This window comes from Nothobranchius furzeri, chromosome 10, assembly GCF_043380555.1.
Source record: "Nothobranchius furzeri strain GRZ-AD chromosome 10, NfurGRZ-RIMD1, whole genome shotgun sequence".
In the NCBI taxonomy this organism is placed as follows: domain Eukaryota; kingdom Metazoa; phylum Chordata; class Actinopteri; order Cyprinodontiformes; family Nothobranchiidae; genus Nothobranchius; species Nothobranchius furzeri.
Genome location: NC_091750.1, coordinates 47,762,051 through 47,876,446, shown reverse-complemented (window position 1 = coordinate 47,876,446; position 114,396 = coordinate 47,762,051). Strand labels below are relative to the sequence as shown.

Below are 114,396 nucleotides of genomic sequence, written 5' to 3'. Positions count from 1 at the left end.
CGAAACAAAATATTTAGCGACTGGATCCTTTCCATTCCATGCCAGTTTGGGCGGTGGAAAAGGCCCATGAAGGCTCCAAAGCTCCTTTGCCTTCATTTTGAGGAATGCCTGTACCCTATGTCATTCCACTGTTATAGAGATGTAGGCAACAACACATGCATAAGTGATTAGTGCAGCAGATAAGACTGTCAGGTTTCAATAACCTAAAAATATATTCAAATGTGAGATAAACATACATTTTTGTCCTTTAACATACAAAGAATGAACAACTTTTTGACACTTTATGAATTGATAAGAAATTTAAATACAGTAAATTTGAAACAGTGTTCAGCTAATGGGTGATAATTGAGCAAGTCTGCAGTTTAGTTTAGTTTAGTTTAATTTAGTTTAGTTTAATTTAGTTTAATTTAGTTTAGTTTTATTGTACAAGGACAGCACAAAAGACAATGTTAAGGGCAATGTAGCTGTTGTTTTGTACAGATGTTTTCTAGCCAGAGGCCAATTTAAACCTAGTCCTTGGTCGGACATTTAGAGACAATAAAATAAGAGCATTTATTACATTTAATTAAGTAGACTGGGTTGCTTGGCTCCAAATAGTTACAAAGTAGGAATTGAATTGTAAAGAGTGTGACTCTAACACACAAAATAACACATGATGATGATGATGAAGGTCATTGATGTTGTCCTACAGGATGCTGTGGTTGATGTGGAGGAGAGTCTGAGTTTGGAGCATGAGGAGGTTCCCTGGGGGTGGCTTCACTAGGGAGGTCTGGTGCCCGAGGGCTATTGCTCGGGTTGCTTTGGTGGCCTTGGGGGGTTGGCTTCTGGTGGCTGTGTCTGGGGCTTTTGGAAATCTTGATGGCGGCCACTGGGTCGCTGCCTGGTGGCATGACATGTTTGTGTAAACTTGATTAAATCTAGAATCTAGGTCTAAAAACGTCTTAGTGCTGCCCCCTGTGGCAGAACAGCCATTACTGCATTTTAAACTTGTGATTGACTGGGGCTGGTACAATTCACGTCATCGGTACAGTCTCCTCCCACTCCCCCTCCCTCCCAGGATGGAAATTCCCCACACTTGGCCATGCCACTCTGTGCATCCTGGCAATGCCCACTTTCATGGCATTTTTCAAATCTTGACTAGGGGTGGAGTTACATTTTCTGATGTGTGCAGCCCCTCTTAAATCAAAAATGTGTCTGACACAAACCTGCCACCCCCAAAAGCTCTCAATTCACAACAGTCCTTAGGACAAAACATTTTAAACATTTAGGAAGATTCAACTAAGTAAAAAAAACCAACCTGTTTCCTCATTCAACAGTCACACCGCTATGGGGTGCCATTTGTCAAGTCAAACAGTCATAATCTAACAGCAATATTTTTGGTTATTTAGCATATCATAAGAGAAAAAAAATGGGAGTTCACTTTTTCGAAGTCATATTTTCACCATGTTATTCATAAATTTATAAATGTTAAAGTTTCCAAATAAATATTTAGTTAGCAAGCTAAATATTTAATTTGTAGTTAAATATTTCTTTTGCAAACTAAATATTTAGGTCTTATCTAAATATTTAGTTTGTAAAATAAATATTTTATTCATTGACTAAATATTTAATTTACTAATTAAATGTTTATTTTGGAACTAAATATTTAATTTGTAAATTAAATATTTAATTTCAGAAATAAATATTTAGATCCCAGCTAAATATTGATTTTGGAGCTAAACATTTAGTTTGCAAAATCAGTATTTGGGAAATAAATATTTAAGTCTGACCCAAAAATATAAAATATAGTGTGGAGCTAAATAACATCGTGGAAAATAAATATTTAGCTGGTACTTAAACATTTAGCTAATATGCAAATTCGCTTGCCAATAAGCGGAAGTTGGTTACCAAAATAAAAGCTGGATCTCGCTAACTTCTTTATAAACTCTTGCTCCGAACCAGAACTTGTTTTATCTCCGGTTCTTGGACACATTTTACAACTGGCCCACTTGATGGCACAGTTTAATCTGTTTAATATCACTATTAGTGATAAACCTGTGATGTGTCAGTCTGAACTCGGTTTATCAAGCACCAGTGTGCAGAAGCTGCAGAAGAAAAAAACATCTCATTTCATAAGAAAATACTTACTAAATTTTGACTAAATTTGTTGAAACCAACTTAATAAAAAAAGAACAATTTGAAAGACATTTTCTCACTCAGCTTTAAAAATGAATATTTGTTTGGGGAAATGAATTTAACCAATGACTGCATATGTTAAACCAGTTTATTTTGCATTAATCCTATTTGAACAGATTATTTGCAATGCAGAAAAACTCGTTATCAAGCATTATAGTAATACACTGTGATGATTAGAAACATGAAAGCTGAAACCATCTCAACTTTCCAGCAGGGGATTGTCTTTTCACGCCTCTCCTCCACATGCTATCATGCTTCCTGTAAAATAAAACACATGATAATAAAACAGTAGAATGGGGTAAAGTGGGCTAGACAGTTTAGATGTTAACATTCAGCACCTGTTTGTTGCAGGTTCCACAGATGCATCCAAAGATGCCGTTGATGACCTGAGCGGCACAGAGCAGGGCCTGCAGAACGCTGGCTACTGCCAGGCTGATGAACAGTCCTATGTTGAACTGGACAACTTCTTTTGGCTCTTTGCACTGAGTCCATGTGGCATGGTTAGTCACGTAACTCAGGTCGCTGTGAAATAAAGAATAAACATGAAATTTCTTCTGGAGGGGGTTATCGACTGGCATACTGCCAACCTCTAAACATCCTTCCTCTCCTATTTCTTCTTCCGGCTCTTGGAGAGTACAGACACTTTTTTCCTCCTCTCCTCCCTATCTTATCCCAAGGCTCTTTGTCTGTCCTTGGGACAGCGCAGATTGGGATAGATTAAATTACGCCATTATTGGATCTAGAGGGGTAGGAGACTAACAGAACTTTAAGACAGAGAGGAAATTATCTCTGTCTGGCCTCAAAACAAGTTATTATCTGAATCTGGTGCCCTTGAGCCTGTGAGGCTGAAGTGATTGCTCCCCCTCAGAGGAAATGTGTAATGCTGTCGTCGCCATGGCAACTCTGTCTCCCTATCCCAGCCTGGGCGGAACTGTGACCTCTGAAGGTCGTGGAACAGTTTCCAGGAGTCACTGTGCTATTTAACCCAATTACCTCCCTCCCCTGTCCAAACGGAGGTGACGAGCACTGCTCATTGCGGCTGCATGCACTGATGTGAGGAGAGTCCCCAACCCTACTTCCCTACCTATGTTGTGTAATGTCTGAAGTCTGTTGCATTTCTGTCTGAGGCGTTTTTTGCCTAGCAAAGCTGCCTTCCCTGTGGAGGGTAACTCTGAAGTGCCTTTTTTCCTCCACCTGACTCAATCCTCATATAAACCCTCTGATGTCTATTAAGGTAGCACGACTCGGGTTGCGAATGACCACAGTCACCAATTCTTGTCATGGGTCTATGCCTATGTATGTATGTCTGATCTCAGAATTGTGTGTACTGAAAGTCAAATTTCCCTCTGGGATTAATAAAGTGTCTTTGAATTGAATTGAATTAACGTTTTACTTTCTTTAGCACTGAAAGTTCTACTCCAGTTTACCTGTTTAGTTTTGTGTGCATCTGCTCTGTCTTTTCAAAGCCCGAATCAGTTGTGTCAGATGACCGCTCTTACTGAGCCAGGTTCTGCTGGAGTTTTCTTCCTGGTAAAGCAACACTAAAGAGTTTTTAACTTCTGTCCATCCATTCATTTTCAGCCTCTTATCCGGAGTTGGGTCATGGGGGCAGCAACCTAAGCAGAGAGGCCCAGACTTCCCTTTTCCCAGCTACTTGGGCCAGCTCCTCTGGGGAAGGGGGCGTTTCCTGGCCAGCTGAGAGACATAGTCCCTCCAGCATGTCCTGGGTCTTCCCTTGGTTGTACCCCCAGTTGGACGTGCCGGAAAACCTCGCCAGGGAGGCATTCAGGAGGCATCCTGACCAGATTCCCAAGCCACCTCATCTGGCTCCTCTCGGCGTGGAGGAGCAGCAGATTTGCCCCTCGTGGATGACCGTTCTCACCCTGTGCCTAAGGGAGAGTCCAGCCACCCTGCAGAGAAAGCTAATTTCAGCCACTTGTATCTACAATCTCATTCTTTCTACCCAAAACTCACGACCATAGGTGAGGGTACGTAGATCGACCAGTAAATTGAGAGTCGCCTTCCAGCTCAGCTCACTTTACACCACAACAGATTGATACAATTCCCACATTACTGCAGACACAGCACCAATCTGCCCATAACAGCCTGTATCAAAGGGACTGGTACCCCATACTCCCTGTGTACCCCCCACAGGGCCCCCCAAGGGATGCGGTCGAATGGCTTCTCCAAATCCACAAAGCAGATGTAGATTGGTTGGGCGAACTTCCACGCGCCCTCCAGGACCCCACTAAGGGTATGGAGCTGGTCCAGTGTTCCATGGCCAGAACGAAAACCACAATTCTCCTCCTGAATCTGAGATTTGACAATCCGACGGACACTCCTCTCCAGAACCCCTGAATAGACCTTACCAGGAAGGCTCAGGAGTGTGATCCCCTGTAGTTGAAACACATCCTGCGGTCCCCCTTTTTAAATAGAGTTTTTAACACTTAAAGCTGTTGGTGTTTCTCAGTGTCAAGGAACCTCACCTTAATGTCTTGGGCCCGCCCCGGTCGCCTAGGAGATACGTCACCAGGAGCCGCCAAGACGTGTTCCTATGTTCATGTTCTACCGAGGCGTGTGTTTTCTGTTTGTTAGCCGTTTAGCTAGCTAAGCGAGGATACATGGGAGGTGTCTTGTAGCATAGCCTTGGTAAAAAATTAGAATACACCACGGTATTTTCAAAAGGATGGTGGATCAGAAGCTGATAGCTACTTCAGGGGCAATTTTCAAGTTTAAAAGTAAGTCAGCTAATTTCAAATGTTTTTTTTAGATCCAAAGAAGTTATCTGTGGTTAGTTAGTTGCTTATTAGTTGTAGCTTCGATGGCTAGTGGGTAGTAACTCACTTATATATTTAATTTAACAAACATATACTCAATTTAAAAAGTAAAAGGCTCATTATATATTTATATTGAAACGTATACATATAAAATATAACGTTATCTCCCATGCCACATGACGTTACATGACCACTGGGGAAGCCGTGGTCACGTGATGCAAGTCTGTTCCATTTAACCGTTTTCTTTGACCAAGGAAGGACAGTGTCCTCACAAGCAAGGCGCCTGGCCTCGCAAGACATCGCCTCGCAAGGCCAGGCGCCTTGACATTGAGAAACAGCCCATGTGTTTCCAGCTGGTTTCAGTGGTTCTTGAACCAGAAATGTCAGCAACTCCACATTGAAAAAGCACTCTGTAGCTCTCTGCTGACCATAAATTGCACTTAAAAGTTTTGTAGTTCAGGTAAGTAAACCCGCAGGAGGTCTCTATGGTAAAAGATGTTTACTGTGCTGGTAGCTCATATAAAATATAGTAGTTAACTTTTTAAGATTGCCAACCATCTATAAAAAGCACACGAGAAAGAATTTAGCTTTTTTTGTTGACATGGTAAAAGGAGGTGAAGCAAAGAGCTAAAACCAGAGTGAAAATCTGTGCGGCCTGCACTAGTTTGAGGAGCTGAAGGAGGCTACAAAAACATGGACTGATGGTGCCCTGGCTTTGTTGCTGCTGGACTTGTAAGTTGTCATGGTCACTACCCCTCAGCGCCCCTCCGCTGCTCAAACCTAAGTTTGGACTCAATCTCCCACAATTCCCTTCTCTTCACTTCCTTTATGTCACCCGCCAACTCTACAAAGGGCGGCTCCACATCCTGGCTAACCATTCAGTCATCGATTCTTCCGGATTACTGAACTGTGTCCAAAGCTACTAGAAATCCTACCAATGCTGCACATACCAGTGAGTGTGCTGATCTTCCTTCTTTCGGGAATAACTGTGCGACCCGTTTACATCAAGTTACATACAGTTGTTCCTATAACAACCGCGTGTATGCTGTTCTCCCAACGCTAGTCTTCTCCGCATCTGGGTCAAACATTCTCACGCTACATCCGAACTACCGATCAGCTCAGTCTGCTTAGTCCTGACATAAGTAATGAGATTTTTTTCGTCCAACAGTGCAGAATGTTTTACTTTGCGGTTTATTTTAGTATCAGTTGACTCGTGTTAGCTTTAGCTCATTTTTAGCACTGGCCACAGCAGGTTGTTTACAAAAGTTGTAGTTCTGTTTTTAGCCAGCAGGAAGGAGAAGCACAAAACTTATTGAGTGTTGCTCTAAAAGGGATATTTCCTCTCCACTGTCACTACATGCTTATTTTGAGGGATTGCTGTAAAGACACTGAGACAACAGAGCAAAAGCTGCAAGTCTGTGACGTTTTGCTTAGAAAGAAAACTTTTAACTAATTTTAATAATGAACTCGGTGCACCAGCAGGTTCAGTTGTAAAGTGTCTTGATGTTACTTGGGTTGTGAATGAATAAACTGATTTCAGATTATTAAGTCAACAATTTCATTGCTTTAGCTCATCACCTATTACTGAAAGGCGTGTCCCATTTCCCTTCATCAGTGAAGCAAAGAGGGCCAGAAGACAAGCCGACCAGCGCCACAATGAAACTGTACACGGCTCCCGCCACACCCACAGCAGCAAATACGATGGAGAAGAACATCTGCCACATTCAAACAAGAATAAATCAGAAACATTTGATCAGAATCTAAAACAAACTTTTAAACCATCAAGTTTAGGAATAAAAAAAAGCTTATTTCCTTTTTGACTAAGAATAATTTGTCTGATTTCAATGACCTTATTACAAGAGGATCTTCACACAGGCACTCATTGGTTTTTATATTAACTGGGTTTACGTTCTCTGCATCAAAAAGGAAGCACATATTGTGCAACGATGATGCAGCTTAACACAGCAAATTATATTCTGCTTCCACCCTGAGCCTAATTTCCCATTTTTAATGTAGTTTAACTGGTAATGTGACTAGTTAGAACATTTTCTTCACATGAACAGGTGTAACTACGCCTGACGGACTCACCCCCAAACGATTTCCACAGCATCCCCGTTCTCCAATCAGGTGAACGTAAAAGGCTGTGATCAGCACCTGGATTGGTGTTGACAGGGGTGGTAAAAATGTTCAGCATTTTTTATCACGTCTACTAAAATCATGAAACAGATCTTCCTTTCTAGCTTATCCAAAACTCACCATGACGCCCCCTCCGATGATGCCCCCCATGTATTTCACCTCCTGGGTGATGTGATCTTCCTGGACATACTTGACACTCCAGCCTGGAAAGAACAGTAGAGTGTTGCAGAGGATGGACATAAGCACCAGTGGGTACAGACTTATGGCAATGCAGAGGGAGCATTTTCCAGTGCACATGTTGTCAGAGTAAAGAGTGACCAACTAATGTAAAACATCCTTGTTCTGTAATTTGTAGCTCAGATAGTTCCTGTTTTGTTTTGTTTTTTCTTTTGAGATGACATGAATAAATACCAAGATTTCTTGAGGAGTATTATGGGGGCAGAAAAAGTAGAAATAGTTCAAATGACTTATTTATAAAATTACTTTAAGAACAGATGCACAGTGGCTCAGGTGGCTGCACTACTGCCTCTCATCAAAATGGGTGCAGGTTTGAATCCCGGCTGTGGCCTTTCTGCTTGCTGTAAAGCACATTGATTTGCCTTTGTGTAGAAAATGTGCTATAAATAAACCTGTTTTTTCTCATCTTTTTGTGTGGGGTTAGCATGTTCTCTCTATGCAGATTTTCTCTTGATACTACAGTTTCTTCCCACAAACCAGAAACATGCATGTTAGGTTCATTGGTGTCTCACTGGGAGGGGCTCAGAGTAGACCCGCTGCTCCTCTAGCAGACTCTCTGTAAACCTTGAGAGCATTGACTCTTGTTCTACCTCTTCAAAAATGGAAAATGCTGTCCTTCACTTATCTTTTTTTACTATATATATAGCATCAAATCACGACAAGAGTTGTCTCAGGGGTCTTCACAAAGTAAACATTCCAATACAGTTCAGGTCATTAAGCCAATCTGTAAAATGTTTCCTATATAAGGAACCCTGCAGATTGCATCGAGTCACTGACTAGTGTCAGAGTCTTTACAGCAATCCTCATACTGAGCAAGCATGCAGCAACAGTGGAGAGGAAAACTCCCTTTTAACAGAGGATCCTGGCTCAGTATAAGCAGCCATCTGCCATGACTCACTGGGGATTGAAAAAACAGAGCAGACATACGTACACCAACATCCACCTACACACACACATCCACACCAAGCCCCCACAATGCGGGTGAAAAATTGAGACCAACGCGGAAATGAAATAAATTGCAGTTCCACCCTCATCCGCTGGGGGCTGGTGTCAGAAGCGAGCAAATCCTCATTGACTCCCATGTTAAAAATACCAATTTCACAGCAGAAATAAACATGTTTACAGCCTGGTACCAGAACATTTTTTTTTTGTTTAAATTATTTAGTTTACACTCATGACAACTCTGAGGGGGGTGAATTTTTTCTCTCACTCTTCTGTTTAAGTGTATTAAAAGCCTAAAATTCTGTATAATTAATGAGCATCCGACCCACGTGACCACAGAGCTAGCTCCGTGGAAGGCCTCAGTAGAGCCTCGGTCTGGCCTGGAAACTGTTCCGGGATTTTGAGTCTCTGTGTTTGTGTATTCTTTTTTGGATATTTTTTGTGCAATTGTTGGACAAAATGACTTGCTGTGGCATTAATTGCACTAATAGAGCGTCCAAGGAGTCTCCACTTCATTTTATTCGGTAAGTAAAATTATATTTATGTATTTTAGGTCACTGCCGAGCCGAGCTTAGATTTTAACATGTACTGTTTAACCATGAAATTTAAATGTAATAGGGTAAAACCCAGTGCATTTAACTTAATGCTGCTCTTTAGAAAATGGATTGAAATATAACATGTTGGTGGAGCTGGGTTCCCACTATCGGCTTGTGGAGCTCTCGGGAGACCGATGTTTTCCACCCGTTTCTCCCCTCCCTGCCGCTCGGCGTATCTCTGTCTGATCGCGGCTCTTGACTGCTGCGCGGCCTGCCGGCTTGTGGAGCTCTGGGGTGGAAACCTTTCCACCTGGTTCTCCCCAGCGGCAGCTATGCGCATCTCAGATCGCAGCAGCGCTTGTCTGCTGTGCGGCTGCCGGCTTGTGGAGCTCTCGGGAGCCCTCTGTGTTCCACCCGGTTTTACCCAGCGGTCAGCCCGGCGTATCTCTGACTCAGAAGCTCTGGTGTTGTGAACAGTTGACTCCGGTTGAAGCTAGGTTGCTACCTCCATTAGCTTAGCTCCCACCCCCGCGTTAGCTTTGGGTTAGCTTCAGGTTAGCTTGTAGCTAGTTCGACCGGGTGTCGTCAGTTGATCCCAGCCTTACAGCCGCACTCTCAGCTCCACCTCTCTTCCCTTTTGTGGAATTGTCTGGGCTTGATGGAACCTGTGACACGGTCAAAATGGCAGTGGTGGCCACCTCCCATTTTTCTTCCAAAACGTGTTATTGGAGCCTATGGAAACCCATTGTCCAATATTTATATGCCGATGATCCACACACACAAAGCACATATACCTAATAGTGTTCCTATGGCTGAATTATGATATCTTAGTAAATGTTCTATTTGGTAAGAGATAAACTTTATTATCTTTATCTTAGTGAATCTATAATTGATTGAACAGGTAAACTAGTAGTAGCACATTCCATGTCAAAGAGAGTAATTTGTTATTAGGAGAGGGAGAATGATTAAGTGGTTAGCAGCAGTGTTCAAGCCGATGGCCCCCTCCATGAGGCCACCACAGCTCAGCAGAACGCCATTGTAGCTTTTTCTGGAGAGAAAAAAACACTTAGAAAAAAAATAAAGTTAACAACTGAAATGAAATAAAGCAGTTAAAGAGCAGATTGTAGAAGAAAGTAGTAGAGTGTGGAAAGTGGTCAGTGTGTCCTCCAGCAGTCTAAGCCTATAGCAGCATAACCACAGAGATATCTCTGTATAACCTAGCCTTTTAGATGGAGGCATGTTCGAGGCAGGGCAAGGGAGAGCCGTCTTTACCGACTGTACACTCCACCTCCCTGTACTCCCCCACTTGTCCAGATCTGGGCTAACATCAGATTTTAGTCATAGGCCTTGTCAAATAAAAAGGTTTTAAGCCTAATCCTAAAAGTAGACAGGGTGTCTGCCTCACGGACTAAAGCTGGGAGCTGGTTCCACAGGAGAGGAGCCTGATAACTAAAAGATCTGCCTCCCATCCTGTTTTTAGATATTCTGGGAACCACCAGTAAACCTGCAGTCTGAGAGCGATGTGCTCGGTTAGGAATGTGTTGAACAATCAGATCATTGATGTATGATGGAGCTTGATTATTAAGAGCTTTATATGTGAGAAAGAGGATCTTAAAATCTATTAGAAATGTTACTCATTCACTGCCAGCCGGTTTCTTATCAGAAAAGCCCTTTTTACTATTTTTTTTAAGAGTCAAAGGATGTTGCGCGCTAGGATGATGTCAACACCAAAACTACCAAAAACAAAGGTAGACTGACCTCTTACATCAGGAAGAATCCGTTTATTTCGAGCGTTATCCGTTCTTTCACAATCCGTTGTCGAATTGTGATTGGCAGAAGCTTTTCTGGTTTATGCCTCACTTTTTTTTACAGCAGCGGCCCAAAACGATCTCCTAACACATGTGTCAGACACAAGGCCTGCGGGCCAGATGTGGCCCGCCGCATCATTTTATGTCACCCGCGAGAGCTTCAAGTGTTTTAAAATAGGTCGATGCCACTTCAAAGCATACATTGACTATAAACTACATTTCCCATAATGTATGGTGATCGTGTTCCCAGTGCAGTGGCAGTATTTCGCCACTAGGTTGCAGTGTATCCAAATTCGTGTTTACTTAATGCAACAAGTGAAAATAACTATCCATAAATTATCCCAAAATGCCCAGGAAGAGAAAGATTGATGCAGAAGGAAGGGTGTTTCAACAAAGATGCAACATGTATATGCTTCAAAGGGAAAAAATGGTATCTTTACAGTCATTAGCGCCCATGCTACTCGCATCAGCGTCTGCAGCGGTACTGTCCTCCGCATCGGACAAACTGAAAACCCCCCTCTTACTCAGCGCCGAGTTTAATCAGTAATTTGCTGACTTTGAAGCCCAGAAATGGATTTGACGCTCAGTCATTTGTTTGCTGCTGACAGAAAGCACACCGACCAACTTCCAGACCGAGATAATTTAACTACACTCAAGTCAGTATGACTCTGTGGCTGCTGCAGTGTTTATCTTTCCACACTGATACAACTGCATGGTCCAGCTGCTCAGATTCTCTCCATGTTCAGCAGCACTAACTTATGTGAGCAACTGTTGTCTGTGATGAAGATGAACTAGACAACAAAGGAGTCTCACTGATTAACTCCTTCCTCAGCTCAGAGCCAACCCCAGAGATGCAGGAGTTTCTGGCTGGAACAGGTGAGCATCACAGTAAATTAGAATGGAGCAAACTGAGCATTCTGCTCCAAAGCATGAAAGGTAATAGGTGAGATTACATTTTCATTTAAGAGAATTACTTTTATTTATTTTTGTTGTTGGCCTGTGAGAAAAGATTTCACCTACTTTAAAACAGGAGCTGGAAACATTACAGATAGATGAATAGAATGGAAATACATAGAAAATCCCTTTATTGCCCGTCAGTGGGGAAAGCTTGGTGTCACAGCAGCAATAACATTCATTTAAGGGGCAACAAAAAAAGAGTAAAAATAAGAATAAACAAGAAAATATAAAATAGAAATACTTAAAAGATTCAAAATATTAAAAAATAAAAAAAATTTCTGAGTATACACATTTTAAGGAATACAAATATTTAAAAGAATTGAGACATAATGAGTAACGAATATCACCGATGTGCTTTATTTAAAAATTATTTGCTCATGTGTAATTTGGTTATTCCAGATTCAGTGTTACTGCAAAAATAAGTTTGTTTCCAAATGAACAATTTCAACCACACATAGCTGTAGATAAAGGAAAATGCGCACATTTACCGTCACTTTTTAAAACATATTGAATTTGGCCCGCAACTTCGTCCTAGTTTTTCATTTCGGCCCAGTGGGAATTTGAGTTTGACACCCCTGTCCTGACACATGGATTTTCTGATTCCTGATCACGTGACGTGTAACCTATGCGGATGAAAATTGGCCTTAGAGCTAGGCTGTTTGTTCTCACAGTGCAGGGGCTCGTTCCGACGCCCACACAGTAAAAAAATACAAATGATGAATTTAGTCGTCATTGGCAGTGAATGAGTTAACAGGCAGCCAATGTAGGGAAGCTAAGACAGGAGAGACATGATCTGTCTTTGTAATTCTCATCGGAACTCTAGCTGCAGCATTTTGGACAAGCTGAAGACTTTTAACTACATTCTGTGGACTTCCTGAGAGTAATGAATTACAGTAATCCAGTCTTGACGTAATAAATGCATGAACTAGTTTTTCAGCATCACTCCTGGAAAGGATGCTTCTAATTTTAGCTATTCCAAAGGTGGAAGAAGGAAATCCTACAAACCTGTTTAACGTGGGATCTGAATGATTTGTCCTGGTCAAAGATAACACTAAGGTTCCTTACTTTGTTCTCGGAGACTAATTCAATGCCGTTCAGGTCATGTGATTGACTAAGCAGTTTCCTTTTTTGAATTTCCAGTCCAAAGATGAGAACTTCAGTCTTGTCTTGATTTAAAAGCAAAACTTTTAGTGTCATCCAATTTTTTATGTCTTCAAGACAAGCCTGTAATCTGCGTTACCGATCAGGTTCATCGGGGTTAATGGATAAATATAACTGAGTATCGTCAGCATAACAGTGGAAGTTTAGCCCATGCTGTCTAATAATTTTACCACTAAATACTTGAAATAATGAATAATTTTATTTGAGTGACATGTAGCATGAGTGGGCTGCACAGTGGTGCAGTGGTTAGCTCTGTTGACTTGCAGCAAGAAGGTCTTGGGTTCACATCTCAGCCTAGGGTCTTTCTGCAAGGAGTTTACATGTTCTCCCAGTGCATGTGTTTGTTCTTTCCGGTTCTATCAGCTGGGTTGGGTTGGCATTAGCTCATTGTTAGCATTAGTTTGTTGTTAGCACTAGCTACAGAAGGGTTGTTTCCAACAGTTGTAATTCCACTTTCAACCAGTAAGAGGGAGAATCAAGAACATCCATTTCCCAAGAAACCCACTGCAGAAGATCTGAGCTACTTTAAAATCAGTTTAATATTGGTTTTGCAACAAAATGCAGATTTTTTGTGCATTTAAAAATCATGTAAAACAAAAACACAGCTCAGAAGTTTAGTTTGGTTTTATTGTACAAGGACAGCACAAAGACAACATGTAAGGGCAATGCAGCCGTTGTTTTGTACAGATGTTTTCTAGCCAGAGGCCATTTTGCAAACCTAGTCCTTGGTCAGACTTTTAGAGAATCAAATAACAGCATTTATTACATACTACCACTTGCGCGTGCGTGTGCGTACCCACCCACCCACCCACACACACGCACACACACACACACGCACGCACGCACACGCACACACACACACGCACACGCGCGCGCGCACACACACACGCACGCGCACGCGCGCGCACACACACACACACACACACACACACACACACATTCAATGTAAATAAGTTAGTTTAGCTAAAAAGAAACATCAGTGTTGAAAAGTTTGTTGTTGTTTAAGCTATTTTTTCACCTGGAAGTTAAAAGTTATCAAATTTGTTAACAGCATTATTGCTGATGGTAGATTGTTCCAGATCTGAGGTCCTCTAAAGGAGAATGACGATTGATCAAATGATGTTTTATATTTCAGTGGTTTGCTGTCTCCCTTGGCTATTCCTCTGGTTGTAGCTCCTGAGCTGCTAGCTTTTACGATCAGTCTGCTCACCAGCTCTGGGACAAGGCCATTTAGACATTTGAATGTCAGTTGTATGACAGAGAGGTTCATAAGTTATCAAAACTCAGGAGATTGCACTTCTGTATTTTACAGTGGTGCCACTTCATTGGTTTTGGGTCCGGAGCTTTTAGGGCTTGTTTGTACAAACACATGACAGGTTTTAAAGCAGACTGGGTTACTTGACTCCAAACAGTTGGACAGTAGAGATGAGACAGAATCATGGCATGCAAGTACAGCTGGGCAGCTATTACAGATAAGCTGAGGTTGGTCCTAATGGTTCTGGACACTTTTCTGATGAGGGACTCAAATTTAAGATGAGAATCGAAAACAACACCCGGATATTTAAACTCGTCCATTTGTTGGATTTCTATCTGGTCGATGAAGACAGTGAAGTTGACGGGAATATTGTGTTTGATCGTAAAACACATGGAGACGGTTTTGCAGTAGTTCAGAGTCTGAAGGTTATTCTTGAACCAGCGAAACACTCCCACTATCTTCTTTGTGGTTACATAGATGACAGCATCATCAGCATACATTTGGCACTGGACACGTTTACAACTGTTGGGTAATTCATTGACGTATAGACAAAACAGCAATGGGCCCAGGATGGAACCTTGTGGAACTCCAGTTGTACAGTTTTAATACTTGATTTAATTCCTTTAACTTTAACACACTGTTCTGTGTTTTAGATATGATCTAAACCAGTTAATAGCTGTCTGTTTATGTAGGAGCATCTCGTGATTCTCTCTGTCAAAGGCTTTTTTTCAGATCTAAGAAAAGTGCTGCAACTACATTACCTATCTCTAAGGATCTTTTAATATTTTCGGTGAGATAGGTGGTGGCCAGTTTGGTTGAGTAACCTGAGCGAAACCCAAACTGTTCTGAATGAAGTAGCTGAATTTTGTTCAGAATTTTTGTTGAATTTTTTATAACTTTGGATATGGCCAATAAGATAGTGATTAGTCTGCAGTTACTAACTTGGTCAGAGTCACCAGATTTCAGAATTAGAGTTATGAGTACTTTTTTGAAGTTGTCTGGAAATTCCCCTTTTTGTAAACAGTAACTTTATAAGGTGGGTAATAGGGTTAACTAGAGCACTGTGTTTTTTATGAGTTCTGTGTCCTTACCAACTGTCTTTTATTTTTGAATTGTTTTAGTCAGTTTGTCTGTTAAGTCAGTTCTCACAGTGCCTTTAAATCTTTACCATCAGTTTAATGTATTTTTTGCAACAAAGTACAGAATTTTCTGAGAATTTTGGACTTCGATGTAATAAATCAAGATAAATAAACACACTGCCCAGAAGTCGGTTTTCAGTTTTCCTGGACAGTCCTCACAGTGCCTTTAAAAATGTAAAAATGACAAAAACATGATGATTTCTGGTTATTCACTTAATACATATGGGAAGAGGTGGAATTAAACACCAGTTTCTTTAAAAATCACCTTCATATTACATCCTTCTTGATGCAGGTTCCACACAGGCAGCCGAAGAGCCCGTTGATCATCTGAGCAGCACAGAGGATCGCCTGCAGGCTGCTGGTTGCCAGCAGGGTGCTGAACAACCCGATGTGAAACGGGAGGATGTCTTTGGGCGCCGTACACATCCACCACTTTGACTTGTCTGTCAGGTAACCCGTGCCACTGTGAGAAACAGACGGTTCGGTGAGGGACACAAGTCTTTGAACCCAAAAGGTGTTATCTGAGTCGTTTCCCGCGTGTCACCTGTCTTTGAAAGGTGTCGTCCAAACAAGCAGGACCTGACACAGGGGCCCATTCTGCAGACCGAGAACAGCAACAGCAAAGCTGTACAGAGCTCCAGCCACACCCAGAGCGGCGAAGGCAATGGAGAGGAACATCTGAAAGGTTGAAACATTAACCAGAAACATCTCTGAAGCAGATAAGAATCAAAACAGAGCTGAGTTCAGGAAGAAACAAGGTAAAAAAAACAGGTCCTGTTAAGTTAGTCACAGACCCCCTCCCCCCAAACATAATGTTTGTTGCATTTTCTTTTTGCTTCACTCCTGCATCAGCACCTGCTATAGTCTAATTTCCTCTGATTGATTTCATGTTTACTTCCTTTTCTGTTAAATTTACATGGAGCCGAACGTTAAATGTGTCTATTCAGGACGTCTGACTCACCCCACAGCGGTTCCCACAGCAGCCCTGTTTCCCCATCAGATGAATGTGAAGAGCAGGAATCAGCACCTGCAGCAGGACACTTGTTTAGTTTGTGTCCTAAAGTCTCACTTATTATTCCACTCTTCTGGATATCCATCCATCGTCTATAGTCGCTTGTCCACACAGGGTCGCGGGGGGCTGGTGCATATGCCCAGCAATCTCAAGGAAAGCAGCTGGGGTACACCCTGGCTAGGTTGCCAGTCCATCGCAGAGCAACTCAGAGACACACAGGACAAACAGCCAAGCGCGCGCACGCACACACGCACACGCACACACACACACACACACACACACACACACACACACACACACACACACACACACACACACACACACACACACACACACACACACACACACACACACACACACACACACTTAAGGAAAACTCAGAGAGACCAGTCAACCTGGCAGTCTTGTTTCTGGACTGTGAGAGGAAGCCAGAGTCCCCACACATGCACAGGGAGAACATGCAAACTCCATGCAAAGACCCCAGGTTGGGATTTTAACCCAGGGCATTCTTGCTGCAAAGCAACAGCGCTAACCACTGTACCACTATGCAGCCAAAGTTCTGGATACATCACAGAAAATAGTTCCACAAAAATCATACCTTAAAACACAAAAATTACACCTAGAATTTTTTTTATCAGCTGTTGTGCTTAAAACATTCCCCAGCCACTTTTCTGAAAGATAAGATCATAACTTACCATCACTCCCCCTCCGATGAGACCCCCCATGTATTTCACCTCCTCTGTGATGTGTCCATCTTTGGCGTACTGGACGTCTCCAGCAGGAAAGAACAGCACGATGTTACAGATGATAGAAATGAGCGCCAGTGGGTACAGACTCACAGCGATGCACTGGGAGCATTTTCCAGTGCACATGTTGACCGACGGCTCTGAGATGTTTGAGCTCAGAAGGTTTCTGTTCTCTGAGGAGAAGAAAGGCTCTGCTTCACTCTCTGCTCTGACTGACCGGGACCTGCAAGGCGGAGGTGGATGTGGCTTAGCTGGAGGGAGTGGAACATCATCCTGATAACAAGAACAAACAGACTCGTGGATGGGACGCAGAAGTGACTCATCCCTGCTGTAACGATGGTACACGAGGGTCGTTTAGCTCAGTTAGAGTTGGATGTACACTTTTTGTCCTAATCATGGATAATAATAAAATAATGAAACACGGTTAGGCTGGGATGATTCTAGGCTACACCTCTGCAGTGATGCTAATAGTGGCTCCAATGTGTTTAGTCTATAGATCTTTTCAAGTGATCAAAATCAGTCCTTTTGACTGGAAATTATTTATACACTGCTTGAACCCCCCCCCCCTCCCCTCCCCCCCAAAAAAATTAAAAAAAGGTCACACACTCTAATATTTACTTTTAGCTTTGGTTACTATTTGCTCTGGCATATTTTCAATAACCTTTTACAATATTATATCACCAGCATTTACTGTTCATTATTAGATTTATTGTTGGAGCAATTTTTCTTTTGCTGTTTTAAAATATTTAGAATAACTATATTTTTTAAATTTATTTAATTTTAACATTAGAAAAATAATTGTTCACTCACTTGTTATTGAACCAGCATTACTGAAGCGGGTCCAGAGCAGGAGAAGCAAGAAGGTGATCTTTTATGTTATTTGATTTTTGGGTTTGGATTTATTTTTAAAGAAAATTCTCCTGTGGTAAAACTAGTTAGCCTGGCCTGCCAGACTCCTCCTCTGCTTAATTCTGCACAGAGAAAGGGTCTGGGAACTCTCCTATTCTAATAACTCCGACCCCTGAGAATTCTAACCGAGCCTATCAGCGCTGAGTAGCGTACGTCACACACCTTAACGCCGAGTTTGTCATAAACATGGCGACTGAAGCAGAGTTCGCTGCAGCTCTTTCCTCTGTTCTAAATGACTTGGACACGTCTTTAAAACAACAAGTAGAAGCGCTAAAAGCCTGATTAGGGCTGCTGTTGAGAACCAGCAGCAGGAGAGCCAAATGGATCGGGCCTCTGCTTAGAATTAAGGGTCAAAAATATGGCAGATGGGAATTTCTTTTAAAGATTCTGTTTATTTACCGTATTACATTTTATCACTTATAACTTTATTTACCTTATACGAGAATGTTACCTATATCTTTACAATTGTATTGTTTTTTTCTACCCTGAAGTTTAGATTTTATAGCTTTTTATTTTTCATTTATTCAGCTTAAAATTTTTATTCAATTTTGCTTCTTCCTTATTTTTGCTCTTGTTTTATCTTATCAACCAAAAAATATAAAAGAACAAAATCCCCAAAACACATGGATTTTAATACTCTTATTTTTGTTTAACTTATTTTGTTGCCTTCTGACTGATTTTACTATTTTAAAACGTTTGATTCATTCAACGTGTTGCCTAAAATGAAAACATTGTCTTCTGAAAGCTATTTTTAAATTAATAGCATAAAATGGTTAATAAATATGTCGAAAGAGCCTTGCTATCACAAAATGAATGAGAGTGTAATATAATGAAAATACATTTGTTACAGTGACTGTTAATGCATTTCTAATAAAAGCAAAAGCTATGTTTCATCTCAAACTTAGTAAAAGAAAGAAACTCCGCAATCTTCTCCCTCAGCTTTAAAACTAATATTTCATCAGGAAAATAAAAGTAACTAATCACTACACATGTTAAAACAGTTCATTTTGCATTGAGCCCATTTTCTTTTTTCTATTTGCACAGAAAAACTCTTTATCGAGCATTCTAATAATACACTGTGTTGGTTAGAAACATGAAAACTGAAACCAACTAAAACTTTCCAGCATGCGGGTGTCTTTTCACACCTCTACTCCACATGCAATCATGCTTCCTGTTAAATAAAACTCATGATAACAAAACAGTAGAATGGGGTAAAGTGAGCTAGGCAGTTTAGATGTTACACAACATTCAGCACCTGTTTGTTGCAGGTTCCACAGATGCAGCCAAAGAGGCCGTTGATGACCTCCTGAGCGGCACAGAGCAGGGCCTGCAGAACGCTGGCTACCGCCAGACTGATGAACAGTCCTATGTTGAACTGGACAACTTCTTTTGGTTCTTTGCACTGAGTCCATGTGGCATGGTTAGTCACGTAACTCAGGTCGCTGTGAAATCAGAATCACTTAAACATGAATATCTCAATAGCTGTTTGCTGTGACGGTAGCTCATATAAAGGATAGCAGTTAACTTTTTAAGATTGCCAACCATCAATAAAAAACACAAAAAGAAGCATTTTTCTATTTTCTTGGCATTGTAGCAGAGCCTGGAAGTAAAATGAAAAGAGAAATGTCTTTGGAGGTGAAGCAAAAAGCTAAAACCAGAGTGAAGTCAGCACTGCCTACACTAGTTTGAGGGTGCTAAAGGAGGCTAGAAAAATATGGACTGATGGTGACCTGGATTTGTTGCTACTGGACTTTTAAAGTGGGAGTCAAGGCATGGGTAGAAACTTATTTCATCCACACTTCCTGTTAGGAAATCACTTCTGAAAGAGGCGGCACCTGGCGGACTGAGAAAGCAGCACTGAGGATTTCTTGTTAACCGCAATCATAAGATGTTGGCAATTGGAGCTGCTTGCCTCCTTAAAAAAATGCCCTCCTCCCCATTTTTCAAGGAGGCAAGTGGCTCAGAACGCCAACGTGTCATGTCGACAGGTGAGGAGTTGAGCCAGGTGGAGGTGCAGCTCCCTCACCTGGAGACCAGTGCAGTGCAGACGTAGTAATTTGCTGACACAACACATTCTCATTCCCAAAGCGTCGAAAACTGTCGCTGGGTGACCAAGTGTTTGCCTGAACATCAGTTTCCGACACCCGGGATAAAACGCACATTTTACTGACATTTAACCTCTAACCTATTTAACCTTCCCCTCACCCCCATCCTTAACCCTGTTGCTCATTCTAAACTTCCCATTAACTGTGTTGGAGTGGGATGTTACAACTAGGAACAAACTTTTGCATGCGCAAGAGGGTTACGGTTAGGATAAATTAGAAGTTTTTAACCTGAAGATGGAGATACAATTAACGTTTTGGGCTGAAATATTAAATTTAAAGTAAGTTGCACTAAACTGCCACACTACTGATTATTAGACAGTCATCTATACATGTTATCAGCAAAAATAAGTTAATTCAGGTGTTACTTGCACTTGAAGTAATACTATTTTTGTCCAACAGTGTGGATCTTCATACTTTGTGGCTTTTTTTTAGTATCAGTTAACTCGTGTGTGTAACGATTTAATTTACATATTATTTAATGAACCATAAGATGTGAGATTCTATAGGAAATATGAAATCAGTCTTATGGATCTTTGGATAATTTAAACAAGAAGATTGGAACTTTTTATTGCAGGGATTATGTAACCACTTCGTATTAACTCAGAGACAAAAGAAAGAGAGTCAAGTTTTTAAAGTTTAAAGATTTATTACTAAACAAATTAAAACTAGACTAACTTTAAACACTAAACACATGGTGTAACTAAGGTGAAATAAGACTGAGGATGGTGTAGTGTGAAATGTTGTTCAGAACCAGCAAATCCGGAGAAACGATTAGTTCTGATGGGAGTGAAGATGATGTTTCATGCTAAGCTTGGTTTGGAGATTTATAACACACATTAAGACACCATCTGTCGGTCTACGTACCCTTGGCGGAAGTCCCCGTCAGATCAGGAATGTTGAGGTCCAGCTTGACCTCCTCTGGCACCGAAGCCGGTAGAAAAGCAGCGGATGCTGACCAGACCAGTCTTGAGATACTTCCAGGTCACGACAGTTTATTGGCATCTAACAAGTGTCCTTTGGAGTGAGAAAGTTCATTTGCTGATTAAGTCCAAGGCTGTCCAGGCAGGATGAGAAGTCTTTGGTAAGGGGAAGATCGCTGTTGTCCACGTGTATGTTAAAATCTCCAAGCACTATTACATTAGATGAGAGTGTAGATAAATGAGTGAGCAGTACTGAGACTTCTGACAGAAATTCTTTGTGAGGTTTAGGGGGGTGGTAGACTAATCCAATGATAGTAGGGGCAGGTCCATTAAGTTTAAAAACCAAATACTTAAAGGACTTAAAATCAGAGACAGACACTGGCAAAACTTTCCAATTCTTGCGATAGATTATCGCGAGACCTCCCCCGCGAGAACTGCATGGTTTGGTGAGATAAACAATCCCGGGAGGAGTAGTGTCGTTGAGTTGGGAGACATCAGCTGGCTGCTGCCAAGTTTTTCTAAGGCACATGAAGTCAGTTCCACGGTCCTTGATGAGATTGTGAATGAAATGAGATCATGAATGAAATGACCTTTTCCAGTGAGAGAGCGGATGTTGAGAAGGCCGAAGTTGACGGTTGTGCTGTCACATCGATGAGCGTTAGCTGTCCTAGCAAGGCTGGCTAACGAGGAGTATGAATGGAGGTATGAATTCCTGTGAAGATGACGGTGAGTGGTGGACCAGAAGGAATTGACTGAAGTGGATTTGTGGTAGTAGAAGTTCCTGCGTGAGCCGCGGTGGACGTATCTCAGATGGAGAAGATGAGAGATGTCCGAGTCGAGGTGCAGTGAAGCCGGTGGAGATCCAGGCTGGTGGCGAATCCTGAGGAGCTCAGCAGCTGTGTACTGGAAGAGACCAGCAGCAGGTCGGTGGAAGATGAATGATAAAATCCAGATGAGTGCAGACCACACTTGAATACCGTTGGTCCACATAACGGAGGTTAGGATTGATATTGACATCTACAGTCAGTCAACAATCCGATAATGCCAGTCTAACATAGACAATCAAAGTTTACCGGTGAGTAGCGGAAGCCAAACGCGCCAGCGTTCACTCAACCATAAGTCAAGTCCAAGTTGATGTTACTTGGGTTGTGAATTGTAGCCTCCGTAAATGGTCTGTTTTTCAATCTACAGGTCACCTCTTCAGTATCGGTCATTGGAGACATAAGGTTAATGTAATTGCAGACACATAGATATTTTCTTACCCACAAATCAAGAGCATCCTGTATCTCAAGAAGGCATGTGTTCTGAGGTTGTCTTGGTAATATCCCTTAACATGACACGCACCGATTGGCCACACAAACCATCCATCCATCCGTCCATCCATCCATCCATCCATTGTCTGAACCCACATTGACCACATAGGGTCACGGGGGGACTGGTGTCTATCTCCAGCGGTCAATGGCCAATCAGGTGGGGTACACCCTGGACAGAGTGCCAGTACATCGCAGGGCAACACACAAATCATAATATGAGAATATTAAAACAGAATCACTCTGGTGATTCAGCAGTCGCATTCCATCTTCTCATCATCCAGCATCAGTTCTAGAGAAAGAGCTCTGGAACGACCGCCCAGAGAGACACTCTTTTACCCTGAACAATTTTGGCAAGCTGCCAAAACCTTGCTAAAAGCTGCCTACTGCTGACACAGTTAAACGGTTCCTGCAGAACAAAGCTTATATTGTTCCGACTCCTTAAGAGTCCTCCGTCTAGACGCCGGAGAGTCGGGTGCTACGGGTATTCTACAGCCCTCGGTGCCTAGAGGTCATCCGACCTCCCTGACCTTCGGATCCACGAAGAGGGTCTCCAAGAAAGGGTGAAGTAGACACACAGATAGCGTCTGATGCCTTTTTGATAATAATCAACCCCATAGCTTAATGCAAACCAAATTCTTTTCACCCAGAACTCCAGCTTTGCTAGATATGAAAGTTCGCATGCTCATAGGCACCATACATCACATTCCATCCACCTAGATCCATCCACTCACAGTAATATTAGTTAACTTGTCATGTTTTTAATCATTTGGAAAATAAATTCTTACTTTTATAAACCTGTCTCTTTCCTTGAATCAAAACGAAGTGTTTACAATCCCTGAATAAACAAAGAATCCTAGAATCTTCTGTTTAAACATCCAAAGACCAAGCAGGTTGATATTCTATATTTATATAGAGTACCACAGCTTATTGGTCATGAGTAAAGGTAATATATCAAGCTCTTAAAGCACTAAATTTACCACTCCCACAGAATGAATAAACTGATTTCAGATAATTAAGTAAACAATTTCATTGCTTTAGCTCAGCACCTATTATTAAAAGGCTTATACCATTTCCCTTCATCAGTGAAGCAAAGAGGGCCAGAAGACAAGCCGACCAGCGATACAATGAAACTGTACACGGCTCCCGCCACACCCACAGCAGCAAATACGATGGAGAAGAACATCTGCCACATTCAAACAGGAATAAATCAGAAACATTTGATCAGGATCTAAAACAAACTTTTAAACCATCAAGTTTAGGAATTTAAAAAAAAGCTTCATTTCCTTTTTGACTAAGAATAATTTGTCTGATTTCAATGTAAAAGCTGCAAATCCTGCAAACTACATTCTACAGCAAACAGAGTGGCCAGTACAAATAGATAACCTTATTACAAGAGGATCTTCACACAGGCACTCACTGGTTTTTATATTAACTGGGTTTATGATCTCTGCATCAAAAAGGAAGCACATATTGTGCAACGATGATGCAGCGTAACACAGCAAATTATATTCTGCTTCCACCCTGAGCCTAATTTACCTGTTTTAATGTAGTTTAACTGGTAATAAGACATACTTGACGCTCCAGCCTGGAAAGAACAGTAGAGCGTTGCAGAGGATGGACATAAGCACCAGTGGGTACAGACTTATGGCAATGCAGAGGGAGCATTTTCCAGTGCACATGTCATCAGAGTAAAGAGTGACCAACTAATGTAAAACATCCTTGTTCTGTAACTTTTGCATGTTTATTCTGTGTTTTACTTCTGAATGCATTTTTAAGTTCTTTTTAAACACAGCAAAGTTTTTTTTTTACCTTGCTTACAGTTTCGATCAGTCCTGCGATCTTCATCAGAGCTAGCCGCTAATCTTCTGTAATGGGTACCTCAGATAGTTCCTGTTTTTTTTTCTTTGTTTCCTTCAAAGCCCTAGCAGGAACATGAATAAATACCAAGATTTCTTGAAGAGTATTTTGGTGGTGGAAAAACAGAAGTTGTTAAAAGGACTTATTATTAAAATTACTTTAAGAACAGATGCACAGTGGCTCAGTTGGCAGCACTACTGCCTCTCAACATGGGTGCAGGTTTGAATCCCGGCTGTGGCTTTCAGAGTAAAGAGTGAAAACACACTCGTTCTGTAATTTGTAGCTCAGGTAGTTCCTGTTTTTTTCCTCTCTCTCCTTGAGAAGTCCTTGCATGTATAAAAAACATTTTTAATGAGTGTTTTGGTGGCAGAAAGCTGTAATTGCTAGAATGACTCGTTTATAAAAGAGCAAGTTACCACCAAATAAACCTATTTTGCTGATAAACTGTATAAATGAGTGTTTAATAGTGCTGTAGATGTGTGTAGTCAGCATTTTGGTATTTTAGTGCATCATATTAGAAATATAAATATTCTGCCCAGGGTGGCTGTCAGTCACTGCCTCTTCATGCTTTTTTTTAAAACCGGAAGTGTGGATGGAGTAAAACTGGGGCCAGGAGATGACCCACACTTCAAGAACGGTTGTATGGTGGCCCAGTTGGTTGCATTGAGCCTCACGGCAAGAAGGTTGCAGATTCAAATCCCAGCTGTGGACTTTCTGCGTGGAGTTTTGGTACAAGGGCTTTGTCCAACAGATCAAAAATATGCATGCTAGGTCAACATGTCTTAATATTCCCTAAATGAGAGTATGTATGTGACTGGTTGTTTGTCCCTGTGATGGAGTGGAAACTGGTCCAGAGTGTCTCCTGCCTCTTGCCTAACAAATGCTGGAGTAAGGCACCATCTCCCCGTGACCATACTGAGAAATACGCAGATATTGCAAAAGTATCCAAGAAATTATTTGAGCTCAAATAAAGAAGCGGATCCTGTCTGCACTCAAGAGCTTATTAGTTACCCTAAAGGGGACATTTTATCCAAAAATCACCCTTTGCGTTCCATTGAGCTGCCATGTGGGTCTTTTTTTGCCTCTTTAAACACTCCAAACAATAAAAATATGGCCGCCTGTTTTTTGTCAGCATTCGATTTTAGGAATTACATGCCTCAAACCACCTTACAGTGGTGGATCTAGGATTTTTCTGAGCATGGGACCATCAAGGGGCCACAATATTTATAGAGTAAAAGTATTAAGCCTGGGGTACACAGGAAAGACTGATGCCCTGCACCACGTCACACCTGCGCCTTCATTTTTAAAAACTACACAGGCAGCACAACGCCACATCCCAAAAGCGTTGGTCCGCACAGAGGTGCTGAAGATAGGCGCCAGTTCTGTTTCAAGTGCCATGGCGCGGCTGTTTACAACATTGTGAAGTACTTTACAACAGACGTTACGACGTTGAAAGGCTCTAGGGCACTAACCCAACCGCCAAAATATGGACGAGGAGCTTCTAAATGCTACTTCTTTACAGTATTTATGACTTTGAAGCACTATTAATCCTAAAATATTCTAATAAATAGCGGATTTACTGGATTAGTCTCACAAAACACAACAGCAAGTCTGACCACATATAAACAAAAGAATCACTTTCCGCTTCCTGTTCTCAAGTCCCGTGTGATGTTGTGACTATCACGCGATTTTCCAAGAAGTGTTCAGCGGCATAGCGAGTCCTATGTGACCATTTGACTTCTCAAAGCCGCGGCGCTTCCATTGCACAGCGCATCTGTCTTCTGTGTGCCATAGGCTTTAGTCCAACATCCTTACACACCACCTCAAGTTTTAAATAAAGAATTTTACATGCATTTTTACTGCATGCAAATGCAAAATACAAACACATACATCTTTTGAGAAATGTCAGCATTGGATATCAAAGCTTCTCAGCTAATAGAAGCCTGAGCATGGGATGGTGGCGGCGAGGCCAGCTCCAGCTTCATTTTGAAATGGCTTATTCTGGAAGGTACTGAAAATGTCTAGTATTAAACAGCTGAAATCACTTTTTGTGAGAGGGGCGTTTTGCAAACAACTTCATGAACATGTTTGGTTTGAACTATTGTAACTTTAGAAAAAACAAGTCATAACATGCCCTCTTTAACAAGTAAAATTACTGTGCTTTAAAATAATCCTGAAAATAGTAAAATACCATCATCACTAACAAGTGAAGGATCGCATTACTCAAAAAATTTAAAAATCTCTAATCTTATTTGAGAGGCCACGACTATTTTATACTTACATCATAGAAAAAAGAGCCAAGCATCTTGTTTGTGCATCAAAGAACCAGGCATTTGTTCCTGTTAGACCACACCGTGTTCAGAATGACAATAATATGCATGCTACAGATTTTATGTGAGGAGAAAACGTGTCCTGGTCAGTGTGATCACTGAGGTTAACTGTTGAGTCAAAGTAGTCACGGTTTCATGTTGCTCCCATTAAAATGTACATGCTGCCACGTTACCAGTTTGTGCCTGTTTTTGTGCCCCCTGTGAGCAGTGGCGGTTTTACCATTAGTCATATAGGTCAGCAGCCACCTGGGGCCCCCTCATTTTGGGGGGCCCCAAGCCCAGACCGCTGGCACTCCTTCTGTTAATGCTGCAATGGACTATTCCTTTAAGAGGCTGATGCACAAACAGGAAGCGATTGGTAGTAATTCCACTTCAATCCAGTTGGTGGCAGTAATGCACTAAATTGTTGTTTGCCAAGTGCCATAAGACCATAAATAAGAAGAAGAGAAAGCAGAAAAAGAAGAAGAGGCGGGAGCATTCATAACAAACACGAAGCAGTAGTCAAAACATTAAGCATGAAATGGAGTTATCCCAGTAGCTCCAATAAGAGAAAGAAGCAGCTTGCTTTAAAAAAGCGTTTATCTTCACTTGTAAAAGTGGCATTGTTTTTCAATGTAAACATCAAAAGGAAGCAGAAGAGGAAAGACAATGGAAAATGTTTAAAGAGAGGAAAACATAGACCAAAATGGAAAAAAAAATAAACAACAAAGGCAAAAGCACAGGCGCACTGACAGGAAGAAGAAAGCAGAGCAAATGTTGAAAGCACTCAAAGGGAGAGAAAGACAGGAAAAAGAGAAGGACTAATAGAAAGGGAAAATAGCTCATGGCAGAAGGGTAGAGTTTTGCAAATCCAGTTAAAGGTAAGATTGTCAAAAATTTTGTGTAAGGGGGCCCGATGTCTGTGTTCGCCTTGGGCCCCCAAATTGCTAAATCCGCCACTGCCTGTGAGTATTTTATTTGGGAACCTTTGGACCACTCCCATACCCCACCACCCCCACTCCGGGTGAGCGGATCTGAGGCTCCAGCTGACCCACCATGGACACGTTTCCCGTTTTTAAAGACTTCCTGGTTGGGTTTTTAATGCCAGAAAAATGCTACGAGGAGTTTTTCGTCCACCTTCACTTGCACGGTGAGAACTGCGGTAGTGTAAGACGATCGTCCAGATGTGCAAGAGAAAAACAGGAGGAGGGGTGGAGTTTGCGCAGGTTTTAGCGCACAAACATAAAATAGAAAATAGATCTCCGCGCTTATTTTTACACCCCTTTATAAAGTCATGACTCAGCATAATTTCCTGCTTGTGTCGTCCGATACATTGGTGTTTTTAATTTGTTTTACAGCCCCGTGTCTGAAGTTCGTTCTGAATAAAGTTCTCGGGTTTTGGATCATTCTGGACACGTTTCTGGGTAAGACCTGGAAAACCAAACTAACACAGTAAACAACCCGCTTAGTAGGTTTCCTGATCAAAGTCAGCAAATCAACCCATTCTACTTTTACATGATCTAGTCAGCGCAGGTAAACAAGCAGGATGTTGATCCAGCTGTGTGCAGAAAGTCAGGATTTAGGAGGGAGTTTATAAATTATTATCATGCAGCTTGACCTGGTTAGTAATAGCATCTAAATCATCTGTAAATCATTTATTCTTCCTTGCATATTTTATATTTTCTCTGCATCATCATCTTGCAGCGCAGCTGCCTCAACTGCTGAAGATACTGTGGAGGAGAAGTTCAGAGGGTCTGAGTCTGAGCTCTTTCCTGCTGCAGCTTTATGCTTTCTCCTGTCCTGCTGTCTATGCCGTGGCCAACAAATTTCCATTCTTGTAAGCAAATTAGTGATAAACAAGTCAAAGATTTATTTTTCTTCCATTTTTGGAAGCAGTGAAATGAAAAGCTGCAAAGTGGGAGGCAGGCCTTTGCTGTAATTCCTGGTGGCCATCCATCCCCTAAATACCATCTTCAAAGACTGACTTGTTTTCTGTCTGTGTTTGTGACCTCCATCAGTGCCTGGGCTGACAGGCTCCTCACGCTGCCTCAGACAGCAGCAATCGTCTTCCTCATCCTGCACTATCGTGGTGAAACCCTCAGAGGTCAGCAGCTGCAAGCTTTACAGAAACATAATTTTTGAGTTGATTTGTTCGCAGGTGAACGTTTTAAATTCTCCACTACAATGTAAATAAAGAGCACCTATTGGTGCAATTTGCTGATATTTGCACTGATCATGCTTGTCACACACTGATGCAACTCAGCAATTGTGTGTACGTATTTTAAAATGTTGTGTGAGGAATTAAAAAAATAGCATAACTTTTACATTTGTGTTGTGTGTATTGTGAAAGTAAGTCTTGCTTTTAATTTAATTGATTTGTTTTTCTTATTTTCAGATTATTATTATTATTGTTTCAGTCAATTTCAGTCACAGATGTTTTATTATAAAAATGTAACTTTAAATTATAATTCCACACATAAATCAAATGTCTGTAATATAAATAATAATTAATAAATGTACTAAAGTGTTTTCATGCAGCACTGATAACTGTTGCTTATCTGTGTGTGGAGTTTTAAACACGTCGGTCTGAAACTTTGTGTGTTTCTGTCAGGTTTGCTGCTCCTGCTGGGTTTTGCTGGGGTGATGTTCCTCCTGGCTTCATATGCAGCTGCAGCTGTTGTCTCTCTAATGGAGGCCTCCTCTGTTGCAGCTTTGATAACAAGCAAGGTGAAAGATCAGCATCTCACGTTGCGTGAAAAAGTCTGGTTTGTGACCACTTTGGGAATGTCTCATTGTGTTTCCAGGTTATTCAAGCTGCAACAAACTACCACAACGGCCACACAGGTCACCTGTCCACCGTGTCCCTCTTCCTGATGTGGATGGGCTCTCTGGGTGTTGCTGCTGTTTCTCTACAGGTTTGCAGACAGAAACAACAAAACCCAAAGCTGCCTGTTTTAAGCTATTCAGTTACGTATTTATTGACTTTGAAACTTTTTTCTTCTAGAATGATGGATCTCTTGTTGGTCTGTCTCACGTACTGTCCTCATGTCTCAGCTCTGTCCTGCTATACCAGGTCCTCTTCTACACCAGCGGCATGACCACCGATGCAAAGAAGAGGGATTAGCTAAGATTAGCATATTGTTTATTAGAAATTTTTACATTGTTATGTTCTACTGTTAAAATGTGACTCAACTGTGTGTAAAAAAAAGGGGTCATGTGACTTGTTTCTGATGGGATGAGAAATGTAGTCAGTATTATAACGTGCTGTTCTCTAGTGGTTCAAGGAAGAACTACATTATCCTCACTGTTAGCAGTTTGGTGTATTGTAAGAGTTTTTAACATCACACACACACACACACACACACACACACACACACACACACACACACACACACACACACACACACACACACACCACTGTCTCAGAAGTGAAAATAAAAGTGAGTCTGTTACATTTAAGAATTTGAATAACAGCTGGCTAGACATTTATTAGCTTTAATATTTGAGATTGAAGAATAAGAAAATATATTTTTAAGCAGTGTAAGATAAAAATCATAAAATGCTTCAAATGATCAATAAAATGCGTTAGAGATTGAAGTTCGAGAGAAGGAAAACATTGATCAGGACAAAATTAAAGTAACACAGAGCAGTTTCCTGCTCCTTGGCCTTACTGGTTGAAAGTGGAATTACAACTGTTGTAGCTAGACAATGAGCTAACACTAACATGAGCCAAGACTTACTAAATAAGCCACAAATAAAAAAAATCCACACTGTTGGACAAAAAAAATTACTTACAATCCAACAGCAACAAAGCTAGGTCACAATCAGCCCATGATTTCATAGCCTTTTTCAGCTTGCCAAAACTAGTGCAGGCCACGCCGATGTTTACTCTGGTTTTAGCTCTTTACTTCACCTCCAAGGACATTACTCTCTTACCTTTACTTCCAGGCTCCGCATGATGCCAACAGAAAAACAAACTTATATTTATGTTTCTTGTGCTTTTGATTAGCGATAGCAAACTGAGCTAAGTGCACAGAAAATAGCTAACAGCCGTAATGCAGGTATAAGAGTGCCCCCTAGAGCGCCTAGCCACTCCCTAAAACTGTTAAGTGCAATATCTGGCCTGTAGAGGGCTGCAGAGTGGTGTCAAATATGAAACTGGTCCCATGTCTAACCCCATAATCACTGAAATCAATGTTAAAACTCTATCTTAAAGTGTAAAAACTATTTGGTGTTACTTTAAACTGAGACCACCCAGATAATCTGAAACCGAGTCATAATCCAACTCAGGGCTGGTAAAATTCTACAGTTTTTGTTCCATAACCCTCAGGATCATTAAACAAATGCAGCGAGAGACCTGCTCAATCATTTTAACAACCCAACCATGTATTGCTGTCATGTCATCAGAACGACCGTGTGGCCACCTGATCACATTTTTGCACAGATTTGGCCTTTTAAAGGCATGTGGTCTTAAACTTTTGATCAGCTTTAAACTGCCTGTTTCAATTGAAATGTTGTTTTTAATAAATTGCTTTTTGGTCTCTCTCCTATTTCTTTCTTTTGTATATAATCCTCTATGTGTCGGTTTGTTCTACATCACATGTACCATGAGGATATTTAAGTATTTTACAACAGTTTGCAAAATGTAAAAGACACTCAGATCCAAAGTAAACAAAAAAATTTTGATTAAAAAGGCATTAGAAGTGAATTTTGTTCTTGTGATTGCATCAAATACAGTAAAAAATAAATGTTAGTAATACATAGCAAAGCATAGAATAAATGCACCATCATAAAAGTGTTATGGTGGTAGCAGCGAGCAGGGGCGGCAGCCGGGAGAGGAGTGGATTGCTGAAGCCGAACCGAATTCGTGGAGCGATTGCATAAAATTGTATAATTTTAAATAATTTATTTGCATTGAACTGCTGCACATTTGAACACCCAAGAAAATCAGGATTAATCTTTGGTACAGAAGCCTTAGTTTCCAATTAGAGGTCAAAGGTTTCCTGAAGTTCTTGACCAGGTGTGCACCCACTGCAGGGATTTTGCCCCACTCCTCCTCACAGATCTCCTCTAGATCTGTCAGGTTTTGGAGCTCTCGCTGAGCAACACAGAGTTACATCAGATATAGGCCATTTACCATTTCTACATTCCTTTGAACCTGTGGTGCCAGCTCGCTTCATGTCATTGACCAGCTCTTCCCCTGTAGTTCTGGGCTGGTTCCTCACCTCTTAATCATCAGTGATACCCCACCAGGTGAGATCTTGCATGGAGCCCCATCTGAAGGAGACTGACAATCGTATTTAGCGTCTTCCATTTTATAACAATTGCACCAACAGTTGACCTATATTTTCACCATGCTGCTTCACAATTGGCCCCTAGCTCTTTCCAGCCTTGTGGAGGTCCACATTTTTGTCTCTGGTGTCTTTTGACAGCTCGCTGGTCATGCCCAAGGTGGAAGCTGGAGTCTGACTGACTATGGGGTGGACAGGTGACTTAACAAGCTCAGACAGGTGCAACAACTATAAATTATTACAAGAAGTGAAGATGGACCTTTTAAAGGCAGAGTAACAGGTCTTTGAGATCAGAATTCTTGCTGATTACCAGATGTTCAAATACTTATGTGCAGCAGTGCAACACAAAAAAATTATTTCAAAATCAGTGGGATTTCCTGAAAACATTTTTATGCTTTCTTAGTGAGAACACATCTACATTTCAAACCCCTCCATGATTTTTAAGCGAGAGAACTTGCAGAATTGCGGACTTGTGTTCTTCACTTTAAATTATGACAACAATGTGCAGAAAAAGCACTTTAAAAACTTAAAGGTCAACTTCATTAAAAAAAACTATTTTTAATGATTCCTGATCATTTTCCACGCAGGCTGAACATGAAAATGTTCTCCTACACTAATCTCCTGCATTCGCTTCTGATAGAAAATAGATGGTGAAACACTAGGATTAGAAAATCCTCACACTGTGATGTCACACTGTGAATTTGCATTCATGGCCTCGCCCACCTTAGCTCGTGCACGCCCACAGGAAAGCTTTTTTCAAATTTTTACTGCTAGGAGAGAGCGCGAAGAGTGTGTTGGTGACAAGCCCCCACAATGCCGCTCAGAAAATGGTCCCAACCCGGAAGTAAGAAAAATTGCAGTTCCACCCTCATCCGCTGGGGGCTGGTACCAGAAGCGAGCAAATCCTCATTGACTCCCATGTTAAAAATGCCATTTTCACAGCAGAAATAAACATGTTTACAGCCTGGTTCAAAAAATGTTTTTTTGTCTAAATTATCTAGTTTATACTCATGACAACTCTGAGGAGGGTGAATTTTTTTCTCACTCTTCTGTTTAAGTGTATTGAAAGCCTAAAATTCTGTATAATTAATGAGCATCCGACACACGTGACCGCCGCCTCAGACCCACGTGACCACAGAGCTAGCTCCGTGGAAAGGCCTCAGTACAGCCTCGGTCTCTCCTGGAAACTGTGTCGGGATTTTGAGTCTCTGTGCTTGTGAATTCTGTTTTGGATAATATTGGTGCAATTGTTGGACAAAATGACTTGCTGTGGTATTAATTGCACTAATAGAGCGTCCAAGGAGTCTCCACTTCATTTTTTTCGGTAAGTTAAAATCTATATTTGTATTTTATGTCACTGCTGCCTTTAAACTAGCTGAGTTTACCGAAGTAGCTAGCTAACTATCAGTTTAACATGTAGCATGTACTGTTTAACCATGAAATTTAAATGTAAAATACGGTAAAATAATTAATAGGGCATATTTAAATGGGTAATAGGGTAAAACCCAGTGCATTTAAGATAAAAATGGGTTGAAATATGACGGGGCGCGCCGCTTGGGGGGACACTTCTGTGCTCTATTCTTTCATCCGGTAATCCCCAGCGGTCAGGCCGGGCTGGCTGATCGATGCGGCGCCTCGCTGCTGCGGGCTGACCGCTCGTGGAACTCGGAGACAGATCTGACCGGAGAAATACTGCAGCTCGTTGAGAAGTCTATAGGGCATACAGCGTTTCCCTTAAATCCCACTGCCACGCCGACAAGATCCCAAGTTTCTTTGTTTTTGTTGGCGCTGTTTACCGAAGAAGCAGCGGGAATACCAGCAACTTTCATCAGACTCGTAAAGTTAGTTTTTGCAGGGGACCCCCTGTATTTTACTGCTCCCTCCTGCAGTCTTCCCCTATTAAAATTTAAAATGTGTAACTTCATGTATTGTGATGAATGACTAATATTCATGTTAACTAAAACGTTAGGTATTTAGGGGGAAAAAACAAAATAATAAACATTATACAGATGTCAAATAAATCAAACTGTAATTAAACTATATATTTTCAAAGTCTTGATTCTGGATAAAATCCAACAACATATGCTTTATAAATAAACACTACGCATGGCTTTTACACACACACACACACACACACACACGTTACATTGTGATTTCTTAGTAAATATTCTATTTGGCGAGAGATAAACTTTATTGTATTTATCCTAGTGAATCTATAATTAAACGGGTAAACTAGCAGTAGTACATCCAACATCAAAGAAAGTAAAATGTTATTATCAGGAGAGGGAGAATGATTAAGTGGTTAGCAGCAGTGTGCTAGACGATGGCCCCCTCCATGAGGCCACCACAGCTCAGCAGAACATCATTGTAGCTTCTTCTGGGGAGAAAAACACTTACAGAAAAAATAAAGTTAACAGCTGAAATAGCAGGAAATAATACAGTTAAAGAGCAGATTGTAGAAGAAAGAAACCCCTGGGTTAAACTGGTCTGTCTACTGCATAATGCTGAACTCTAACATGTGTCCTCAGGGAAGGACCTGATTGGTGTCCAGAACCTGCTGAAGAAGCACGAGGCTCTGCAGGCTGAGATCACAGGTCATGAACCTCGCATCAAGGCTGTCACCCAGAAAGGAGAGACCATAATGGAGGAAGGTAGAGCAGGTCTGGTCCTGACATGTTTCTGAGGTGTCTGCAGGTTCTGGCTCACTTTGTTTGGGTCCAGGTCACTTCGCTGGTTCAGAACCCTCGGCCCGTCAGAACATTCTTATCCACCACGTTCTAACACCAGACCTGTTAACCCAACAGCAACAAGTGGCTCCAACTGACGATGAGACCGGGAAGGAGCTGGTTCTGGCTCTGTACGACTACCAGGAGAAGAGTCCTGGAGAGGTCACCATGAAGAAGGGCGACATCCTCACGCTGCTCAACAGCACCAACAAGGTTCGTGTGCCCTTCACAGCCGAGGAACGACCTCCAGCTCAGAGCGAACATCTCCACACCTGCTTTGTGTTTGTGTGACTTTAGGTTGTTTTACTTGAACTCGCGTCTTTAGCTGAATGAGGATGGAGAGACGGGTCGGACCTGGAGCAGGTCGAGGTCTTGCAGAAGAAGTTTGACGACTTCCAGAAGGTCGGACTTTTCCTCCTCTCCGTCTTCCAGCAGCAGCTGTCAGATCAGCTCAGGTGATAATCAGCAGGTGCTTTTGTCCTGCAGGACCTGAAGGCCAACGAGTCCCGCCTGAGGGACATCAACAAGGTGGCATCTGAACTGGAGTCAGAAGGTCTGATGGCTGAGGAGGCTCCTATGGTTCAGGCTCAGGTGAGCGTCACCTGTCTGCAGCAGCTGGTCCCTCTCACTTCCTGGTTTGTTAACTCTGCTCGTCTCTGTTTGTAGCAACAAGAACATCTGGGTTCTGCTCCTGGAAAGGTGCGTGTTGTCCTCCGCCTCCACCAGAACCAGACGTGGTGTTTTTGTTACCACTCATTTGTTTGTTTACAGGATGAAGCCGACTCTAACCCCGGCTTTCCACAGGAGTCGTCAGCAGCACGTTACTGCAGCAGCACGTCATAGCTGCTGATAGGAACCGCTGTGGTCAACAGAACCTTTTCCACCGGTGCCGTCAGCAGCGCGAGTCGGCCACGTCTCAGGAGCAGCATGTCGCGGCCCTTACGCGCCGGTTCTATTTTCTACGCGCGACGCCTCTGAAACGGGTCAAGTTCGACATTTTTGGGGAAGGAAAGACAGGAAATCGGACGCGGAAATTGAGAGAAGCTACCGAGATTTTCAGAATAAAGAACGTACTGCCTTCCGGTTGCTTTACTTTTAAAAAAGGTTACTAACTGAGTGGTCCCGTGAGAAGTTTTCACCTAGCTAGCGGTCTCCTTTGTTTTTCAGGTCCGTATTGGCGATTATAAAACGGACAGAACATAAAACACAAACCATGTTGTAATTTTCTCCTGCTTGTTGTTGTGTTTACTGACGAAGTCACTCGAGTGACTTCGTGCTCGGTCGGTGACAGCTGCTCCCCTGCTGCTTCGCGTCTCGTGGGAAGGGCCAAGCAGCAGCTTACGCGAGCAAGACGTGCTGCTGCAGTAACGTGCTGCTGACGGCTCCCGTGGAAACCCGGGGTAACACGGCATCACCCTAGAAGGTGAGTTCATTCAGCTGATCAGAGGTCACCTCTGATGGCCGCAGTCACGGCCGACCGTGCTGAAATCACACAGGAATTCAGGTGACCCGGCAGGCACCAGGTGCTGGTGAAAGTGGGGACATGTCAGCTGGTTGCCATGGCTACAGTTATCTTTATGCATCTGTATGACTGCTGACTGGTGTGTGTTTCCTGTGACCTTTGACCTCAGACCGTACGGTTGGGCATTCAGACGACGGCTAACTTTAATTCCATCAAGGTAAGAGGAAGCTCTTCCCTTCCTGTCTGAGCGATCCGTCTCCAGGTTTCCTCGTCCGGCGTCCAGCCCGCTGGCGTCCACCTTCATCTCACTGGGTTTGGTTTCTCTCCAGGAGCTGAACAACCGCTGGCGCTCGCTGCAACATGCTGGGCAGCGCCCATGAGGTGTAGCGCTTCCACAGGTACCCCGCACACTTATGCGCCGCTTACGGGTCAGTAGAGTTTGGACCCACACTCAGACGGAGTTCTGATGTCTTCTCAGAGACGCTGATGAGACCAAAGAGTGGATCGAGGAGAAGAACCAGGCCCTGAACACAGACAACTACGGCCACCACCTGGCCAGCGTTCAGGCTCTGCAGCGTGAACATGAAGGCTTTGAGCGTGACCTGGCAGCTCTGGGTGATAAGGTCCGCTTTCCTGATCGGTACCAGGACCCGAGTTGTCTCTGGAGACACGTTCTTCATGGTTCTGGTGACTCCACCCCAGCCGTTCCTGATCAGCGATCAGCGGGGTGCTTTCCTATTTAAGGTGGATGGAGGACAAAATTTGACGCCAGAAGATTGCCTCAGTTTTGGTAGTAACCAGCCACTCGTGTTACCTCTAGTGTTCCTAGGATTAATGTTATTTCGTAGTGTTTTTGCTCTTATATTGGATTTACCATTCTTCAGGATTCCTGTCGACCTCATTGGATACTGACCTCTACTCCAGGATTTGGATATTCAACACACGGACCTTATCACCACCCTCCATAACCCACCTCTCATCTCACCCGTTGCCCCATCCACCAGGACGCCCCGCTTCTCTCCACCTCTGCTCCCTCTCCTGCGCTTCCTCTCTACCTCTCTCTCCTCCAGCCAACACATACACCCACCACAGTAAGTCTGCTGAACACCTCTGCCTGCCTACAATGGATTTTGAAACCAGAACCTAAGCTCACCTGTGTTCTCCCTCCTCCAGATGCTGAGCTGTTTTTGCAGTTCCAACCACAGACTTATCTGTGCACCTTAAGTTCCTCCTTATAAATAAATCATTTTTTCCATCAGTTTTTGGTCAGTGTTGTATTCTGCATGTCTTGGGTTAAGTACCTTCCTCCAAACATGACACTCCTCCTCAAAGAGCAAATCTGTTCAGCACATTCTGACAGACAGACCACCGTTCTTCTGTCATGATGCTGTACAGGACATTTTTAGAGTTTTTCTTTTTAAATATAAATAGGATTACATTTAAATAGCAATACTTTCACATTATCATTTTCCCACACTTCTGTATAACTGTATTTTGTTGATTTTCAATAAAGAATGACAAACTATTTAAGTTTGGATTTGTTGCACACAAATATATATCTGTAAAAAATATCTACAAAGCTAATGTATACATAACAAGTATGATTGGGTTTTGCAATACGGCACTCAAGTTTATTTTAGTAAGATTTTCAAACCAAGTAAAGTTAGTAAAGAACACATTTCTATTGTCTGCTAAGAAACTGTTGGGATTTAAAATGGGCCTGTTGTACAAATAACTTGTAAATGATTATTCCTCACTTTTGTCTTAACCAAAGAAATTCCAGTAATTGAGCAAAAACATTTATTTTTAACACTACATTTTATAAAACAGGGCGCAAAGTGTCGGCACATGTATGTATGTCGATGGTCCGCCCCAACCGAACCAGGAGACACAGACGTCAGGGAGGCCAAGGTTGTCTCTGCAGCTCTCTGGGCACCACGCCTCACTCAGCTGTCTCCAATGATCCAAATGGCTATGGAGAAAAAATAACAGGTTTGTCATAATTGTTTAAAGTACAAAACCATACATGAAGTGGTGAGACAGGTATGTGGAACTTGCTGCTTGTGTAGCTGATGTTGGAGACACACAGGCTGCCATGGTGACATTTAAACAGATCTAACAAAAAAATGAAAATTAAAAACTCCCAGACCTCATGTCATATTTACTAATCAGCTATGGCTGATTTATTGTTTGGATCACAGTGAGTTACACTAATTCTAATATATTTTTATTTCTATTATACATACATACTTTTTAACTGTTATTTTCACGACTGTTATCAGGCTCTCTTGTTCTGGTTCTGATGATAATTCCGTGTCTTCCAGTAAGTTATCTTGTGCTTACTTCATCTGTAGAATGTCTCTTTACTTTTGGTAAATTGTACTGAGTCCAGAATAAAGACTAGTTGGCTGTACAAGATACAAACAAGTATAACATTTTGGAAATATATGAAATGTATTTACGCTGCTAATTTAGCTCGAATACTAATAACTGCAATATTTTCCGGACTATAACTCGCACTTTTTTACATTTTCTGGCAGGTCCTGCTACTTATACTCCGGAGCGACTTATATAACAAAATATGTAGGCTACACCACGCTGCTGCGGGCCGACTCCGACCCGCCCAAGAATGAGTTACCCTGTCCCGCTGGGAGCGTTTCAAACACCGCCAGCATCTGTTAGAGCCTGTGGCGGGGTGCTGAGGGCCGGCTCCAGCCCAGGAATGAGCTGTCTTCGCCGGCCGGGAGGGTTTGAAACACCGCCATCCTCTCCTCTGCTGGCTGTTGTTCATTCTGTTATGGTTACCGGTGCTTGTGTTGCAATGTGAAACGCTTGGTCTCAGATTTTGTAAGAAGGATAATAAAATGTCCCCCCAAAATACGACTTAAATATATTTTCCTCTTATTCATGATACATTTAATGGCTGGTGCGACTCAGGAGTGATAGCGCCGAAAAAAACTGTACTGAAAACTTGCTCAAAGCAAAATGTTTTCATTACGGAAATAAATTATAAACTTACCGATTTAAAACTTTTTTAATACAGGTACTTCTCACAAACAGGCGCAGAAAACCTCCACCTAAACTCCGTGTGAGGTTCAGGTCGATGGGTGTTCCAGTTAGCTCCGGTTGGGTTGAAGCTAGGTGGCTACATCCGTTAGCTCGGCTCCCACCTCCGCTTTAGCTTTGGGTTAGCCAGGGTTAGCTTCAGGTTAGCTCGTAGCTAGTTCGCCTGGGTGTCGTCACTCGAGCCCAGCCTTACAGCCCCACCCTCAGCGCCTCCTCTCTTCCCTTTTATGGAATTGTCTGGGCTGGACGGAACCTGTGACACGGTCAAAATGGCGGTGGTGGCCACCTCCCATTATAGACAACAAACGTGTTATTGAAGCCAATGGAATCCGTTTGTCCAGTATATGTACAGTCTATGGTTGGTGATAGTGACTTTGCAACATGGCTGAAGGCGATTTGTTAGTCAATCAGAAGTGAGATGTGTGCGTTTCATTAATAATAATGAGTAATCCTGCTGTTTTCAGCCCACTTATGCACCAGCAAACGTCTGAACAGAAGCATCATAGCTTTTTAAAAATGATTCATAAGGCATCGATTTACACTAGAGAACTCTGTAAATGTACTGAATAAACGAGTATATCACATATTAAAGCAAACTCTGACCCTGACTCTGAAACAGGGAGGCTGGCAGGCAAAATACACACACACACACACGCACACACACACACGTACACAGATACCCATGTTTTACTACAGCTCTGACTAGGTCTTTTTTTGCTGTTTCCTTCCATTATCTGTTCATATATATATATATATATATATATATATATATATATATATATATATATATATATATATATATATATATATATAACTGAGCTTTAGTTTTATTTTTTTATATATAAAAAAGTTTAGTTTCATGTGTTCAGCTCCTCTTGACTCAAGCCTGCATTTTCACTCCATCTAAACTTCACTTTATTCATCCATCCATCCATTTTCAGCCGCTTATCCGGGGTCGGGTCGCGGAGGCAGCAGGGAGGCCCAGACTTCCCTCTCCCCAGCCACTTGGGCCAGCTCCTCTGGGGAATCCTAAGGCGTTTCCTGGCCAGCAGTGAGACATAGTCCCTTCAGCATGTCCTAGGTCTTCTTTTACGTCTTCCTCCAGTTGAACGTGCCCAGAAAACCTCACCAGGGAGGCGCCCAGGAGGCATCCTAACCAGGTGCCTCCTTTCACTTAATGACTTGTAGCATTTTTAATGCTTGTATGTCTAAAAAAATATGTGAATTAACTCCTGATTGTGTTTTAAATACATTCAGGTACTCCAGGTGAAGGCTGGGTATCATGAGATAAAATTGTATTTTTTCTGTGCAGCTGAACTAAAAGAAACAACAATAAAACGCATCATTCTTTGAACCAGTAAAAAGTCAGAGTTTATTAGCTCTTCCTGTCAGATCCACGTGATTAAACAGCTGTTTTTTGTAACATCCATAAAAGGTTCCTGTGTAACATTCATCAACACTGCCATTTTCTCACAACCAGACGTTTTAACACAGGAAACATCTGCATATCAGTAGAGCATATGTTACATTTTATTGCATCATCAACACTCTATGATGTTAGAATATCCCAAAATATGCATCTGAGCTCATTGTTAATTCACTTAAAGCATCTTTAAAAATAACCTAAAACAGACGTATCATACTTTTGAAACTAGTTGGCACAATTTCCTGAGTTAGTCTTGAAACATGTGATCGGCTTTGGTCAGAGGATTGCTTTTCTACCTCCCTTCATCCTCACACATCACTCCCCTTTTGTTTTGACTGTGTCCCTTTGAGTGGGAAAACACACGTCAAGCATCTAAATGAGTCATTTCTTCTTGCTTTCCATACAAATTATTGCATTATTAGTGACTTTAGAGCCAAAATACTCTAATAAAGACAAAAAGTCATATTTTCATCATATTTCCCCTCTAAAATGATAGTTAACATCATAGCACAGCTAAAGTAGAGACAGCATGTTGGCACACAGGTGTTGCTGTCATTGGCACAGATACTTCTGTTGGTGTAGATCAGAGCACCGGCCGCTGCAGGGACGTTTTATTTACTAAATAAAATAATCTGCTCATGTAATGAAGTAATTTAGAGTATTTAGAGGCTTTACGGAACAAAAAAGGAGGAGCAGCGGCCCTTGCTGTAGATGAATCGTCTCTGAGACGACAGACATCTTCCTGCTGCTGGACGTCAGTCATGTTTCTGGTATTCGGATGTGGGTTTCTGTGGAGAGATGAGCAACTAATATCTAAGCTGTCATAGATAGCTCTTAGGATGACTTAGCTCATTATTTACAAGAAGGGTAAGTATTAAAAAACCTTTACTTCCAGCAGATTAGTGCGTTTTTATTTGTGACAGCAGCTGAGCTGTCACACTGATGACCATCAATAACCTGCCGAATATTCTACCCCTGTTCTCTACCTACAGATTATGAAGAAAGCACCAAATCTCAGCTTCGTGCTCTACAACATTTTTATGTGGATGCTGAAATGACGTACTGGGCCTTATTTGTCAGTTAGAATGAGTTCTTAATGCACAGAATTATGTAAGAGGTTTTAAAAATCCCATTAAAAGTGATTCTGGTGGAACAAAATGAACTCCTGTGACCTTCAGTGACTTTTCACTGAATGTTCTCTCCTCTCTGGGATATATGAAACCATTTTCTTGCAACACTTGTGTGATTCATAAGAGGTAGTCATGTACAAAGCCTTACACAGCACCCTGATGTTTCCTACATTTCACATCCTGTTTTTCACAGTTTCACAGTTTCAGCTTTACTTCTCTCAATGTGACGATTAAGAAATCACTAAACAGAGAAGAATGAATGAAACATTTAATGTTTCATAAATGTTTTATTGTGCAAATGTTTTAAAGCCCCATTCTGCCACTTTTACACTTTAAATAAGGTTTATTTTAAAGTTCTATATACTCATCTATCATGTTCATTTTCGGAGCTGTGATGGTGTTATGGGGTCCCACATCTGTTTACAGCACTATACAGTTTCTGACCCGCAGCCCGCCGCCGGAAGTACTGACTGCGTGTTGCTTTACGGATGGGTCTCACTCTCCAAAGCAGACTGTAGAAATGTCCAAAGTCAATGCAGACTGAGCAACGCTTGATGAAATGTGTTTTGTTCGTTTCTACTTCCTTAGTAGAAATGAATGCACTGAGGGTGAATGGAGACCCATCTAAAATGACTGTCAGCAACCACGGCAGCGCTAGTCCACAGGGCGTCTGCGTATATATGTCTGTGGTAGACCCGCGGTTTAGAGACTAATGGCAGATCAGAGGAATCTAAGAAAAGAAAATGAGAATGCGATAGAGTAAGAACAAAGACCAGTGTTAATGTTGGGCCCGCTTTTCCTCGCTGGAGAGATCTAGAAAAATCAGCATGTACTACGGACTCTGACCTAGCCGTGCTGCTAATGGTTATCGTGTTTGGTTGGGCCTAAAGTTGTTATACAGTCCAGATAAAACTTTATTCAATGCAGAAACACCGCTTAATGTGTTTGATTGGGCACGTGGGTTGGAAAACAGCCAGTAAACATGCCTCTGAAGCCCGGATCACACTGTGCGATCTTCGGCCATCTTAGCCAGATCTCTCACCGGGAGCATAATCGTGTAAAAAAACTGTGAATTTGAGGGTGATTTGCAAATTTGCGGTCATCCGGTCTGACCAGCTCTGCGACAGCTTTTTGAGCCGTCCCACGACCCAAATCAGCCTCTGACTCCTCTCTGCAACCGACCAATGAAAACACACCTTTGGGACGCCGTTCTGGACTTGTCACAGTGTGACATGAACAATCCTGTGTGATCCGGGCTTTACGCGGGACAGAGATTTGATTTTACGACAGTGACGTTACGCAGCAAGCCTGGAGAGGGCGACGGAGAGCATGTATCTGCAAGTTCAGGAATGGGGCTTTAAATCACCGTATTTTGTTATATTTCTCTTTTCAGTCAAATGTTCTTGTAATCTTTCAAGTGTTCTTGATCAAAACTTCCTCAGGCTTTCTGATTTTCAATGTATTTTTTTTTTTGGCTTAGGCTTTTTCTTTCTTACAATTTCTCTTCATTAATTGACCATTTTCAAAGCTATGTTGGTCATAATGAGTAAAAAATCAGCCAAAGTCTAAAGAAATATTAAAAGAACTACAAGAAGCCAAAAGTAACACAAGACAGTCTAACCCCTTCTTTCCACTGGCTGCAAAAGCAGCGTGTAACGAAATAGCAGCGTTTTCCCTGGGAGCACATTCCCAACCGGGAAAGGTTCTGACACAAAACGGGAGTGAAAGCGTTGCACACAGCCGATCCCGAGAGGACACTAAATCATGGGAGAATTGCAACACCACGCGTGATTTCAGAGGTCAACACAATAAAAAGCACTGAGAAAGACGGCTGCAAGTCTCCAACAAGGCTTTGGTTTCTTTTCTGTTCTGTTGACATCGGCTAAAAAGTTTCACAGTAAAGGACCTACTGCACGTGACTTTTATTTAGAAAGTTACCGAATCCTTTACACTGATTTTGTGTTTGACTTCCTCTCTGGCCAGGTCTAAACTAGGGAGTTTGACGTTTTTCGGAAGCGCAATGCATAAAAAATAGACTTGAAACATAAAGTTAGCATCTCTTGGCCTCCAGAACGCTGCTGATGGAAAGGAATTCGTCCACTACAACGGTTACAGCTAATGTTTTGCACCGCCTTCACGTGCAGAGGAAAGAAGGGGAAACTCCTAAGAAGTGATATTTAAAACAATCAGGACGTTACTGCACAATAAAGGTTTAGCTTTATTTGAGCTATTGAAACTCCTACATTCCATTCATGTTCCACATGATAATTTAAAATAACGATTATAATTTCCTAGTCTTGTCAGTGACGACTTGATGAGTCAGCATCCAGTTGAGGCCAGTGAACAGGATTACTTTTGAGTTACTTCCTGTGAACTTACGACCCCTCGTGACTCACATTCATTTCAGAATGACTTGGGTTTTAGTTGGAGGTTAATCTCTCAACGACTGTGCTTGATGCTTTCCCACAAGTTAAAGTGCTGATTATTTATTATGAGAGTTTAAGTGCTCTAAAATAGCCACGATGGTTGACGCTACACAGCACCTGTATGATTGGTGCACTTATGTCACTAAAACAATCAAAGTGCACATTTGTCAGATTAATTATTGAGCTTCAAAGTGTTTTGTTTGTTTTTTAATGTCATTCCCTTCAGATTTCAAGTGTTTCTCAGAGGAGTGTAAAAGCTAACCTTTGCTCTTTACCGAATATAAAAAAAATAACAGAGCATCTCTTGTTAACAGAGCATCTCTTGGTTTTCTCTTAACCTCACAGCTGTAAAATAATGAAAGAAGACTCATTTAACCTCTGCACTCACAACCTAATGAGTGACCCATTTTCCAGTCTCCTGCTGTTATCTGAACTTCTGGTACAGTTTACGCATTTGGTCCCAGAAGAACAGAGACAGAATGGTGTGTGGGCCCAGTCGGAAATAGGAAGCTCCCAAGCCTTTGTAGAGTCCCGTCACACCTTCCTTCTTTAGCGTTTTGGAAAAACAGTCAGTGAATCCATTATAGAGCATCCCCTGAAAGAAAAGAGTCTTTAATCAGCACAACAGAAGCTCGTGTACAGAACAAATCTTGGATCAGTCACTACTAATGGAGTCAGAGCGCTGCACTGAGGTGAAACAGAAAACTTCTCTACAGAGACAAACTCTGAGTCCTCACAGATATTTCAAGTGCCTTGGTGAACCTTAAAGGTGTGGAACATTCATTTAATCAATATATTTTCAGTGGCCTCTATTAAGTGGTACTCAGGGGACAAAAACACCGGTGCTAAAGCTAACGGTTAGCTTCTGCTAGTCGAGATGTTTTCCGCTGTTACCTAGAAGCTAAACCAACAGCCTTCCCCGTCGTGAGTAAAGATGGGTGAACGTTAAGTGATGTGACGTGACGTAGATCTGTCAGGCTTTTCTAATCCTAGCGTTTCTATTTTCCATCAGAAGCTAATGCAGGAGAAAGGTGTTCAGCCTGCATGTTAAACTCATTCATAATCAGAAATAAGAATCTAACAATGGATTGTTAACCGTAACCCTATGGAGCTAGGATTGGGACAATATTCAATGTAACTTGTACCAAGTTTTGTAACTTGGAACATGTTTCATGACATGTAACTTTGGATTCGTAACTTGTAACTTTAGTTTTCTAACTTGTAATTCTCAGTTTGTACTTGTATTTCTTGTTTTGTAACAGGAAATTTTCATTTTGTACATGTATTTTTTATTTTGTAAAATCAAACTTATTTTGTACATTTACTACTCATTTTGTAACATCAAACATTCATTCAGAAACGTGAAACTTTCGGTTTTTACCTAGCAGACTTCCAAAATAAAAAAATCAATGTACAAGTTTGAAATCAAAACTCTCAAAACACACATTTCATTCTACAGGTACAAACCTCAAATCTACAGTGTTACGAATCTTTTTGTCTCGATTCTAGCATCAGTGGGAGGAACTTGGGTGGAACCAATGAGAGCACGAGTCTTAGCTACCAATCACGTTTCTCGAATTCCTGTCCAATCATTGGGAGAGGAGGGCAGGGGTTCTGTCAGAGCTGTAGAAAGAGAGTTACGACACTCCAGTAGACTCCTTTGGAAAGAATGGAATGCGGAAGTTACGTGGTTCATGTAGCTTCGAACATTTCCAAACAGCCCCCGCTGCTGCATTGACCGTAGTTCATTTTCAGTGTTTCGGAAGGATTTTCTCCGGTATGTTGATGAAATGTCATCATTTTGATGCATTGTGAAGTGTTAGCTAACCGCTTTGTAACAAAATAAGCCAACGATGATATTTTATGTTGTCAGTTTTAGCTAGATAACCTTTAATGAGCTAACTATGTGCAGCTTGTTGGTTGTGAGCAGGAGAACTAGCTGTAGACGGGTTTATTTCAGTTTGTTTGATTCTACGTTTTAAAAATATTCCCCACAGTTTGAAATAGGTTATAAACTTTTTACATTATTTGTTTTATTTGGGATTTTTTTGTACAATACGTTGCTGGCTGCTGTATCAACACGAACATGCATCCGAAATGAAAGCACAAATTGAGAGACCAATAATAAAGAAAATGTGATTGTGAAGACAAGTAATTATTTAATATTTTTCAGTTAATAACACTGACTGCAACAAACTGCTGAAGCATGAGACAAACAGGATTACGAACGTAAGAAGATATGTTGTTCTGTTTTGTGGACTCAAGTAATAATAATAAAATTAAGATAATTCAAGAACAGTAGTCGAACATAATAACTTTTAAAAATTAGACATTTTCCATAAAAATACTCATTTCCACTTGCTTTATAATATTAGCATTTGCTATTTTGTTATTAAGGAATGACAAGAAATAAGAATTAACAATAACATAACTATCAATAAATAAATGTCAAAGAGAAACTAAAACAAAAATCCTATTTAACCATTAAAGGTTAAACTGTGTTGTGTGTCCATCTTCATGTTTTCATAGTGGCTGAGCGGAGAGCTGACCAGGAACAACGGTGGTGGCAAAACCCAGTTGGGTCTGAGATGGAGTGATGCACGCCTGGAGTGATTGCCATCTCATCCACAGTAAGCACACACTCTCTTTCCATCTGTCAGATTTTTTACCTTCAAACTGAGCAAGTCAGAAACCTCTCCTAACACACCTGGTTCCAGTTAATGGGCTGCATTTGTGTTTGCAGGGTTCTAACATCAGGCAGAGGGATACTCATGTCCTGAAGAAACCTGCAGCCTGTTGAACCCACTGAAAAACTGAGTTGTACGGCCTTTTTGATTGTCTGTTTTCTCCATTTAATGCCTCTTGTGTTTTTCATGCCTTTTTGACTTTCTGTTTCCTCCCTTAGGTTTTCCAGCTGGTTTACCTGGTTGCATCGCCTGTTCCTTTCTCCTGGCCCTGACGCCGGCTCCTCATGGCTTCCTGGGATGTCCCTCTCTCCTGATACCGTCTCATGTCCCCCCTCACTTTCCCTCATCTCATTTGCCTACTGCTGCTGCTGCCTTCCTCATTCTCTGAATTTATAATGACACTGTTAGAATAAAGAATAATTTTAAATAAAAGAAATACAAATGTCTGATATTTCAAAAGATTCGTACCAGTTTACTTGAGTACAATATGTGTGGTCAGTGGATCAACATGCAGTGGTTCTGCTGTACTTCACTGCGGGATCCTTCCTCCTCCTTGGTTCAGGGCGATGAACAAACAGGGTTGGAACAGCATCAGTCCTGAGTCTCACCTTGCCTAGTCTTTGTAAACTGCCTCTCCTCAAAATGTGCCTGTAGAGTGGTGTATTAATTTATTTCCTGACACATTTAACAGTTTAATTGCAGCCTTGTGCAGTTGAGAGCAGAACATGTAGAGCCTTGATAGAAAACATCTGAGAGTGCACATTAAACTCGCTGCACACAGCTTTTTGTTATTGTGATCTCTGGTCATGGTGAGGTTGCTCCTGCTGACTTGAGCCAACCATCTTCTTCTCTCTGCGTCTTTGGGGAAGCCATAATTATGATTCCTCCCTCAGACCGATTGCTATATGCAGCGCAGCCAACCATGGTAAGATAATCAACCTATAAAGGGATTATTAAAATACTATTTTTGTACGTATAGAAATATTGAACTAAACCAAAAATATAGAGATGTAAAATTACATTTTAAAATTTTTATCCAACTCTAAATTTAGTCATTTCAAATTTTAACCCACTGACACATTTTATTTTAATAATAATCAAAATAAAGTTATTCAAGAGTTTCATTAGGTCTTGAGTACATTGCTCATAATTAATGATTCTGCTTATTTGCACATGTGTGATGACTAAACATAATGTTGGTAAAATGCTTTATTAAAAATGCTATTATACATGTTGTACAAGTTTGTATTCATTTTTTCACAATTAACACACACTTTCATTATCTACTGTGTTTGACAATACAGTTTTATTGAAAATTTATTTTTAATTATTTGCTATAGAAGCCAGATAAACTGGGTTATAGATGCAAGTAATTTCTTCACATAAAAATATAACGTAATGACTGCAAAATGTATTCTACTGAACATAATAGATCATCATTCAAACCATAAACAGCTACATATTTTCTTCAAGGTAAGCTGGAGCAGAATTCTAGCTTTCAATAAACACTTTAAAATGGATATTACAACTCGAGTTTAGGGCTTCTTGTAGGACTTAGTTATTAAATATGCTTATATTAGAGCAGTGTGTAGCTTTACTACATCAGATTTATTGCTATAATATATTATAGTAATGTATGTGGTCTAAATGTGTTCTACAGTGTGTTAGGACTGTCATGTTCCTGTAATGTAGAACAGTCATGGGTGTTTGTCTTCCTACAAATGCTCGGAAAAATATAAATAGGCTACTTTGAGAAGGAGTTAGGACATAATATATAATATAATACATAATATTATTCAATAATTACCACAAATCGCCGGGGGAATGTGATTATATTAAATTTTTGTGATTTGTCCCACCATACACGGTTCAAACTGACTTACGGCGCTGGGATGTTTGGAACTGAGAGCTCCATGAACCACGTGACCGCGAGTCGGCGAGTTCAAAGAGTGTCGTAACTCTCTCTTTCTACAACTCTGACAGAACCCTGCCCTCCTCTCCCAATGATTGGACAGGAATTCGAGAAACGTGATTGGTAGCTAAGACTCGTGCTCTCATTGGTTCCACCCAAGTTCCTCCCACTGACGCTAGAATCAAGACAAAATGATTCGTAACACTAGATTTGAGGTTTGTACCTGTAGAATGAAATGTGTGTTTTGAGAGTTTTGATTTCAAACTTGTACATTGATTTTTTTATTTTGGAAGTCTGCTAGGTAAAAACCGAAAGTTTCACGTTTCTGAATGAATGTTTGATGTTACAAAATGAGTAGTAAATGTACAAAATAAAAAATACATGTACAAAATGAAAATTTCCTGTTACAAAACAAGAAATACAAGTACAAATTGAGAATTACAAGTTAGAAAACTAACGTTACAAGTTACGAATCCAAAGTTACATGTCATGAAACATGTTCCAAGAAACAAAACTTGGTACAAGTTACATTGAATATTGTCCCAATCCTAGCTCCATATAACCCAACCCAAAAATGTGTCACTCCCATTAGCGGAATGCACGTTTGCATTTCTTGCTTCGAAGTGTTACAACTTCTGGAATCAACTAACCTGTTTAACATGATTAGGATGACATAACCACGTAAAAGCCATAGATATGCTGTTCTAAAAATCATTAATCCATGTCAATGTGATGGGTTCATAAATATCGTGTTCAGATGAATTTAACACTGAATCTGCTAAACTAACAAACCATCATTTTGGGCTAAACCCGATGAACCAGAATTTAAAAGTCGAAACTGGTTGAGTTTGTTTGGATGAGCAGAAATAAACTGTCAAAGATGTCAAAACTGCCCCTCATTTCCCCAAATTTCTTAGACTATCTCTACTGGATTAGTACGTTCACTAGTCTGCTCCATTGACCTCAGCAGTTTTTCAGCCTCCTTGTGGAAGATCGAAGTACTGCAGGCGATCAGTGCCAGTTGTATTCTGTCATTATTGTTGTAGTAATGTGTACTTATTTTACCCATTTAAACAATTCCAACACCACTGCTTAATTGACATCAGCCTTAATTATACAGTTTTAGATTAAAGATTATTTTGACCAAAGCAACGTGTTAAATTAGCCACTTTAAAAAGAAAAACTGCACAAAGCTCAGAAACACAATGTTAGGATCTATTTTCAGTACCCTGCTTATTGCGACTACTTTGTTAATCTGAAGATCGAGTTAAATTCTGTGTATTAAGTGTGTAACATGTGCAGAGAAAGAAGGACACCGGTCCTGCTGAACAGCCATAGACAGCATGCATGTGAAGCATTTAGAGAGCGCTGGTACACACCGCCCAACACGTGAGACATTTATAGAACGCATGTGTCCTCGCTGGGACACTAGGACAATAGCAGGGACAAAACAACCTTGGTCACAGGTTATTAGTAAAACAGGACGTGAATAATCTGAGTACACCTTCAACAGTGTTGCACTCACCTTGCCCTGGAGATCGACGGGCTGATTGTAGAGCCGTGTGCTGACTACGTCAAAGGGCGTCATGGCCAGCACCACCACCACGCTGCTGATCATTCCAGCACTCAGAGCCACCAACCAGCTGCCTTCTGGGAACACCTGTGAGAAAGCAGAAGCAACAAAACACTCTCACACACACACCATGATGGACGGCTCTAAATGGAAAGGCTGAGTTCACAGCGTGACCAGAAGACAGCTGGAACAGGTCCAGGGACCTATCATCATTACGGGACCATCACGTCGACAGGGGATGCTAACTTTAACTCTGCCCTGAAATGCAGCGAAACAGAGGAGTGTTTCTTTTCTTAACACTCATGTTGCACAGTCCCTCTGGACACGTGTAATTATCTGCTGCTGAGCAAATTTAAACTCTTTTCTTAAGGTAACAAACTAGTAAATTTATGCTAAATAAGCATACATGTCGATAGTTAAAGCAAAAATAAAGAAGCTGTTTCATGTAAATTAGCAGATTATAAAAGGAAGCCGTGTTTGGTGGGTTGTGGGAGGGCACCCTCAGTCCCACCTCCCCCCTCACACATCCAGTTACAACACAGCTCTTCTGGCAAGTGAAGGAAAAAATGTCATGAATGTCTGCATCGTTTAAATGTAAACATAAAGCTCTTCAACGGCCCTTCTGAGGGATGCAAACCAGTGTTTGGACACAAACATCCACCCCCTGATACAAAATGTTTCCAGTCAGTGGGGCCAGTGAGAGACGAGGGTTTCTGTTCCAGGGGATGTGCTGCTACAAAAGGTTTTTGTCTCCTTTGCACAAACACTGACTACTAATCATCTCCTCTTTAGCACCACTACATCCCATGATTTGTGCAGTTCAATCAAACACTTCAGTTTACCCTTGAGCTGTGATGTAATGTTGAAATCATACACATATGCATACTGCTGACGTCAGAACCGAGCTTTAGGAAGACTCCAACCTGCAGGTCGACCACAAGCTCCTTGGAGGAGGAGAAGGTGGAGAGCTGAGTTGCAGACCCCACGCTGACCCTTGGTACGGCAGCACTGGACCCCCTCCACAGTCCCAGAACCCCGTGCTGCCTGTAGATGGCCTTCAGAGCATGGATCATCCCCTGTCAGGAGGAGGAAGATGAGGGAACTGCTGAATGTCTCTTCTCATGCTGTTACATTCAGTTATTAGGTTACCTCGTGCTTATACTGATGCCCAACGGCTATAGAGGAGGTAGACTGACTCTGCAGGTGAGTCTTCACCTGTACACACAGATTAGGATTATCCACACTAGCAGCTCATGTTGACAGCGTCAACAATAAACAGCAAGAGAAGCCGTTACTCACCAGGTAGACAGGGCTGCCCATGACAGCGCCCACCACTCCAGCCAGAGCCCCCGCCACCGTGGTCTTCAGCGCGCTGACCCGTCCGTCAGTGTGGATGTGACCGGCAGACTCAATGATGGCGTACGAGCCGAGCCGGACTCCATTCATAACAAACTGATAGAACAGACCGGGGACCAGCCCTTTCTGCAGGCCGGTCAGTCCGTCCACTTTACCGATGGTGTAAAACGCGTGGAAAACGTTACGGTAGTAGACCTGATAGGTGCCGCGGCTCCGGAGCTCTCCTTGGAGTTGCATCCGAGTTTTGACGACCTCCAGCGGGTTGGTGAACAGACACGCTCCGCAGGCGGCTCCTCCGCCCAAAATGAAGTCCATCACTGCGGTTGGTCCGTCCAACAGGGGGAGGACGGAAGAGGAGATCAGGCCCGCTGGGAAAGATTTATCTCCTTCATGACGGCGGCTTTAAACTCAGCTAAGATTCATACACCATCACGCTGGGAACCATCACTGATACTGGAGAGAGTTCTAGTGCGCACGCGCTAATGTGACGCCTTCATGTGCGGTTGGAATTCAGAAATGCAAGGATAGACGTTGGTGTGTCACAGATTTTGTAACAAAATATATTTATTTTATATTACATATTAATAACTTTTAATTAATTAGTAATGGCATTCTTCTAAACTAATCCACGGTGGATTTAACTTCACCCTGTAGCCGCTAGAGGGCGTATAATCTGACATGTGCTGTAAAATCATACGTCCTCTGTCGGCTACAGAGTGAAACTAACCTACGGTAGATATGAGGAATTTTATTCTTCATAGATTCAAATAAGTTATTAAAAGGAAAGTTAAAAAGAATATATTTAGATATAAATTTTTACCAGCATAAGTTTATAATTTCAGATATCACATATACAACTATTGATTTTATTTCAAAGACCAATCAAAACTAACACATTGATTGATTCATTTATAAAAAGGTACACATGTTTAGCCACATGCTGTCCTTCAACCGCTGGTTGTCTAGGTGGTGTCCTGTAAACAACGTGGGCTACATTGATAATTGGAAAACTTTTTGGGGAAAACCTGGTCTGATGCGGAGAGACAGCATCCATCCCTCTTTGGATGGAGCAGCTCTTCTTTCTAGGAACATGGCCAGTTTTATTAGTCCTCCATGACAACCCAGGGTCCAGACCAGGAAGCAGAGTCGTAGTTTAACCCACCCCTCTGCAGCTTCTGTACTGGCTACCTGTTAAATTCAGAATAGATTTTAAGATCCTTCTTCTCACATATAAAGCTCTTAATAATCAAGCTCCATCATGCATCAGTGATCTGATTGTTCCATACGTTCCTAACCGAGCACTTCGCTCTCACACGGCAGGTTTACTGGTGGTTCGCTGAATATCTAAAATTAGGATGGGAGGCAGATCTTTTAGTTATCAGGCTCCTCTCCTGTGGAACCAGCTCTCAGCTTTAGTCCGTGAGGCAGACACCTTGTCTACTTTTAAGATTAGGCTTAAAATATTTTTATTTGATAGGGTCTATGGTTAAAATCTGATGTTAGCCTAAATCTGGACAAGTGGGGGAGTAGAGGGAGGTGGAGAGTACAGTCGGTAAAGACGGCTCTCCCTTGCCCTGCCTCCAACATGCCTCCATCTAAATAGGATAGGTTATCCCGAGTTATCTCTGTAGTTATGCTGCTATAGGCTTAGACGACTGGAGGATACACTGACCACTTTTCACACTCTACTAGTTTCTTCTACAATCTGCTCTTTAACTGTATTATTTTCTGCAATTTCAGCTGTTAACTTTATTTTCTCTCTAAGTGTTTTTCTCCCCAGAAGAAGCTACAATGATGTTCTGCTGAGCTGTGGTGGCCTCATGGAGGGGGCCATCGTCTAGCACACTGCTGCTAACCACTTAAACATTCTCCCTCTCCTGATAATAACTTGTTGCTTTCCTTGACGTTGGATGTGCTACTGCTAGTCTATCCATTTAATTATAGATGCATTACTTTGTCTTGTGTGTGTGTGTGTGTGTGTGTGTGTGTGTGTGTGTGTGTGTGTGTGTGTGTGTGTGTGTGTGTGTGTGCGCGCGCGCACGCCTGCTCTGTCTTCTCAATCCCCAGTGAGTCGTGGAGGATGGCTGCTTAAACTGAGCCAGGATCTTCTGGAGGTTTCTTCCTGTTAAAAGGGAGTTTTCCTCTCCACTGTCGCTTTATGCTTGCTTAGTATGAGGATTGCTGTAAAGTCACTGACACTAGTCAGTGACTTGATGCAATTTGCTGGGTTCCTTATATAGGAAATATTATTTCTGATTGGCTTAATGAACTGACCTGAATTGGAATGTTTATTATTTGAAGTGCCTTGAGACGACTCTTGTCGTGATTTGGCGCTATATAAATAAAATTGAATTGAATTGAATTTACAAAAATCCACAAACAATATTATAGTATTGTCCTCTCAAAAATCTGAATAATCAATTAATTCAAGAACAAGCCCAATGTTGTTGGATATACGTCTTCCAGACATAAAGCCAGTTGGATTTTCATCAATAATATTGTAAGAGTCCGCCAGCAGGTGTCATGATCACGTCAATTAGAGCACACACACACACACACACACACACACACACACACACACACACACACACACACACACACACACATATATATATATATATATATATATATATATATATATATATATATATACACATCGACCATCTACTTCAGGCTCACAGGTCCCCGGAAGAACGAAAAAATGAATGCAAGTCAATGGGGCTAAAAATGCAATTTTCTAATCTGCTTTGCCTTACACCCTGGATCACACATATGTTGTACTGCAATTTAAAGGAAAAGCAATGATGGGTGTTTCGACCATGCCTGTCATGTACTTTGAGATTCATCAGCTTGTAAAAGTAAGTAATTAGCATGACTACACACCAGAAATTGGCACGTCGCACGTCACCACATAATCTCCTCTCCCCTAACGTATCTGCTACTTACCAAATAACCAGATTTATGCTGGTTCGTTCCTCCTGTGGGAAGTTTGCTGAACTTACAACCCTTTTCCTTCAGTTTTCTATAGGTAACAGGACAAACAATTCACTCATAGTATTAAAATTGCAGTTGGAAGGGGAGTGTGGCTGCTCCTATCCGCTGGCGCTTAGCTACGAAATTAAAATCAACCCAGTTACAAGTGGTGAGCCACAAGGCTCTGTCCTGGGTCCCCTTCTTTTTATTCTCTATATTCTCCCCCTGGGAAATATCTTTAGAATTTATAATGTCAATTTCCACTGTTATGCAGATGATACCCAACTGTATCTCTCCTCTAAAACAACTGCATCCTTTGCTTCTTCCTTTTTGTTAAATTGTCTACATGAAACAAAAAGTGGTTCTCTCACAACCTCCTCCAACTTAACGGAAATAAAACTGAATTCTTCCCCATTGGCTCAAAATCCTCAATCTATAAAACTCCCAAATTTTCTATTTCAGCTGATAACTTTCCTGTTCTCCCCTCATCACAGATCAAGAGTTCGGGTGTCATTCTGGATAGCAACCTTTCCTTCTCAGCTCATATAAACAAAACATCCACTCTGCCTTCTTTCATCTACGTAACATTAATCATCCCGTCCCTCCCTTATCCCCACTGATATTGCAATTTTAGTTAACACCCTGGTCACTTCCAGGCTTGATTACTGTAATGCACTACTTTTCGGCTTGCCACAAAAACAACTCCACAAATTACAACTGGTTCAGATCTCAGCAGCCTGTATCATCTCAAGAACACCGTCTTCACACCATATCACACCGGTTCTCAAGCAGCTGCACTGACTTCCAGTCCACTATTGAGTTCAAAATCCTTTTGCCAACATTCAAAGCCATCAATAACTTAGTCCCCCCATATCTTACTCAACTCCTCCACATTTACACACCGTCTCGCACTCTTCGTTCTTCCTCAGACTGTCTCCTCACCATTCCATGCACCCATCTGTCCACCATGGGACACAGGTAATTTGGTTCTACTGCACCACGGCTTTGGAACAAATTTCCTCTGGGTATTTGTACAGCTTCATCTATCCAAACTTTCAAATCGCTACTTACAACTCATTTATTCAGGCATGCATATTGTACTTGATTTTTTAGTTTTTTATGTGTTGTTATATCTGCCCTTACTTTTCAACCTGCTTTTATTTGTTTTAGGTGTTGCTCAGTTGTTTATGTGTATTGCTTTTAGCTCTAATTAATTTGTTAGCATTGTTTTTAAACTGTGGTACTCCAGGTACTGCCTGCATACTCTTGCCATGAGGCCGGGCATTGTTGTGCATTAGGAGAAAACCAGGACCTACTGCATCAGCGTAGGGTCTGACAAAGGATTCAAGGATTTCATCTCGATACCTTATGGCAGTCAGAGCACCATTTCCTAGGCAGTAGAGGTCTGTGCGTCCCTCCATGGATATGCCTCCCCAGACCATCACTGACCCACCACCAAACCTGTCATTTTGAATGACGTTGTAGGCAGCATAACGCTCTCCTTGTCTTCTCCAGACTCTTTAACGTCTATCACAGGTGCTCAGGGTGAACCTGCTCTCGTCTGTAAAAAGTACAGGGCGCCAGTGGCGGACTTGCCAATTCTGGTGTTCTTGAGCCAGTCGAGCTCTACAGTGCTGGGCAGTGAGCACAGGGTCCACTACAGGACGTCGGGCCCTCAGGCCATCTTCATGAAGTCTGTTCCTGATTGTTTGGGTAGAAACATTCACACCAGTGGCCCTCTTGAGATCATTCTGTAGGGCACGAGCAGTGCTCCGCCTGTTCCGCCTTGCACAAAGGAGCAGGTATCGGCCCTGCTGATGGGTTGTGAACCTTCTAAGGCCCTGTACAACTCTCTGAGAATAACCACCAGTCTCCTGAAATCTCCTCCATGGGAGACACATTAAACCTTCTTGCTGCAGCATGTGTGGATGTGCCATCCTGGAGAAGTTGGACAACCTGTGCAACTTCTGTAGGGTTAAGGAATCGCCTCATACTGCCAGTAGAGAGCCAAAACTAGCACGAGTGGAAAACCAGCTGAAAAAGATCTAGAGGTAGAAACTTGAAATTACCTCTGTATGTTAAACCAGTCATGTTTTGAGGGTTTTGTAATTGTTACCACTTTAGTGCACCTGTCGTAAAGTCCATGAACACCAACACAGCTGAAAGTTATTAATGTAATGGGGTGAAAATTAATTTAAGATACTTAAATTACATTACATTAACAATGCCCTCAGCTGCTTAATCAACCAGGAAATTATCAGACAGGTTTAATTGATTTCATGCCAAGCCTAATGAAAAAAGTGTTCCTTTAATTCTTGTGAGCAGTGTAGTTCTATATTCAGTCCTAAAATGAACTAAATTGTTATTCCACATTTCAGGGTTTAAAGGGTTACCCTGAACTGACATTCTTATCTAAAGCCCAGTGAGTTGAAGGTAGGTTACCAGGGCAGCACCAATGATCTCTATTAGAGATTACTGTCTTAGCACAGAGACATGCACAACTATTTTAATTACATCTGTTTAATCAGCTGACAAAGAGTTGCAAACACACACACTTCAACAACCATGACATAATTCTGAACAAGATGACTTACTTTGGAATTAGTTCATCGGACAGGTATTAATGACGAAAGACATTCTTTATTGTAAAATACCTATTTATTTATCTATTAGAGACACTAATCAAGTAATGCAGAAGGAAGGAAGAGGGGAATCTGAGGAGAAGACAGATTTCTCTTCAAAAATGGACTGTTTCTGCGACCTAACCTTTGACATGAATGTTAATTAAAGACAGATAATTACAAACATTCTAGTGGGTGTGCGGGTGAGTTTGTTCTCTGCCACTGATCAGGATTAGACCTGAAAGTAAAGTCTGTTTTACCTCGACCACTTAAATAGGATTTGAGCTCACAATATTTGGAACAGCCTGAGCCTGATGTGAGGAGACAGGAGATGGGCTGAACATGGATGCGTTTTATGTTGCGCATGTGTTATTTTTATATCTTCTATTTTGCATTGTCTTATTTAGCTTTGTTTACTGTATAAACAAGGATTTATGGACATCCAAATGAAAAGCTTGAAGCTTTATTCACTTCAGTGACAGCTGGGCGATGCTCAGAATATCAACTGCAGATTTTTTTGACACCCTCCTCAATATTTTACTACATTTTTATAATTAGGGGGTCAAAAAGATGATGTTCCTTCAATGAAAGTCAATATACAATAGAATAAAACAATTGTTTGGGTTTATTCATTCAAAAAGCAGAAATACTGTTTTATCCTGCAGCCTGAGCCTCTCCGTGTTTGTTCAGTGGTGTCACGCGTCTGTCCTCTTTGGCTACATGATTAAATCCCTTCTCTGTTTCCTCAGTCGCTCACTAAATCCTCTCACCTGAAATGTACCTTCTAATTTTGCTCTCTTCTTTCTAAACACCTAAATCGTGCACATTCTGTCCAATGCAAACCTTCTGCAGCTCTGACTGAAAATGAAATCCTTTCTGACACGCATGAGGCAGAAATCAGTTCAAAGATTGTGTTGCTGTGTTGTCTGGAGATAATCCACGTTTGATCCGTGGCCTGCCCCTGAGCCGGACTGTCACTCAGCCATCCTGCTGTTATAATATCACTCTGTTGTGGTTCATCTGAGAACTGCCAAGTAGGATTTCAGGTGCAGAGTAAACCACAACCTAGTCAGCCGTCCCATCAAATCACACTCCAGGAGGAGAAGAGGAGGTGTGTTCAACATCCCGACGGGACACAGATGAGCTCTGTTTGTTCTGAATGACTGAAGAAGGAAAAAATAAGAGGAGGAAATATCCGCTTGATGCTTTCCAGTTTGGGTTCAATTCATTATATTTAGGTTTTTACTTTACTCCAGGCTGCAGATAAAACTGACACGGTGAGTGCTGCTTTGTTCTACCAAATTTATTACCATCAAATTATGCAAATTTAAATTAAAAAAATGTATTTGTTACTTAGAACTGTGCTGCAAAAACACGCAATTTAAATTTAAAATCTAACTTTTATGTTGCATCTGTTTCTTTGATTTCTCAATTAAAAAGTAGTTTTAGAGTCAAAGAGAAAATGCAATAAATAAAATGATAAAAATGATGTTTTTATGTGACTGTGGCATTACTTGTTAGTGTTAAATGGATTATGTAAAGTCAGGAACCAACAGTGTCACTTTCTGCACCACATGCTGCACACCAGGTCAGGAACAGAGCAGATTACCTATAAAATTACACCCTCCAAAAGATGCAGTGATCCAGGGATTCGCTCTATGGTTCCTGTCTTATTTGGACCTACCTTATTTTCCTGAAGGTCACAGGATGCAGCTTTCAATCACACAGAGATGTTCTGCAATTAAATGATAGTAATTATTGCTTTTTATTTAATGAGTGGGGTTTCTATCAGTATGCCAGTGAGACGGGTTGGTTTTCTAACCTTTGTCACATATTAAAACCATCCAAGGAGAAATAAAGCCTTGAATGTGATTAGGATTATTAGGCAAAGCTTTTAATGATGAGATGATGAGATTAGCTAAGGATACCTAATGAACATGCAAAATGCACATTTTCTGTGTCAGATAGTTTCTAAGCTGCAGAATGAACCTGTGCTGCCCTCCCTTGACCTGTAGCTGTATTTATCCTGGCTCTTGTGTGCGTGTGCACGGTGCGCACATGCATGTGCACTCAAGCTCCTCGTTCACCTATATCTCTTGAGCAGCAGAGTGCAGCATATCACAGTTATTTCCTCTATCGGGGGGTGACACTTGGAAAAATACTGACTTTTTAGATAAGAAATAATGACACAGTTTACCAACCTCATGCCAAATTCAAGCTTAAGGTAAAGATAGCAAGCAGCTGCGCTTCAGATAAACACACGGAAGATGAGACTTTTTGGGCAATCATTAAAAACATAATTCACATTTTACCTTCATTTGTAAATAATTTAAGGTGCAAAAAGTCTTTCGCTGGTCAGAAGTGGGAGGAAGAAAAATGTGTGATCTTAGAGAAATGCTTGATTTGCTAAACGATCCTTTCACAAGTTAGTATCTGATCTTCATTTAAATTGGTTGATTAGATTGTTGTAATCTGTTCCGGACAAAGTGTCCTTCACACATTCACTAATATGAACTTCTTAAAAAGTCACTGTGTTAATAGATATATGACGTTAATCATTCTAAGAAAGCTTAATTATCTCAGCAATAACCTCTAAAACACACCAAGGATAATTCCACAGCAGAGGTGAGTGGATTCAAGGATACACTTCTGGGAATTGTTCCTCCACAAGAGATTAATGTGAATTTTAGGCTATAATACATGTTTTCTCAAAATAATTTCAAGATCACAGTTGTAGGATTTTAAATACTTTAGGTTACTTTGAGAATCAGTCAGATTTGAAACAAAGCAAGGATGTATGCTCACGTCTAATGACAGCTTTTTCTTTTGACCAAAACAATTTAATTATTTATCTGCAAGTGAAGCTTTTTGTTTACTTTTCAAAACTAAAACCAGTAGTTGAATTTTATCTTCTAGTGTCCTGTGTGTGCTTGTAAGATTAATATCAAACCACATTTAAAGATTAATTTACATGAAAATGCTTTTCACTGCAATCATTAACCAAAGACCAAAATGATGACAGTAAATTAGGAGAAAATATTTTACTCTTTGGCATCTTTGTATTAACTCCACCAGACTAACGTACAATAATGATCTGATGTTCTGAACAGAATTTTATCGGACTGTTTGGGAATGAATTGTAATAAGTAATGTAACTGGATGACTTTTGCTGGGAATTGGTGCCATATAATAGACCGAATGTGTTTAAACTGAGCTAAAAGGAACTTTACACAGAAGAAAACATGGGAGAAGAGGTCACTCAAAGGTGAGGAACAGAGATTTACAACAACTGTCAGAAAAAGAGGCAGAGGAAAAACAGAACATTGTGTTATTTTCTAAGAGAACGATCAGATATCTACATTCGAGAGCATGGTGCTCAGATTTATATCTTAGCTTTCATCTCAGGTCAATTTTTTTTCTTTTCCCAAAATGATTTACAGCAGATGTAAAAGCAGTTACCAAAGTAAACCACATGTGTAATTTAACACATCAACAATGCTACGCTTCAACTGACAGAGTGTGTAGGTCCTAATATGATGTTTTTCCTACTTGGGAAGGTATGGAAATATTTCAAATGCTAATCTAATTGTTACTTATTTTTACATACACTTCTGTGGTTGATACCAAACTAAATCCCTCTCACATAAAGCTATGTCAGCAGTTTCATTCTTGACAGTTTCAGTACCTTCCAGAATGAGCCGGCATCAGTTCCAGCTACTCAGAGTCACACAAAGACAGCACACACACAGTTGGAGACAACAAAAGGCTTTATTGAGTCACTCCTTCTGGCTTAAGCTTGGTTTGTGCTTGACGCATTTACTTTCCGCTTGGTGATGCGGCTCGCGGCTGGAACGCGCTTCACAACTCGCAGCGTTTATGGTTCATGCGGCTTGTCTCTGCGGTGAGCCAATATTCTCCCAAACTGAATGGGGCAGCATGGAGCTCTACGGCATGCATCCAACACTACACCATAGTAGAAGTAGAAATGACTGTTTACAACATGGCATTTCAGCATTTTTTAACAGCGTCCTCGTCTTTTCTGACAGTGCGAGCTATTTCTCTCCAAGAATTATTAACAACAAGTTGATCACGGTGATCTCTGAGAGCTGAATCATACAAATGTCTGTATTTAAGAACCTCTGCCATACTAGTTCTTGCCGGTCCGCCGTGTTTTTCCGCATCCGACCATCCGTGTGGTTAGAAAATTTCCTAGGTGCACATTGCGGAAATTTTGGGCCGTGCGGAGATGCGGTGGAGGGGCGTGGTTGTTAAAATGACGCAACTTTTCCGCGCGGAGCCGTGCGGACCTCGCAGACGCGTCAAGCATAAACCAACCTTTACTCTCCTCCACTGTCTAATTTTAAGGCTGCAGGAGAAAGCGTCCACATTAGAGTCGAGTGGCTGCTGACAGATGCCTTTCTGCACACTCTCGGCACCGCTCCCGCTGTCCTGCCCACTCGCCTCTCCCCCACATCCACACTCCAGCCTGAGCAACGCTACAGAGCCGTTTCAGGACTCTGTCACTTGAAGAAAAGCAAGAGTGAGTGGCTAGAGTTGAGCTAACAATGCTAGCGGCGAATTAGAAGCAAATAGTCAGCTCTAAAAATATCTCAAGCTACTTTTTCAATTACCAACAACTCAACATTACAGTGAATTGTATGTGTGAATTCAATAATGAGTCAATCATGGCGTTTTAGTTATTCTGAACTATAACAGCAAGCTAACAGAATTACACCTAAAAACTTTATTTGTTCAACTTGTACTATTTCAAACTGATCTACCATTAATTTGATTTTTTGCAGCTTTTTTCCACAGCCAAAAACCACGCATTTAGTTGCGCCCAAATTTAGTACTAATGTATATGTGTCACACCATCTTTTTATTTTTTTCATTCCTCGTGTAACCTTATTCACTAGCTGTTGCAGGTCCTCTCCTGATGCAAATAAATTTGTATCATCAGCAAATGTTACCATCTTTACATCTTCTACAACCTTATTTATATCATTAGCATATAGTATGAATAATTTCTGTCCTAATATTGATCCTTGCGGCACTCCACAACTAATCGTCCTTGACTCGGATTTAAATTCATTTATCTGTACATATTGTCTGTTTTCCAAATAGCTATATATCCATAATGCTGCTAAACCTCTTATTCTATACCTCTCCAGCTTTTAAAAAGTATTCTATGGTTTACTGTTTCAAAAGCTTTACTGAAGTCTAAAAACACACCCATCGAATACTTCTTTTTATCCTGGCATTCTGTTATATCTTCTACTAGGTCCAGTGGCCCCAATGCTGTAGATCTTCCTGCCCGAAAACCGTACTGACTCTAAGATATCAATGCATGTTTCTCTATGAAATTATCCAATCTACTTAAAAATATTTTCCCCAAAATCTTGGCAAACTGTGAAAGTACTGAGATTGGCCTATAATTAGTAAAGTTGCACTTATCCCCCTCTTTCAACAATGGCACCGCTTTTGAAATTTTCATTGCACTGGGGAATATTCCAGTGCAACTTACTGTATATGACTAGTCTTTTCATTCATCTGGAATCTTCTGGCATTGATCTGTAACTGGCAAACTCAATGAAAGTCATGAGCCAATCCCTTGTGTGGTACACAAGTGTGCAAATAATTGCCAAATTGGGACAGCGAGCATTGTGTCATCGACCGCAACACATGCCGGGATGCTAGTTGTTGTGCTACTTAAAAAAAAACCTTTATTAACAACTTTCAAACAAACAATTATTTGAAATAAATTTACATTCATTGCTGCTTTGTCTAAAACATTCAGAGTATCAGTTATTTGTCCTAAAATGAACTACATTAGTTTGCAAATACTTATTTTCAGAAAAGGCATTTGAGCCTGTCCTGTTGCGGGTCCTTGGGTGAAGTACGGATCAAGGGTGCAAAAGGGGCGTGATCAACCTACGCACTCTCGGAATTGGGACACCCTACGGACTCGCACCTCTGGACGGGATTGCGCAATTGAAGGGTGCAAGTGTACGAATGCAAGTATTGGGATTAGGCCATGGAAAGGCAGTGACAGGAATATTTAATTGCTCAGGGAAATTGACTGCAGTTACTTAACTTGACCATGGTATGTAATTCTTACACATTGCACCTTTAACTCAAACCAGCATCTATTGGGCACTTTATGTCTAATTTCCTTTCCATGTTTAACCTGTTTATAGAGGCAGTATAGACCCATGGTAGCCCAAAAGGTGAGCATTGTGCAATATGTCCCCTTTAACTGTCCAATACTGTGTTTCAATGCAAGAAGCCAATAGTACAGACAGAATAGTTTGTACTTTCCACAAGTATTGTACTTTCTCTTTATAAAAACATTATCAATTTCTGTGCAATATCTGATGTAAATGATAATTTCTTAGCCATAACCATAAGCCTCTACTCAAATGTTCAGAAATGTTTGACCCATGACTTGTGATTCAGGAGTGACTTTGCTGCAATAATGGATAATGTATGGTCTATAATTAAAACCCACTCCATCAAAGTGAAAATTTCTTCTTGTCTTGTTTTAGCCATGGACATTGGTGGTTTGGAAACCGTTGTGGCAAACTCTGCCTACGTATCGGCCCGTGGCAGCATGGATGGAAACGCAGCGGCTGCCATGCGAGACAAGAAGATGCGTGCCAGGCTCAAACTTCCAAACATCAGAGACTGTCAACACATGAAGGCGACTGTAGATTCAACATTTCAGAGCATGTGTATCAAACAGCCGATCGGCAAACGTCTGTTCCAGCAGTTCCTGGACAGTAATGCGGCTCACAAAAGTGCAGCAGAGCTGTGGAAAGACATCGAAGACTACAACACATGCCTGGAGCAGGACAGGTTGCAGAAGGCTCGGAAAATGGTCAACACTTACTATGAGTCAAGTTCAAAGACTTTTTGCAGTTTCCTTGAGGAGAAAGCTGTCATTCGAGTTAAAGAAGACCTAAAGAATGTACGTGAGGACCTGTTTAAAGAGAGCGAGAAACAGCTGATCAAACACCTGGAGAAGGAGGCCTTGGGGGGCTTCAAGAACAGCATGTACTTCCTGCGTTTTATTCAATTTAAATGGCTGGAGAGCCAGCCCGTAGATGAAGACTGGTTCATGGACTTCAGGGTCCTAGGGAAAGGAGGTTTTGGGGAAGTCTTTGCCTGTCAGGCAAAAGCAACTGGCAAGATGTACGCCAATAAGAAACTGGAGAAGAAGAGGCTGAAGAAACGCAAAGGATACCAGGTAAAGCAGTAATGTTTCAAAGACTCATCGATCATATCTTTCAGTTTAGGGGATACTTTTAACTTGTTTAACTTTTATTGCATATAATGATTTTATATTTTACCTTAAAGAAAATTAATTTATTTATCCCCTTTTTAAGAATTTGAGCAAACTTTAAGTTGTCTGAAATTATAACATATCTAATTGTAGTGACGTAGAAACCGATGACACTTTTTTCAAACACATAAAAACCATTAAAATGCTCCTTCTATCACTTCTTTAAATTATATTTAAACAAGAGAAATTTCTCCCACACTCCAAAAGCATCAAATGCTTTCGAGTTCTCCTTCCAGGGCAAAAAAATCCTGAAACTTATTCCACCACAATTTCTTTAAATATCTAATATGGATTTTCTTTGGAAACACACACACATATTTATCACAGCACAAATACAAAAATAAATATTTTCTATGTGACAACAGTTGAGATGACACAACTCTGTTAAATGGCAGCATTTACTCACGTGTGTCACCTCCCATAATAAACACCAAGACTTACATTTGACACATCATTAATCAAAACCAATCACAAACTGTCAGACTGAACAGTAGGTGAGGGCGCACGCAATTCTGTGAAATCAGATGATTCATACTCCGGATGTCTTTGATCTATGTTTAGGGAGCGATCGTGGAGAAACGAATTCTGGCAAAAGTTCACAGTCGCTTCATTGTGACGCTGGCTTACGCCTTCCAGACCAAAACTGACCTGTGCCTGGTCATGACCATCATGAATGGAGGAGATCTCAGGTGCTCAATATTAACTCTCAATACAGCACAGAAACTAACAAAACAACCTCAAACTCATTTTTGCTCGAAAGAAGTTTTCCTGCTATTAACCTGAAATATACACCGTGCAGGTTTCATATGTATGACGTGGATGAAAAAAATCCTGGTTTTGATGAGAAGAGAGCTCGATTCTACACAGCCCAGATCATCTGTGGGCTGGAGCACCTCCATCAGCACAGAATCATCTACAGAGATCTGAAGCCAGAGAACGTGCTGCTGGATGACGCAGGTGGAAAATTTCAGCAACAATGGATCTGCTTTTGTTTGAGCTCCAAAGTCACACCTCTACTCCCACACCTTTGATTTTAAGTCATGAACAATAAGTGGAGAAAAGGTTATGGGTGGGTGTGGGTATCTATCTGTACAGCAGCTGAAATAACCTGGATAAGCAACGCTGTGGCCCTGATCATAATGCTAGTAGCAAGTAGCGATAAGCTGTGAAGATTTCACAAGACTTTGAGTTCAAATGGTCTTTAATTGGGCTAATAAAGTGTGCAAAAAGCACCGAGATTGATTATTTATTATAAGCATGGTTGTAATTTTTACCAACAGGGCATGTGCGACTGTCAGACTTGGGTCTGGCTGTTGAACTTCCACCAGGACAAGAGAAAACTACTGGATATGCTGGAACCCCAGGTAACTAAACAATGAATAAACTAAAATCAAGATGAGTGAACACAATTCTCTTCTCTGTAAAACATCTATATTGTGCACCAATGACCCAAGGTTTCATGGCTCCGGAGCTGATCCAGAAGAAGGACTATGACTACACCGTGGACTACTTTACTCTGGGTGTCACACTGTACGAGATGATCGCTGCCAAAGGACCTTTCCGGGTGCGAGGAGAAAAGGTACAACTCTCAGTCTGCTAGATCTTGTCCAGGCCTCTGCTGTCATGTTTTATAACCTTTTCTTCAGGTTGAGAATGAAGAAGTGAACCGAAGAATCATAAATGATCCAGTTTCATACACACCAAGCTTCAGCAAGGAATGTAAGGACCTCTGTGAAGGCCTGATGGAGAAGGACCCTGCGAAACGACTGGGGATTAAAGATAATGAATGTAAAGAGCTCAAAAATCAGCCCTTTTTTAAAGACATTACTTGGGGCCGTCTGGAAGCAGGTGCATAAAATCATCAGCATACGTTGATCAAAAACTCCACCAAAGTTCAGTTTTTCTACATCTCTCTTGTGTTTGTCTTAAGGTATGCTACCTCCCCCATTTGTCCCTGATCCAAAGATGGTGTATGCTAAAGATATAGGCGACGTGGGCGCCTTTAGCACCATCAAAGGTGTGGTCCTGGATGACAAGGACACAGACTTCTACAAGGATTTTGCCTCTGGTAACATCCCAATCCCCTGGCAGGAGGAGATGGTCGAGACAGGTGTTTTTGGAGAACTGAACATCTGGGGAGAAAACGGCAAGCTGCCCAGCGATCTCGACCCAAACTACGTGGAGGCCAAAAGTGGAGCATGTGTGCTGCTGTGATGGAAAACAGCACCACATGTACATGTAGATTTGGCAAAAAATGCAATACATATCAAAACAAGATCATACTATTTACCAAAAATTAAATCTATAATAAACACGACACTGAAGAGGTTAAGTAACGAATGAGTTTGCAGCAAAAACTGTACACCTATCTATTAGTAAAAGTTATTGTATTATATGTTTAATTCTTCATTTATTTATCAATATTACATTGTATTTAAGCTGTAATTATTAGCTGGTTTGAAGATAAAATTTGAAAGTATTCAATAAAATCTTGCAAAGACTACGTGTTGATTGTTTTGTATTTAAATGGATTTTTGGACTATTTTGAGGTGTGTTGTTATATTTGGAGTGACCTTGATCACCCTCTCCTTGTTCTGCTCTCCCTACCTATTCCACCATCCTCAGGATCCACTGATTTCCCTCTTTCCTATTCACACTCTCTCTTTCTTTACATTTTTAATCACAATTGTCTATTTTTTGCTCATTTTAAATATATTTTTAATCATTTTCTAAATTCTTTTTTACAATTAGCATTTTTTGTTTTTGTGAAGCGCCTCGTGATTTTTATCTTGAGAGGTGCTATAGAAATGATATTTTCTTCTTCTTCTTTAGAAAAAATTAAATCAAAGTAATGACTATCTTACCCATTAGCATCCTTGTGAGCAGGGATTTTAGAAAATCGATCATCACAGACACAGATTAGTCCGACCAACCCTGACTCACCTTTTTACTTTTATGAGATATATGAGAAAAAAAGTATGTATATATCAAGCATGCTGGGCTATGATGCTCACGAAGCAGGTGTACAATTAAATAGTGAATAAGTAACAATCCATCTTTAAAACATGTGGAAAGCTGGACAGAAAATCACAAGAAGGTTAAGGAAGGGCACTTTGACACACACCTCAGGTTGTAAAAACACTTTTTTGTCACGTTTTAAAAGTAAGCTGCATCAAATTTCCTTTTGAATACAGATACTGATCTCAATCACACCTTATGTGAAAGTGTTTGTATCAATTATTAACACTCCAAGAACATTATCAACCCTCCCACTGTCTTTACGGGTGACCCCGTGTGGAAAGTTGACCATTGAGCAGGATTGATGGTTTATCCCTTGAGGTCCACGTGGCAGGGGTGAGGTGGTGCTCACTCCTCACTCCTGCCACATGGACCCAAGGGATAAACCATCAGCCCTGCTCAATGGTCAACTTTCCTCGTGGGGTCACACCCATTAGGACAGTGGGAGGGTTAAATGAAATACATGATAAATCCCTAACTCAGTTGTTTTTCTTATGTATTTATACGTCACAGTAATTAGAAATACCAACATCTTGAAATCATATCAGGGTTAGTTTACTTTTCTACTTTTTAAATCTGTTTATAGCCAAAAGCAAGTGAATCAAACCATTGGTGACTTGGAAGGAACATGTGTAAACCATTAAAATCACCATATAAAGAATGCGAATTCCTAAAATGATTTAATAAAAAGGAATAAATGTTCATGTTTAACCCTTATATAACCCTTTAATTTTCTAACGTTTTTGTCCTATGAGCTCAAAAAAATGCACTAAGGTCGTATAAGGGTTAAACTGCGTTAGCTAAAAGTGCTGCACCAAATGAGTAAATAAAGCAACAGCAGCATTGACTTTAAGGGGTTTTCATGCATCTGTGCTGTTTGTTTTGTGTGTGAAACAAAGAACTGTAATATTAAAGGTGTGGAACACCCAAAAAGCATTTCTGAGTTTTTCATGCAGGCTGAACATGAAAATAGTCTCCTACACCTATATCCTGCATTAGCTTCTGATAGAAAATAAACAGCGAAATCCTGGCAGATCTTCATCACACTGTCACTTACCGTTCATGGAATCACCCTTCTTGACAGGTGAGGCTGTTGTTTTAGTGTCCAGGAAACTGCAGAGAACGTCTCAGCTGGCAATAGCTAACTGTTAGTATTAGCACCTCCACCACACATCAGAACTCCTCCAGCCTTGCGTTACTTTTGGAGATAAAACATCGACTTTGCAGGTCAGTGGTAGTCGCATTCCTGTTTTCTAATCCGAGACAAGATGTCCAAATATCAGGATATAAGACTCCAATTCCTGCCGTATTAGGCTCTCCTCAGATGTGGCATTCTGCTTGTCCCTGAAACAAGCACATCCGAGCCCCACCCCCCACCTGTCCACTGAGTAGGCTTGCAAGGCTTTCATTTCTACTACTGCAAATGTATTGAATAAATGAGTGTCCCACACCTTTAAATGTGGGTCATTGAAGACTGAGGCTCAGACTTCATTGAGGCTCTGCTGCATACAGAAGTTAAAGATAGCATATCAGTAGAACTGCTGAACACACTTTACTTACACAACTCAAATCTAAGTTTACCTCAATGAATATCAAAACAAAGTACATATTTTTAATACTCATGAACCTAGTATAGTATATAATCAACCAGCTCAGTGGCCTAGTGGTAGAGTGTCTGCCCTGAGACTGGGAGATCAGGGTTCGATTCCTGGTCTGGTCATACCAAAGACTTCGAACAAAAATGGGACCCAATGCCTCCCTGCTTGATACTCAGCATTAAGGGGTTGGATTGGGGGGTTAAACCACCAAATGGTTCCTGTGCGCGGCTGTGTCTGCAGCTCACCGCTCCCCCAGGGGATGGGTCAAATATGGAGAACAAATGTGACAACTACCGGAACTTAAACTTAATATTTAAGAAATCCTCTGAAAGTACAAACGAGGACATTACAGGTTGTGGTCAGTTTCTCACTTGCAACTAACTGAACAGAAGATATCAGGTACAGAAAATTGGAGTATTGATTAAAAAACTTATTTAGGTGTGTACCTTTGACTTTAAATACTGCAGATACTTGTGGAGTTATTTCATCAGCAACACTAAACATTTATAGTACATGAAGAAAATCTTTGGAGTCACGCCAAATTCTAACAATAGAGATCCAATTAATAAATGGATGTTCTTTGCTGTTTGATAACTCCCGCTGTGTATGAAGAGGTGGTAAGTAATGAAGTACATTTACTTGTGTTACTGTAACTGAGTGGGTATTTTTTAGTGTATTTATACTTTTTGAGTAGTTTTTAAAATCAGTAATTTTACTTTAAGTATGCTTTGTAAAGCGTTGTACTTTTCTATATTTTGAACAGTTTCTTGGATAAAAATATATTTACAGGCCTATAAAAAATTGAAAGTATTGCGTTTCAAAAATACAGCGTCAGCACAGGAGTGGACACTGGGAAGACGCAGATGCGTTAGAGCCAAACACAGAATTCACTCTGTGTGGTGAAGAGATATGCAGCCCAGGGGCCTTTTCCAACTGAATGGATTTTATGGGGGGCTAGGAAAAGAAAAAGCACCCTTCACTGCTTCCAGTTGGATGATTGGAGGATACGAGATCGGAAGGAGCAAACCAATGTCAGCAGTGAACATGTGAGTGAGTGAGTGACTGAACTCACTTCCACACAAAAAAACGACCTGCTTGCACTGCCTGTAAGCATCTGCCAGCTCTTCTGGGCAGCTGTTCACTGCAAAGTGAGCAAGGATGAACTCTGCTAACTTTAAAAATCAGCTGCTCTAAATACACCTTTAGTTCAGAGAAAAACACTAGGATGGACACGATTAAAGGCACTGTAATCTAGAGGTACAGAAGCTCAGTGGCCTAGTGGTAAGTGTCCACCCTGAGATTGGGAGGTTGTGGGTTCAAATCCATGGTCGGGTCATACGAAGACTTAAAAAAACGGGACCTAACACCTCCCTGCTTCACATTCAGCATTAAGGAGTTTGATTGGGGGGTTAAATCACCAAATGGACCGCTGTGTCTGGAGCCCACTGCTCCATAAGGGGATGGGTCAAATGCAAAGAACAAATTTCACACACACCGGTGTGACAACTAGTGCAACTTTAACTTTAACTTAGAAAGGCAGGGCCAACGTTACAAAATGGAATAACAAACAAACTGAGATCTATATCCCATTTTGTTTTTGCGCTATTCAGAAGAGGCCATCGTCACATTTTCAAATAATTAACTAAGTAACTTTTGGAGTACATTTTATTTAAGCCAATGTTTACATTTTTAAGGGTCAGTATATGGCCAGGTAATTTTACTTGTACTTGAGTAAAATTTCATCAGAGTATTTGTACTTTTACTTAAAGGGACAATGTGTAGTTTTATCTTTAATCTCCTGAAACATCCATCAAAACATTGTTGAAAATGAATAAAATGATGTCCAGTTATTGAAAAATATTGGCGGTTTTGTAAAGTATAACCATAAAAATCTGGTCTAAAGTACATGGGAGTGGGTCTAAGTCTCTGGGTGACGCCATGTTTCCTTCTGGTTGGCTTCGAGACATGTGCCTGTTGATGACATCACAATAGATGATTGGCTGGACGAACAAATGTTAAAGTTACGTTGTTCAAAAATATTTAGGCAGTTAGAGGCACAAATTTTATAGCAAAACTATTTCAAAAACAAGTGAAAAAACAGGATAAAAAAAGATGCAATATATTTTGGTCGAATGGTATTGCCGTAGTATGATGACATCATAGGCAGGCGCAGGACCCTGAGCAGATCTGGAAACTACAGCGATGAAATTAACTGAAGGACCATCAAAGTCTGAGGAGTCATGCCCAGGTAGCTTGTTTTCTGATCCACAGTTAACACAATTTACCGTAATATTTTTTAAACTAGTGACAGTAATGGCGACATGATGTAAAACTACCTTGAAATGTATGTACTGCCCCCTAGTGGCAGGAAACTATACACTGCCACTTTAGGTACAACATTTTTGTTAACGCGCCACCTCTCACTTTTGCCCCTTTGTTGGTTTAAGAGCAGCCCTCGTAAAGTGGAATGAAAGTGCTCAGTGAGGAAGCAGAATTCCCATCCATCCATCCATCCATCCATCCATCTTCTGCTGCAGGATTCAACAGCTTTGGCAGAGATTCCCTGACCTGTATCCAGGGTTCTATGACCAGAAAAAACAACCCCCCCAAAAAATAAAAAAACTGCTCCTCGCGGAACTAAGCTTCAACCATCAGTCAGACTCAGCAAGCTGGTTGAGGAGTGTGATCCCCTGAATTTTGAAAATACCTCCAAGTTCCCGTTTTTGAAAGCAGAGTTCTCGCTGAATGTGTTTGATGGCAAAAATAATAAATAAATAGATACTAACATTAGTGAGGATTGGTTTACAAACTAGACTAAAAAGACTAAACTTTTCATTTGTCTAATTCACAAAGGGAAGCTCAGTGATAAACAGCCATGAGTCTAAAACAGAATTATTCATCAGTGTGTGTAATATGAGTGGTAATCGCCTCATCTTTTCCTCAATAAAGGACTCATTCAAAATACACAGAGAAACTACGCACGTGCATTAGTGGTTATGTTACTTTTACAACCCACGTGCCCTTGGTGGTCCCATTAGAGAGGTCGACTCAGTCATACGGACATAAATATCTGAGGTTTTGAAGAGAGGGGTGGAAAGAGTCAATCCTAATAAAACATTAACCGACACAAGATTATGAGTTGAGCTTCAAATGCCATTTCAATACTGTAATCGAACGTGAAAGAACTTTGAACTGTGCTTCTGAAGGCTGTCTGACAAAAGGACTTGACATGTGATAAGATACAGACAATAAATAATACTTTTCAAATGGAACAAAGTCTTGTCTGAGAATAAAGAATCCTCAATGTCTGGCAAACTACTCAAAATTGTCAACCGTTACATCACGAATATTCTCTCAGATTAAAACTTTTTCTATAATACGTGGAACATTTCAGAAGAGCCTGGACTTTGGCCAGCTTCTACAGCTATCCCAACAATGACACAAGACTCATTTACTCCCACACACTGATTATCTGTACTGCTTATTCTCAATAGAGTTGTGGGGAGCTCTAACTCCAGCGGTCACTGGGCGAGAGGTCGGGGACAACCTGGACAGGTCAGCAGTTCGTCACAGGAACATACAAGACATCGCTGTTAAATCTGAGCGCTCAAATACAGACGTATGTACACAGAGAATGAGATCCATCGCACTGATTGTACCTTTGCTATTTTATTAATGGTTAACCAGCGCTAAAAAAACAAAACTTCTTTCAGACTTCAATAAATTACTAATAGTGTGTTTGCTTTCTCTTGCGTTCAGCATTTCCCTGTTAAGTATCTGCTTTATGGATCGTGAAATAACCTCCCTTAAATATGAGCTACCTATTAAATCCACAAAAAGATCAAACATTTATTGACAACTTAAATTACAATAAATTAATTAATATAACAAAGTCTCATCAGGCGATCTTTACTGTAATCTAACTTCATTTATTACGTAGCACCACAAATGTTCTATAAAACCACAACGGTTCGTGTGCGATGTTTTGAAAAATTATTTCTAATTCCTGACAAAAGTAGTTTTTTTGAAACCGTAGGTGAGACATTCTAACCCTCTACTAACAGCAGAGGAATAAATACTGTTTATTTTGTACTTACTTCTATGGAAACATCTCAGAGGACGTGAAAAGTCATCAATTTTGGGCGGGAAGAGCATGCTTAAAATCCAGCAACAGCCAACAAATCAATGTTCAAATTTCCAGGTTTGACTGCAGGAGGAAAAAAAAAGTCCTGCGCAAGTTCTCACACTCCCAAAATGTATATCAGACACAGATGTAGATAACAGAGCTCCTTGCTGGGGCAGTAGCAACTACTCCTAATTATTAATAAGATTTATTTCTTTTACAAGATGAAAGGAATTACTGAGATTATAGCACTTTTTCTGGGTTTTGTAGGATGGATACTGGTTTTTGTATCACTAGAGGATCAGTACTGGAAAGAATCCACCAACGATGGGAGCGCCATCACAACTTCAACAATCTACGAGAATCTCTGGATGTCTTGTGCGAGTGATTCCACGGGAGTCTTTAACTGTCGGGATTTTCCATCACTTCTGGCTCTCCCAGGTGAGTAAAAACATAAACTAACTTTGTTCTTTATAAGTACAAAAGAAATTACATTGCAGGCGCCTATGTAATGTACATTAAACCACTTTCTAAGGAAAAAAATGCAATAATTAAATTAATTCAATTTATTATAAACATTGTTCTTTTCTTCTGTTATTGGCATTTAGTTATTGTTTATTCTAAGGATTCAGAAGACAATACACACTTATACTGTAGGGTTGTGTGTTTGCTTCAGAATGGTTTAAACTCTGTGTTGTGTGTGTACTTGAAATGTCCTCCAGGATTATTAGGATGCAGGCTTGAAAAATAACAATTTTCTTTGAATATTCACATTAATATAAACTACAAGGCCGGATAAATACTATTTAACAAAACCAGCAAACAATACAATTATAGTAACTGAAAACTAGACGTATATAATCTATGGGAGTGATGAAAACACGATTATAAATTTCACCAGTACAGTTTCTCTAATATGAAACATCTTAAACATTTTTAAAGGCATATAATCTGCCTTAAACACATCAGGATGTTCCTTACTCTTGTTTTCAGATCCATTATGATAAAACAATCCTGAAAACTGAATGTGATTAAATAGTCCTCACTTATTTTTATAGATCTGATCAGCACAGACATACAAGCCCCTTTACATCCCGTGTGTTTAAGTTAATAACCTGTTGGAAGAGAGTAAAATGTGTCTCCTTGCACCTCTGCTCTGTGCTGAAAACGCATAATGGGCTCTTTCCAACACACTTATGTCATTCATTAGATGGGCAAACACCCTAATGTGTTGGTGCCCCAAGCAGGTCACCTCAAGGTCAGCACCAGATGACCAGCACTCACCCCGACTCACTTCAAATGTCCCCATGATCACCGTGTCTGAACATTCTTGGGATTTCATTAATAATTGTTTAATAGCACCTGACAGAGCTTGGTTTAGTCTGTGATCGGGTTTAAAAGACTTCACCTCTTTGTTGTTCTAGGTGTGGTAAAAATGTAGCCATTCATAGGTTTTAATAGAGGACAGAAGTATAAGGAAGATTATAAGAATTAATCATTCATTTGTAGCTTTCCGTAGCACTTTAGTAGCACCAAGTCTGTGGATTTGTGGCAGGCAAATCTTTTTGTTTAGTTTGAAAATAGCTTATCTGACTTTAATTTGTGTCGATGATTTCAAACAAGTTAAATACAAATAAACAAGAAAACAATGGACCCAGTAGTGGAAGCGCTGGCAGGCTTTATGGGCTTTTTGAGCTGGATTATGGTTGGTTTTGCCCTTCCACATCGATACTGGAAGGAGTCTACGATGGACGGTAACATTATTACCATTTCAACCGTCTACGAAAACCTATGGATGTCCTGTGCTACTGAGTCTACTGGAGTTCACACCTGCCGGGATTTCCCTTCTCTAATTGCACTGAGTGGTACGTTACAAAAGAGTTTATTCTGATGTACTTGGATGGTAAGCCTGAATACTACTGACTCACTCAAGTAAAAGTTGGCTTGGTGATGGTGCAATCAATCAAATTATGCAAATGTAACACAGAAGTAAATTAGTGTTCAAAAGATTTGTCAGTGTAAGCAGACAGATAAGTTGGTAAACACGGCTATAAAATCCGGGAGGAAAAAGTCAATAATTGAAAAGCAATAAACACATAAAAATGATTTAGGCAATGTCTATGCAACCAGCCTTGCGGAAACTCGCAGGCTTTGTTTTACGACATTTTTATTTGAATACAAGCAAATTCAGACATAAATATCAAAACCTTTTGGGAGACATTTCTTTCACCGGAGTGAAATATTTCACCACTTCAACATTTACAATGATATCAAAGATTAGGTTCATTTTTGTGATAATGACACTTTTCTGTAAGCTATGGTTTATTATTAACGCAACATTTTTCAACTCAAGTTATTTGACTGTTGGACAAAAGGTCATTACTCCTATGAGCGACTTCAGGAGACTAACTTTATTTAAGACAAAAACAATTCTAGAAGATCTGGAGAGGTGAGGAAAATTACAACAAATGTTGCCCTGAGCCAAACATATCAACATGTCTGTAAGTCTGTAAGTGGGATCATATCACTCCTGTGCTGGCCTCCCTTCACTGGCTTCCGATCTTTTATTGGGCGTATTTTAAATGATTGTTTTTGTTTTTAACTTCTTTCAGGGATGCCCCCCTCCCCCTCCCCCGCTACCTAGCGGCGCTCCTGAAGACATACTGGCCCTCTGTGCTCTTCTGATCAGAGCCATCAGAGCCTCCTTTGTGTCCCTCGCTCTAAGTGTCGAACTCGTGGGGATCGAGCTTTCTCGGTTCTTGCTCCATCACTGTGGAACCAGTTACCATATGAAATTAGGCAGTCTACCTCTTTGCCGCTCTTCAAGAGTCGATTGAAAACTCATTTTTTCCGCTTAGCGTTTCCAGAACATACTTGAAGTTATGTTTGTCTGTTTTTTTCTTTTTAATTAGTTTTTGACTTACTGTTTTACTTCTAACTTTTAGCCCTATGTTTTAATTATGGTGTTTTAACTTCTCTTTTTATGATCGTATGTGTTCCTGATTGTTCTAGCGCCTTGGGCGCCCAACTGGGGTTGTGGAAGGTGCTGTATAAATTAAGTTTTGATTATTTGAAACATGTCAGACACACCTTGTTCCACCAGTGGTTGTGTATGTCCAAATCATTGACTAGTGAAAGCTTGTATCATTTCAGTGCTATCATTATATTAATGTACTTTATCGTGTAATGTTTGCACACAGGGTACATTCAAGCCACCCGAGGACTGATGATTGCCTCCATTGTGCTTGGGACATTTGGCATTGTGGGTACTCTCATAGGAATGCAGTGTTCCAAAATAGGAGGCGAAAACTACGTTCTTAAGGGGAGGATAGCAGCAATCGGAGGAGTGTTCTTTATACTTCAAGGTAAACATCCGAGACAATTCTTAAAGAGAAATAAAAATCATTTCTCTGTAACATAAATGCATTTAAAACTGTAACAGAACACTGACAAACTGTACTAAAAACATTCATATAAACTGTATCATGACAACAGTGTACAGAACCAGTAGAAATTTTACTAAGAGTGTTGGGCAAAACTCCCCTAAAGGTTTAAAACTGTACTAATGTGCTGTAATAGGCTTATGGATACTAGAAATGAATGGACTAAAGTTGTAACTGTACTTGATGGATTTACTACTTAAAATTGCACATGTTTTGTGCCTTAGTTTGTTAACTAGTAACAAGTTAGAAACACAAGCATGTCAGTTAATGTGTGTCTTCTGCTCTTATGTTTTAATCTCAGCAGCAGAACATGCCCTTGTTACTTTTTAAAGTCCTTCCTGATCACGCTGCCTTCACTGAACTCAAAGTCCAAACTTCAAAGTGTTCAGCACGCTATTTATGTCAGATTATCTGAATCATCTGACCTCACTTGAAATTGTCCACTTCACAGGAAATTATTTTAGGTCCTTGAAAGCACGACTAACAGATTTAACATAAATAGATAAATTAATCCTTGAAAAAGGAAGAGACAGTAAACTGACAGCGATTTCGGTGACTTGTGGTGTCAAATTTTTCAGATCAACACATGATGTGAGACAGCTTTATTACTGTGATTCGGTTGTATTTTGACTAAACCATAAAAGAGACATTTTAGTGTCTCGGTAGACTGTGCCAGCTTGTGAAATAGGGATTATATTGCTTCCTATTTTAATGCAGAACTTGACCTCTTAAAAATGTCATCCATGTGAAGAGACAAACAGCGATAAATTTAAACAGCAAATGAGCCTCTTTATTTGATTTTTTAAAAACCTGTTAAAAGGACAGGTTTTTTTAAGGTTAAAAAATTTATTTAAAAAATTAAAAATTAAAATTAATTTAAATTTTTAAGGACACAAACTTCATTTCCCAGAGTTCAGCGAAGGAACATTGAAACATGTTAGAAGCTAAACTAGTTTTTTTATTAATAACTCTGAGGGGTAAAAGAACATATTTGTTGTTTAAGGTTGTTAGGGGTTTAAAGTTAGAGTTGTGAAACACTGAAAACCCTTTTTCCTAAATTATTTTTTCTGATTATAATCAGTCAATCTGAGTTATTCGTGCAGGCTGAACATGAAAATAGTCTCCTACACCTATCTCCTGCTTTAGCTTCTGATAGAAAATAGACGGTGAAGTTCTGGGATTAGAAAATCCTGACAGATCTACGTCACACCGTCATTTAACATTCACTGACTCACCCATCTTGACTCACGACGGGGAAGGCTGTTTTTGGTTTAGTGTCTGGGAAACAGCTGAGAATGTCCCAACTATTATAAGCTAACTGTTAGCGTCAGAAACTTCACCACACAGCAGAAGCTCCTCCAGGCTTGTGTTATTTGTGGAGATAAAACATCAACATTGCAAGTCAGTGGTAGAGTCGCAAACCCGTCCAATAATGTCCAAATATCAGGAAATAAAACTCCAAAACCTGCCATCTGAAGCTCAGCTGTGATGTGGGTCAATGCTAGTTCCTGGAAATGGCGCACCAGTATACCAGTTAAACTTTGTAGGTGGGGAAGGTCAGAAAAGGATCCGATCTATTTGTTTTTCCCTCATTTACAGTGACGGAGATATGGCTCTGGTGTTAATCAAGTTAAATTATATCTCTTTGCAACAATTTTCACAAGAAACAGAACCGTTAAAAGCAGGGCTTGTGTTGACCGGATAGTTCCCGTATTTGACCACTTATTTTGACAGAGAAAGAATAGAAAGAATTACCCTGAAGCATGCAGAAAAACTGACATTTTATTCGTTACGCACATCGCAGATGTAGCTAAATCACTCAAGAAAAGATTCCCATCTGAACATCTGAGCTGGACACTGCTCAGCGCAGCTCGCTGTCAGCGTGTACGTACAGTGCACAGCGAGCTGAAGATGTGGAGAGGGGCTTGGAGCGCGTCGCAGAACCAGAGCGCATGCAGGAAGATTCCTCCGACTGAAGCGAGACTTGTCACTTAGAAAATGTTCTCTGATTATGAAACTTTGGCTGAATAGTGCTTGTTCCTGTCTCCAATGTGGCGACACCTCCAGGAGCCATCTGAGGAAAATCCCAGAATCTCACATCCTCTTCAGCTCATAAAGCGCATATGATTACGCACAAGCATGACACGTCAACCCGGTCTCACAGTAAGACCGGGTTGGGCCTGTTCAGGTTTACGCAGACAATCTTTACATTTAGAATTGGCATACAGATGTAAAATTAATGCAGTAAAATATAAAGCATTTTATTTAAATATCCATTCATTATTTTACAAGCACAGAGAGCCGCATCAGATGGATGGAAGAGCCGCATGCGGCTCCAGAGCCGCGGGTTGCCGACCCCCGACTTAAGGCATTCATTCCTACTAGAGACCACAAATGTATTGATTAAATGGTTGAACCTATCCTTTAACAAATTTGAAGGAAGAAAGAAAATATTTGTAGTTTAAAGTTATTAGTGGTAAAGATATGTTGTTGCTGTTTTATGAATCATTTAATGAGGGAAAAGGGATTTCATGTGATATACGATTGATGCATATTTTCTACGACTAAGAATACCATTTCTACATAAATTTGAGTAAATGAGAATCTCTTGATCAACTTTTTCAAAAACTCATTTGTAATCCCATTTGCTCCGTGCTGTACATGAGCTTATTTGGAGTTTTCTCTGCTTCTACTAAAGCATTATTTAGTTGCACAATGGCAATGCTAGTATAAAGATGATTGCACAAGACTGCAAATGTCTGCATCAAACCTTTAAACATTTTACCTGAAACTGTTATCTTTAACTTATTTGTAAAGCTTGTAAATTAAACTATATTTAACGTCTTTGTGTTCGAAGGGCTCTGCACCATGATTGCCGTGTCTTGGTATGCAGCCAACATCACCCAGCAGTTCTTTGACCAATTTTATGCAGGAATAAAGTGAGTTCACATTAAAAGTTATCAGTTGTTAAAAAACATTATACAACAATTGTTAGGCATTCTTCGCCATGGGATAAAGAAATAAGATGAATGTATTGCAGGTATGAGATTGGACAGGGCCTCTACATCGGCTGGTCTTCTGCTGTCCTTGCACTCTGTGGAGGCTCGTGTCTGTTATGTGCCTGCATATCCAACAGCCCTGGTGAAAAAACGTGAGAAGCAGTTTACAAATGTTTCTGTTCTTTATAAAAACAGAGTAAGTTTTCAAGTCTGAAATAATGTTTTTGTTTTAGCCCTTATCCGTACCACCCACCCTCCAGAGGACAGGTGCGGTCAACAGTAGCAACGTCTCAAACTCCCAGCAACTATGGAAGAAACGCTTACGTCTGAGAAGTCCAAGGAAAGGTTTGTGACTCTACAAATGATTCGCAACATCTTTTATTTACTAAGAAATACTTACATATGTATATTTTCTATGAGATAATGTACGTTGGATTATGCACATTTTCAAATTGAACAGATGTTTAGCTGATCATATAATGTTAATGTGTATAGATTCCTCATGTAAACATGCGTTTTTTCCCCTGTTTATTTAATCTAATGAATGACTTGATTTGTTAATATCAATTCCAATCCTTCTAGGGAGGTTGTGAGACTAACTATTTTGTGTAGGTCAGTACTGCTCTGACCATGTCTGACCATGTTATTTTAAAGAGGACATATTGTGCAAAACTCACATTTTGCATCATTTGGTGCTGCCATGTTGCCTCTATAAACAATCCAAACATAAAAAAATCCATCCATTTTAGGTCAGTGTTTGGTTTCAGGAATGATGAGCTTAAAACAAGCAGTCTAAAAAAATTCCCATTTTTTTTACGTCACAAACAGAGACATTTGCATATTGGAGCTTCTCAGCTTATAGCAGCCTGAGCAGGGGATGGGTGGGTGGGGCCAGGTCTAGCTTGTTTGTCTTAAGTTGACAGAACCCTTAAACAGCTCGTTCTGACAAGGTACTGGAAATGTCAAGAGTAAAACTGCAGATATCACTTTAAATAGGAAGGATTTTAAGCAAAGAACTTCATAACATAAATCTGCCTTGGTCTTGGCCCTGTTCAAACTAGCTGTTAGTTTGTTCATCTGGTCAGAACTGATAAGCTAACGCATCTGTTTCTTAAAAACTACGTTTTAAAGATCTATCTAAAACCAGTAAGGTATACACTGTTTGAATTTTATACAGAAACACTGTTCAAAGTATATGAACTCTCGTTAAAAAATGCGTTCTACACGAGTGAGCAAATAGCTGAAAATGTCAAAAATGTCTGACTCAGGTCTATTTCAGACTCACTGTCACTATTCAGTATGTGCTCATTTGTTTGAATTGTAGACATGGCTGTAATACTGTTGTGTCTGATTTAACATCAGAAATATGTAATTAAAGAATGATATAAGTGGATTTAGATGAACCAATGAATAGCTGCTGCAGTTTATTTTACTAAATGTACATTTAAAATATTAACAGCATCTTTTCCCAAAACTATGCACTTCCTCAGAAGAGACTTCCTCCCAAAGCAGCGTAGAAAAAAACCCACATGCAGATTAGTTTGTAAGGGGCTAACAATGGCTTTGAGATTCATGGATTAATAATCTTCCATTTGTTGTGCAAAGATATCAAAAATGCTCAAAAGGCTCTTCTCTTTATGAGAGTAATCCCATCATTCTTCATCTGAAAGACAAATAATCTGACAAGGCTTAAAGGAATAAAACTCTTATGTAAGATCTTTAATATGTTTAAGGAGTAAATCTGCTTCATTATGTTGTGTGCTTCTGCATATCTGTGTGGTATGGCAACTGCTTTGCAGTGGATAAGAAAGTTCTGTAAACCATTGTGAATGTTGGATGGAAGATGGTATAAAACCTGCCCACTATCACATCCAGAGTGAAAGATGCAGAAGAGCCTCCTGCATCTTGAAGACCCCACCCACCCAGCAAACACACCGTTTATGTCACTCCTCTGTGGCAGGAGGCTGCAGAGCATCAGGTGCCTAATCCGCCCCAGCTGTGGACCAGCTTCTACACTGAGCTCAGACAGAACACTAATGCCTCCAAAACAAACATCAGTGGTCTTCCAAAAACTGTGCAAAGAAATCAGCTTCTGCTTATTATGACCATCAGTGCCTTGACTTTAAGATTTTCTGTTAATTTTATGTTTATTGTTTATTTATTTGGCAGACACTTTTATCCAAAGCGACTCACAATTTATCACCTATAGGGCTTGTTGTGATCTGTGGGGGAAACCAGAGTACCCAGAGGAAACCCACACATGCCTGGGGAGAACACGCAACACCACGCAAAAAGGCAGCAGCCTAGTTTCGAACCTGCAACCTTCGTGCTGCGAGGCGGCAGTGCTAAAACTGTGCCACCAAGCAGCCCGAGGCCTCCAATCTAGTCTAGTTGTGTTGTCTTTAAAGCATTTATCCGGGACCTTGAGATCGTTATCATACTGAATTATGCAGAAGCAAATAGGACTGGACAATAATTAATCTGGAACCTTAATGTAAAAAGTCCACTAAAGTAAATTATCAGTCAAGCAATCAATCAATTTTATTTGTAGAGCACCTTCCACAACGTTATCAGAAGCCCAAGGTGCTGAACAGCATCATCATAAAAACATTCCCAGTACCTGGGCATTAAAAGCAAGATAAAAACATAAAATCATAAAATAACAAGCAAGCAATATTACAAATACAGAGAGATAATGGAATAAGACTAATCAATTAAAAACAAATGGTGGACAAAATAAGATCAAGCATCCTGATCAAAAAGAAGACGTATTAAAAACCATAATGTCAGGGCAATTCAAAGAACCCTACTGTTGAAAAGCAATCAAATAAAAATGAGTCTTTAGATGAGACTTAAAGACTTGAAGGGACGGCGCCTGCCTAATGCTCAATGGCAATTCATTCCACAGAGTTGGAGCCAAAACAGAAAATGCACGATAACCCCTTGATCGATATTTCGACTGGGGGACCACCAGGCGTCCCTGCTCGGCTGAGCGAAGAGACCGAGATGGAGCATACCTGTGCAAAAGTGCAGTAATGTAAGAGGGGGCACTGCCCTGGAGGGCCTTATAAACGATAGTTAAGATCTTAAATTTAGCTCGGTATTGCACCGGGAGCCAGTGCAGAGCATTCAGCACTGGGGTAATGTGCTCTCGACATCTAGTACCTGTCAGGAACCTATAGCCACTGAGTTCTGTACAAATTGGAGCCGTGCAACCATGCACTGGGCCAGACCAGCATACAGAGCGTTACAGTAGTCCAGACGGGACAGGACGAAAGCATGCAACACAGACTCCAGATGAGCTCCACAGCAGAGGCCTGATCCTGGATAGTCGTTTCAGGTTAAAAAAAAACAGGACCTCACCACTGTATTTACGTGAGTTTCAAGATTAAGTGAGGAGTCAATTTTTATCCCCAAATTACTGACTATTTTCTTTTCATAGGGGGTCAATGGGCCAAGGTCAATATCAGCACCTGAGCCATTTCTTCTGCCAGGACTAAGTATTATGACTTCCGTTTTGCTCTCATTTAGGTGCAAAAAATTAGAAGCCATCCAACATTTTATGTCCTTCAAACAGTCCAATGAAGGAGAAACAGATCTGTCCTCCCCACTTCGAAGAGGGAGATAGATCTGGCAGTCATCAGCAAAAAAATGAAATTTCACATTATGCTGATGAAGGAGGACTCCAATAGGAAGCAAATACACTGCAAATAGAGGACCAAGGACAGAGCCCTGTGGCACACCCCAGTGAAGTCTCACGCAGGCTGACGTCACCTCACCCATCTGAACACTAAATGTCCTGTCATGAAGGTAGGAGCGAAGCCATTGGAGGGCCTGCCCAGTTATCTCCACCCAATGCTGTAGTCGGTCCAGAAGGACTTTGTGGTCGACTGTATCAAAAGCTGCAGATAAGTCCAGCAATAGTAGGACAACATCGTTATCCATGTCACAGGCTAAAAACGTGTCATTAAAAACCATTAAAAGAGCAGATTCAGTGCTGTGACCTGCCCTGAACTCTGACTGAAAGGTTTCCCATAAATCATTTGTGTTCATAAAGGCAACCAATTGTGAATACACGACCTTCTCCAGCAGTTTGGAAAGAAAAGGGAGTTTTGAGATGGGCCTGTAATTAGCTAAGGTTGTCACATCCAGCCCCGGCTTTTTTAACATAGGATGAATAACAGCCTTCTTAAACAAGGATGGAACCATTCTAGAAGTAAGACTGCCATTTATGATTGCCAAAAGTAAAGGGCCTATCACTGGAAAGAGTTCTTTATAAATTCTCGAGGACAGTACATCACAAGGTTTAAGCTGAGCGACCAGTTTTTCCCAAGTCCGATAATGATACAGGATCAAATGTTTCCAGTGTAGCCTGGGGCGGCTCTGGGAGGAGAGTCAGGTGGTGAGTTTGTAATGGCAGCTCGAATAGCTGTAACCTTATAAACAAAAAAGTGAAGAAAGTCATTACAAATTTTCAACTGTGGGAGGCAAAGAACTACAATCAGAGAACTCAAGTAGCGAATTTACTAAAGAAGAAAGAGTGTGTGGATCATGAGAATTTTTTTCCACGATATCAGCAAAGAACTGTGTGTGTGTGTGTGTGTGTGTGTGTGTGTGTGTGTGTGTGTGTGTGTGTGTGTGTGTGTGTGTGTGTGTGTGTCTGGACCACTTAGGGACTCTTCCTGTTTTTAAACTGATTCACAAAGTTTTCTGGAACTGATGGATTAATTTATGGAATAAAATAATAACCAGTTCAGTTCACACACTCAGGGTTTCTAATGCCTGGTTGTGTTGGCGCCACCTATTGGCTAGAAATCGTATCAGATTTGATTAAAGCTCAGCTTCTGGTCTGAGTGCACAACAGCAACACCATGTTGTTTAAAGGGGAATTGCTGGATCAGGGTTGGTTTGTTTTTAAAAAGTCCCCATCCCGAAATACAGTCAAAATAAAATCTAAAAATCTAATTAAATTATGAGATTCTGTGCACTGGGGAAGAGAACACAAGGAGGAAACAAACCCGGTGTGTTACTTCAAGTGACCTTTATGGGGTTCAAACCAACCAGCATATTATCTGTTTTTATAAGAAACATCTAGATTTTAGGAGCATCATTGGCTAAATTGTCCAGGTTTTGTCCGTCAAAGCGAACAAAGTGCCAGCCTTCGCTAACGGTCAGGTCCTGGCCTCCTTTAGCTGCATAAAAGTCACGAGACGGAGTGTTCCAGTTCAGCACAGACAGCTGCAGCCGCACACACTGCTTGCTTCTTCCCACCTGAGCAAACACAACAATCCTCTGTTTAATTGTGGAGTCAGTAGCATGAAAACAGCTGATTCACATATTGTGATCACTTTCAAAATGCGTAAACATACAAAACCTCAGCAACTTTGCACAGTAAGCCCTTGCCAATGCCATTTCCTGAGGAAATTAAAAACAAGACAGTCAATTGAAAGTAAGAGTGCAAAGGATCATCACTGATCCGCGATCTCTCTCTACGGTCCGGCACACGCATGATCCGCGGATTGGTCAGGTGAAGGGTCGAGGCGCCTCCTGTTCAATCCAAACGAGTAAAGCACAGCGGCGGTCATGGCTGAGGAGGAGAGGAGCTTGAAAAACCACCTGCATTGTTTAAGTCACATGTATGGGAGCATGTTGGCTTTCCTATGAAATACAATGATGACACAAACTGCAGTCATGAACACACATGCACGTGCCTCCAGTCTGATGGTGCAGCACCGCTCACACGTACCTCCGATCGCTGTAAGGACGGAGGGAGGTGGTGCGCGCAAACTGCCTGGGACAATTATTACATTACAGTGACCAACTTGATTTGATGTAACTGAATTATTAATCTGGTAAATAAACTAACTTTAATATCTTTTATCTTTACGGTAAAGCAGACCCTCAGAGCTGTCGAGGGTCCCCTGACTGCTGACGTGTGGACCAGCCGTGCTACAGAGGCGTACCTTGGTGTGTCCTGCCATTACAATGGTGTTCTGCTGAGCTGTGGTGGCCTCATGGAGGGGGCCATCGGCTTGAACACTGTTGCTAACCACTTAAACCTTCTCCCTCTCCTGATAATAACACTTTATTTTCTTTGACATTGAATGTGCTACTACTAGTTTACCCTTTTAATTATAGATTCACTAGAATAAATACAATAAAGTTTATCTCTCAGCAAATAGAATATTTACTAAGAAATCACAATGTAACCATAGAAACAGTACTTGGTATTTATGTTGTGTGCGTGGATGTGTGTGTGTGTGGGGTGGGGGTGGGGGGGGTGGGGGGGGGGGGGGGCTGGTGTTGGTGTGTGTGTGTGTCTGCTTTGTCTTCTCCATCCCCAGTAAGTCGTGGAGGATGGCTGCTTATACTGAGCCAGGATTCTCTGGATGTTTCTTCCTGTTAAAAGGGAGTTTTCCTCTCCACTGTCGCCAAATGCTTGCTTAGTATGATGATTGCTGTAAAGTCACTGACACTTGTCAGTGTCTTGATGCAATTTGCTGGGTTCCTTATATAGGAAACTTTTTACTGATTGGCTTAATGAACTGAACTGCATTGGAATGTTTACTGTGTGAAGTGCCTTGAGACGACTCTTGTCGTGATTTGGCGCTATATAAATAAACTTGAATTGAATTTCCTGAGTTAAGATTGGAAGACGAAGCACTTCAACCTTGCCATCATGCCCCTAGTGAACACAAGTCATTGTTGTGCACAATTTATTTTTGGTTTTAGGTGCCTACACCTCCATCTGACTGTGGCATTTGTATTAACAGGTTACAAAGTTAATTAAAAGTTGTTTGGTAAGCTATCATCTTGTCTTTATTACTAGATGGCACATAGCTGATCACACTTCAAACTAGAAGCTAATGATGGGTATATTAGAGCATCCTGGTGCAATAAGCTAAACTTTTATGAATGGCACGATTAGTCGACTAATCGTCAACAAAACTGGTGATTAGTCGACTATTACAATAGTCATTTGTGGCAGCCCTATGTGTCTCCTGTGAGCCAATATTGCAGCGTCGACAATTGTAATTTGATGAAAACCAGCAAAAAGCTCCAGATTTGTTTAAAGTGGTTGCAGGAACCAAATTTTACCAAATGATGTCATTTTTACTTCATTTCAACATAATGCACCTTTAACGTGGTGGGACCTGAAATATTGTTGGGGGAAATGTGTAAAAGAGGAGTAAAGAAAAACAAACAATGCTTCAGAAAGGTGAGGAAATAAGTGAAAGCAGGACACGCAGCGTGAGCATATTTATGGCAAGCCATTTTATCATTTAATCAGCAATCGGACCTCTCTGTAATTCTTATTTTTATAGCAAGTTGCAAACTGAGATTCTAAAAAAAATAAAGAGAAAGCAAAGCTATTTGTGTTTGCTGTTTCTATTCTTTCTGCTGATTCGTAAAATAATCTGATCCGTGATCCAATCTGAACCGCGAGTTTTTGATCCGTTGCACCACTAACTGAAAGTAAGCACTAAAACATGAATATTTACACATTTGTGCATTCATAAAAATAAAAGTAAAATGTTCAGCAGGTTATTAAGATGTCTTTAACACATTTATACCTCTGAATTCTGGCATCACATACAGGTCCTCCAGATAAAGTGACCGTCCCTTCCACGTGCTATAGGTGTAGAAGTACAGGGCGTATCCAACAACTGTGAATCCTGCCAAGAAACAAAAACAAGTATTCAAAATGAGAAGCCTCAGAAAGACACAAATATTGTGGAAATTTTGTTTTAGTTGTATTAAGATGATCCTAATGAACAGTTTACCTTCTTTAGATTTAAGCTCCTCAGGAATTTCAGCAACGAGGCATTCGAAAAATGGATTCTGGCAGAAACCGTCTCGTTGCAGTTCTAACCGTACACAAGAAAAGTTACCAAATGGGCACATATGAAGATGAATATCATCATTCTTCCTAAATATGGCACAACATGAAATTCCAGGGCAACAAAATGAAGTACAGAAAAAGGTGAACATTTTCATCCTGCCTTTCATTATCACTGTTACATGACAACGCCACACAAACCACATTGGGACCCATTTTTCCCGGCGTTCTGTCAGAACACCTAGCTTGTAGCTAACATTCATATCAGATTCTGCCAACGAAATGGCTCTAAAACAATTCATACGTAAATGTTTTGCATATTTATTGCAAAATCTAATTTTTCTGCTGCTTTAGTGCTGCAACAACATAATATTAATAAGAAATGATTATACCTTGTGTTTTACAGCACTGTTAATGCTTCAGATTATTAAGAATGCGTTGTTTCAGCTGTGAGATTAGTCGATGGGATCAATGAAAAAGAACGTTTGTCACGGACTCCATGGAAACGTTAAGAGAATTCACAAAAAGTGGTTTTCCATCGGTTTTGTGACTGGCATATTTTTGTGAGTTTAGAAAAGAAGCAGATGAGACAGCATGTTCGACAATTTTGTTTTTCATCTGACAATATTAGAACATGTCCGTAATGTCTGAGGTGTTTTTATAAACAATGTATACCTAATACTCCTGGACAGGGTATGAATTACACAGAGGCTTGTGGGGGAGCCCAGTTATTGACCCTTTGCACCGACGTCACCTAATCACGTGGGTCCACCAAGCTGGACGGCAAAAGCATGTAAACAGTGAGCGACACGAGTACTAAACAAAGGGAAAAGTAGAGCCTGAAATTGTTTTGCGATCAAAACCAAAGCAAAACTCCAGCATTCCTTCAACTAGTTCATGCCCAGTTCAGTTATCAGAAGAAGTAGCGCATCTAGCGGGGGCTCATAGAGAGCGGTATGTTAACTAGCTTACCAACGTTAGCTTACATTCTCTCTGCAGCTGTTCACCGATGTAAACATGTTGCTGACTTTGCCTAAATTCACCCCTCTGGAATTATAACTTTATGTTATAAACAGCGTTTCACTTTACACCAAAGCTGATGGTTAAAAAGTCCGGATCTCTACCAGCTTCTGTTACTGGTGGGGTTACCGGGTTCAGCTGCTGCTCTCACACCAGAATGAGAAGATCTCTGAACGGCGACGCTCATATAAATAAATAAATAACGTAATTTTATCACACGTAATCATACATCGGAGCTTTAATATTGTTAATTATTATCTCGCTTTACACTACAGTGGACGGCGCACAACCTCCGTGGTGAAATACCCATCCATCAGGATGTTCAATAACTAGTATAAACACATCACATTTACCCCTGTCCCTGTCTTCCTCGTGAAATAAATTAATGTTAATCTTACCCGTTAAAAACATGCTCGCTGCAAATCTGAGGCCTGCTAGTCCGCTTGATTGATCGCTGTGGTTCATCTCCGTCCTCAGTCTCCATCAAAGTTATTAAAAAAACTAAACGAGTTGAGTTTACATCCTTTAGTGCAGCCAACCACGCAGCAAGCTAAAACCATTTTACTGTAAAATCAACTAAATAAAAGTGATAAAAGGCTACAAACTGGCTTGTTTTGACTACCTTCACTTGAGTTTCAATGGATATAACCGGTCTTTTTGCCGTCCATCATGGTGAAGGCGGTGGTCTCATGAGTGGCGTGACGTCACGTGCAAAGTGTAACTTGGGGGGGGGGGGGATTTCTGTTTGGCCTAGGCCCCCAAAATGCCTTGAAACGGCCCTGGGTGTGTGACAGTTTTGACGATGGTCTGAATTGTAGCAGATGTATAAATATTACATGTGTGTAACTTATTGTTTTATACAGGTAAAAACGTGTAGTGGAGATAAATCTACTTACATTTTCCTTTTCAAACTTTTTTCTTTGTTTTCTTGTTTTTATTTAACTATTTTCCTGTCCTCTGTCCCTCATCTTCCTTCATCTCCTCTAAACTCTCCAGAAAAACTGCTGCTTGGAGTCTTACATTTTTACCTCATCAGTTACTTTTGAGCAGATCAAAGGGATCTTCTGACCGCAAAGCAAAGCGCACGTTTCGATGCTGCGTCAGTGAGCTGAAATCATCGCAGCACATGATGAGCGAGTGCGTCAGGCACAATTAAAAGACAGAATACCAGAGGACATAAATAGACATGAACGGTCGTGTGTTAATTATAGTTTTTTGGTTGCTCCACTTTGAGAATGTGCCGTGCGCAGAACGCAGCTGCCTGGAGCGCACCAATGCCCCCCCATGATTTGATCCCTGCTTCTGGATAAAAAAAATGGACATTATCATGAATGCAATCCATGCTGGATAGACCCTCTAGGTCAGGGCGCCCAATCCTGGTCCTGGAGAGCTAGTATCTAGCATATTTTACCTTTAACCCTGCTTCAACACACCTGATTTCAATCAGCAGGTGATTAACAGGCTTCTGCAGAGCCTGATGAGCTGCTGCACAGGTGTGTCAACCACTGAATCAAGCGTGTTGGGAGCAGAAAAACCACAAAACCTGCTGGAGGCCGGCCCTCTGGGACCAGGATTGGGCACCACCGCTCTAGGTCTGGTCAGGGCTGGACGCCACTGCCCAGAACAGTGACATCTACTGGGACAATGATGAAACATTTGAAAAAAGTTAGAAATTTTCCACTATGTAAAATTATATATATTGAATCAGATTCTTGCTTTCACACCTTACCCCTGCTTAGCTGAATTACCTTCATGTGAAATCTTCACTTGGTCGGGCATTTTTTCATAAACCGCGAGCTCCTGTGAATTAATGTAATAATAGTATGGCTTAAAACACGCAACCTTTAAGTAAATAATTTAGAAACATATTTATCTGCTCACTGTAGCAATAGGCTACTGTATCATGTGTGCACCTAAAATAGCCGCTGTAGCGCAAATGCCAACTCACCATGATCATCCTGGAAACATCTTTGCAGTCTTCTTTTGTTGCAGCTCGTACTCTGAAATTCATGTCTGCAGCAGGAGAACTAACTCCGTTAGGACAGTTAATATATGATATCTATGTTAAATTCGGCCTAGCGGGAAATGACTAAAGATCACAGGAAGCGGATGTGGTAAGAAGTTCTTCAAAATAAAGGATCGCTGTCTTAAATTTTTTAATTGAATCAAGTTTGATCTGCTTTATGCAGATGATGTGGTCCTGTTGGCTTCATCAGAATGTGATCTTCAGCTTTAGCTGGAACAGTTAGTAGCCGAGTGTGAAGCAGCTGGGATGAGAATCAGCTCCTCTAAATCTGAGACCATGGTCTTGATTCAGAAAAGGGTAGAATGTCTTCTCCGGGTCAGGGATGAGATCCTGTCCCAAGTGGAGGAGTTTAAGTATCTCGTGGTCTTGTTCACGAGTGAGGGAAAACTGGAGCATGAGATCGATAGGCGGAATAGTGCTGCATCTGCAGTGATGTGGTCGTTGTAACGGTCTGTCGTGGTGAAGAGAGAGCTGAGTCAGAAGGCGAAGCTCTCGATTTACCGGTCGATCTACGTTCCTACCCTCACCTATGGTCATGGGTAGTGACTGAAAGAACGAGATCGTGGACACAAGCGGCCGAAATGAGTTTTCTCCAAAGAGTGGCTGGGCTCTCCCTTAGAGATAGGGTGAGAAGCTCGGTCATTTGGGAGGGGCTTGGAGTAGACCCGCTGCTCCTCCACATCGAGAGGAGCCAGTTGAGGTGGCTCGGACATCTGATCAGGATGCCTCCTGGGCGCCTCCCTGGTGAGGTTTTCCGAGCACGTCCAACTGGGAGGAGACCTAAAGGTAGACCCAGGACACGGTGGAGGGACTATGTCTCTCACCTGGCCAGGGAACGCCTTGGGATTCCCCCGGAGGAGCTGGCCCAAGTGGCTGTGGAGATGGAAGTCTGGGCCTCTCGCCTTAGGCTACTGCCCCCGTGACCCGACTCCGGATACGCGGATGAAATTGGATGGATGGAAGTTTGATCAATTAACTTCCTCCATTCAACCAGAAAAAGTTATAAAGTTATAGAATAGAATAGAATAGAATAGAATAGAATAGAATAGAATAGAATAGAATGAAAACTACTCATTCATCAAAGTCCAGTCAAGACACACACACACACACACACACACACACACACACACACACACACACACACACACACACACAAATACCTAAACAAAAGCACTGCTGAGGATGTGACCAGGCCTGTTGCTGTGGCGACAGGAGGGCAGTAATGGAGTTAAGCTGTCCAGAGAGACTGCACCGCTGAAGAGCAGAGGCAGTGCAGCACTAAATGGTTCTGTTGTTGCACTGCGGTGCATCAACCCACAGAAAACTCTCAATTTCAGACCCATTCATGGTGAAAGTTAGACTCACACTGTGCTCTGCTTCCTACCGCAGCGCTGCAGCTGCTGAATAAAGGTAAGTAAAATTAACTGCTAAAGATAGACTTACTTATATTATATTACATGAACATCCCATTAACTGCTGGCAACATTGTAATTGGGTGTAAATGATGGATGATTGAGCACAAAATGCTGCACTTTAAAGCTTGTAACACTTTTGCACTGAGATGACTCCAGCTTTATTTTAAAAACAGTAACATTTTAGCACACTGTTGTCATGATTTGTTATCATAACGGAGAATTTTTTCTGCATCATCCTATTTGTTTGTCAAAGTGCACAAATCTGTAGAAAAAGTGTGGTTACAGAAAAAAGTTACAAGGACTTTTAAAAGTTTATTCAGCAGGGTGCATAAATACAGCATGCACTTAAATTAAGGTGTGATGTAAATAAAAATTTTAATAAAACATCTGGATGTGCAATGGAACAGTAACAGCACTCCAATCTGTGAACGGACAAAATCCCAAAGGTCACAGGAAACTAGAAACAGGCGTTTTCAGCGGCAAACAAGTTGAATATCCTGTAAAATAATTTACATATATATAAATGTATATATATATATATATATATATATATATATATATATATATATATATATAATCATAGGCGCTTCCGGAGCTGGAGGATGTCAGATTCTGGGATTCTCCTCAGCTCCTGGATGTGTTGCCAAATTGGAGACAGGAACAAGCACTATTCAGCCAAAGTTTCATAATCAGGGAACATTTTCTAAGTGACAAGTCTCTGAGAGACAGGGTTTGGAAAACACTCGCTTCAGTGGGAGGAACCTTCTCACATGCGCTCTGGTTCTGAGAGCCTGGATTTGTATTCTGAACAGTCTAAACATGTTTTTAAAAGAAACGTATGACAAAAGTGGCACCTGCTCAGTTAAACCACCAACAGGGTGAAAAATATCAAAATATTGTAGGCAGAGACGGGCTACAACTTCTGGATCATCTTTATATAAATCGTTTTATTGATTATCTTCTTATGAAAGATAACTTTGACGTACACGAGCGACCAGGCGCGTTGCAAGATTTTCAAAAGTGTGGGGGATGTTGTCTGTGCCTAAAATAATTTCATGTTATTCATCTTGTTAGTTTAATTTCCATAATAGCGGAGCAGGTGCGAATTTTAGACGCGTCACGCATGTCTCCGTTTTAAACATGTTTAAACTGTTCAGAATACAAATCCAGGCTCTGTCTCGTTAGATTGGTGTAACTAAAGTTTGTACTGAATGAAACTTTACATTAAACCATGTTGAAAAGAAAAGGATCCGATTAAATCATTTCCCCTCATTTACAGTCACGACGTACAGCGCAGTGCGCATGGCTCTGGGGTTAATCAAGTTTAGTTTTTTCTCTTTGCAACAATCTTCACAAGAAGGCAAAACAGTTAAATGGCAGGTTACAGATATTTACATTTGACTGTATTTTGATGGATAAACTCAAGGATGTTGGTTGTTTTGAAAGAATTACCCCGACGCACACTGATGCGCATGGATGAGCTGACATTTAATACGCACATCGCAGAGGTAACTTGATTCCCATCAGAACATCAGAGCTTTATACTGGACATGTGTTCAGCACGGCTCGGAGCGCCCACGGTGGACAGTGAGCTGAAGATCTGAGGGGTTCGCAGCGCAGCGCAGAACCACGGTGCATACAATAAGATTTCCTCCCACTGAAGCGGTCTGGAAACCCGGTCTCTCTGAGGGATGTGTCACTTGGAAAAATGTTCTTTTTATGAAATTATGAAACTTTGGCAGAACAGCGCTTGTTCCCGTCTCTAATATGGACACGCATGACGCAACCAGTCTGAGGCAGAATAGCCTCTTCAGCTCAGAAAGCACCTGTAGACACAGGCGTCATTTTAACCGGGGACGCCGGGGACATGTCCCCGGCAAAATTTGTGATTGGCAGCTGTCCCCCCCCCCACTTTCAAAAAAGCCTGCTAAACCAGTAAAAAAATTACTTGAGTAAAAATAGAAGTATCCATGCAGTTTTTGACTCAAATAAAGTGTCTTCAAATATACATATATATATATATATATATATATAAATTATATATAATATTATGCATTATAAGGGGGGGGGGGGGGTGTAAGTTAAAATACTTTTACTTTATTCACATTCTAGAAAGTGTAGTGGAGTAAAAGTAAAATGTAGCCCCACAAAAAGTACAAATACTGAAAATACATAGTTAAGTGTAAAGACAAGAAACTTTGTTTTTTATGTATGTTTTGTTTGTAATTGCCCCTCATCTGTATGAGATAAAGATTTATATAGTAAAGAAATACAACCATCTCTGATGTTCGGTAGATCCGCCACCAGAGGGCAGTAGACACAAACCAGACTGGTTTGAGATGAAGGTACTAACCTTACCCAGTCAATGGTGTCTCACACACTCACAAAATACGTTTCATACAAAATGGAGATTTATTTTAGGGTAAAAAACACGAATCAGTTAGAATATGAGGTGAAACACTGAAGATTTCAGGATGATCAGCTTTCACTTGGCATTGTTATTTACAAAATCTGGCCACATTTGCTCTTCATCAATCAAGAGTTCAGAAAATTCTTTTCGTGCCTCTCCAGAGGTTACCCCCTTTAGATTAAACTCAGCCTTGTGTTGCTCCAACAGGATAACAATCCAGACTACTTATACAAATGTCAGTGTGGCGACTGAGTGCTGACTCCGGGAGACTCGGATCGCTCCAACTTTATCCCTCCGTCCAGAGAAGCTGAGGAAATTGAGGTCGGTAACACGGAGCTCTTAGGCTCCAAAGAGGAGGAGGCAGATGAGGGCAGAGACACAACAATGTACTTCTGAAGAGGGCGAGATGCTGTGAGTCCAGGAGTACCACCAGACTCCAGTTTTACTAAGGGCTGCAATGTTGAGGTCGCACTGGGAACGGTGCTGGTTACTGGTGAAGCTGACTGGGAAGAGCTGAGAGTAATGACCTACACAGGAGACAGAAACATAATATATGGGTTTATTGTAAAGGAGGGGGGAGATTTTATAGCAAAAGGAATAAAAAAAAATCCATGAGATGTGATGTTGATCCTCAACACTAAATGACCCTTACCTGTTGAGTCGAGGCAGCTCCTGCACTGGTTCCCATGACGATGTACTTTGTTGCTGGGGGAGACGGCTGTGATGGAGTACCTGGTCTGGGTGACATTAGAGTGAGGGAACTTGGAACCTTGATGATGCTGGGAGTGCGAGGCCCCCCCGACCCAGTTAACCCACTTTGTGAGACTGAAAGGGTTGGGCGAGGCTGCAAGAAAATAGCATTGTTTGTTATTACACACACAAAGACACACACTTTTGTGAAGCATTTCAAAATTACATCAGCTTCATTTAATTTAATTGGAACACAAATGCCATCCATCCATTTTCGACCTCTTATCCGGTGTCCTTTCCTTTAGGTCTCCTCCCAGTTGGACGTGCCTGGAAAACCTCACCAGGAAGGCATCCAGGGGGCATCAACCAGCAGCCCAAGCCATCTCAACTGGCTCCTCTCAATGTGGAGGAGCAGCTGATCTACTCCGAGTCCCTCCCGGATGACCGAGCTTCTCACCCTATCGCTAAGGAAGAGCCCAGACATCATGTGGAGAAAACTTATTTCAGCTGCTTGTTTCTGCGATCTCGTTCTTTCAGTCACTACCCAAAGCTCATGACCATAGGTGAGGGTAGGAACGTAGATCTACGGGTAAATCGAGAGCTTCGCCTTCTGACTCAGCTCTCTCTTCACCACGACAGACCGGTACAACGCCCACATCACTGCAGATGCAGCACCAATCCGCCTATCGATCTCACGCTCCAGTTTTCCCTCACTCGTGAACAAGACCCCGAGATACTTAAACTCCTCCACTTGGGGCAGGACCTCATCCCTGACCCGGAGAAGACATTCTACCCTTTTCCGAATCAAGACCATGGTCTCAGATTTAGAGGAGCTGATTCTCATCCCAGCTGCTTCACACTCGGCTACGAACTGTTCCAGCGAAAGCTGAAGATCACGTTCTGATGAAGCCAACAGGACCACATCATCTGCAAAAAGCAGAGACCTGATCCTCAGACCACCAAAACGGATGCCCTCCACACCTTGGCTGCACCTAGAAATCCTGTCCATAAAGGTTATGAACAGAATCGGTGATAAAGAGCAGCCTTGGCGGAGTCCAACTCTCACTGGGAACGAGCCCGACTTACTGCCGGCAATGCGGACCAAGCTCTGACACCGGTCATACAGGGACCTAACAGCCCGTATCAGAGGGCCTGGTACCCCAGAGTACCCCCCCACAGGGCCCCCGAGGGACGCGGTTGAACACTTTCTCCAAATCTACAAAACACATGTAGACTGGTTGAGCAAACTCCCACCTACCCTCCAACTGGTCCAGTGTTCCATAGCCAGGATGAAACCACAATGCTCTTCCTGAATCCGAGGTTTGACAATCCACCTGACCCTCCTCACCAGAACCCCTGAATAGATCTTACCAGGGAGGCTCAGAAGTATGATCCCCCTGTAGTTTGAACACATCCTGCTGTCCCCCTTTTAAATAGTGGGACCACCACCCCGGTCTGCCAATCCAGTGGAACTGCTCTCGATGTCCATGCGATATTGCAGAGCCACGTCAGCCAACACAGCCCTACAACATCCAGAGCCTTAAGGATCTCTGGGTGGATCCTGTCCATCCCTGGAGCCTTGTCACAGAGGAGCTTTTTCACCACCTCAGTGACCTCAGCACTAGAGATTTGAGAGCCCAACTCAAAGTCCATCACTGGAAGCCGTGCTGGTGGAATTGAGGAGAACTTCAAAGTACTCTGCTTACCGATCCACAACGTCCTGAGTCGAAGTCAGCAGCACACTGACCCCACTATAAACAGAGTTGGTAGGGCACTGCTTTCTTTTTGGAAGTTAGAAACTTCTGACAGGAGACTGCCATACATTCCCAGCAGACCCTCACAATACGTTTGGGTCTGCCAGGTCTGACCGGCATCCTCCCCCACCATCGAAGCCACCTCGTCACCAGGTAGTGGTCAGCTGACAGCTACGCCTCTCTCTTCACCCGAGTGTCGAAGACACGCCGCAGATCAGATGAGATGACAACAAAGTCAATCATGGAGCTGTGGCCTAAGGTATCCTGGTGCCAAGAGCCCATATGGACCTTTATGTCTGAACACGGTGTTCATTATGGACAATCCATGACGAGCACAGAACTCTAATAACAAAACACAGCTCGACTCAGATCAGCGGCAGACTAGAACACTTAAGTAACTCTGCAGCTTACCTGTGTGATTGTTAACGTGGTCCTGTTGACCTGCTGGGCTTGCAGTGTTGCTTGAGTTCTGGCCTTTACTACATGAGAGCACAACATGGGCCCAAGGTAGCCATATTCTGCCCGATACTGCTCCACGTTGTCCGGCTGAGGTCGTATCTTGGCAATAACACTCGCACAGTGTTTCTTTAAAAAGAGAATAAACAGCTTATTGCAACCTTTAAAGCACTAGTTGTTAGTCTCTCAGTGTTTTAGTTTACAAACGAGTCTTATTCACATCTAACGACATTTATTACCAGTAAGAGGGTTTGAACATGTTCAGCTCCTATCTTGTCAATGTTGGAGACCACAGGTCCCTCCATCACTGCTTTGATGCGAGCTCCCTCTACGGTGAGTCGAGGAAGGATCAGCGTCTTTATCACCTGAAAAGGTCAAAAACAGGAAACGATGATGTAACAATTCTGAGACACAGAAGTCGTAAATTAGATGTTTTTTCTCTTGTAACAAACTCTACCACCTTCATTTCAGACGATGGCACTTTTCCATTACCTCACTGTGAAAACTTATAATTCTTCCAAATAGAGGCGACCAATATTGGTTTTTCTATTGCCGACAGGTAAAGGTGATGGCCGATTAGTGCTGCCGGTATTCTGGGCTGTTTTTCGTGGTCGATATTTAAACGTTTTCTACCTCATGTTCATGCTAAAATGCCACCAATAACATCAGTTGATTTACAAAACGTTTGAAACCGAATCAGTTTTTGAACACCGAGTTTAACCAACTGTTAAATCTTAATTTTATGCACGGCTCAGTGTTGGAATCAGACATTTAACTAAAGTTACTCAAACAAATTAGTAAACTGGCAAAACTGGTCAAATTTAAGACATTTTAGTTGAAAATAGTTTTTTGAGCATTTATTAAGCAGATGTTATTCAGGAATGTAAATATCCACAAATTTAATTCTGCAGCAGCACCAGGCTGCCCGAGGACATGCCCGACTTTTAATTGGCTTTACTAAGGAGTCGCATCGGCCGATGCTGATATCTAAAAAGTGGTAAATATCAGCCGAGATATCCGTCCACCCCTACTGTCAAAAGGAAAACAACTCAAATGGGAGCACCCCACCACAGAGTTTTTTTTTTTAGAATTGTTTCTATTCACATATTCTAAATACAGTTAAAATAATAGAAACCTGTTCATTGATTAGCAAAAAATTAAGTTAAAATCTAAAAAAAAAAAAAAAAAAAAAAACTTACATCAGCTCCGAGTTCAGCAAGTCCAGCAATGCAGCCGTATCGTGTCGTCCACTGGGTCTTATCATCGAACAAACTCTGAAAATGTCCCCCCCCAAAAAAACACTGATTTAAAATGAGTTTGTGTCACTAGAGCTAGTATTAAGAGTTGTTAAATAATAGGTCATTTGGGTCATCACTGCAGATGTGCTGCAGAACGTTCTACACATTAGTGTTATGATCATCATGGTAAACGTTTGCCTTTAGGGTAGACCTGTTTATTTACATGGGTTTGGTTTACTGGCTCGATTGGTGAAGAACAAACACTTTATTAATGAAATATTAATTACAGGTAAGTTATAAGTGGAACTTTGATTAGATTTTTTGTTGTTCAAACATTTTCTAGTCAAAAACATAAATTCTAGCCACAGAACTTTTCTCTCTTATCTCTTTTCACTTCAAAAATGTCTTACGACCACTTTCCTACCAAACACCTACCTTGGTCAGAGTCTTGGTAACACGTGACTGGATGTTGTTGGTTGTGGTGCTGAAGGTTTTACAGCTCTGAGCCATCAGGCGAGCAGCAAAGTCCCGTAAAGCCCAGTGGTTATCAACATCTGGTCGTAAACACAGCTGTTTACTCACAATACAGGTGACCACAGCTGGGATCAGCTCATGCAGCTACAAAGAAAAACAGCTTTGTTAAAATAATCTTTAGTTTAAAAATGGCGTGGACTTCTGGTTTTTCATTTACTCACATATTTTTCCAAATACAGGGTGGGATTGTCCATCAGAGCTTTGACCATCCGCATGAGATAAATCAGCAGGGCCAAGTTGTTCTGCACCACGTTTACACGGACCTTCGAGGAGAGCGTAAAATCAGCTGACTTATGTTTGATGTGACATCAACAATGTTTACGTTAGGTTAGAAAGATTCTTACTCCTTCAGAAATAAATGTGCTGAATCTTGGAAGCATCTGATACAGACCAGGGTCCGTTGCAATACTCTGTAGAGCTTCCTGTATGAATCAAATAGAAAAACCAGATCAGCAAGCTCACACACATTTTCTAAAATGATGATTCTGCTCTCCGACTTTCCACTTTAAATGGACACTAGGCAGTTTTGGCTAGCACCACCTTGTGTCCGTTTAGTAGAACCAAAAGCAAATCTTATCTCCTGGCTGTGCGTTCGTCTTTTTAACACCTAATCTAACAGCAGAAACGTCTCCTCAGCCTTCATTAGTGTCTACAGGGGTGATTCATCACTAACTTAAACAAATAAACAGTGTTCATGATCTGAAACATGCAGGAATTGCGCAGGAAGCAGATTGCAGCACCAAGTATGTCAGTCCAACTGTTTTCAAAGACCAGACCGGCACTCTGAATTTGCAAATGTGGTATTCTGGCTACAGAGGGCGGTGGGGGTCTGAGTGACATTTCATTAACCCTGTAAAGGATCGTTTTGGCACAAACTGGCTCAAAAAATTATTCAAAACTATAAAAAGTTGCATAGTATCCCTTTATGCTACAGGACTGAATTATGAACATTTGGCCAACATGCATCAGAAAGTCAGGTAAGACGTACTGCTCTCTTGGCTTCACAGGAGCCCACACACGCCTCTGTGATTTCCTTGTAGTAGAGCTGCTGCTCTACAGAGAGCTCGTGAGTGCTACGTGGCTTCAGCCTGATGAGACCCTTCTCCTTTCCTGTACCAGAGGGACACAAAGACATGAGTGAAGTTAACACACATCATGATACAGAGGTGTCTAGCTTCTATTAGCAAACTGAAATAAACACTGACCTTTGCCATCTGGGGTTGTGGTGCTCTGGCCTTTGCCTTGAATCGTACCTTTCTCCTCCTGACCGGGTTTGACAACTTTCAGCGGCTCCGTGGATTCGGTTTTTTGTTGCTCTTTTGATGCTAACAAGTAGGAAAAAAAGTCTTGAGTGTTTTTAACATTTATAACCTCTCCCATGATAACAGATCAAACCTAAGTAGGGCTCACCTGGTGGAGGATTTTCAGGAATTGAAGGTTGCACCCCTTCAATACTTAACCAGTGAGCTGTAGATTAAATTATAAAATGTATTTGATAAATGAGCTAATTTAATATCACAAAACAGCATATAATCCTCCTAATCCGAGTACCTTTGAGAGACACATCTAGAGGAACTCTTGGGAGAGGTGTGTTTATAATATCGCTGAGATCAACCTCCTTTTCCTCATAGAAATGAAGCTCTCTTCCACCTCCACTTGCAAAGCGAAAAGGAATAAACTCCTGTGACTGGAACCCATACAGGGGCTGAAAAAGAAACAAATTTCTTAAAACAGAAAATTCACACCCAATTCATCCTTCGGGTATAATAAGCGCTCTTTATTACCTCTACATTTTTTAGTTTGAGAGCATTGTCGATGTCACTCGTGGTTAGTTTTCGTCTCTTCCCATGATGCATGAATTTCAGAGCATCCTGTGTAAAGAGAAAAATATCAAAAAAGCACTAAATAATTCACACATCATACAAATTATAACACCTACATTAATAACCATTAATTTACCTGTGCAATTTCCTTTATTCTGTAGCTGACCTCTTCACTAAGAGCTACACAACTGTCTTCCTGTAACTGCCCGACTCCCACAGACTCCGCCATGGCCTTCATCGACTCTGTTGGCAGAACGACTGAACACTGCTTTTGCCTGCGTTCCTCCGCCATGGCTGAAATAACAAAACGAGACAGTACGATGCTGAGTTTCTTTACTTAATCATTTGGCAATTCGACAACATAATGTTTATTAATGAAGACATTTGATGAGTCCCAATCACAGTGTTCTGAGTTAATTCCGACAAAGACTACAGTGCTGGACCAACAATGTAATGCATATTACCTTAGAAAGAGAATTCTTAAGCTGTTTTCAGTTCATTACTACTGATGCATTTATTTTAAGACCACATCTAACAAAATCTCATTGATAATTGTTTTAATAATGACACAAAAACAAATCTGCCTACAAAATGTAATGTGTCTGAAATAAAAGAACACTACAGTGAAACTTAAATGGATCGACCCAAGAACATCTTAAACAGTTCACAACAAGCGTTTCACTGTGAATCAAAGACATTCAAGGGTAAAAATTGCTTTAAGAGCTTATCTAGTAGTGGCAGACAAAAGTTAGACGGAGTCGGATAAAAAAAAATCTCCCTGCAAGTCCAACTCCTACTTTCCCTTAGGACATATAACCAAGAAAAAGAACAATGCTTGTGACAACATAGTAGTACATATGTACCGTTTGAACTTTTGTACCAATATTGATTGTTAAAATTAGTAATTTATTAATACTAGAAAGTGGGTAGATGTTAACAAAAGCACAAAACAACAACACTTACAAAAAACTGGACTCTAAAGCAATATTTGTGTCTTTGGAGCTTTTTTTATACTGACAGCTCAGATCAGACGTTAAACACTGCTGTTAATTATAGTATTCCACATAAAAACAAAGCTTAGAAAATCTTATTCACATAAACAAAAACATAACCCTATTTTAGAGCAACAGCTCAAATAAAATAACAGAAGGACGTTCATCTCTACTGGATAAATTATATCAACTTAAAATGTTTAAACATCAAACACACGTTATCACAACACGACTAAACTTAACACGTCTTGATACCATTGCTTCCACAATGTAAAAGAAAAATTGCAGAAAATGTGAACTCAAGTTTTTCAAATAAACACTTAATGCATGTAAACAGACGGAGCTCCGAGGAGCGGGTAAGCAGTCTGACAGAACAAGCAGAAGCATCACCAAGAATAAACCTACACTCTGCCAAACGCTTCAGCTTAACCACGTCACAAAGTTGTCTAAATCTGTAGGCTTTGGGTGCTGCATTGTCTTTAATAACGACAAGTAGTTGCGGTAAATTTGATGCTTGTTAGCTTCTATGCTAATAATGTAGCTGCCGTTGACGGTCATTTTTTTTACCTTTATGAAGTCGTTTACGTCTTTCTCGGTTAACGCGAGAGTTTAAACGAACATAAAATATCAATGTTTATAACAAGAATACTTTCGTAGAGCTAGTTTTTCATTGTTAAAATCCATCTTTAAATGTTTAGAGCTAAGTTGAGCACGGACTGCTGCTGAAACATCCGTTTATGAATTAGCGCTAGTATTCTGTCGCCATTTTGAGTCACGTTCAGACTATGAAATCGCGCGAGACTACGTTGACAGCTGAAGCAGCTGGCAATTTCTTTTATGTCCAAATCGATTGTTCATATCCAGCCCAGAGACACAAACACATTTGAATATTTATTTTTGAGTATTCACATGTAATATTGTTTTATTCACAGTATCATAACGAACAAAGCCACTTTACTGCGAGGATCAGCTATTTTTGGCACAATTCTGACAGGTGTTGTGCTCGTAAATGCACCCCTGCCACGAGAAGCACACAGTCTGTAGGATGCCATCCAGTCAACAGACGGACCTAAATTTCCTGTGTTTTTCAACAACCTTAACAAACTACAAATAATTGAATGTGGTATTTATGTTTACCGCGGTGTTTAATGACGGATTAATGATATGGAAAAGTATTGAAGTACCTATAATTGCTGTTTATCTTCAAATAAAAAAGCATATTGTGAAAACAGATGTATATACCAAAATTAAACACAAGGGTTCATTTTTTACTTGAAAATTCAGCATTCAAATCAATGAGCGGGAGCGTCTTTCGGCACGACACCGGAACGAATGTTGGTCTTACGTTTCAAGGGGAGGCTTCATGCTGTAGAAACGAAGGGGACTCGGAAACGTGGAAGGACATTACTAAACACAATTATGTACCGATTTGTATCCCGGACTGTGTGTTTGGCACGAAACCCCTCATCCTGCGTTTACGAGTCGTGTCTTCCTAAACGCGAGAAGGTTTCACGGTGAGTGTTCGGTGTGAGCCGAGAGGAATAGCAGCATCGGAAGTATGTTGGAGCATCGGAAGTAGCTGTGATGTGCTGGTGTGTCCTTGCAGTCTAAATGTAATATTGGAGAGAACGATTGTGCCTTTTGCACTTCTAATATAGAAACTGAGATACATTTATTTTTCACATGCATCTTTACCAAAAATTTCTGGGATAGTTTTCACTTGTGGTTAACGCAATATATATCTTTATCGATATATATTGTTATGATTTCTGCAGGTTGATATTGAGCTAGGTTAATATTATTGTTTCTGTTTGTACACCTGCTTTTTTTTTGTCATGCTCAGAATTCAACTGTAAATATTGACTCTTATGTAAGCCTGTAAGCTTCATTGGTTAAATAAAACTTGTTAAAAATGTGTTGGTGTGTCAGATGTAATTCAGAATCTTAGCTTTTGTAAAAGCACAGAAACACACTAGTGTTGTATTTTCTTCCATCACTTGTGGTGACCCGTCGGTGCTCTTTGATTGACACTTCATCTACGTTTCCATGGTAACCTTCATCAAACGCAAACCAGACATTTTTGAAGTGATTCATCTCCCACATCTTTTTAATGTACTATATAGTTTTTGAAGAATGCAACAATTAAAGTTAACATAAATGTGTATTAATCAATTTTAGTAGCACTAGTTGTGTTGTATTTCTTTGTTTTCTAATGTGACATTTATAATCCCACCCCTTCAAGCATTTAACTTTGTTTTCCACCTAAAACAGGGCTTATAAAGGGGTTGGAGTAAAGGCTGTCAGCACAAGTTCATCCAGACTCTGTGAAAAGAAGGACGACATCAGTTCTGCTCATCAAGATGAAGCAGAAAAAAAAGAAGGCAGTCGGGACAAAACGAACGAGCTAGAGGAGGATGGAGGGGTGATAAGGGCGGATGATGGAACAACCACACAAGCCGAACGGGTCAAGACTAGTGCTCCTAAGAGTGGGAAGGAGAATCTCCTAGATCTTCTTGGAGCCATGAAAGTTGAAGTTACCAATAAAAGAAAACTCAAAAGTTTAAAGACAAAATCTGAATCGGCTACAAATTATGCACCAAAGCCATCAGCTATAGAGAGCACCTTCAGTATGTTTCAGAAGGCAACAGCAGCAGATACTTCATCAGAGAGGTAAACATAATTAATTCATGTAATTCTTGACCCTTTTGTTCAAGTTCATGTCTTTTTCATTTTAGGTGTGATGTGTTTTTCGCTGCTGCTAGTGCCTCTGTAGAAAATGGGTTTAATCTGTGGGAACATACGGTAGACTCAGGAGACTTTCTGAAGCACTTGTCTTTGTTTTAGTGGGACGTTGGAGCCTGATTTGGTCGCTGCAGCATCTGCCGCTGCCGCCACGCTTCCTAACAGCAGGCAGGCAGAGTCTGAGCTGCTCCAGCAGCTGAGACGGCGCAAAGACCTCACCGAGGCTCAGAAGAAAGGCAACGACCTCGGGTATGTTTTTGCTGCACTCGTCACATGCTTCCTGTTAATGTTCATATATGTTTTCCTGTTGCGTTTGCCTTCCATTAGAGAATAAATGGTTTATTCAACTGTAATAAACACAACCCATCAATGTTTTCTCAGAGATATTATTGCTGACATGAAAGTAGGAAAGAAGTTCAGTCGCCAAAACTCTTGGCCGTCCAATCAGATCCGGTTTGATGAGGATGGACAAGGATACACCCACGATAGAGGAATCGCCAGTGAGCTGGCTAGTGTCCGGAAAAGGTGAATCTGCTAGACTTTATCACTTTTGTCTTTTTGTTATGTGAATTATGATGTGGTAAATGTGCCTTTTATTTATTTATTGCTAGGAAGAAATTGTTCCCATCAAAAAGACTCAACATCTTCTCCCCCGTCACTGATAAAGACACCGCTGAATCAGCACTTAGCAGTAAGGACGTGCTTCTAATCTTCTAAACGTGCATCTTAATAAAAACCCGTAGAGTCCTGCTGTGATGCACTTATTTGGCCTCATTTGGAAATGTATTCAGGTATATCTTAGAATACTTTGTATTTTCAGCCAAGCCAACTCTATGGGACATTGCGTTTGTGAATGAGCTGTCTTTTTCAACCAATCAAATGCCTCGCAACGTTTTGGAGGAGATGATCCAGTGGACCAAAGAGGGGAAACTGTGGGAGTATCCTATTAACAATGAGTCAGGTGAGCAGTAAAAACATGCTTTTGCAAACAAAAAGTGACAAAAGTTTGGCTGACCGTGTGTTCTCTGCGTACCTTTAGGTCTGGAGGAGGAAGTCGGCATCTCGTTCACTGAGCATGTCTTCTTAGAGAAACACTTGGAGGAGGGTTTTCCTCGCCAGGGACCAGTGAGACACTTCATGGAGCTTGTGGTGGCCGGTCTGTCCAGGAACCCCTACCTGACTGTGCAGCAGAAGAAGGAGCACATCTCCTGGTTCAGAGACTATTTCCATCAAAAGGCAGAAGTTCTCAACGAGGCCGACGTTTGCCTCAGCTAAACTTAAACAAGAGTACAGCTGTTTCCTACTTTTATGGAAACACAAAAGCAGGACTTCATTCAGATCTCAAGTTCAATTAATAATCAGGATGGACTTGTATTTGAGAGCCAGCGTGTAATAACATCAAATGTATCTAGAAATAAAAAGATGGTGGTGACATTTTGCCTTTTTATTCACTACATTGTTCTGATTTGGTGCATAAAAACATGGATTTTCAGCATCAGCAAAAACAGACTGACAATAAAAGATGGAGCGAGTTGGGGAAAATATTTTTCTATTATCCAAGTGCCTGAGGTCACCCAAACACCTGGAAGTGTGATTAATGGTGTTTTCCCAGGTGTTTGGTTCCAAAGCAAGAACCTGTGTTCATTAGTCTGGTGTGGTTTACAGTAGGAGCATATTTAGACCCTGAACCCCACGCTCTTTGCTAAGGAAGTGCTTTTAAAGCTAAACAAGCTCCTAACAATGTGTGACACAGTGTCCTTCTGGTCGAAAAACACCCTCCTAGATCTATTATCAGGCAGTGTGGAACATGACAGGCTGATGTGTTTGAAAGTTCCCCGTTTCCACATTTTGTTTTCTTTTCCTCAGACAGGGCGATTGGCATGATAAGATGTTGGCAGCATTCTCTTATTTCTGTTTGTATGAGCTGTGTGATATAAAAAGGTGTTTTTGAGGGAAGAGGCTCCATTCCCAGAAATGTTTGTGTTTGATGCTGACCTCCAGAGGGCAGTGTTACAGACTGTTAGCCTGTGTTAATGTTTTAGACATAAGTTTGTATCTGTAAATAAGTTTTAGTCAATTAGTGAAATTTGACAACAAAGATTATGAGAGGATGACAGTATAACCTTCAAAATAACCATTTATAAATAGCTTTTACTGTTAACTACACAAGGGGACAACACTGGTTATTTACGGGAGGAAAAACTTTTTAAAACCCATCATCTTATCTTCAGTCAGGGACGCTTTTATCTCTAAACACCTTTAAAGAGACAATGTGTAGTTTTTATTATTAATTTCTGGAAATATCCATCAAAATGTTGAAAATGAATTAAATGATGCCCAGTTATTAAAAAATATTGGCAGCTTTATAACATGTAACCATAAAAATCAGGCGTAAAACACATGGAGTGGGTCTAAGTCTCTGGGCGACGCCATATTAGGTGCCATGTTTCTTCCTACAGGAGCCAATGAGGACAACAGGCATTTACGGACTTCTAACAAACGAATACAAAACTTTCACCGTTCCTAAATTTTGTTGTTTTACACATTTACCTCTTCACTTGTTGCCAGTGATGAAAGGGAGTCTGATGTGCTCGTTATTTTGCTGAAGATTGTACTCCCCAGGGCTTTTTGACCCTAATGGGCATCTATAGATAAGGTCTTAAGCCTGATTTATGCTTCTCCGTCTGCATCAGTGCGGAGACACGCAACACCATTATCCGTCCTTGCGTAGGGCTCCGGCAGGCACGCAAGTACGGACAGAGTCGAGCCCACTTTTTTAAACATCCGTCGAACGAGACGGATTACGCAAGCTTGTGATTGGCCAGAACGCCGCTGTTGTTTACAGCGCCGCCATTGCAAAGAGAGCCGAGGATTACTAGCGGCAGACACGGAGAAGCTTGAAGAATACCTCGCGAAAAAACTCTAAAAATATGAACGTTTAATTCTCCCGTGACTGAAGGAGTGAAAAGATGCGCAGCAAGCGTTTTATTTGTGGACGGAAATGACAGGAAACGTGGGTTTAGAGGTGGGGAGCGCATGAAGTGGTGGGAGAATGAGAGACAAATATGTCCGTGTTAAGTCTCTTATATACACAAAAAACACAATATAAACACACTATCTTGGACCGATACATGACAGGATACCACAGAACAGCGCTAGGCCCTCTGTTGTCCTGTCGGGCAATGGCTTTGCAACACTCTCCAGGAGACGGAGAAGTATGAGAGCAAAACGCTTCTGTCAATCCGCGCGTGTCTGTCCCTTGCGGAGCTGACGGAGAAGCATAAACCAGGCTTTACCCCAACAGAAAAATACTGCTTGCTTGCAACGATTTAGGTAACTACTGCCCCCATATCGCCAGCACAAATACACACTGTCACTTTAAACACAACCTACTATGCTGTTGTGTTTGTGTCAGATCAAATGTGGGGATTTTCAAACTTCATGGAAGCATCGCACTTGGCCACAAGCAGTGGCGCTTCCAGAAAATTTTCACAGGGGTGAGCAGATGGGGCTAGAGAAATGTTAGGGGTGGCACACTATTGGTCTCCATGGTAGCTTTGGGAGAGTTAACCTTTGGTGATGCTCCTTTACTCTTTTTCGTTAAAAAAAACAACATGCCTCCAACACGCTTACCTCAAATTTGAAGAACACAATTTTTCACAAAAACTATAGATTTAAACTTTTGTTTAGAAAATGGTGAGCAGCAGAGACATACACACATTTTATACCATACGTTTATTTACTCAATAATTGTATATTTTATTGGGTATTACATTTATGTTTAATTAAATAATATTAATTTATAGTACATTAATATGAACATCGGTCTCCACTGATGTGGCCACCCCTTGGGGTTACAGCTGGCAACAAGTCTCTGATGTTATTAAAGCACTGTGGTAAGATCTAACATAATAAACAAACTTAATTCTATTTTATTGTTAAACTTATTTTTATTGCAGCTGTGGTGAAATATTTAAATCTTCAGCAAATCATGAAACCCATAAACGCATCCCGACACCTCTAAACCTCACAACTTTAATTGCCCGTGACGTCACAGCAGAATTACATTTATTTTAAAGTTTTTGTTGTATTATTATTTTTTTTTATTTGTCCTCGGATCACACAACACGTGTTCACCAGACGAGTTCAACCCACCTACGAACAATGAACGTAGCATGGAGTTGTAGAACCCTGAAGACCGACCCTGAGAGCGGTCCGTGAAGGCAGCACCAGACTCCACTACCAGGCTAGTTAAATCGTGACAGATCGTTGGACTTCAGAGTTGTTGATGCAGGAAGGTGTGAAGTTCTGAGAAGATGCAACACTTCGCTGTTGTGTAAATGAAATCGTCTTCCGTTTCGGCGGGTTTACTTCTGGCATGTTGTGTTTAAATGCAATATGTAAAATAGTTTAAAGTTGTTTTTTTTTTTTGTTCTTGGCTGATTTAGTTTTTCTTCCTTTTTAAAGTTAGTGTTTATATTAAAAAAAGTAAATAAAACATCTCCGGTGTGACCCAGATGGCCGAAGCACCGCCTGTTGACACTGACCCAGACTTCGAGCCTCTCTCCCGGCCGCGCTCCTGCACCTGGCCGCTGCCCCGGCCGGAGCTCAGCGACCCCGCCGGCTCCAACACATCTTCCCCGGCCACATCGGTGCAGCAGGAGCCGGGAGGAAACGCCGAGTTCATCAGCAACCTCGGCTTGCTGGAGGAGGACTATGAAGAGTACGCAGAGCAGAAACCGCCTTGCGGCACTTTTCAGTGTCAGGGGCTAAACTGCGTGCATCTACAGCCCCCTCACCACCACCACCATCACCACCACCACCACCTCCAGCAGCAGCTGCCGGGTCCGCAGCTGTCCCTTCAGTTACAGGTGTCTCCTCCAGGGGTCCCACCTTTGGGTGGCTCCGCTCAGAGGAAGATCAGCTCGTCCCGTCGCAACGCCTGGGGGAACATGTCATACGCTGACCTGATCACCAAAGCCATAGACAGCTCACCCGAGAAGAGGCTCACGCTGTCTCAGATTTACGAATGGATGGTCAAGAGTGTGCCTTACTTCAAGGATAAAGGAGACAGCAACAGCTCTGCGGGCTGGAAGGTTAGTGTCGGTGACACAATCTGATAAATGACTTCTTTTTTTTAAATCACAGCTCCTGTGTGGCATCCAGAGCGGCTGGCATTTAGGGGCATCTTTATGTGGTCAAGTCTTTGGGCAGTTTAGTCCAGGCTGCACTGTTGCAAATAGAACCCTTTTGAAGGGTATACCTTGATAATAATCTTAAAGCTGTTTGATGTAAATACTGTACATGAAGTGGAGATGCCAGATCAAAATGTTTAAGCTGCTGCAAGTGGGTCATTAAGACCATGAGGTAACCACTACCTGTGTCTCACTCCCTGATTGCAAACCTTAGAGTCAGACAGGAAAGTTTAGGTCTGTGGAAGCCTGAAAGTGCACTCTGATGGGATTTGAGAGTAAATCATAAGTCTTGCTGCACATTCTGATGTGTAACGTGTAAAAAGTTGAAGTAGAAGTCCCGATTTTGGTTTTGTCATGAAGGTACCGATATTTAAAGGTAAGCTGATGGTTGATGTGTGCTCCTGATTTTCATGACCGACCATGAATATTTGCATGCTAAAATGTCACAAATAACGTCAGATGATGCACAAAATTTCTGAAGCACAATCAGTTCTTGAACACTGGGGATGTGCCTGACTTCAAATCAGCTGCACTAAGGAGGTTTATCGGCTGACGCCCGTAAAATAGGGTAATTTATTACTATCTGAGCGACTGAGCTCTGAACAGAGGGGGGTTTTCTCACCTGTTTTACTTAATTCCAATTGATGCCAATCAGAACACAAGAAAAATAAAAATGCTATTTTCAATGTGCAGAAATGCTTTTGATAGTTTTAAAAATGTTAAAAAGAAAATTGGTCTGTAACCTTTGAAGGTGTGGAGCTGTTTCATATGTCAGAACGAAAACATACAGGTCACCTGACCAGCCTGTGTTAGTGTAAACACACAAATGCATAAATACTAAAGGAAAACTGGACTCTCAGTGAGAGAAATAACATCTGGGTGCTTTAAAATCGTTTATTTCAGCTTTAACATGTGAATTCAAGTCTTCTTCCTTGCTCTGAGGAAGCTACTCAGCCATGATGGGATGAACTGCACACACAAAAAAACTGACGAGGCATGTCAAAGCCTGCAATAAAAACGTGAGTCAAATTTCTTTCCAGCCTCACAGCCGTTCTAGTAACCTCCACAATTTAGTAATTTCAAAGCTGTCAGGAAATGCCTTCGGGAAACCTCAATCAAATATAGTTCCCATTGTTTAACATCCCCCACGTTAAAAAACCCCTGATCACAGCTTCTGCTCTGACTTCTGGCCCGACTGAACCTCCCCTGGTTTATCTGCACCGTTTCTTACGGGCCGGAGCGGTGATGGGAATCTTAACATTTTTTTTATCAAGCGGAGGCAGCATGGAGTAAAGTGTTCAGATCTCCCCTCGACAATAACAGGAGGTGACACAAGCAGCTCAATCAAAGCTGGGGGAGTGTGTCGGGGGGGTGCAGGGAACGACGTCAAACATCCTCCATTCCTGAGTCGTGTGCTCATATCTCCGTGTCCGTGTCTTCTAGAGTTTCCTCCGCGGATGCTGAGGCTTGGAAAAAGGGATCACCGCTCTTAATCCCATCACTTCCTTTTGTTTCCTCTCACTGGCCTTTTCACTGAAGGTGTTCGTCATAAAAAGGACCACAAGTTTCACGAGTGACAGATCTTAGGGTTCGTGTTCGACCCCGCTGACACCTAGGTTCACTCTCAAGAAAAAGATTTTTGTTCCGCTTCAATAAATAAAATAAAGTTACATTTAGCAAAAACAAAAGCACCAGCCTGTCCACCTTTTATGTATCTTTGCACCACAGCAGTCCTAAATGCTGCCACTCTCGCCCGGCTTTGGAACCACTGGCTAGTGGTTATTTTTACACTTTCCTGTTAAAAAAACACACCAGAGCACCCCCCGCCCACCCCCACCCCCACAATCAACTATGATGCATTTCCTGGCGAGCGGATGGAAAACAGTGCCATGTGTTAACATCTCCAACCTGCAAAACATGAGGGGCAGGACTGAAAAACAGGAGCAATCCATGGGAGTTTAGTGTTTTTTATTTATAATTCCACTTCAGCTTTCCTGCCTCCAGGCTAAAATAAATAATCTGAATGTTTTGCATTCAATTCATGCCCAACATGTCATCCACTTCAGATGACAGAAAGCCTTTGACCTCAGTGTGGGTGGAGGGCGTTGAGTTCAAAGTACCTCAGAGATTACACCAACTCCAAACTGGTGAAGGGTGGAGCGCAGGACCAGGGCGATGCTCGTGCCTTCACAGCTTCCTGCTTCCCTCATAACACGCAGATTTCTTTGTTTTTCTTCTAAAAATTGTGCAGCAGCTCAGTAATCATGATACCTCGGCCACTAGAGAGGGCCCCTGGGAGGTGTGTGTGTGTGTGTGTGTGTGTGTGTGTGTGTGTGTGTGGAGGGGTGTGATTCTCCTGGGATGTTGGTTGGTGGGTTCATGAGCTGCCAGCGCTTAACGTGCGACAGAGTTTCAGTATGTTACTGGCACCGTGACTGCTTTTCTCAACAAACTGTGACGCCTGATGGAAAAGGAAGTGGCGCCCTTGAGTTTAACTGGCGCTGAAGTTCGATTCTGATGGTGTCTGCTGCAGTTTGGTTGGCAGGTTGCTGGACCGTTGTAATGAATGTGTTCTTGTGCAGCGATTTATCTCTCATCTAGCATGGCCATCAATAGGTCTCTCAGCACTGTAGTCTGTTGATCCGGCTGTCTGGTGCCCAGTGCTTGCATGCATCAACTCTGGGAACTAATAACAGATAACACTGATAGTATTTATTCAGGAAGGAGGCGAGGTGGCTCTGCCTCCATGTCAGCAACGCCCCTCAGATCAACAAGAAAGGGCTGATCAAAGAGGCCATCCCTGGGAGCCATCACATGAAGCTCATGGTTTCATAAAAATCAAATTTAATGCTCCTGTTCTTTAATGTCAAATAATCAGGTTTAACAGGAAAAGATTTTAAATAAATGATGAATGATGATGTAAATGACCTGCACTCATATGACGCCATTCAGAGCCAGAGCACTCCAAAACGCTTTGCACTACAGTGAATCATTCATCCATTCACACACTAGCTATGTTTACATGCTCCAAATTTCCCCTATCCCATTCAAATCTTGGTTGATCAAAAATCCTAAATCTTGTTTACATGGACACTAACTGAAATGATGCCATGAGTAAACACACACCAAGCATTCAGTCAGGTTGAATATGTTCAGCATGCGTAGAGTTGTCTTTCCCAGAAGAAAACCGTAAACATACACCATCTTGTCTGCTCATCTTTCCCCCCGCATTTTATTTTCTTATTCTCCAGCTTTGTCCGTTGACTTACGCTTTTCCTTCGTTATGGATCTTCTTCGCGTTTTCACCTGTATGCTTTTGTTTTTACTGATCACTTTAACTAAGCTAGATGCTCTGCTGCTGCTCCTCCTCCACAGGAGACGAGAGCAGGATAATGTATGGCGAGTGATAACGTAGAAATGATCCCCCGCTCACACCGTCCCCCAGCTCCTCAGACTTGTCCTGAGCGGTTGCAAAGGCAGAAAAACATCAAGCTGAAGTTGCACATGTGCCTTGGGTGTTATTTTACTGCAAGAATCCAAATGAGTGTGTTCATGGATATCAGTCGGAATGACGATTGGACTAAACCACACCTCGGGCCATATCGGATCAGAATATTCCAACTGACATGTTTACATGAAGAATTTTTGATCTGCTAGAGCACTCATTATGATTATTTGTTCCCATGTAAACATAGCTACTGATGGTGATGAGCTACAATGTAGCCAGAGCTTACAGGGCGAACACCCTACTCCTAACCCCTGAGCCATCACTCAGGAGGAAAAACGCTTTTAAAATGCTAGTGAGTTTTTTTCCCAGAGGTCACCATCCTCAGGTGGAAACATGTATTGCACCTAAGCTCCTCTCCACTTCTGCGATTGCAGCTGGAAACAAAGAGTGTTTCTCAATGTCAAGGCGCCTGGCCTTGCGAGGCGATGTCTTGTGAGGCCAGGCGCCTTTCTTTCAAGGACACTGTCCTTCCTTGGTCAAAGAAAATGGTTAAATGGAACAGGCTTGCATCACGTGACCACGACTTCCACGGCAGTCACGTTACTGTCTTGGGAGATAACGTTATATTTTATACGTATTAGTTTCAATATAAATAAATAATGAGCTTTTTACTTTTTAAATTGTGTATATATTTGTTAAATTAAATAAATAAGCGAGTTACAAGCAGCTAGCCACCAAAGCTGCAACTACCAAGGAACTAACCAACCATAGATAACTTCTTAGGATCTAAAAAAATATATTTTAAATTAGTTGACTTACTTTTAAACTTGAAATTTGCCCCCAAAGTAGCTGCCGGCTTTTGATACGCCATCCTTTTGAAAATACTGCGATGTATTCTGGGTCATTTTTGACCAAGGCTAGGCCACAAGACACCTCCCGTGTATCCTTGCTCAGCTAGCTACACGGCTAACAAACGGAGAACACACGCCTCGGTAGAACATGAACATTGGAACACATCTTGTCAGCTCCTGATGACGTATCACCTAGGCAACCGGGGCGGGACCAAGACATTAAGGCAAGGTTTCTTGGCATTTAGAAACAACTTAGGCCTCTAGCTGAGCAACTGATCTGAAACCAATGGCGGGGCACTAGGACGCTTCCCCACCAGTCTCACAGGAAGAGGAAGAAGAAGATAGGAAACCCAAATATAAAACCAAATATGCAAAATAAACTAAACGATCTAAACATCATACAGATTATATGTGCTGTGTAAAATGTGCATTTAAGTGTAATTAAAAAATGTTTTCTTTCATTTTTACCACGACCGAATCGTCTTGTGCTGTATTT

General features: G+C 41.2%; 11 protein-coding genes across 24 annotated transcripts in view; 6 read left to right on the top strand and 5 right to left on the bottom strand.

Annotated features, from left to right (window-relative positions):
- Positions 1 to 1,724: 1,724 nt before the first annotated feature.
- On the bottom strand, positions 1,725 to 13,238 carry LOC107386494 (transmembrane 4 L6 family member 1). Its single transcript, XM_015960920.3, has 5 exons — positions 7,209 to 13,238; positions 7,041 to 7,106; positions 6,531 to 6,667; positions 2,514 to 2,697; positions 1,725 to 2,433 (listed from the first exon to the last, which is right to left on the bottom strand). The coding sequence occupies exons 1-5, from the start codon at positions 7,383 to 7,385 to the stop codon at positions 2,425 to 2,427; spliced, it is 573 nt and encodes a 190-aa protein (XP_015816406.1). The 5' UTR covers positions 7,386 to 13,238; the 3' UTR covers positions 1,725 to 2,424.
- On the bottom strand, positions 7,209 to 17,144 carry LOC107386493 (transmembrane 4 L6 family member 5). Of its 2 annotated transcripts, none has more exons than XM_015960919.3 (5): positions 16,831 to 17,144; positions 16,085 to 16,150; positions 15,668 to 15,801; positions 15,389 to 15,586; positions 7,209 to 7,291 (listed from the first exon to the last, which is right to left on the bottom strand). In XM_015960919.3, exons 1-4 carry the CDS (start codon positions 17,005 to 17,007, stop codon positions 15,391 to 15,393), a joined length of 573 nt encoding a protein of 190 aa, XP_015816405.3. In that variant the 5' UTR covers positions 17,008 to 17,144; the 3' UTR covers positions 7,209 to 7,291; positions 15,389 to 15,390. The 2 variants fall into 2 exon arrangements, with proteins under 2 accessions (XP_015816405.3, XP_015816404.3); XM_015960918.3 differs by lacking the exon at positions 7,209 to 7,291 and adding an exon at positions 15,004 to 15,287.
- A 10,142-nt stretch (positions 17,145 to 27,286) lies between these two features.
- LOC107386490 (mannose-P-dolichol utilization defect 1 protein) lies at positions 27,287 to 30,839 on the top strand. The gene is made up of 7 exons (XM_015960912.3): positions 27,287 to 27,444; positions 27,653 to 27,718; positions 27,999 to 28,131; positions 28,313 to 28,398; positions 28,906 to 29,021; positions 29,099 to 29,209; positions 29,299 to 30,839. Exons 1-7 carry the CDS (start codon positions 27,351 to 27,353, stop codon positions 29,416 to 29,418), a joined length of 726 nt encoding a protein of 241 aa, XP_015816398.3. The 5' UTR covers positions 27,287 to 27,350; the 3' UTR covers positions 29,419 to 30,839.
- Positions 30,840 to 32,403: 1,564 nt separating this feature from the next.
- LOC139072216 (spectrin alpha chain, non-erythrocytic 1-like) lies at positions 32,404 to 38,401 on the top strand. 9 transcript variants are annotated; one of them, XM_070555697.1, is made up of 10 exons: positions 32,404 to 32,909; positions 34,114 to 34,524; positions 34,609 to 34,713; positions 34,798 to 34,902; positions 34,978 to 35,010; positions 35,083 to 36,171; positions 36,252 to 36,563; positions 36,658 to 36,864; positions 36,947 to 37,765; positions 38,314 to 38,401. In XM_070555697.1, exons 7-9 carry the CDS (start codon positions 36,356 to 36,358, stop codon positions 37,009 to 37,011), a joined length of 480 nt encoding a protein of 159 aa, XP_070411798.1. In that variant the 5' UTR covers positions 32,404 to 32,909; positions 34,114 to 34,524; positions 34,609 to 34,713; positions 34,798 to 34,902; positions 34,978 to 35,010; positions 35,083 to 36,171; positions 36,252 to 36,355; the 3' UTR covers positions 37,012 to 37,765; positions 38,314 to 38,401. The 9 variants fall into 9 exon arrangements, with proteins under 9 accessions (XP_070411798.1, XP_070411803.1, XP_070411799.1 ...); XM_070555702.1 differs by having other exon boundaries at positions 34,114 to 34,236; positions 34,390 to 34,524; positions 36,947 to 38,396; XM_070555698.1 differs by having other exon boundaries at positions 34,114 to 34,236; positions 34,307 to 34,524; positions 36,947 to 38,396.
- Positions 38,402 to 40,184: 1,783 nt separating this feature from the next.
- Positions 40,185 to 52,121, bottom strand: slc25a35 (solute carrier family 25 member 35). The gene is made up of 5 exons (XM_015960911.3): positions 51,293 to 52,121; positions 51,143 to 51,208; positions 50,917 to 51,069; positions 49,946 to 50,080; positions 40,185 to 44,416 (listed from the first exon to the last, which is right to left on the bottom strand). The coding sequence occupies exons 1-5, from the start codon at positions 51,662 to 51,664 to the stop codon at positions 44,246 to 44,248; spliced, it is 897 nt and encodes a 298-aa protein (XP_015816397.1). The 5' UTR covers positions 51,665 to 52,121; the 3' UTR covers positions 40,185 to 44,245.
- Positions 52,122 to 58,062: 5,941 nt separating this feature from the next.
- Positions 58,063 to 66,785, top strand: grk1b (G protein-coupled receptor kinase 1 b). Of its 2 annotated transcripts, none has more exons than XM_070555695.1 (8): positions 58,063 to 58,220; positions 63,489 to 64,189; positions 64,847 to 64,974; positions 65,085 to 65,242; positions 65,566 to 65,649; positions 65,740 to 65,864; positions 65,932 to 66,133; positions 66,216 to 66,785. In XM_070555695.1, exons 2-8 carry the CDS (start codon positions 63,491 to 63,493, stop codon positions 66,497 to 66,499), a joined length of 1,680 nt encoding a protein of 559 aa, XP_070411796.1. In that variant the 5' UTR covers positions 58,063 to 58,220; positions 63,489 to 63,490; the 3' UTR covers positions 66,500 to 66,785. The 2 variants fall into 2 exon arrangements, with proteins under 2 accessions (XP_070411796.1, XP_070411797.1); XM_070555696.1 differs by lacking the exon at positions 58,063 to 58,220 and adding an exon at positions 62,784 to 63,170.
- A 5,753-nt stretch (positions 66,786 to 72,538) lies between these two features.
- Positions 72,539 to 85,726, top strand: LOC107386485 (claudin-15). 3 transcript variants are annotated; one of them, XM_054730578.2, is made up of 6 exons: positions 72,539 to 73,465; positions 76,225 to 76,389; positions 79,325 to 79,406; positions 79,508 to 79,618; positions 79,700 to 79,811; positions 85,364 to 85,726. In XM_054730578.2, the coding sequence occupies exons 1-5, from the start codon at positions 73,249 to 73,251 to the stop codon at positions 79,794 to 79,796; spliced, it is 672 nt and encodes a 223-aa protein (XP_054586553.1). In that variant the 5' UTR covers positions 72,539 to 73,248; the 3' UTR covers positions 79,797 to 79,811; positions 85,364 to 85,726. The 3 variants fall into 3 exon arrangements, with proteins under 3 accessions (XP_054586553.1, XP_015816392.1, XP_015816393.1); XM_015960906.3 differs by having other exon boundaries at positions 72,540 to 73,465; positions 85,361 to 85,726; XM_015960907.3 differs by lacking the exon at positions 72,539 to 73,465 and adding an exon at positions 73,481 to 74,889 and having other exon boundaries at positions 85,361 to 85,726.
- sat2b (spermidine/spermine N1-acetyltransferase family member 2b) lies at positions 81,979 to 90,452 on the bottom strand. Its single transcript, XM_015960908.3, has 6 exons — positions 90,275 to 90,452; positions 90,075 to 90,126; positions 87,251 to 87,334; positions 87,041 to 87,142; positions 84,841 to 84,881; positions 81,979 to 84,737 (listed from the first exon to the last, which is right to left on the bottom strand). The coding sequence occupies exons 1-6, from the start codon at positions 90,335 to 90,337 to the stop codon at positions 84,558 to 84,560; spliced, it is 522 nt and encodes a 173-aa protein (XP_015816394.1). The 5' UTR covers positions 90,338 to 90,452; the 3' UTR covers positions 81,979 to 84,557.
- A 3,704-nt stretch (positions 90,453 to 94,156) lies between these two features.
- On the bottom strand, positions 94,157 to 102,429 carry taf6 (TAF6 RNA polymerase II, TATA box binding protein (TBP)-associated factor). Of its 2 annotated transcripts, none has more exons than XM_015960905.3 (15): positions 102,232 to 102,429; positions 100,809 to 100,966; positions 100,634 to 100,720; positions 100,401 to 100,554; positions 100,260 to 100,316; positions 100,055 to 100,174; positions 99,838 to 99,959; positions 99,194 to 99,271; positions 99,011 to 99,112; positions 98,751 to 98,933; positions 98,277 to 98,351; positions 97,317 to 97,442; positions 97,033 to 97,206; positions 94,830 to 95,021; positions 94,157 to 94,704 (listed from the first exon to the last, which is right to left on the bottom strand). In XM_015960905.3, the coding sequence occupies exons 2-15, from the start codon at positions 100,962 to 100,964 to the stop codon at positions 94,414 to 94,416; spliced, it is 1,917 nt and encodes a 638-aa protein (XP_015816391.1). In that variant the 5' UTR covers positions 100,965 to 100,966; positions 102,232 to 102,429; the 3' UTR covers positions 94,157 to 94,413. The 2 variants fall into 2 exon arrangements, with proteins under 2 accessions (XP_015816391.1, XP_070411406.1); XM_070555305.1 differs by lacking the exon at positions 102,232 to 102,429 and adding an exon at positions 102,070 to 102,091.
- A 582-nt stretch (positions 102,430 to 103,011) lies between these two features.
- Positions 103,012 to 105,838, top strand: mrps31 (mitochondrial ribosomal protein S31). The gene is made up of 7 exons (XM_054730576.2): positions 103,012 to 103,178; positions 103,936 to 104,334; positions 104,509 to 104,655; positions 104,788 to 104,931; positions 105,018 to 105,097; positions 105,227 to 105,367; positions 105,446 to 105,838. The coding sequence occupies exons 1-7, from the start codon at positions 103,084 to 103,086 to the stop codon at positions 105,679 to 105,681; spliced, it is 1,242 nt and encodes a 413-aa protein (XP_054586551.1). The 5' UTR covers positions 103,012 to 103,083; the 3' UTR covers positions 105,682 to 105,838.
- A 2,864-nt stretch (positions 105,839 to 108,702) lies between these two features.
- LOC107386483 (forkhead box protein O1-A) overlaps positions 108,703 to 114,396 on the top strand; it is a 19,933-nt gene continuing 14,239 nt past the window's right edge. Inside the window, exon 1 of the mRNA XM_015960902.3 lies at positions 108,703 to 109,502. Coding sequence (XP_015816388.3) covers positions 108,924 to 109,502 — 579 coding nt within the window. The 5' untranslated portion in view covers positions 108,703 to 108,923. The remainder of the gene's footprint in view (positions 109,503 to 114,396) is intronic.

Bases quoted from the DNA above. Each gene is read 5' to 3' on its own strand.
- LOC107386494 (XM_015960920.3), bottom strand. From the start codon at position 7,385: ATGTGCACTGGAAAATGCTCCCTCTGCATTGCCATAAGTCTGTACCCA. The intron at 6,668-7,040 runs GTGAGTCCGTCA...TGAATGTGGCAG, and splicing joins GCTGTGGAAATCGTTTGGGG to ATGTTCTTCTCCATCGTATT. The intron at 2,698-6,530 runs GTGATGAGCTAA...TTTATTTCACAG, and splicing joins GACACGCCTTTCAGTAATAG to CGACCTGAGTTACGTGACTA.
- slc25a35 (XM_015960911.3), bottom strand. From the start codon at position 51,664: ATGGACTTCATTTTGGGCGGAGGAGCCGCCTGCGGAGCGTGTCTGTTC. The intron at 51,209-51,292 runs GTGAGTAACGGC...CTGTGTGTACAG, and splicing joins TGGGCAGCCCTGTCTACCTG to GTGAAGACTCACCTGCAGAG. The intron at 51,070-51,142 runs GTAACCTAATAA...TCCTCCTGACAG, and splicing joins GGCATCAGTATAAGCACGAG to GGGATGATCCATGCTCTGAA.
- LOC107386485 (XM_054730578.2), top strand. From the start codon at position 73,249: ATGAAAGGAATTACTGAGATTATAGCACTTTTTCTGGGTTTTGTAGGA. The intron at 73,466-76,224 runs GTGAGTAAAAAC...GTTTGCACACAG, and splicing joins ATCACTTCTGGCTCTCCCAG to GGTACATTCAAGCCACCCGA. The intron at 79,407-79,507 runs GTGAGTTCACAT...AATGTATTGCAG, and splicing joins CAATTTTATGCAGGAATAAA to GTATGAGATTGGACAGGGCC.
- LOC139072216 (XM_070555697.1), top strand. From the start codon at position 36,356: ATGAAGGCTTTGAGCGTGACCTGGCAGCTCTGGGTGATAAGGTCCGCT. The intron at 36,564-36,657 runs GTAGTAACCAGC...ACCATTCTTCAG, and splicing joins AGAAGATTGCCTCAGTTTTG to GATTCCTGTCGACCTCATTG. The intron at 36,865-36,946 runs GTAAGTCTGCTG...TCCCTCCTCCAG, and splicing joins CAACACATACACCCACCACA to ATGCTGAGCTGTTTTTGCAG.
- taf6 (XM_015960905.3), bottom strand. From the start codon at position 100,964: ATGGCGGAGGAACGCAGGCAAAAGCAGTGTTCAGTCGTTCTGCCAACA. The intron at 99,113-99,193 runs GTAAGAATCTTT...CTCTCCTCGAAG, and splicing joins GCACATTTATTTCTGAAGGA to GTCCGTGTAAACGTGGTGCA. The intron at 98,934-99,010 runs GTGAGTAAATGA...TTTTCTTTGTAG, and splicing joins CCCTGTATTTGGAAAAATAT to CTGCATGAGCTGATCCCAGC.
- LOC107386493 (XM_015960919.3), bottom strand. From the start codon at position 17,007: ATGTGCACTGGAAAATGCTCCCAGTGCATCGCTGTGAGTCTGTACCCA. The intron at 16,151-16,830 runs GTAAGTTATGAT...GTCCTGCTGCAG, and splicing joins TCATCGGAGGGGGAGTGATG to GTGCTGATTCCTGCTCTTCA. The intron at 15,802-16,084 runs GTGAGTCAGACG...TCAACCTTTCAG, and splicing joins GCTGTGGGAACCGCTGTGGG to ATGTTCCTCTCCATTGCCTT.
- LOC107386490 (XM_015960912.3), top strand. From the start codon at position 27,351: ATGGACACGTTTCCCGTTTTTAAAGACTTCCTGGTTGGGTTTTTAATG. The intron at 27,445-27,652 runs GTGAGAACTGCG...TTTGTTTTACAG, and splicing joins CGTCCACCTTCACTTGCACG to CCCCGTGTCTGAAGTTCGTT. The intron at 29,210-29,298 runs GTTTGCAGACAG...TTTTTCTTCTAG, and splicing joins TTGCTGCTGTTTCTCTACAG to AATGATGGATCTCTTGTTGG.
- sat2b (XM_015960908.3), bottom strand. From the start codon at position 90,337: ATGAATTTCAGAGTACGAGCTGCAACAAAAGAAGACTGCAAAGATGTT. The intron at 90,127-90,274 runs GTGAGTTGGCAT...ATTAATTCACAG, and splicing joins ATGTTTCCAGGATGATCATG to GAGCTCGCGGTTTATGAAAA. The intron at 87,335-90,074 runs GTAATTCAGCTA...GTGTACGGTTAG, and splicing joins AGTGAAGATTTCACATGAAG to AACTGCAACGAGACGGTTTC.
- grk1b (XM_070555695.1), top strand. From the start codon at position 63,491: ATGGACATTGGTGGTTTGGAAACCGTTGTGGCAAACTCTGCCTACGTA. The intron at 65,650-65,739 runs GTAACTAAACAA...CAATGACCCAAG, and splicing joins TGGATATGCTGGAACCCCAG to GTTTCATGGCTCCGGAGCTG. The intron at 65,865-65,931 runs GTACAACTCTCA...CCTTTTCTTCAG, and splicing joins TCCGGGTGCGAGGAGAAAAG to GTTGAGAATGAAGAAGTGAA.
- mrps31 (XM_054730576.2), top strand. From the start codon at position 103,084: ATGTACCGATTTGTATCCCGGACTGTGTGTTTGGCACGAAACCCCTCA. The intron at 104,932-105,017 runs GTGAATCTGCTA...ATTTATTGCTAG, and splicing joins CTGGCTAGTGTCCGGAAAAG to GAAGAAATTGTTCCCATCAA. The intron at 105,368-105,445 runs GTGAGCAGTAAA...GCGTACCTTTAG, and splicing joins TCCTATTAACAATGAGTCAG to GTCTGGAGGAGGAAGTCGGC.